This window comes from Cololabis saira, chromosome 17 (assembly GCF_033807715.1).
Source record: "Cololabis saira isolate AMF1-May2022 chromosome 17, fColSai1.1, whole genome shotgun sequence".
Classification (NCBI taxonomy): Eukaryota; Metazoa; Chordata; class Actinopteri; order Beloniformes; family Belonidae; genus Cololabis; species Cololabis saira.
Window position 1 is genome coordinate 26,060,926 of NC_084603.1, and position 144,179 is coordinate 26,205,104.

At 41.1% G+C, this 144,179-nt stretch overlaps 5 protein-coding genes across 6 annotated transcripts; 2 read left to right on the top strand and 3 right to left on the bottom strand.

Moving 5' to 3' along the window:
• Positions 1 to 3,490: 3,490 nt before the first annotated feature.
• On the bottom strand, positions 3,491 to 38,687 carry pcnx2 (pecanex 2). Its single transcript, XM_061745711.1, has 40 exons — positions 38,520 to 38,687; positions 37,147 to 37,349; positions 36,403 to 36,520; positions 36,278 to 36,314; positions 33,802 to 34,325; positions 33,502 to 33,696; positions 31,805 to 32,293; positions 31,011 to 31,188; positions 30,047 to 30,197; positions 29,047 to 29,189; positions 28,067 to 28,145; positions 27,770 to 27,905; positions 27,375 to 27,517; positions 26,966 to 27,119; positions 26,205 to 26,237; positions 25,824 to 25,995; positions 25,592 to 25,702; positions 23,971 to 24,062; positions 23,124 to 23,233; positions 22,751 to 22,859; positions 22,164 to 22,256; positions 21,108 to 21,258; positions 20,084 to 20,225; positions 19,788 to 19,965; positions 18,476 to 18,584; positions 17,881 to 18,010; positions 16,832 to 16,890; positions 16,002 to 16,217; positions 15,669 to 15,922; positions 12,945 to 13,178; positions 12,664 to 12,767; positions 11,401 to 11,545; positions 11,000 to 11,230; positions 8,965 to 9,122; positions 8,674 to 8,790; positions 6,728 to 6,909; positions 4,425 to 4,591; positions 4,258 to 4,332; positions 3,992 to 4,168; positions 3,491 to 3,870 (listed from the first exon to the last, which is right to left on the bottom strand). The coding sequence occupies exons 1-40, from the start codon at positions 38,670 to 38,672 to the stop codon at positions 3,697 to 3,699; spliced, it is 6,426 nt and encodes a 2,141-aa protein (XP_061601695.1). The 5' UTR covers positions 38,673 to 38,687; the 3' UTR covers positions 3,491 to 3,696.
• Positions 38,688 to 41,678: 2,991 nt separating this feature from the next.
• map3k21 (mitogen-activated protein kinase kinase kinase 21) lies at positions 41,679 to 75,903 on the top strand. 2 transcript variants are annotated; one of them, XM_061745369.1, is made up of 10 exons: positions 41,679 to 42,492; positions 62,478 to 62,658; positions 62,752 to 62,900; positions 63,973 to 64,148; positions 65,302 to 65,542; positions 67,401 to 67,523; positions 70,319 to 70,469; positions 71,746 to 71,840; positions 71,949 to 72,758; positions 73,388 to 75,903. In XM_061745369.1, exons 1-10 carry the CDS (start codon positions 41,679 to 41,681, stop codon positions 73,741 to 73,743), a joined length of 3,096 nt encoding a protein of 1,031 aa, XP_061601353.1. In that variant the 3' UTR covers positions 73,744 to 75,903. The 2 variants fall into 2 exon arrangements, with proteins under 2 accessions (XP_061601353.1, XP_061601354.1); XM_061745370.1 differs by having other exon boundaries at positions 71,952 to 72,758.
• Positions 75,904 to 76,905: 1,002 nt separating this feature from the next.
• Positions 76,906 to 82,511, bottom strand: il22ra2 (interleukin 22 receptor, alpha 2). The gene is made up of 6 exons (XM_061745568.1): positions 82,426 to 82,511; positions 81,234 to 81,345; positions 79,634 to 79,818; positions 78,658 to 78,800; positions 77,413 to 77,570; positions 76,906 to 77,094 (listed from the first exon to the last, which is right to left on the bottom strand). The coding sequence occupies exons 1-5, from the start codon at positions 82,487 to 82,489 to the stop codon at positions 77,421 to 77,423; spliced, it is 654 nt and encodes a 217-aa protein (XP_061601552.1). The 5' UTR covers positions 82,490 to 82,511; the 3' UTR covers positions 76,906 to 77,094; positions 77,413 to 77,420.
• An 11,022-nt stretch (positions 82,512 to 93,533) lies between these two features.
• Positions 93,534 to 111,443, bottom strand: ifngr1l (interferon gamma receptor 1-like). The gene is made up of 7 exons (XM_061745617.1): positions 111,251 to 111,443; positions 97,951 to 98,077; positions 97,611 to 97,795; positions 97,220 to 97,398; positions 96,754 to 96,931; positions 94,682 to 94,791; positions 93,534 to 94,594 (listed from the first exon to the last, which is right to left on the bottom strand). The coding sequence occupies exons 1-7, from the start codon at positions 111,318 to 111,320 to the stop codon at positions 94,253 to 94,255; spliced, it is 1,191 nt and encodes a 396-aa protein (XP_061601601.1). The 5' UTR covers positions 111,321 to 111,443; the 3' UTR covers positions 93,534 to 94,252.
• A 4,725-nt stretch (positions 111,444 to 116,168) lies between these two features.
• si:ch73-52p7.1 (uncharacterized protein LOC100321084 homolog) lies at positions 116,169 to 124,075 on the top strand. Its single transcript, XM_061745291.1, has 2 exons — positions 116,169 to 116,205; positions 122,660 to 124,075. The coding sequence occupies exon 2, from the start codon at positions 122,756 to 122,758 to the stop codon at positions 123,551 to 123,553; it is 798 nt and encodes a 265-aa protein (XP_061601275.1). The 5' UTR covers positions 116,169 to 116,205; positions 122,660 to 122,755; the 3' UTR covers positions 123,554 to 124,075.
• The last annotated feature ends 20,104 nt before the right edge of the window (positions 124,076 to 144,179 follow it).

A 144,179-nucleotide genomic window follows, 5' to 3' on the forward strand; every position in this document is an offset into this window, starting at 1 on the left:
TTTTTCCATATGTGATTGTTTCTTTCTGTGAGATTTGGAAAAAAAGAATTTCCACTTTCGCAAAAATATTATGACCTGGCTCGCTGGGCTGCAGCATGAAATGGAGATAAAAATCCGTTTTTAAAGGTTTTATTATTAAAAAACTACGTAACGTTAAGAGTCTCAGAAGATTAATTTTCTCAGAGCTGTGACTGAGCACTAGCAGCAGTAACACTGTCACTGTCCAGAAAAACCCTGCAGGGTCTGCCTCTTTCAGATCTCTTCTTATACTTTTATTGGAGAGTCTTACCTGTCATTTAGGAGCAGCAGCTGTATAACTTTACTACCTCGGTCCACATGGCACACCACAGCTGTCCAACCCCATAAAAAGTTCCTTGTTAGAAAAAAAGTCTTTACTGATTTATCTGCCTGACAGTATTAACGAGAAAACACTAATCTTAAAGGTCTCTTATATTATATTATAGAGTGCATTTGACGCAGATGTACAAGTCATTTCCAGGATTCTTATGTTCCACTTATTCATATGTTACATTATGAAACTTCTCTGAAGGACCATTGACTGCTTCAGAGAGTGCTCTCTCAACTGATGACAGCTGTAAAACACTTAAAACCATGAACAGAGTAGTTTTAGAAAACCGATGTATTGATGGATAATTGGAAAATGACATGCTTTCACATTCACAGATCCTGTGGTTCTGGACTATAGGCTATTTGCTTATTCGGAGTGATGTAAGAAACTCATCAAAAAGTGCAGTCATGGAAATGATAACTTTTACATTTGTTGTGTTAATTTAAATGTTGACAGACTTCTGAATTAAGAATAAAAAAGACCAATGTTTACCTAATTGGATGCTTTCTGAACCACTTTAACTGGTTCTTCTCAATTTGGAGGACATAGAGTGGAGAGGTAGTCTGATAGATCAGAGCCAACAACAGAAAGATGTAGGGTCTGAATACTATCCGTAGGACAAGGGCTTCTTATCAAACTACTTTACATACAGTTGGTTAGCGATTCCACTAATCAGAGCAATAAACAAGGTGACTTTATCAGAGTGACAAAAAATATCAGCGTAAGAGTGTGTTGTGAAGAACAGTAAATTAAACTTTAGCTGTAATCTGTCGTCAAAACGCCAACTACTGTACGTCTACTTTGCAGTGTGATCTTGGGGTCTGCACCTGCCCATATGAACTCAACCATAAAGGCTTGCACCCCTTTGCAGGCACAGCGCTCTGCTCAAGAACCCATAACTGGCCTCGCCCTCTCCTCGCACAAGGAGATCTCAGAAGAAACTCATGTTCTTCCACAATGGTGGAACAAGTTACCAGTGACCACAAGAGCAAAGTTGTCCCTCTCTGTGGTCAAGGTGTTAAATACTTTCATCTTTCAAGAAAATCTTCTGTTGTAAACTCCAATCCCCCTTGTAACTTCCTGAGCTGCACTTAATTGTAATTTTAGTAGCACTTAGACAGTACAACTGTGTGAAACCTTGGTGTTATTTTTGATCAGGATTTGTCGTGTAAATAGTGTTTTTCCATCTCCGTAATATCGCAAAGATTACGAGGATCCTCTCCCAGAGTGATGCGGAAAAACTAATTCACATTTGTATCTTCTAGACTAGATTACTGTAGTGTATTATTAGTAATTAGTAATTCTCTGAATAGGCTCCAGCTGATCCACAATGCAGCAGCGTGAGTGCTGACAGGAATCAACAAGCAATACCATGTCTGTCCAGTGTTAGCCTCCCTGTAAAACTCAGAATTCAATTAACATTTTATTACTTGCGTATAAAGTCAAAAACGGCCAAACTCCTAATAGTACCTTATGTTCCTAACAGAGCTCCACCAGTCTGGGATCAAACAATGGCCAGGGCATTTTTGGCCACGGCGGACCACCATGATCTTTAAACGATATGTGGAGGCCATGGCCTACTATACGTGAGCCATTTCCATGCTATGTCTGCCGGTCTAGTGAAAGTCTCTGGGCGACAGTGTTTGTGGCATCCTGTTGTGGAATGAGGGCGGCTAAAATAGTCACCACTGCCTGATCTCTGTGACTCTTCCACTCCTGTGTCAACAGTCCACACAGAGAAAGAGAGCAGCAGAAATGTAACTTCACTAGTGTTATTTCTCTGGTTACCTACCAATGATATATCTATTTCAGCAAAGAAATGTTTTACAAATATTACATGATCATAATTGTAAGCTGTAACACCTGCAAACAATAAGTTTATGACAAGCTAAAATACCACTTTAACACTTTTAGCTGTCTGCTTGAGAGTGACATGAACCTTTCATTGACATAACATTTAGGAGTCATTCTTTTTTTGTAATGTCTGCAAACCAGCGTCAACTTTACATTAGCCTACGAAAATGACACTTGGTGACAGTCATAAACATTAATGTTCATGATATGTGTCATTCTGATGACAGGCTCATGTCACTTTTATGTAGATAGACACCTCAAAATATGTTACATAATATAGTAAGTTGGACACAAAGTTTACTTTTAGCATTATTTGAAAACAAATATATATATTATATATAAAATATAAATTATATCTCTCTCTCTCTCTCTCTCTTACACACACACAAACACACACACTAGGTTGTGCACAAAACTCTATAGGCTCGGCTGCTATAATTATTAATGTTTTAGTCTGACTGAATAAAATGAATCCTGTAATAATTTCCTAAATTGATTGAGTTGTTCATTAGAAGTATCTCTTAACCATCATTGTTCTCCGTTGTTCTTGTAGTTTGTTGTGCTGGTCTGACCCCTCCTTTCCTCTTCTGTGCATGTTTGCAGGCCAGAGCTTCAGGAGCTGCAGCCCCCCCCTCTGACCACCTCAGTGTCTGCTGTCTACATCTGTTTATATAGTCATCCCTGTAGTGCACCAGCTAGCCATTGTCTCTATGTCTCTCCTTTTTCTGTTCTTCACTCTCTGTCTGTTTTCTCTTTTCCTGCTCTGCCCAGCTGGTCCCCCCTTATGATCCAGGTCCTGGTCCAGGTTTCTCGATACTGTTTGTCTTAAGGTTTTTCTCCCACTAGGGGAGTTTTTACTGTACCTGCCATTGTTTATGTAATAATTGCTCGGGGGTCATCTTCTGGGTGTCTGGAAAAAGCCAAGAGACAACTTCTGTTGTAATAGACGCTATATAAATACCTGCATTTATTTAAATACTGTTTAATCTACACCTACTCTGAGATCTAACGTTACTCTAACTTGATTGTGTTCCTCTGTTGTAAGTCGATTTGGATAAAAGTATCTGCTAAATGTAATGTCATATAAAATTATCAAATGAAATTGAGAAGTTGGGCATTTCTGCACGATGGCAGAAATCACAAATGTAAAACATCTTCCACAGTGCCTTGATGAACTGTCCAGAAATGACCTGACTATTGGTAATAATGGGGGCCGATGCCAGCATTGCTCTTCTCTGCTGACATGTGGATAACATGAAACCTATACAGAAAGAAGACACCTCATTCAAAAACGTATTCATTTTATCAATTTGATCAAGGATCATGTTTTCAGACTTTACATTCAGACAACATGGTGTGACCACATGCTGAGGGCGAGATACAGGCTGGTCTGTGTGCATGGGTGCTCTTCCACACAAGCCCGTGTATGTATGTGCGTCACTTTTCATACAGTCCTTTCTGTATACCAGCATAAATAACTATATTATTCTCTTTCAATCGCTCCTTTGATCAGTGGGTTCTGGAACTGTTGAGGCAGAAGCTGAGTCCTCCTGGGTCTTGTCTAATCCCTGGCTGCAGCACTGATCACTCGACTGCGTGCCGTCCTTCATTGTAACGGGAACGTTGACATGTGTTGGGTCTACAGTTTCATATGGCTCTGATGTCCACTGAAGAAGAAAGTGAGGAGAAAGGTAAGAACTTCCATACAGGTGATATGTCTGAAAGTAGAGTAAAGAGACTTTTCTATCTAAATTTAACCTCAAACAAAGCTCTTGACTGGTGTCGTACCTGTGTTGCTCTGCTGCTGGACCTGTGCGAAGGCCCGAGGGCGATATTGACGCTGGACGAGGACTGCGTGTCGGTGGTGTTGCCGCCTTCAGCGGCGGACAGTCCGGAGATAACCAGACCGCTGGAGAAACTGCGCTTCCCAAACAGGAGGCTGAGCGTGGAGGAAGATGATGAAACCTGGAGGAAAGACACCGCCGATGAACAGATGCTCAGGTGGTACGGGGACGAGAGAAATCTCAGTGTATAGAGGTGTTGAAAGTTCCCACCTGGCTGGAGCGCTGCTGATGCTGCGCTGCCTGGAGCTGTGAGCTGATCCCTGCAGCTCCAGAGAGATGTGGAACCTGACGACAGAGAAACACCCACTTCACCCTGCGGCAGAGACACTAAAATATCCACAATTTTGTAGATTTGCTTAAGACAAAGACGTGCATACCTGGGAGAAGATGGAAGCGATAGAGGTGTTGAAGGACAGCTGACTGTTGGACAGACGTTGGACCAGCCCGTGGGAGGAGGCCGAGTCCAGAATGGGACCTGACTGGCTGGTGACGGGGGGGCGCTGACTCTGAGGCTGCACCGATCGACTGCGGTACTCTCTCCTTCCTGAGGAAACACACAACAGTCACAAATAAACATATAAAAACAAGTATAAAGCATGACTTGATGAATTAAAACCCGGTCTGAACCGAATCAAAGTTGCCCAACAGCTTTGGTTTCTAGATCAGAACGTGTATCTGCCCCTCCGAGCCATGGCTCGCCCCAATGTCTGAATCTGGCAACCTGTGACAGTTGTTCTTAAAAAGAAAAGAGGCAGGTTTGAGCCCTTACTTACCGTATTTTCTGGACTATAAGCTGCTACTTTTTTCATAGGTTTTCAACCATGCAGCTTATACAAAGGTGCGGCTATTCTGTAGATTTTTCTTCCACCGCTCGGGCGCTCTAACCGGAATTAGAATCAAAACTAAGACAAAATAAAGGCAAAGAAGAATACACTACTTCTTCTTTAGCAGATAGAAGTAGGTAGAAGCAGATTTCAAACAGATAAATAGATAAATAAATACTGGTTATTTTCTCTTGGTTCTGTCCCATTTTAATCAGCAAAGTTGCTGCCGTGTTAAAAGACACTGTTAGGAAAAGATCTATTTAGGTACAAACATGTACATCATTTACAGTTCAAAATCGTTCTGTACATGTAGTAAATATCTAATCTAACAACATAAATATCTGCGGCTTGCATATCTTCTTTTTAAAATAGAGCGGGTGCGGCTTATATGAAGGTGCGGCTTATAGTCCAGAAAATACGGTATGTCTTATTTTTTTCCATGACATTATCTTAAAATGAATTCAACAAAACAGCAGTTTTCAGTAGCTGATTATATGGTTGCCTGGACGCACTCCTGGACGCTGTAGTTCTAGCTCACCTACCAACCCCTCAGTGTCTGGTTCTAGTATCGTAGGGGTCTGTGTTTGACTGGAAAAGGATTATCTGTTGTTGTTTATGCCTGAATGTCACTTCCGGGGAGTTTTAGTCCCTTGTCATTTTCGTTTGATGGTGACTCCCCACAAAAAAACTGTCCTGTGTCCTATGAGCTGTTTTACTCAGCAGGTCAGATACTGTAACAACTGGACGGGTACATTTCATCAAAGCACACACTTACAGGAAGGGATATCAGGTCAGCAGTAGGAATGGGTGATATTTTACCGTTCACGATAAACCGTCCAAAAAATTCCACACGGTAAGAATTTGTCATCTCACGGTAAAAACGATAAATTCCCATTGATGACGTTTTTATGTGAAGCCTGACTTAAAACGTACGTGTGCGTGAAAGAAGGAAGGGAGGAAGGAAGAAACGAAGGAAGGAAGGAGGGAAGGAAGGAAGGAAGGAAGGAAGGAAGGAAGGAAGGAAGGAAGGAAGGAAGGAAGGAAGGAAGGAAGGAAGGAAGGAAGGAAGGAAGGAAGGAAGGAAGGAAGGAAGGAAGGAAATGAGCCTGAAAGAAAGAAGAAAGTTATGAGCCAGAAAGAAAGAAAGAAGAAAGTTATGAGCCAGAAAGAAAGAAAGAAGAAAGATATGAGCCAGAAAGAAAGAAAGAAAGAAAGAAAGAAAGAAAGAAAAATATGAGCCAGAAAGAAAGAAAGAAAGATATGAGCCAGAAAGAAAGAAAGAAGAAAGAAAGATATGAGCCAGAAAGAAAGAAAGAAGAAAGAAAGATATGAGCCAGAAAGAAAGAAAGAAAGAAAGAAAGAAAGAAAGAAAGAAAGAAAGAAAGAAAGAAAGAAAGAAAGAAAGAAAGAAAAATATGAGCCAGAAAGAAAGAAAGATATGAGCCAGAAACAAAAGAAAGAAAGAAAGAAAGAAAGAAAGAAAGAAAGAAAGAAAGAAAGAAAGAAAGAAAGAAAGAAAGAAAGAAAGAAAGAAAGAAAGAAAGAAAGAAAGAAAGAAAGAAAAAGGGATAGAGTCATTACAGTTTTGCAGTACAGGTGTACTAATTTAATTGGTTTTTATCAATTAAATTTAATTGGTGTAGTTAAGTAGCATTTAGTATTCTTTTAGAGCAGTGATTTGGGGGCTCCAAAGACTGAATGTGGTGATAGATTTATAGTTACAAAGGTGGAGTTGAATTGGTATTTTTTTTATCGTCATTTTTATCGTTATCGGGATAAATGCCAGAAATTATCATGATACATTTTTTAGTCCATACCGCCCATCCCTAGTCAGCAGGTGTTTGTGCAACACGTACCTGACGTGTTGTGGTGCCGGTGGCTGCGTGTCGTCCGGGTTCTGTGCTGGTACATGCTCAGGCTGTTGGACGTGACGGACGACGGGCGGTTTTGACTCAGTGAGGACGAACCGCCGACACCGCAGTCCACGTCTTCCATGTTCACGCCGCTGTTACAGCTGGTCAGATTGTCCTTACGTACCCTGGAAAACACACACAGACACACACACACACGGCTCTGACTTATCCATCCACCTCTGAATCAGCGCCAGAGATGCAAAAAGGGCAGCGGGCCATTAAACGTGCCGCCAGCTTTGACTTCCCCAGCTGGTCAAACCACACACACTTGGACCCGCGGCGAGGGGGGGGGGGGTTACGTAACCGCGCTAGCATATGTGACAAACACTTGTGCACTCTTCCTCTTAAATAAATTAAACGTAATCTGGCTGATGAGGCACCATCCAGCGCCTTAGCTCATTTTACTGCTTAGTGGAAGGAAGACAACACTGCTCACAGCAGATAAAACAGGATTACGAGTCTAATCTAATCTGAAAGGAAAACTCGGCCCCTAAATGGCTTAACAGAGAGCTGCGCGGCCACAGAGGTGCTCACCATGAGCTGACCTGCAGAGGTTAGGCCGCCAGATTCACTTTCTTGAAGTTAATGTATTAAAGAGGGAGATGGAAATGTGACACTGGAGGAAGGACTAGGGGATGCTTTTTTTTTTTCCTCTTAGGCGTACACTTCCACGTTCCTGTATGTGTATTTAAAACCTTGACATTAAGTGCCCGGAGGAGCAGCAGGACGCTGGATTACACGGTTTCATCCAAACGGATTCATACTCTAACTGAACGAGAGCATCATCATTTTAATTTAATGTGGGTTACTGAAACTTTCCCCTTTTTTTGTTAAGGCCCAAGTCGGCCATCATGGCTAGAAAGTATAATCAACAGCCGCAGGACGCTTTTCTGATTCTATTAACTTTACTCCTGTAAATGGTTTGGATCTGATGACTCAAAGCATCATGTCATCGGCGGTCAGCACTGCTGCCTCACAGCACAACTAGTTTTAATAGAACTAGATAGAAATAAACTGTCTGCAGAATAAAGTTAGCAAATATGATAAGAGGAAGAGTACAAACAGAGAAGGCAAAAACTGAGTTCAATAAAGATCATGAGGCAAAAAAGGTGCTATGAACAGCACAAAGAGAAAAAACATCTATTTTTCACTTTTTACGCCAAACAGAAATGGATACAGCTCATCCTACGAGATGAGAAGCTGCTCGCAAAAGAACAGGGCGCAGTCACAAGCCGAGGTTATCCACAGGTTATTTGGTGGGCACGCTTAACTTATTTTCTGGCAGACAGATTTATGGTTCAGTGACAGTCCCAGCCATGTTTGAGTATTTGCAGGACTGAAAATGTCCCTCGTGAAATTATATTTCATCCAGATCACATGATGAAATGAGGTTCATGTGGTTTTTGAGGCTAGATGGTTGAATGGGACATGAAAGCTTCTGCTGTGCACGTAAGTGAGGGGGGGGGGTGAGCACTGTTGCCTCACAGCACAAGGCTGCTGGTTCAAATCCTGGCTGTGGCCTCTCCATGTGGAGTTTGCATGTTCTTGCAAAGCTTGTGCAGGTTTCCTGGAGATACTCCGACCCAGAAACACGTGTCAGGGTAGTTGGTGAGTCTGAATTAGCTGGAGGAGGGATTTTAAGCGTGTGAGGTTGTTCATGTAGGCCTGGAATTATGACTGAGTGGCGACCTGTTCAGGATGTACCCGGGCTCCAGCAGGCCGGAGGGACCCTGATCAGAAAGATGTGGGTATCAACAGCAGAGGAATGGATGGACATCAAACTGAGTCTGTTCACATGAAGAGTTGCCAACTGATGGGACCGGAGAGGTTTGGCTGAAGACTGAACAAAAATGAAGAGAATGACAGACGGATAGGGAAAATGTCCTGACCGTAGCCATTTAGAGCAGAGCCAGGACCGGATGATATCCAGGCTTAACGCTCCTCCTCCGATGCTGCGAAGCGTGCGGTGCGTCCCTGCATACGACGTCGTCAGTGGTGACACGTACCTACAAATTAAAGACATAAATATCTCACATTAACTCTAATAAATACATGCTTCAGGAGCCGACTGAGAGCAGATTAACGAGACTTAACTAGAACAGATCTGAGTATTTGACATTAACGCTGATCTTATGCTCCGGGTGACGGCCGGCAGCGGCGGCACAGGGAACGACACGTACATGGGGTATCCCAGCGGCTGGTCGCACGACGAGTTGACCATGTTCCTCAGCGCCTGCTTGGAGTTCTGGATGCTGCCGCGCTCCGGGTTTCGATTACGCAAAAACACCAGTTCCTGCTGCTGGCCGGCCCACAGACCTCGCACGCACTCCTTATTGATCTGCAGAAAGAGAGATGAGAAATGACCTAACGCAGCAGAAAACCAGAGGGGGGAGCAGAAGGACTGTCACATGCTTCACTGATCTGCTCCTTTGACTCTTGACAAGTTATCATTATTTCCCAAGTGTTGAACTCCATTTAAAGGGGACCTATTATGAAAAACAGGTTTTTTCTTGCTTTAACATATATAAAGTGGTCTCCCCTCAGTCTGCCAACTCAGAGAAGGAGGAAAGCAACCAAATTCTGCAGTGTTTGTACAGCCGCCCAGATGAGCCGTTCAGTGTGATGTGACTTCTACGAGCCGTTCAGATTCTGCTCCCGTCGTTACGGAACAATGGGAGCGATGCGTGAAACCACGGCCACAACTAACTCTGGCCGGAACAGCAACAACAACTCCGCCGGCTGGAGCTTCCGCCGTTTTCTAGGCATCATTCAGGCAGCCAATCAGCACAGAGCCTCATTATCATAACATCCCCGCCCACTCAGAATCCCACATAGATAATGAGTTAGAGAATGGGAAGATAAAGACATGGCTTAGAGGCTGAATTTCTAATTTATTTAGCAAAAAAAAATCAAAAGCTTGTTTTTAAGACATTCAAGGCATGTGAGGTTGTTCATGTCGGACTGGAACTACGACTGATTGGCGACCGGTCCAGGTCGTACCTATGTCCTACGAGCCGTTCAGATTCTACGCATTTTCGTTACGTAACCAAAATGTAAACCACACCCACAACTATAAAACCGTGTAACTGCATGTGAGCGTCCGACTATCACATCGGACTGCTCTCTGTCCATCTCCCTCCAGCAGCTGCCACTTTATTGAGGTTTTTGTAGTGAAATGAGGAGGTATCATAGAGATAACTTCTCATTTCAACTAACTGGATCAGCCGTTCCTCATCCATGACCGTTTCCTACAGCGCTTTCAACCGGCTTTCAACGCAAGCGGCAGGAAGAAAATAGAAGCAGGGCGTCCGACAAATGTTCAGCTCAAAATGGCGAGCTGCGCAGCGCTGCAGCCCGTTAGGACAGTCCAATAGAAAATAAAGAAATGGAATTGATTTTGTCGCTGACGCTCGTTCGCATCGCATGCAGTTAGGACACGGTGTAACTCCACCGGCCGGATCTTCCACCATTTTTTCGTAGCGGTGTATCGTGTCATTCAGGCAGCCAATCAGCACAGAGCCTCATTATCATAGCCCCGCCCACTCAGAATCCTGCATAGATAATGAGGTTAGAGAATGGGAAGATAAAGACATGTCTCCGAGGCTGAATTTCTAATTTATTTAGCAAAAACAATCAAAAGCTTGTTTCTAAGACATTCAAGGCCTGTTTAAAATAGACATTAGATATTATAATAGGTCCCCTTTAAAAAGGAAGATGATGAGCAGCAATAAGCGTTATAGGTCATTTACGTTGACCCTCTAGTGTTCATGTTCCAGTGCAACGTACATGACGTGACACGAACATTTAAAATGAACTGGGTGAAACTGGACGATCAAAGACGGACGATTTCCTGTTAATATACACGTGCATGCACACGTCTCCAGAACTTCAGCATTTTGAATCTCAACCGCTCATTAAGTGAAAAGGTTTCAAATAAAAATCTCTAATCATCACAGAAAACTTTGTACATGATTTCTATATATCGTAAGTGAGATTAATAGATGTTTGTTACATGAATACATGATGGCCAGATATCCGAGACATGGTCACCTTGTTGCAGATTTATCTTGGTGGTTATTTCAGAGACCAATCTATCCTCTCATGCATTTTTTTTTACATAATGTCCCCTTTAAAAGGTATTTTGTCCTTAAAAAAGTGTCATTAATTTGGAAGAGGGAGAGCGTGGCCAAAACCCAAACATCCCATCTCTGTTACCTTGATGACTTTGAAGCTGAGGTGTCTTTTATACAGCATGATGATCTTGTACTCGTCCGTGCCGTCGTCGATCATGTGCCGCAGCGTGAGCAGCGTGTCGCGGCTGGAGAGCACGGCCTTGCGCCAGGCGGGGTCACTCTCGTGGCAGATTACCAGGCTGCTGCGGTAGTTTGTGATGGCTTCGTACAAGATAGACGCCTCCTCCGTCTCCTCCAGACATGTGAAGTGATCCTGCAGGGTAAGAAAGTCATCAAGAATGTCACTGGACTTAAAAGAACATTTCTGTTGAACTCACAAAGTTCTTGGAAACAAAATCTTAGAAATGAAAAGTCATTACAATGCAGACAGAAGCATGCTTCTGAGAAAAGCGGCTCTGCAACACAGCTCAAAGACCTCCTCACCTGATGCAACTTCAGGCTCATCCTGACCGCCGGAGCCACCACCTTCTGAAGCAGGTCCAGATCAGAGAAAACCCACTCGTCTTTTGTAGCGATGCGGAAGTCGCCTTTGAACAGGGTGTTGAAACCGTACAAAAAGGATTCCAGGCTTTTTGGAGGAAGGAGGGAGTTTATGGGAAAAGGGAAAGAAAGGAGACGAGAATGGGTGAATGGTGAGATAATTAAGTCTTTTTTCCCCATTTTTAATACAAACTACCTCAAATGTACAGGTCATAATACAAGACTGTCTCAGAAAATTAGAATATTGTGATAAAGTCCTTTATTTTCTGTAATGCAATTAAAAAAACTAAAATGTCATACATTCTGGATTCATTACAAATCAACTGAAATATTGCACGCCTTTTATTATTTTAATATTGCTGATTATGGTTTACAATTTAAGATTAAGATTCCCAGAATATTCTAATTTTTTGAGATAGGATATTTGAGTTTTCTTAAACTGTAAACCATGATCAGCAATATTAAAATAATAAAAGGCTTGCAATATTTCAGTTGATTTGTAATGAATCCAGAATTTATGACATTTTTGCATTAAAGAAAATAAAGGACTTTATCACAATATTCTAATTTTCTGAGACAGTCCTGTACAAGTAATTTGATTGCAGAGACAGAATTGTGTTTGTATAATGGGTTTAGCTGCTACTGCCCTCTGCTGGTGCGTCCGTGCAACTGCAAGCAAAAGTCAACTTCATCCTGCTCTTAAACAACACTGTACATTTAGCTTGTTATATAGATAACATAAATAACAACATAAAACAGATATTTAAATGTTTTTAGATGTGAGCCTGAGGGAAACACATCTTAGCACAACATTTTTAAATAAATCAACTGTGATAATGGATATTTAACAGCGTATTACTGGTTTATTTACTTCAGTAAATATATCAGTAAATGTCAAGGCTGATTCTCAAGAATAATTACCTTGATTGACAACAATTTCTGAGACTTGAAATGCAAGCAAACCAACACTAATGTATAGGCCAAATATGAATAAAAATGTGGAATATTCCTCCTCTCAAATAAGAACCAACGTCTCTCGTTAAATATTTACATCCAAAGTCACATTAACCAGATGGAAGTTTTCGACACCTTTGTGATTTGTTTCCTGTCTGAAACTTTAGTTCAGTAGTTTAGTAATATCTGCTAAAACACACCCTGAGTGTGTGTGAATGTTCCCCGTGACTGAAATGTGTTGCTCTCGTTTACCTGTTGGACATGTTGTGAGACGCCGTGCCGAGAGATCTCCTCCCCAGGACGGAGAGAGCGTAACACAGAGTCACCAGAGGGGAGTCTTCATCGCACTCCACAGGCTGGACACAAATGCAGACACTGATGAAGATGATGGTTCGCGTCGACAAAGAAGAAACGATGCATTTCTGGCGACGCTGTGTTGCAGTATTGTGTCACTGTACACAGAACATTTTGCAAACTTCTCGTTTGTGCAGAATATCAGACATGTTGCGCCTACGAATCTTAAAGTGATGTACCGTCTCCATCTTCCCAGCACAGTACTGGACCCATTCCAGATAGACGTTGCAGAAGCTGGCGCGCGTCACCCCCTGCAGACAATGAACATAGTCTTCATCGATCTTCACGCTAAAGACCTGAGGGTCACGCTCGATGTGGTGCCACTTGGTGTAGGACTGCAGCGCCTCCTGGACGGCGGCGTCTTTGAGCCAGGTGGACAGTTTGGGGGAGTGGACCAGGTAGTAGATGATGCTCTGAGAGCGGGAGGGACAGAGAAGGAGGAGTAAGTCTGGAGACGAAGAAAACACTGCACACGAGGGAACAAAATCAGAAATGCACTTGTGCATATGGAGATGTGTTTTAGCTGCTGACCCCGTCTGAACCTGCTGCTGCTGAGCTGGAACTCATAGCTGGGATTTATGCAGATCCTTGCAGTTTTAACCGCCTACTAAATTACTTAACCTTTTGGCTTCCAGTCCGTCGAGACAAGTGGAATATTTCATTTTTTATCATAGTTAGTTAGGATTATACTGCTCTGCATGATTGGAGGAAGAACTTATCAAACTTTAAAGCAGATAACCTCACAAAGTCAGGCATTAACCTTTGAGGGAAATACAGCATCAGCTCCAACCAATAACTGCACTAATGAGGTGAGCGGAGACTCATTTACCTCATAACAGAACATGTTTCATGACCAGCCGTCCAGCAGCTGTTCAGATGTTTGTGTTGTGTCTATCACAAAGATAAGTAAGCCAACTTACAACTTGTAAGGAGGGACAAACTTCAGCAGCAAACCTAAGAGTTTGTGGTCACCGTACATTTGTGCTAATTTATGCAAAACTAATGTAAGAATCGGGAAATACAACCCCAGAATTACAAAACTATATCAGACAAAAATGGGATGATGTGGAAAAACAAACAATTCTCACATCCAGCATATACTGTCTGTAAATAAATAGATAAATAAATACATGCATTAAAAACATACATACATAGGAAAGTAAAGCCTTTTCCACTCCGTAATCTTGCCATTTTTTCTAAAAATACACCAGTCCCATATTCGCTGCCTTCCCTTCCTCAGTCATGCTTTTGGCTTGTGTACAGAATGTGGTTTTGCTTTGTCTTGTTGATAAACACATGGATGTGGAAACTATGTTTGTTTTCAAGGCAGCATATTTTGCTCTAAAACCTTGCTTTCCTGCATGAATGCGACCTTCACAGAAGTGTAAATGAGCTTTGCCAAGAGCACTGGTACGACTATGAACCATGCCAGACCCCCGGCCTTAACACTTGTTCCTGGATGATGCTTTCTGTCTTGGGTTCAGATCTAACTGCCCCCCAAAAACATGTGGAATAGCGGTTCATCTGATGGGAGAACATGTTTCCAGTATCTAACGATCCATCCCAGATGCCTTTGCACCCAGGGATGTTGAAGAGGGTTAACGTCAAGTTTTCAGAGGCATTTGTGAGCATAGCTGCGGCTTCTAATGTTTGACAGATTTTCCACTGTGAACTCTTTTATGTAGTTACATCAGCTGTTGATTGATGATGATGATTACAGCTCTTAATGCAGCATCATCTGAGGGATCAGAGGTCACATCTTCAGCTTTGACATTCCACATTCTTTGTTTATTACATTTCTCACTGCAAAAAGAGAAATATGCTAATTAATTCAAGTCTTTCTTTTTTAAATATTCCTGCATTTGTTGACAAAATCATCCAAAAAGACTCTCTGAGTTTCTCCTTTTCATGGATTCTGCTTTTCCATCAAATCATCACTACAGCGTCCAGTTGATGTCATCTGTTTGAAATTACATCATTATAGTTTTACTTCATCTACTCACAGTACTCGAGTTGAGGGGGGATGAGGGGGGATGGCATCCCCCCTGAAATAAAAACAGTCAAAATCATCCCCCCTGTAAAACTGCCATCCCTCCTTTCCATCCCTTATGTCATTTCATCAATGAATGTGGTTTTACTGCTATTTCAACATTTAGAGTCATCACCAGAAAAATAACACCAGAAAAATAACTTATTTGACAATTTTCACCTGTTTCAAGTAAATTTTCACTTGAAATAAGTAGAAAAATCTGCCAGTGGGACAAGATTTAACTTCTCATTACAAGCAAAAAAATCTTGTTCCACTGGCAGATTTTTCTACTTATTTCAAGTGAAAATCTATTTTAAACAGGTGAAAATTGTTGTTTTTTCCAGTGATGGAAATGAAGTGTAATGAGATTTTTTTACTAAAATGAGACATTTTAACTAGAAATAGGACAAATATTCTTATTTTGAGTTTTTGCAGTGATCCATGTTACTTATCCTGTGAAGGACAGAGTCATATTGATAAGTTCAGAAAAGTGTTTTTTATTGTTGTGTTTTGATGTATTTGATGTAAGCCCAGTGGATATTTAAAGCTTACAGAAGGCTGCATTTAACTGCTGCTATGTCATTCCTGCAGTATTTCTGCAGGTGTTTTGGTCAGTGCTATTATTTGTAACATATTATATTATTTGTAATCAGCACAAATTATCTGTCCCCATATGATAAAATCCACCATCCCCCCTGATTTCTTTTTACAACTCGAGTACTGTCTACTCACTGGGACTAAACTCCCTACATTCCAGCTATTATTGTTGGGATCTGTTTCAGACCTGAAAAGAAGATTTGAGTGTGAGTAAGCGGTAAAGGAACTTCCACAGCCGGCACACGTGCCGCCGTGTCGCGGGTGCTGCAGGCGTTACCTTCAGGTAGTAGGTGATGAGCAGCTTCCGGAGGTCGTACACCTGCAGCATGGTGGCGGCGTTGTTCTCGCTGATGCTGTAGCCCTCCAGCAGGTATTTGGTGGCCATCACCTCCCACGCCAGCCAGCGCAGGTTGAAGGCGGCGTTGCACGACAGCATGTGAGGCAAGTGGCCCGGCTCGCAGCAGCAGCAGCCGTCGTCCTCCTCCACGCCCTCGGTGATGGCCTCCACCTCTCGCTGCTGACAGTACGTACCTGGGACGTAAAGACACGCGTGGATGCCGTTAGAGCTGACAGTGAAACTGAACTGGAGGGCGGGATGCTGCAAGCGTACCCCTGAACTCCAGACCCCTCAGCTGGAAGGTGACGAGGCCGTTGCCGATCTCGATGAGGTGCACCAGGGCGTTGAGGTAGTCCGAGGCCAGAATGAAGCAGTCCCCGGCGTTGTAGTTGCCCCACCGGCCCAGCATGAGGTCGCCACACAGGGAGTGCTGCAGCGAGCGGGTCAGGTACTCATAAAAGATGGAGTTCAGGTTGTTGTCATCACACCCTGCAAGAGAGGAAGAAGCTGATTTTTCTATACTTAGAGATTAAAGAGGACCTATTATGGCATCTAATACCTATTTTAAACAGGCCTTGAATGTCTTAAAAACAAGATTTTGATTGTTTTTGCTAAATAAATTAGAAATTCAGCCTCTGAGCCATGTCTTTAGCATCCCAGTCTCTAACCTCATTATCTATGCAGGATTCTGAGTGGGCGGGGCTATGATAATGAGGCACTGTGCTGATTGGCTGCCTGAATGACGCAATACACCGCTACGAAAAAATGGCGGAAGCTCCGGCCGGCAGAGTTAGTTGTGGGCGTGGTTTCACGCATCGGAAGCCAACCGATGTAAATCGCTCCCGTTGTTATGTAACAACGGGAGCAGAATCTGAACGGCTCGTAGATCCACATCACACTGGATGGCTCATCCGGGCGGCTGTACAGACACTGCAGAATTTGTTTGCTTTCCTCCTTCTCTGAGTTGGCAGGCTGAGGGGAGAACACTTTATATATGTTAAAGCAAGAGAAAACCTGTTTTTCATAATAGGTCCCCTTTAACAACCAATATGTCTGGATAACAAATGCAGCATCGTAAAGATGTGACTATAGAAAGGACTCACCTGTCTCCTTGTCCACCTGGGACACCAGTCTGCTGTTTGAGTTGTCAATTCGCTTCGTGCTACAAGGAACACGAGAAAAGACGGTAAACGCTGTGACAGAGCACATGCACGTGCAAACACATCAGGCTGTAAACACACGCAGCGTCTGGTCTCCTGGAAATCCTCCAGATCTGCACACGCCACGTGACTCCACAGCCACACACACCGGGAGCAACTTATTCTGTTGCATCACTTCTATATATAATACATGAGCGAGTTGCTAAACAAAGCTGCAGGAGTATTTTTGGAAGTCTCTTAGTGAAACAGACTTCAATAAGTAACGGGACGCAGAGAGACTCTGTGTTATAAACGATGATGTGGCCTGTTTCTCCCTCAGAATAAAAAAAAGACATGAAAAATATAAATGTAAGTACTGCAAGTTGATAAATTTCCAAAACTGATTAAACAGCACTGTTTTAAATATTTGTATTCTATTATTCACCTACTTTCAAAGTGCGGAGAGAGGAGGAATATCTTAACAAGTCAAGACTGCAACACTCAGCTTGTGGCTATAATAATGGCTGGGCCTGAGCGCTTTATCACGACAACAAGCTGAAATGCATCAGTTAAATATTAAAGTTGTTCTGTTTATGACAAAATAAAGTTACACTCAGCCTGCTGGGGGACCCCCATCAGCTCTGAGAGCAGCACACGTTCCCATGCTTTTGTTTTTATTTCCATCCTGAGCTGCTTCAATCTTTTTCCAAAGATCTTGTGTTATTGGATAAAGTCTCTCTGTCTGCAGGACGCCGCAAAGAGTTCAACATCTACATTTGACAGCTTTGTTCATGTCCTGCAGAGTAATAATGTGAAACACAGTAACGTGTTACACATCCACAGGATGTGTCTTTGATGTGGTCGTTCAGAGCTGAGAAGGTTCACTGAATCATTTCAGGGTTAAATATCTTGTTATTTATTAATCAGCAGTTTAACTAAATGTCTTAGATGTGGACCCACAGGTTTCTGTGAGAGACTCGCTCAGTCATTGATGCGCTCAGTCGAGGCCTTACTTGTAGTTTCGTTCCCAGAACTTGATGGGTCGCGGATAAGAGGAGATGAAGACGGCGCTGCCCAAGAAGGGAGCCAGGGGGGTGTAGAAGACGGTGGTGAGCAGCGTCTGCAGCAGCAGCATGGCTGAGTCTGCACACACACACCGGTCAAGGAAACACAAACAGGGCACTGCAAAAACTCAAAATCTTACCAGGAATATTTGTCTTATTTTTAGTTAAAATGTCTAATTTTTAGTCAAAAAATCTCATTACACTTAAAACAAGAGTCATTACCAGAAAAATAACTTGTTATTTGACAATTTTCACCTGTTTCAAGTAAATTTTCACTTGAAGTAAGTAGAAAAATCTGCCAGTGGGACAAGATTTATCTTCTCATTACAAGCAAAAAAACTTCCACTGGCAGATTTTTCTACTTATTATTGTTGTTTTTTCCAGTGATGAGTCTTGTTTTAAGTGTAATGAGATTGACTAAAAATTAGACATTTTAACTAGAAATAAAACCAATATTCTTGTTAAGATTTAGATTTTTTGCAGTGGGGAAGCGAAGCCCTCAAACACACACACCCACACACACACAGCCGTGGAGGAAGGATACGAGGCACGGCGAACGGCTGAGCGAAGGCATGGAAAGCGCTGCCCCAAGCGATCTGCCAGGGAGCGATGTAAACCAGGATGAAGTGGAGCTTCAGCAACAGCTCGCGCATCTGGAAACAAACAGAAACACACGATGTGAGGGGTGGGGTCTGTGTTCTTCCACCTGCTCTGTGATCCTCACACACTAGATGTTTTCAGTGGGTCGGGCTGGTGTGAGGCCCATCCTGACATTTAAAATAGCCAACAATATCTAGCAGCAGTGGGTATCAGCACTGAAACGTACACAAACATGTAATCTTCTCAAGGAGAAGGACAGTTTTCCCTGAGGAGCATTTTTTGTTTGTTTTTTAACAGATTTGGTTCTTTGCTGATTTCCTGCGGCAGAAACTTTTCTCAAACTTGGCAAACGCCCCTCCAGGGAAACTGAGGGAAGAGCAAACTGCTTTTACAGGCTCCCTGTGAGGAATAAAGCCGCCCCCGGTGTACACTTAGTGGTGTTTTATTTCACTTTAAAAAGGTCAGCGATAAATCCTCACGTCAGGCACAAAACTGTCCCGACTAACTCAGGGACGGAGAGATTTCTCATGTCACACTTGTTTCCTGTTTCCCCCGTTCACCTTGATGCTGTTTTCCTTATCTTTGAAGATTAAAGAGGACATATTGTGCTTTTGAAGTTTTTGCCTTTCATTCAGGGTTCTTGCGTAGTTTTGGTGCACGTGTCATTTCTGCACAAGTCCAGAGGCTGCATGAGCGACACCGAGGACGCAGTTCCTGCACTGGCTGAAACCTTCCTATAACAATTATTAACAAATGTTATAATGACAAACTCGGGCTGGTTTTAATAAGTTAAACAGCGATGGAGGACTCGTTCTTGGAGGAGGGAATAAGAGCAAAGATGGAGCTTTCCACGGCCAGTTGGCCACGTCTGGTGGAGTTTATTCAATGCTGTTTCTATTCAAAGCACATTCAGTGAGCTCAGACATCAGGGATGTGTTTCGGTCTATGGATTGCAAGATGGAGGAAATGGAGCATCTTCAGACTCTGGAATGTCGGAAGTCTTTGTGAAAGCAATATCCTACCTTCACGGGATTATTGCAAATGTACAACTGAATACTGGAGATGGATGAGAGATGGGATCCTAGTGCGTCTTCATGAACTCTATCTACACAAAGACTATCAAATGTGCTGCAGCACTCTAAATTATTGGAATTGTGTCTGAGTGGTTTCTTGTCCCCATAATTCAAGTGATTAACAGATCAGGCTCCCTGTAACATGACGGATGCTCTCGGTGCCATTAGGGCCGGCTCTTCTACCTTGTGGAAGACGATAGACATGATGAAGAAGTCCAGCAGGAAGCTCTCCGAGGCGTGCGGGCAGTCGAAGTGGAAGAAGATCAGCGTGAAGAGGAGCGTGAGGAACTGGAAGCTGGGATCACAGAAGGATGAACGCAGGAGTTTCAGCCCAGCTACCGTGGTCAGGAGGACGTCACAGCTGGAAGCGGCACAAACACGAGCACAGACGAGTTAAAACAGGCGATTCACCTCCCTCCCCACGCCTGGAGGTACTACGTGCTTTTTTGTATTTTTTGGAGCCGCATGTGTCCACTCACTGGATTCCCAGCTTCTTGCGGTGACTGAGGGCGAAGCCGTCATTGGTGAGGGCGCTGAGGATGATGGCGGGGTACACCACGTACTTCTCGAAGCACAGGAGGCCGACGTACAGACGCTCAAACCACATGAGCACGGCATCCTCTGTAACACAAGAGCCAAGAGGGAGTTCCCACAGGGTTCCTCCAGACACAACTTAGTAAAAGCAACATGATGCTGTAGAATATTGATAAAAAAGATTCATCATTTAAGGACCAGATTATACAATAACTGTACGTGCATTTTATATAAAGGAAAACCAATTACCGTATTGGCCCGAATATAAGACGACCCTGATTATAAGACGACCCCCTCTTTTTCAAGACTCAAGTTTGAAAAAATACTTTTTGAACACCAAATTCAATTTTTATACAGAAAATAATTACAGTACATCTGAAACAAATGATTATAACAATATATCCGAGAGAAAAAGCATGCTATTTTGCCTCGTTCAAATCATCATCTTTGTTGAAGTTTGCATCATAACTTCTCCTCAGCTGCCGGTTCACCTGCCGATCTTCCACCCACTTTTCTCCAGATTGTCGCTACGTTTCTCAATTTTCTGTCTCTTCTCTTATTTTCTTCTCTTTTCTTTCTTACGGCTATTTTTTATTTTTCTTCTTCGTGCAAACACTATTTTTATTTTTCTTCTTCGTGACAGGGGTTGGCTTTGGCCTGGGGAGTTAAGTTTAGCATTCGCTTTAAAGATAGCGTTGTGAATGTGTATAATGTCTAGACCCCGAATGTAAGACGACCCCCACTTTTTCAGTCTTATTTCAATGCAATAAACACCGTCTTATATTCGGGCCAATACGGTAGTTGCTTAGATCTTTCATCATGAACATCCCTACAGCCACGCCAATAAAATAAATAAACAAAATAATGACCACCTCTGCTAAATCAGCACATTTTTCAATCAAGATGTAGACTGTAGAACATTTTTAAACAATTTTAAACATGCTGTCCATATATAGCAGGCCTGCAAACCTCTGGGTTCAAACTGGTCGTACTCCTTGGTTTTGAGAATGGGATGGGAGATCCACAGCCAAGGATGATGCTTCCTCATCTGTGGGATCAGGTAGTGGGTGACGAAGCCCACCGTCCCCGCCAGAGCGTACAGCACGATGGTGACGAAAGGCTGCAGACAGGAGCACAATCAACGGGAAGAGGAAGAGCCGTTACTGCATGAGTTTAAAGCAGGAGTGTCAAACTCATTTTGCTTGGTGGGCCGGATTTGATTTTTTTTCACACTGTTTTTTTTATTTGTTTTCTCGCAGGCCGCACGCTCAAAATAACAAAAACGGTGCGAAAATGTTTTTTTCTAATTCTTTTTTTTTTACTATTGTTATCTAATCCAATATCAGTTTAGTTAATTTTAAAGGAAATATGCACTTTGTTTACACTCTAATTATGTAAAATATATTTCTTCAGGATCTTTTCTTGAAATTTATAGGAAATTTGATTAAAAGCAAAATCTTTCTTATTACATCCAAGAGTGTTTCTTTGTGATTTAGAGATTTTTCCAGTACAATTAAGTGTATTTATTTTTAAAAATTGGCGCAGATATTTACGCCAGTGTGCCGAAAAAGTCAGCACTTCTCTTTTAACCGTTTTACTTTGTCACTATCCTCGTATTCAAAACTGAAATTTTCCGAATATCTTCTATCATCTTTTTTAGCAGTGATATTTTTCCTGTGAAAATATATAATAGTAGTCAGTTAATAAAAATAAACGACCGTCTACAAAGAAATAAAATCGGCAAATGCATTCTAGAAAACAAAAAAAATGTCGAAAACTGCTCTCTTTGTGGAATAACGATGGATTTGTAGAAGAAATATATTATCGGATATGCTCCGATTCATGGCAATTATTTATGCCTTGCTTTTTAGTATATTAACATTTCGTTTTTTTGCGTTGGAAACTTCTCGCGGTCCGCATGAAAATCTCTCTAGGGCCGCATGCGGCCCACGGGCCGCACATTTGACACCCCTGGTTTAAAGCAAAAGGCTGCAGAGGAGAGTGGGAAACAAGCTGAAAAGTCACCTTGAGAGAGAGGAACACGGTGCTGGCCGTGATGGCGAAGGTCAGGATGTAAGCCACGGAGCACATGATGACATCCGACAGCAGGATCTCCTTCTGCGGAGCACAGGAGGAGCACAGGCAGAGATGCAATCGCTCATTAATCCACGTGGAAACGCACACGTACGCATCAGGCTCATCTAAGTGTGATTATTTCTCTCAAATCATGATGAGCCTTCAGTTTTTAGTGATCAAAGACACAGCAGCTTGAGACGGTTTAAGAGCTTCATAATCTCCGTTAAGAAGTGATGGCGGGCTTGTGTTTGCGGATGCATAATTCCCTGTAATCACACGCACTAATCGGCAGCAAACGCCTCCTAATCTCACTGAGGACGCTGCGTTTAATGGAGTCTGCTCTCGCACTTGCATTCACAGGTGCACAGTGTTTATGAGAATCGATTGTGAGGTGATAATTACCAAGCTCTGGGCGGGATTGTTCAAGTAATGCTCTGAGGAGTCTGGTAGCGCGTTCACTCGTCCACCGGCTGATAACGACTGTTGACACAGATCTCATATCTCATCCATTCACTTATGTTTTAATCCATAATTACCATGGAGTTCTGCAGTTTTTCCGGCAGTGGATCTTTAATGTCTGCATCTTCCTCCTCCTCTTCTTCACTGTCCACAAGTGCCGGCATGACCTTGGACTTGATCAGAGATCTGCACGTAAAAATGTTGCACATGCAGGATGTAGTGAACATGAGTTTAGTGACAACAGATAGTGGTGACAAAAGGAGAAAATCACATATGAATTTTAAATATTTTCTTTTATTTAGCCTTTTACTGCTTAAATTCATATCGTAAACTCTTGAATTGTGTTTATTTTTGCTTTAACCTCATAATTAACAGCCGGCATCAGCATTTTCCATCAAAGCTTTATGAATAACATTCCCTCCACCTGGACTCATGCTCGGTGATACTCACAGCAGCACGGACGGGTCGCTGCTCTGCCTGCTCAGGTGATAGGAGAAGATGACCAGGAGCCCACAGAACCCAGAGAACAGGGCAGGCGTGTGCTGCTCGTCCCACGGCTCCTGTGCTCACGCAAACACACACATTTACACCACTACTAATCATAGAAATAAATCATGCCCTCTTTGCCCTTAACTTGCATTGTCACTGGGAAAAATGACTATAAACACTTTTAACATCTCTGATCTGCATGCCTTCCTCTTCTACTCCTACAGGTGGATGGCCACAAGCATGGAAATTCATTGATTGATTGATTGATTGAAAGCTCTATTGTCCCCTCTGGGGAAAATCAGTTGTCAAACAGCTCATGGAATTTAAAAAGAGGAAGACAAACAGAAAAACAGAGTTGGCAATGCAATAAATAAATATAAACACACTGCTGATCTAATAAATATGAAGTGCTGGTAGTTGCTAGTAGTTTGTTAAAGTGCAACATGTGCAGATAAAAGTCCCAAGTCAGTTAGCCTAACAACTCCACATCAGCTCCAGTCGGAGTCGGAGTGTAGCTGGAATAAATGACTGTCCAAATCTCTTTGTGCTCTGACGGGGGAGGACAAATCTGTGGCTGAATTATGCTTCTCATCCCGTCAGCTCGATTAGCAGTGGATGGGAGGGATTGGCCAACATGGCCGCCAGTTTTTTCCCCATCCTCTATTCAGCTGTCCAACCCGGTCCCCACCACATCTGGCCTTCTTCACCAGCTTGTTCAGCCTGGTAGCGTCCCTGCCACAGATGCTGCCTCCCCTAGAAAGGCTCTAGACTGCGTTTCACAGATGTTCTCTGCTCATCTGGTTCCTACCTTGAGCGCGCCGAAGCAGAAGCCGTACAGCAGAGACAGAGCGACCAGACTCCGGAGGAGGCCGTAGACCGCAGAGATGAGACTCGTAGCAGCTGAGGCACACAAATCAGAGCAAGGATGCAAGCATAAATTAGATCAACATGTTTACATTTCCCAGCCAACAAGGTGGGGCTTATGTTGGAAATTCAATGCCTAAAAGACGGTCCCATTATGAGACGGTTCCAGAGTAAACTGGTGGCCCGGTGATCAATAACAGTGGAGGTTGGATGCAAGATGATGGATGGAAGGTAACGCAGGTTTTCTTCCTGTTCATATGAACCTCCTGATAGATTAGATGCATTTTATACCAGTATGAAATGAACTCAAGTACAAACAATGTGGGGGATTTATCATAGGACCAATAAGAAACCTTTACACCGAGTGGGGACGATTTTTCAGCCCATTTTTTAACTCACAGGGGCTCCACATACTTAACCTTGGACACTGTGCAAATGTAGTAATATGAAAATCATCAATTAGCTGAAATATTGATGCCAAAACTATATATATAAAATAAAAAGGTTGTAACACACAAAGCTTTGAGAAGTGAAGGCGGGGAAAAGTTCACCTCTCTGCTGAACTCTTGCATGTTTTACACCTTGAAAATACTGCTTTTCATGAACGAATAATTCTAGGCAGACTTAATAATTTACCGCGCGTAATAGCAGTAAAAGATTCATTTTCACAAGTGAAAACCAACATTGAATCCTGTGATCTGCGGGCCCTCAGGCTGCACAGCGACAACAGAATAACTCAGCTGTGGAAACCGTTTTGTGGCTCAGAAACCATCAGACAACCAAACAATTTAACCTCAGCAATGTAAAGAAAAACCATATTAAAAAGAAACAGAAACACTTCCAACACCCTCTGGGCCCAAGCCCATTTAAGGTGGACCATTTAAGTTGGACTGAAGCGCTGGAAAACAATAGTGCTGTCTGACAAATCTAACATTCATACATGAAACTAGATTTCTGTCTAATGAAAAGTGCGACGATTCAGATGTTTTGCAGATGTTTAGTGCAGGGGGCATGGGTAACTTCCATATCTTGGAAAGACACTAATTATTATTTGCTGATTATTTCAGTAGAACCACATAGGGCATGTGCTGAGTCTCTTTCTCCACTGCAGCAATCGCTTTCCTTATTTCCTAAACTGCCAGAGTTGTTAAAGGAGGCATCTTCAAGTTAAAAAGAATATCTAAAGCCCCAGTTTGCTGCTTCTATGATTCATATGCTCTTATCGATAATGATAAAATAAAGAATTGAAAATGATTACTACTTTAAGGTTATTATGTTTCCTGTTTCCTCTTTATGTTGATAAAACTGTTAAAGAATCAGTTTGAGGTTGTAACTCATAAAAAACAATACACTCATATTATTTAAAAATAAAATGAACTTTTTAAAGGTCTTAAACACATAAAACAGTCATGTGACACAGCTTGTGCAAACAGGCATCAAAGCAGGGCCACAAACCTGCAGTAGAAGCTAGAAACATCGCTTTTCATTATAAATCCCAACAGCATCTGGATTACTCGACACAAATCTTTCTTATCATTAAAAGTTTTTTAAAAAAATGTATGAACCTGTTCCTCCAAAGAAGTGCATGTCAATCTGCTCCAGCAGGTAGATGGTGAAGGTATTGATCTGAGGGAAAAGGCCCACCAGGAAGGTGACCGGGAAGCAGTACGTGAAGCCTGTCAAAGGTATAAACCAAGACATTTCTAAGACATTTGTCGTGGATAAGAAGCTGTTTGAATGCTGCACTGAAGTGATTGTCTGACACAAGCATGCATACATGCATGTATTCCTTCTCACCAACGAGCAGGTCTCTGATGAAGTGCAGCACGTCGTAGCAGACGATGGTTACCCCGTACAGGGTGGAGACGGGCAGGTCCTTCCTCCTCAGCAGCTGCTCCAGCAGCCAGATCAGAGAGCAGAAAATGCAGAAGTAGGCCGCCCGGCTGTAGGCCACCAACTGGTTGTGACCCTAGATCCAAACAGAAACGCCAATCACACCTTATTCTGATGGAAATCACACTACAAACACTGTTCGTGTGAATATTCCCTGCTCTTTCATGTGTTTTCACAGGGTTATGACCCAGTTATCTGAGACCTAAAGGGTTATTTAAGTTATTTATGAACGTATGTGTGTTTCAGAAATAGTTGGTCGTTATTGTAGAAAAGAGACAAACTCACGTGTGTTGGTGAAGCTGCATCTGGTTGAACACTCTGGAAAGACACACAGAAGCCCAAATTCAGCCTGCATGAGTATGAACCTGAAAATAGACACTAAAAGCTGCAGAGAGGAAGTTAGCGGAAGCATGAAGGAGCTGGCAGCTCTCAGGTCACTCTTACTTCTGCTCCACATCAGGAATCTACACCTCCGTACACATCCACGTAATAGGCTTTTTTCTTTTAATGGCTTTACCAAGCAGATGAGATCACTTTAACAGGACTGAAAGCCAGCTAGAACAGTTCGGGATGTAATTCCCTTAAGAGAAGAGAGCAGCTGAATCTCTCAAACTCACATTCAAAACCAGTCCCAGTATATTAAAGTCAAGTCAAACACGTCTGCTATCTTTACGGCAGCTTTAGTCACTGTCCCTCAGATGATCTGAATTACCATCTTTTTAAAACATGTAGAGCTCATAGACCTTTGTTGTGGACCTGGGATTGATTGATTGATCATAGATAGATAGATAGATAGATAGATAGATAGATAGATAGATAGATAGATAGATAGATAGATAGATAGATAGATAGATAGATAGATAGATAGATAGATAGATAGATAGATAGATAGATAGATAGATAGATAGATAGATAGATAGATAGATAGATAGATAGATAGATAGATAGATAGATAGATAGATAGATAGATAGATATATTAATAGGTATATTAATATATTATATACAGTATGTGCCAACTATAAAAAACCAGTGTGTATTTTTTTACCTTGAGTAGGGAATACTGGCAGCTGGCAATAACCAAGCAGAACTGGAAGACCCAGAAGTCTTTGAAGCATCCGTGGTTGAGAAGAACAAAACCCAGAAAGGAGACGAGGAAGGCCATGAAGACTGCAACGAGATTCTCCAGAATATCCTGGTTTCTTGACAAAGACATTGCATGAAAATGCAGATTAGGGCCATCAACTATTCAAACGGCACTCATTGTCATCCGTCATACATTTAAACTGGTCAAAACACGGGACACTGATGTGACAACAACACAGACGTGCATGAAACACAGAATGGTGCACCTGTTTCCAAAGATATGGCACTAGTGCATTTAAATAAATAATTTAAATGCAAATTTTAAATATTTTTCATGGCAAAAGGGTCTGCAGGTGGAGCGTGTGTCTTACCTGTCCATAAGAGCGAGCAGGGTGAGCCTGTCATATAAAATGTTGATCCACCTTCCAGGAAACAGCTGGAGTTTGTAATATATTTTCCTGCTCGGCTTCTCCTGAGTGGACGTCTCCGAAGATTCATCCAAAGAGTCCTCCTCCTGACACGCGTGCAAGAACAGAGCATTTACACCGACATAAAATCAACCACAGCGATGCAAGAAATAACAGATAAACAGAAAGAAAACATAGTTAAGAAAAGACATTTCATATTTTGTCATTTGTGAAGTGTTTGAGTTTATATTAAACAGAATTTTATCCAAGATTAATTATTGTGTTACTTTTATTTTGTCTGCTACGGATATAAGTATAGGGAGTTATTTTGGAAACAAAAACAGAAAGCAGATGGACACCTGGAAGATCTCGGGGTGCGTCCTGCGCGGCCGCAGCCTGTGGGCGGGGATGATGCGCCGCTGGAAAGGGCAGTCGGCGGGACCGCCGGCCCCCCCGTCATGACCCTCCGAGTTGGAAGAAGTGGACAGCAGGTCACTGAAGATGTGCACACACACACACACCAGGGACATGTTAACACCGTATGGACAACAATCCTGCATGCACAGGTCGGAAATCAGTTCAGAAGATGGAAACGACGCCGTAAACATGCAGGAGTCGACAGTAACGAAGTGAAGTGAAAGGATTTGACAGCGAACCACATGTTGCCTGTGATGAGCTCCGCCCCCAGCGGCAGGTTGAGGGCCCTCTCTGCGTACAGCTTGCGAGGTCTGTCCCCTGAAGAGGCGAACAGAGACATGAGGCATGTCAGGCATTTTCTGTTTGGGTACGTTATGTGTCATAACCAATAATGCAGCTTGACAAACAGACGTCAGAGGCTGAACAGCTGTACGTCTTCGTTTCATGCCAAGAAAATGTGAATACATCTAGTACAGGGGTCGGCAACCCAAAATGTTGAAAGAGCCATATTGGACTAAAAACACAAAAAACATATGTCTGGAGCCGCAAAAAATGAAAAGTCTTGTATAAGCCTTAGAATGAAGGCAACACATGCTGCATGTTTCTATATTAGTTATAACTGGGGGAAAATGTTTTTTTCATTATGCACTTGTCGAGATTAATGTTGAAGGACAATCTCGAGAAAAAAGTGGAAATGTCGAGAAAAGTCAAAATGTCGAGAAAAAAGTCGAAATGACGAGAAAAAAGTCGAAATGACAAGAAAAAAGTCGAAATGTCGAGAAAAAAAGTCAAAATTTCAAGAAAAAAGTTGAAATGTTGAGAAAATATTCAAAATGTCGAGAAAAAAGTCGAAATGTCGAGATTAAAAAAGGAAAAAAGAAAAAGAGAAGAAGGAAAAGAAAAAAAGGAAAAGAAGAAAAAAGAAATAGAGAAAAAAAGAAGGAAAAGAAAAAAGAAAAAAAAAGAGAAAAGGAAAAAAAAAAAAAAGCTCCAGGAGCCACTAGGGCAGCGATAAAGAGCCGCATGCGGCTCTGGAGCCGCGGGTTGCCGACCCCTGATCTAGTAGGTATTTTTGAAACCATCAGCTGCTGCCTTGTTTTGCTAAGAATAAATGGACATGAATAATTAAGCAAAGCAGCATGTGGCTACATAAACATCAGCTTGATGCAACAAGGAATTGCCTTGCTGTGTGCTCGTTGCTGTGTAAATAACTGCTTACTGTGGACGGTGTGGAAGGTGTAGGCCTCTTCTTTGTTGGTAGCTTCAGGTCTGCAGATGACCTGCAGCATGGAGCTCTCAGACTGAGACGTCTGCGAGGGCAGGGAATCGTAGTCTGGATCCTTTTCTCTGTCCGTCTGCGGGCTGCAGAGAGGAGACACATTCAGCTGGATGTCGGCCCGAGCAAAGGGTTAAATCAGGCTGTTCCAGCCCCGACTCAGCAAAGATGCAACACCATATGTCCTTGTTGCTGGATTGCTGATTTCCATTTTAAACTACATTTAGGCCATTCGAAATAAAACTGTGACTTAGATGTAATATTTGAGACAACTTCCTCCATTAACTGTTAAATGAAGCTTGAATGATCAAATTGAAGATAAAGTGTAAACCCAGCTTACACAGTTTCAGAGTTAAAGTATATGAATCCATAAACTTATATGAATAAATGATCCTGCAGTCACAGAAAATGTGCTGTATGATTCGGAAGATTATTCATTTCAAATGTTTAGGTTATATACTTGTTATATTCACTTTCAACAGAGATTACATTTTATGGGATTCTGAAAAGGAAAAGTTAAGTGAAAAGGTGCAGTCTGTATATTTTGAATTTTTATGAGATGTAAACTAACAATTTGTCCAGACAAACAATTATAAAATGATTAGATGTAAAATATAAATAGATTCCCTTTTAATGTGACTATTTATAAAGTGTTGGTTTCCAGCTTCTTTATCTGTTTCAGCAGCGAGAGCGCGGCCGTTGGAGCTGAGATACGAGAGTGCAGCTTTTCTCGCTGTTTCTGGATGACTCATTGTTTTCCTCTCACCTTCTTTTATTTCCTGGCAGCAAATGATTTAAGTAAGATTTTATAGTTGCTGCGCTCACGTTGCAGTGTTGAAACCCTGCAGCGCCTACACATTACTAATCCCGAATAAATGGCCTCCATTAATTCTGTAAAAGTTTGTGAACCCAGCTGTGTTGTTCCAGCAACAGACACACTCACCTGTCAGGAGAGACTATTGGGATGTGGGTGGGCGTTACTGTCTGGAGCGCGCTGGTCGGCAGGCTACTGGGCGGTTTGGGTCGCTCTGATTTGTTGTCAGTGTTGGACTCTGCTATTGTTTCGTCTGGTTTGCATGTTTCACCCTGATTTTCTGACAAACGAGAAAACATAAATGCTATGCATTTGCTGTAGCTATTAATTGCAGTTTATGTCATTTAGGCTGCAGCAGTTAATATATTTACACAATCAATAATCCAAAGTAGTTATTAGTTACAAAGCAGATACAAATACACTTTTAGCAGAGCTATAGCACAATTTTATCACTTTTCAGCTCATAGTTTTGGTTTCATAAGCAAGATACACAACCACAAACTAGATATAAAAACTAAAGCTTAAGCTAAAACAAAACCATTAAACAATCTGAAGCCTCAACTTTGACCACATCTTGGTGGCAAACTTGTATGTTTGAATGAGCTTCATCCTGTTCGTTACCTTTGCTAAAGACTTAAGAGTCGGTTATAAAGAACCCAAGCCATACAAACACATCCTATTTCATAATCTAAAAAGCTTTAAATGGACGTATAATTTACTAAATATTGCACTGCATAAACATATAGAAAAAATATAAAAATATTGACTGACATAATTTCCATCACACACTCCCGTAAATCAGCGCCTTTTTCATTTTTTTTCGACAAATTGTAGAAGGCCATTTGGAAGGAATCCAGGTTTTTTTTTCAGGTTTAACTCCACAGGAGGACTCATCAATTTAACTTGATTAAGAGCTCATCTAATCTAATCTCCTTGGTCAAAGCGACGGTCTGCCAGCATTAGCAAAAGCGCCACAGACAACGTGCGTAGACTAAAATAATTGTCAAGAACAAGCAACGGTGATCATTTCACATTTTACGGCTCATCGGGCCGAGAAACACCAATCCTCAGGAATGAAGATTGGTGGGTTCACCTTGTTCTTCAGCGTCCGGTCTCTCCTTGTCCCCCGGACGGCGTTCCTCCTGAATGCCGGCACCCGCCCCCCTCGTACTGAGGAACCCCAACAAGGACACAAACTCCAGAAAGTTGGATTCATTGGGAATCTGGCCCTCCTTCGCCTCCAGATCTGATTTGGAACTGGTCATGGTGGCCTGGCAGAAGAGGAAACCTCAGTGAGTTAATCTTACACACAGATGGAGATGGCAAGAGCAGAGGGACAGAAAGAGAAGTGGAGCTCTTCGAGACGCACTGTGTTATAGGGCTGTTCAATTTTGCCCAAAAAATAAAATCTCGATTTTTTTCTCTCAAAATCCGATTTTCGATTACGATTACGATAATTTTGTGAATTGACAAAAGGCAAAGAAATGATTTCAAATATGCTGTTTTTTTATTGAACATTTGCCCCATTGGGCTTTAAGTGCAAACTTTGCTCTTATTAAACCAAAAATGAATGAATAAAGTGCAAAACTCTGTAAAATAAGTTGAAAAAAAGTTTTAAAAAATATAATAAAATATAAAGTTTTATCTCTGAAAACAAAATCAGCAAATCAGCACTTGTAAAACATACAGTAAGTTATATTTCCAATAAAATAAAACAAGACATTTTCTAATTAAACTAAACATCAATCATTAATATGTGTGCAGACAAGGTAAAAAAAAAAAAAAAAAAAAAAGTGAAAAATTGATTTTACGAGTTTCACGTTTTAACATCGTTCTAATTACATAATCGCAATTACGATTTAAAATCGATTAATCGAACAGCCCTACTGTGTTATGTGAGCGGCTTGAAAGCAGGACGGCATCTTTCCCGCTGTCCATGCTCAGCCCTCGGATGTGAGTCCTTCCCCCCGGCCCGTAGCGGCACACGTTGCGCGGCAGACGCAGGAAACCTTGCGAATCTACGTTGGGTTCCAGAGGGTCGGAGTCATCGTGGTGGGAGTGCACATCGATGCCTGAGGAGCTGTTGTCATTTGTCAGCTGCGGGCTCGGCGAGCTGTCCGTCATCTTCTGCTGCCTGCGACGCTCCTGGTCCTCCGGGTCCGAGCACTCCAGGATGATGGAGTCGGAGCTGGTTGTTTCTCTGCACAAGTGAAACTCCTCGCTCTGGCTCGTCATCTGCTGCTGCTGCTTCGGCGTGATGTCTTCCTCGGAGCCGCTCACTTCCTCTCCCTCCTCCGCCTCCAGCTTCTCCTCTTCGGGGGAATCAAAGGTGATGATGGGGATCTTGATGCGACATTCCCCTGCATCCTTCTGAGCCTTGCAAACAGAAGCAGATCCACATGCACTCAGCTTTAAATGACATCACTTTACATCTACCTTTATGCATTATTCAAGGACAATCTGTCACCATCTGCCACCACAAGGCTGAGACCAGACTCAAGAATCTGGACCTCTACACACATTTGGAGTCTTACCAAAATTCTCACGACTATTCTGCTATTCTCACAAAAACTCTGCAGGCTGTCGGTTGTAAACGTGACAAGAGAAGACATGATCAAATTCTCCCCTCGATGTGCAGACGTTCTCTTATCAGGAGAGGAGCAACGCCACAGACAAGCTGAGGTTTGACATTTAGATTCATCAGCGGATCAGATAGTAGTTTGCTGGGGTCGTTACAAAATCATCAGCAAAAAGTTTGCAAACGTCTTTGATTTGCAGTTCAACTGAAGGTTAGAGTTAGAGTTAGAGTCACGTGTCTTCAGTCGATGAGATGACAACCACATGAAGGTGTTTTACTGAAATCAAGTTTGTAATCAGTTTCATCTGCTTGATTTAACATGTTACTATTTTAGTCCAAAAACCATCGGGGCCTACATCCGTCACATGTCAAAAACCCCATCGTTCCATGTCATCCCAACAGAGCCTTTTTCTCTCTTACTAGAAGCGCAATTGTGGTTCATATTGTTTCCAAAAGCAGAACTCTTGTGCTCCCAGACACAGTTTTACCTTTAAAATCCAACCAGTAACGCTCCTTTTTCTTTAAGCTTACAGTTAGGGTTGGCCCGGGTGACTTTGACCCATCTCGTTATTTATTTCCTGTCCTCTCACCTCTCTCCAACTGGACAAGGCAGTGGGCTTCTGCAGGAAGTTGGATTTTCAACGCTGGCTCATGCTCGGTCAGGAATGATCGGGATTGACTCAGAATGAAGGTTTTTCTAGTTTTTTTTCAGTTAATTAATGAATTTACTTATAATAAATTGGCATTATATGAATTTGAAATAGTTTGATTTGGATCATTAATGGAACGTAACTTGGTTATTATGAGACTGAAGTGAATTGTATTAAATTAAACTGCATTAAACTTGTTTATTGCTTGGGATGTGTTTTGTTTTGATCTGGTGCTATATCAAAAACTGAAAGGAAATGAGGTGAAGTGAATTTACTGTGGTGCACCACGACCAACACGATGCTGTAAACGTCGGAGCAACAGTTGTTAATGATTGATTAATAATGATGTGTCTGACCTGTGCGTTCTCCAGCAGGCTCTGCTTGACGCTCTCCTCCAGCTGAGCTGCTGTCTGAGGATCACAGCTCATAGTGATGATGATCTTGACTGTGTCGCTGTCGTCCACGCGGGCTGACGTGGGACCGGGGCCGGAGTTATCTACCAGGACCACCTCAATCTCGTCAGAACAGTATGTTTCCTCCACTGGCTCAGCCTGAGGCACAAGAGAAGAGTTCTGCTCATGATCCACTAAATAATCCATACCACATCACAGTACGTAACTTTTTATGAAAACATTCTGCTCTTTCTGTGTTTGCACCTGCGCAGAAGGTTCTGGGAAGTCAGCGCTCTGGTCCTCACCATCCCTTTGGGTCTCTAGTGAGTTGTTGTTGGCGTCTGAAGCCTCTTTTAGCCCCTCGCTGTCTTCCTCACTCTCGTCTTCACTCCCTTTGGAAGGTGGTAAACCTTCATCGGCCGTGTCCCCGTCTGCAGCCTCTTCATCCTCACATTCCTTCTCTTCAATTCTGTCCGGGTCCGAGTCTTTCTCGGCCGTCCTTTCCTGCTCTGGTTGTTTTCCACCGTTCTCTGTCAGACGGCTCTGACGATCAACTCCTTCGTTCGCAGCTCCAGTTTCAGTTATTTTCACATCCATAGTCCGCATCCTGCTAGCAGATCCAGGACAAGTCTCTTCCCTCTCGACGCGGGAGGGGGGCCTCTGCTGGACCTGCAGCAGCGGGACGTCCTGGCCCGGGTTGGGGCTGGACAGATCCTCCGGAGAAGGCTCGGGACTTGGGTGCAGGTTTCCCTCTGCAGGCCGCTCCCCTGCAGCAGGCTCTCCCTGTCCTGGAGGGTAGTCATATTGATTAAGTACTAACATAATAGGGTTAGACCTCAAGTTCTTTCCTTAGAAATACAGTATTCTCTTTGCCTGCAGTGATAACATACAGTACGATTCATACTGCATTTACAAGAAATAGAAATCCTCCCACTGCCATCAAGCGTTCTACTGAAGACTGATGCATCCCTCTGCTATTAAAAACAAATACTGACATTTTGTGCGAATGTACAACCCGGTGATGCAGTGCACTGCAGTGTTTATGTCCCTGGGTCTGATCGGCTGACTAATCGCTGGTGCATTAGGTCATGAATTTACTGGAAGCAGTCAGCTGGCCCTGTTGGCCCGTTGTGAGTTCTGCACTTGTCTGAGCATATTTGCAACAATGACGTGTCTGCAGAGAAGGAAATTGTCCACTTGGATTGTCTAAGATGCCTTCATGTGCATGAGGAAACAGGGCCGTGATTGCTTTGACAATACACCAGACAGGATGTGTGTGGATCCAAACTCACACTTTCTTAGGAAGGAAAGTAAACTCTGCAGGATTTTCTGCGTCTCTGCACCCTGTCTTTGCTCTGAAAGTGCACTTTCAGACTCATTCTAACTTCCTGGACGAGTAAGCTTTCTAAAAAATAGAGAGATCTCTAAAAATACCATCCAACAAAGTTGAAGACAGAAAATGTAAAATGATCCTCTATTTTATGAAGCCTTGTTCAAATCTCTTGGCGACGGAATGTCACATTAACAACTCTTGCTTTGTATTTACTAAACAGAGGTGCAGCTGGACCAGTGTTATTTACATGCGAAGCAACCTGAGCAATGCTTAAATTTACTCTGGACAAACACTCAGCAAAACAAACACGGACTTTCTTTTGTTGTCTGATCTTGTAAAGTGTGAATCAATCCATCTTTACCTCTTCTATCCTTAAGTCACAAATCAAGCTGACTTTTAAAACACAGCTGGTTCCGAAAAAAACTTGTAGCGTATGAAAAAGAAAACAACATAACAGCTACAGTTTGACAATGGTCTCTTAAATACTCAAAAGGATATTTATTTTCTAAACCAACTGAAATCATGTGATCCCGCTGAACCCAGAGGACACTTGAGGACAAGACTGACTAATCTGGACTTATTGATACATGCCGGACATTTCAAAAAACAAACTAACAAAGTGGAAAATGGTTTGTTGACATAGTTGGAATAAACTGGTGAAAAGTTGTTTAGTTAACCTTGTCCTGAAGCTCCACGCGTCTGCTCCTGACTTCACTTCTGGCATTCGGTGTTGAAACTTCGCATTTGGATTTAGGATTAAACTAAAAGACAGAATTTTCATTTTGCTCCTTTGCATTTTAGTTTCTGAAACTGTACTTGAGATCACCACTTCTAAAAACATGGGACCTTTTATAGGACACATTTATAATGCTTTTGTTTTTTTATTTCTTATGGAAATGCCTGTTACTTTTTTTAGTCTAAATGCCAAAGAAATAAGTGTGCAAGCTCTCTTTTCCACCACGTCTGTACGAGCTCTGTTGAAAGTGGCCGGTTTTAGGGGGAAGGGGTCAGACTTTACTCCACCCCAGAACCTTCTCATATTAACATCAGAAACTTTCCTCAGTCAGACTAATTAATTAGCAAAAGCATCTCAGCATCTCAGCTCTACTGCAGATAACTCTTTTTTATAAATATAGTTCATACTTTCCTTTTACATTGCTTTGCTCCACTGTGTTTTCATCTTGAAGAAAAACATTAATTAACTCAGAATCAGTGGAATTATCTTACGCTCTGCTTAAGATAATTCAGCAGCACACAGCTTTGTGCAGATGTTTCAGAATCTTACAGAAGACGCCTGTGATTCAGCTTCATCATTCGTCTCTTAAACCTTGTTGAGGCCTCTGCATTAAATGTGCTTGTATTTATTGCTTAAAGAGGTACAGATTGGTAAACAACGATTTACATCACCTTCCACAGCCTTCTCTTCCTCTGACTTGGAACAATCCTGCAGAGAAGAGAAAAGGAAACATTTGGGCATAGTGCGGTAGAAAACAAAGTGTTTTCCTATTGTCCATCTTGGAGTCTTCACTCACCACCCCAATCAGTCCCGGGTCAGTTTCGGTCTGTTTCACTGTCACCTGGATCACTGAACTGGGGCGCTTCCGGGCCAGTGTCGCCATGGCAACGCTGTCAGGCACTGTGCTGCTCTTTCTATTAGACAACGATGACAGATGCGAGAAAAATGAAATAAAGATGACCTAAAGGTGGAGGGTCAGTGGGAATCCACACGTCAGTACATCACTTTAAGGTGAAATTGCGTCCAGCTGTGTATTTGCGTCACACATGACGAGGGAGCGTGAAAAATGCTTGTGATTGTGTCTGATGCTTTATCCAAAGAAATACAGTCAGATAAGAAAAAGTGATGGATTTTCTCTCAAATAGTCTCTATACAGATAAAAATCACTGAGATTAGTTCACACATTCATCAAAGCTGCACTGAGACTACTGATATCTAGTTGAAATGAAGCTGCGGGGCATTTCTGAGAAACTTGATATCAAAGCAAAAGAGGAGGGACAATAATAGGAAGCTAAAAAGGGGAATGAAGGCGGAAAGATGTGGACTTCAGTTGTACTTTATTGCATTATTCTAAAAGGAGGTCTCAGGCCTAAATGTACATTTCATGTGAATAATTAAGCAGTATCATTAGGGATTTAGCCCTCTGGCCTAGTTTTTGTTATGAATGACCTGCCAGTGTAGCAGCCTGAGACATGCAGAACTAAAATACCACTTTGTATGTAATTTTCAGCTACTTAACAGCAGATTCTCAGGATCTTACCTGACGTTGGCGGGCAGGCAGGAGTCCGAAGCATTACTTTTCTTCTCCTGAGCCTTGCTGAGGTCGGACAGGCTGCTGCGGACCACCGCCTCGCCCTCATCGAACATCAGGTGCAGCCGGTAGTTGGCCAGTTTGATGAGGACAAAGAAGACAGTGATGGAAGTGCAGTAGATGCTCAGGGCCATGGCAGTAGGAGGCAGGGCCTGTGGACGAGAGAGATTCACATCAGCACCTGCAGATCTCTTCTCATTTAACGGTCACATAGTCGCTGGTGTGGCATTACAGACTCTGGGAAGCGAAGCCCTGGATCTGAATTGACGTATTGGTGGATTATTGAAGTTTACTGATGTCAAGGGGAGGAATTTCTCAGTGAAACGGACAGGAGGATTACAGACAAAGCATTTGCATCATGTTGATACATGAGTCATGCCTCTTTGGAGAAGATTCTGGCTGTTTGGACGCCACACACCGAAGATTTCAAGCCCAGATTTATATCATCACAGCCTTTACTGCTATTTGGCTATTCCTCAGCCTTATTTTATCATTGATCTTGTGCTATGCATGATTTTTTTAACATAAACTACTTAACATTTTGAAAACTTGCTTTGTTCACATAGAGATCAGAGTATTTCACACTGATTCAAAACTGATTTAGTATAGTAGCAAAGGACTTAAATGTTTAAAGTGCCATTCACACATCAGAATCATTTATTCTGCCTCCATATTATTTATACAAGAATGGGTAAGTTTCTAGGTACACGAACACAATGTATCTACAGCACAAATCCTGAAATCTACGGCAGCAAGTCTTCACTTTACACATGTACCCGCCCGGAAGACAAAGGATGTCCCTCAAAATGAAAAGGAGTTTAATTTCCCTGTGTGTGATTCATTTGAAGTTCTGCAGAAAGAAAAAAAGTGTGAGGGCTTCATGAAAAGCAGCTTGAACTGACACGCTGTTATCACTGGGGTGATGCAGCCTTGTGTTGCACTGCTCCCAAGGGCCATGACATGAAAATATTAAAGTGTTTCACGCATTCTAGCTCCACCACTGTCACATCCAGGAGCAGCCATGCGTATCCGTCAATACAAGCAGGGAAAAACCACTGCGACAGTGCCCTTTCTTCCTAGAGCCTCGTGTTTCTGACAGCAGCATCCACATCCGAGCAGGCGCACGGATACAGCGTTAAGGCTGATTTATGGTTCCGCGTTACACCGACGCAGAGCCTACGGCGTAAGCCACGCGGCGACGCACACCGTTACGCCGTAGGCTCTGCGTCGATTTAACGCGGAACCATAATTGAGGCTTTACCTCCACCATGCACCACCTTCTCCGCGGCCTTGAACGGCACGTTCCTCCAGTCACAACTCACCAGATGGAGAGACAGGGGCAACATGAGGAGGAAAATCCACAGATAGAGGTGGCAGGAGTTGTTGAATTTGTTCTGGTCCGGGTCGTGGTACCAGCCCCCGGTCAGGGATGCCCAGACTCCCTGACGCAGGGTCTGCACAACCTGGGAAACCATCTCTCCTCCTCTCCTCCTCTCCGCTCAGCTGGACGGGTGGTGGTGGTGATGATGCTGATGATGCTGATGCTGCTGATGCTGCTAGGCTACAATAATGATCTCCTCTAAACGTCTGCTACCGTGGCTGCGCCTCCATGTTGGAGCGATGCGGCAGCTCGTCTCTCGAGCCCTCTTTTTCATGCCACGTCGGTCCTCCTCGGATAACTCCTTTCGTTTTGATTTTCCCATCCCAGTGTGGATCCGTGCGTTGCTGCTGCCGCGCTCCTCGTCTTGACCTGTTCCGTGTCTCTCCTCCCTCCCTCCCTCCATCCCTCCCTCTTCTACGCGTGTACAGATGCGCAGCTCTGCCCCCCCCTCCCCTCCTCCAGCCTCCAAGCCTGCCTATCCATCCTTTCCAACTGTATTATAGTCCCACCTTGCCCAGGATTTGTGTGTACAGACACGAGAAAAGGCACGCAATTAGATTATTAGATTGTCCTCAATGGGGGAATTCGCTTTGTGCAGCAGCACACTCACACACATGCAGCGAAAGGGTAAAACAAGTAAAAAAATATATAATTACAAAATATAAACAGTATATACATTGGAATAAAAATAAAAATAGTGCAGTAAGAGAAAGAAAGAAAAACAGTGCAAAAAAAGCAGGTAGGAGGTTATGAGGTAGACAGATATTGCACATCTTTATTGTTTATTTATTGTTTATAGTTGGCTTTGTCTGGAACACAACTAAACCCAATCAAATTAAAAGCAAAATATAAAAAAAAGCAAAACAATTTAACAGCCTCATTCAAAAATAAAACACACAGCAAAACAGTGTGTTCGAGAAGGAACAGGAGGAAGCAGAATGCTTATTTAGTCCTGTCCTCACAATATCATATCATATATAACCAATAAAAATAAAAAAATAAAAAAAATTAAAAGAAAAGAAAAGAAAAGGAAAAGACAAAATAACAAAAAAATTAATATAAATAAAAACACAAACAACCAATAAACAATATCAGTCATAATTGAACTGGTCTCCTACAATATCCTAAATTCAAAAGTCCAATCTCCCAGTCACCTCTACAATGTTCACCGAACAGCCTTGAATGCAGACAGTTATATTATATTATATTATATTATATTATATTATATTATATATATCTTGTTGTTATTGTCCGTCCAATCAGGCCATCTTGTGCTTGTCTTCATCCATGTGTTGTAGCATTTATAAGCACGCTTATGCATCCTAGACATTGTGTAGTATGCATGTTGATAATCAGAGTATTATCACTGTGTTGCGTGTGCAGCTCCTTATATGGCCCACTACTCCCATCACTTCCATGGACGCTCTCCTCCACACATTCCGACGGAGGCTCCGCCCCCTCCCCCCGCCCCCGCGGTCACGTGGGTCGGGCCGGCCAATGGGAGCGGAGCCCCGCAGCCCGGGGAGCCGCGTCCATCCCGGCGCTGCAGCGGAGCGGGACGCTGCTCCGGACAGAGTCCCGGACTTTACCACTCACATTCCTCACTAACGCTGCACTCCCGTCTCCGTTGGATTCCACTTTCAGGATGTTCTCCCCGCGTTGTGAGAGCCATGGCCGCGGCCGCCAGTCCCAGCCCCGGAGGAGCCGTGCAGTTTGAGGGATTAAGAGGAGAGAGGACAACTCACTCACTCACTCACTCCCCAGCGCGGAGCTATGCTAAGCTAACCTGGAATGCTGCTGGGATTCCCCATTAAAAGTTCCCGGACGACCTGGAAAAGTCTGCAACTCGGGACCCGCTCGCTGCCCGTGTGCAGGTGACTGTTTTTGGGCCTGTTTGAGGGCCGGTGGGGGGTGGTGTGGCCGGTGGTGGGGCTGAGGGGGCAGGTGCACCTCCACCTGCTGGGACCGGGGTAGCGGAGCTAGCTCTCCCACCTCGACCCGCTCACCTTTATATCAGTTAGAACCGTGTTGGAGGAGTTACGGCTGGTTTGGGCTGAGTTTGTCCCGGACCGGACTTTGGCCGGCCGGGCTGGTGCTCCAGGGAAATCCCCTGCTGGATCAGATGGTACCACGCCACGTTTTTGTTATTAAACTTTTTATTGAAGAAATAAAGTCAGCCATACAGGATTTACATCATCGCAGTATCAATATTTACATTTTTTTCAAAATTTGCAAATTTCCCCTCTGTGGGACTATTAAAGGTTTATCTTATCTTATCTTCAAAAAAAAAAGTTAATTAAATAAATAAATCAACCAATGAGTAAGTAAAACAAAATAAACCAAAGTCCAAATTAGTCAATCCAAGATTAATACCTAGTAATTAGAGAAATCAAGAAGAAATCAAAAAGAAGATGCATCTGTAAAGGGACAGCAAAAAAGGGACCTTCACATCCGTCTCTCTGACACGTTTTTATCCTTTTTTTTTTACTTTTTTTTTTGTTTTTAAATATTTTTATCCTGGTTTTTCCCCATTTTATCACCCAGTGCTCCTACCTAACAGTCCTGAGCTTTTTTTTTAACTTTTAAAAAAGTTTGTCCTGCAAAAAAGGACCTTCACATCCACGTTTTTATCCTTTTTTTTTTTTTTTAATATTTTTATCCTGGTTTTTCCCAATTTTATCACCCAGTGCTCCTACCTAACAGTCCTGAGCTTTTTCTTTTACTTTAAAAAAAGTTTGTCCTGCAAAAAAGGACCTTCACATCCGTCTCTCTGACACGTTTTTATCCTTCTTTTTTAACTTTTTTTTTTTTTAAATATTTTTATCCTGGTTTTTCCCCATTTTATCACCCAGTGCTCCTACCTAACAGTCCTGAGCTTTTTTTTTACTTTAAAAAAAGTTTGTCCTGCAAAAAAGGACCTTCACATCCACGTTTTTATCCTTTTTTTTTACTTTTTTTAAAAAAAATATTTTTATCCTGGTTTTTCCCCATTTTATCACCCAGTGCTCCTACCTAACAGTCCTGAGCTTTTTTTTTAACTTTAAAAAAAAGTTTGTCCTGCTAGTTTTTCACCCTATGGTGCCGCTACGACCCCCCAGAAATGGATGTCTCGCAGGCCGCTTTCCCAAACGGTGAAGGGCGGCCGGGCGGAGGAGGAGGGGGGACCACCATGGACGGGGACCATGCCTGGCCAGAGTCCTCCCCGGCCCGGGCCTGGGCTCACTCCGCCCCGCTGTGCCCCACCCGCTCCCTGTGGACGGCCGCCTATGACTACGAGGCCAGCGGCGAGGACGAGCTGAGCCTGCGGCGCGGCGACGTGGTGGAGGTGCTGTCCAAGGACGCCGCCATCTCCGGGGACGAGGGCTGGTGGACGGGCAAGGTCCGCCACCGGGTGGGCATCTTCCCCTCCAACTATGTGACCTACCAGCCGGCCATCTACCGCCTCCCCCCCGCGGGGCCCGGCGGGGCCAGCAACCCCCGGGAACCGGCCCCCCGCTCCCCCGTGCAGATCCCCTTCAGCGAGCTGGACATCCAGGAGATCATCGGCGTGGGCGGCTTCGGGAAGGTGTACCGGGGGACGTGGAGGGACCAGGAGGTGGCGGTGAAGGCGGCCCGGCAAGACCCGGACGAGGACATCACTGCCACCGCTGCTAGTGTGAAGCAGGAGGCGAAGCTGTTCTCCATGCTGCAGCACCTGAACATCATCACGCTGGAGGGCGTGTGTCTGGAGGAGCCCAACCTGTGCCTGGTCATGGAGTACGCCCGCGGAGGGACGCTCAACCGGGCCCTGACCGGGAGGAGAATCCCGCCGCACATCCTGGTCAACTGGGCCGTGCAGATCGCCCGAGGGATGCAGTACCTGCACGAGGAGGCCGTGGTTCCCATTATACACCGGGACCTGAAGTCGAGCAACAGTAAGAAAGTCATAAAGAGCGTGCATGAGTTTGGAAGTGGGCTTAAAGGATGATTTTTGGTTCTGCGTTAAATCGATGCAGAGCCTACGCCGTAGGCTCTGCGTTGGTATAACGCGGAACCATAAATCAACCAGTTTAACCCTTGTGCTGTCTTTGGGTCAAAATCACCCCACTTCCTTCCTTCCTTCCTTCCTTCCTTCCTTCCTTCCTTCCTTCCTTCCTTCCTTCCTTCCTTCCTTCCTTCCTTCCTTCCTCCCTCCCTCCCTTCCTTCCTTCCTTCCTTCCTTCCATCCTTCCTTCCTTCCTTCCTTCCTCCCTCCCTCCCTCCCTCCCTTCTTTTCTCCCATCCTCTCTTCCTTATTTTCTCCCTTCCTTCCTTCCTTCTTTTCTCCCTTCTTCTCTTCCTCCATCCTTGACCCGAAGACAGCACAAGGGTTAAGGAGATGTGTTGGTGGTTGTAGTGGCTATCTTTCTTCTTCTGGCTACTCCACTTTACCACTATTAAGCAGTCTTCTTGGCAATAAGCTGGACACGAGAAAAATAATCTTTCAAGGCAGTAACTCTGTTCACAAAAAATAATTTTACTTAAAAGCAAAAAACAAAGTTACAAGATTCACTCTGAGGTATTGTCCAAAAAACTGTCTTGCTCCTAATCTGGTCTGAGCCAAGCTACTGTGATGTCATCAGCAGCATAATTAAAGGAGCAATTCCACATTTTAAAGGAAAAATATAAACTACTGTAAGGAATACTAATATGGCTCTTACAGTGGTAATGGCTTAAAGCAGCTCTCAGTTCAAGCTTGGAAACTTCACATGCAGCGGCTTGTCACCAAGTACCATTGCTTAATGTTTAATTTGGGATATGGGGTGTTTGGGAACGTTTAAAAAGAAATGTCTCACGCCCAGTGTTTACAAAGACAACGCATCACTGTTATTATTACATTATCAACGCTGAAGTCCCATAACCCACATAGGTTTGACTACATAAATGGCAGTCTTGCCATTTACTGGGGGGGTGGATTCAAAATGGTGCAAAAAAAGTCTGTGGTTTATGAAGTGGGTGGGGGATGTTATCAAGAGGATCTGAAATAAAGTGAAGAGTTTGCTCAGCTGGGCTCCCCCAACACACACACACACACACTCCACCCACCAACCTTTAAAACACATGCACAACCTCCCAACCCCCTCTACACCGAAGGCTGAAATGTTGTTTAAATAAAGTCAGTGATTTAACAAACATAACTAGACGCAATCTGTCCACAGTCAGGCCATGTGCTCAAACAACCCCAGCCCATACCAGAGTTCAGAGGAGAAGAAGATCTTTGCATAGTAACAGACAACTTTTATTTAAAAACAAATAAAATAGGATTATGGTTTAGTGAGGAATGTCTCGATAACTTTACATTTGTAGGCATTTCTGTTTGGAAATCAGATTCCAGTTTTGAGAGTCTCTGAATCAAACAGGCTTTTCTAACTGAATTTGTTTCAGAGCAGTAGGCTGACCGTGTGGCTTCTGGTGATTGACAACAGGCCGCCAAACTCTAGTTTCCATAGGACTGAATAATGAATGGACAGGACTCGATGAGAAAAAGGCTTTGAGTCACATACCCACTGACACAGGCTACTCACTTCAACTCAGGTGTGTTTATGTGTGTAATAGGACTCCAAGCACTATTTCTCCCTTTTGTGATCGGGGACTTTTATCAGCCTGGAGCCATGCGGGGAGAAGCTCTGGTGCACCGGTGGCTGTTTATCTCCAGCTCTCGGAGTCACTGTGTGAATGTAGAGACAAAACTTGTGAAATGTACACATACCAGACTATTCAAGAGGCCTGGGTTAAGACCTTTTGACTTGATTTGAAAGAGATAGCATTGCATTGACGTGGAGTGTCCCATGCTCATTAACCAGGAAAATCTGTGCTCTTTAAATGTAACGGTGATTGTGATGATCATAACCTTTTTAAAACTGGAAACTGTGACCTGATTAAATGATAAAGGTCTCGGATACTGCAATCGAGACAAAACGTCACCTCATTCTAAACTAATTTACTTTCCAATTACTAATCTAGTAGTGCAATTATACCTTATGGATTAGCATTCATTTGATTCACTTTTGAAAGCATAATTATTAAATTATTATATCTCATATTACATTCAGTGAAATTTTGCAAACGATGTAGTAGATCCCATCATTACAAGTAGTCTTATTTAAGATGAACCTTTGTGCTTAATTATGGGGCAGATGCAGAATAAGGATTTAACTGCGGCTGAGGCCGTTTCAGTTAATCGGATGTTAGGTGAAGATACACAAACAGACTCCTCCAAACAGGCGCGGTGCTGCCAACACATGTTTAACCCAGAGAAAGCCTAAGCTTTAAGTAAAGAGGCAGAATGCAAAACTAAAATTAGAGGAGATAATCAGCAGTGTGTGCGTTGCAACTGAATACTTGTCTGTCTGTGACTAGAAAACAGAAAAGATCCTCTAATTCACTGAAGAACCAGTCAGTTAAGTCGATGCAAGAAGAAAGAAAATGAGCCCAAGAAAGAATCTGAGCTCTAACAGCAGCGATGTTAGTAGTTTTGCTTGTAGGTTATTGAACCAGGGTCAGAAGTCTGAACATGTGTGGTCAATATACAGTGTTATCTAAAGAAAGAGAGTGAAAGAGGCTGCATGTGTTTGCTTAGAACCGGGGCAGCAAGTTCACAAAAGACTCTCACACACACAAACACCCAAATGGCACCCCGTGGTGTGTTGGGTTGTTTTCCCAGTTTTCAGAAAACCTAAAATGATGCAGCTTTGGAAGCGTGTTGCATCTGCTGGTGTGGGCTTGCTGTCTGTTTATTTTGGCATTATTTGTGCTTGAGGCAATCTAAAAATATAAAAACGAGTGGGGATTATCAACACAGTGTGTCAAAAGAAAATGCATCCCCAAGTAATAAGTGGTTGTTGATCAGTTATATATTTGAGCAAAATGTCTAGTTGTTCAGCTGTATCTTTTCTTAACCTATTTCATCTCTGAACATGGGTGCATGTACACGGATGAAGAATAAAGCTTAACCAACTTTGCTCGACTACTCTGCTTGACATTTATCAACCCACAGTGTCCACATGGTCATCACAGACAAACATACAGCTATTTGATCAATGATTAGCCTGTAAAGTAATATGTTGAAAGTCAGCAAGATTTGTTCAATCTCCTTTGTGTTTTTCAACCTAATTTGTAAAATCCCGGCCTGCAGGGAGGAATGTTGCTAATGAGGGATAAAAGCTTAACATACGTTTACACAATGGACTGGTCAAGCAGCGGTTGCTAGGCTACTGTGGCCGAAAGAATGGCTAGGACTCGGAGGGTCTCAAAGCCCTCGTTTTGTTTTGTTCCGTTCATATTTAATCTCCCAGAGAGCAGCGGTTTTCTTTTATTGCCACAAAGTGAGGGGGTTTCCCGTCTTACTTTATTTTTCCCCCCATCCTCTCCTTGCTCCATCCCGCTTTTTCTTGGAGCTTATTATTATTTTCATGTCTACTTCGTGGTTAACATCAGTTAGAAACTAATACTTGTAACATCCGTTTCTTGATGAGATCAAAGCACATTAAAAAATTCTCACGCAGGCTTTTCTTGTCCGACTACACGCATCCAGGTTGCATGTTGTGAATACTTCATCGCACCATTCTTGTCGTGATATAGTAACAAACCTAAACAGGTTTACAAAAGATGCCCTGAACAACTCTGCAGCTGTAATAATTATCAGGCAACAGCCAGGTCATATCAAGCTCTGGATTTGTAAACAGTACACATATTTACTGCTTGCAAAGCTATTTAAAATATTTATTTCTAATTTTATGTCCGATTTTTTTTTCAGTGTTCTTTCATTTTCTTTGTCTGGGGATATTTGTTTATCCCGCCCTTTACTCTCACTCCACAGCTTTGATTTAAATGTGCTTCTTTGAGTTATTACTCTGCAAACTCCATAGAGCTGCAGATAAGAGCAAGAAAGCAAACTGAAACTTGATTGTCAGCCAGCATGCGTAACCCATATTAGCGTCAGAGTTTTAAATCTTCGAGTGAACCATAGTATGTCAGGAATGTTTGCTTGAATGCAACTGAAACTGAGCGTTCCAGTTGGAGCGCGTGCAACAGCATTCTCCCATCAATCTGGAGCTATTGTTAGGCTTCATCACGCTGTCCCTGGGCTCCCCTCCCATGCACCGTTTCTCTGATCACATCCATCTTTCAGCAGAAACGTGAAGACCTGGCGAACTATGAAGCTGCACCTGTTACTTCCATCTTTGCACAAGTAGAACTTTGAGTTAAACATAAGTTTAACTTCAAATATGGGTCAGACACTGCTGGTAAAATAGTTTTCCGTCCATGTTTTTCCAGTCATACTTGACTGGCTAAAATAGCTGACCAACTGCTGAGTATTAAACTAATCTGATTGTGGTAAACAACAGATTAGATTAAGTGACTTTAAGCGTAAACATCTGCTAAATGAATGGAATAGACCTCCATCATAATCAGATTTACTTGCATTTAAAAAAAATGAATCAATTAATTTATATTTGGAAGGAGTGCATAACTATCCGCCTGGATTTGAAAACTCTTAAATGTCTTTATCAAACTGTTAACTGCACTACTTGTGGAAGGACAATTTTTCAAAAGAATTTCATTGAAAGGTCATGATAAATCACACAACTGGAAAGAAAACAGAGCTTGAACAATGTGCTCTTCGTAGGCAATCCTCTTTTATTTTTCCCTTCCTGTAATTTTTCAGTTTTCTTACATTTTTCTGGAATAAGCAGAACCCAAGGAAACGTTAGCAGAGCTTGACTAGGTGTTGCAGGGCAACTTTTCCTGGCTTCCCACAATTACCCCTGGTGACACACAGACAGTTACTGCCTGTCTTTTCTCTGATGAGAGAATGGGCAGAGGGGAGAGAGGAGGAGTTGAGATGCTTTCACTGTGTTTTTTATGACCTCTCCCTGACTGCACCTATTGTTGCAGGGCTGGGTGAAAAGGAGAAAGGCCCACAGCTGAGAAGAGCTGCCTTCCAAATCAACCAATCCTCTGCATTCCTGTTCGTGGCTCACTCGCACAGTGATGGATGCTTACACAGCAGAAGGCTTGAGCTGAGCACCTTAAATGTTTGATATGCTTTAATTAGCCAGGATATGGGTTAATTCAAGCCGTTGAAAACCCAAGCCAGGACAGGAAGAGGGCAGACAAAGAGCAAATGGCCCAGAGAGATGGGACCATGATAGATGAAATTGGGCCGGATCCTTTTCCCATCACCCAGAATGACTGGGGGAACTATCACTTCCACTAGGAGATACAGACCAGTCCCTGAGAAGCCATAGCCAGGTGGCACTGTTATAAAAGTGCTGCTGTATGAAGTGAGAAGGCTCCATTATTTTACACTAATCATGGATCGCCTTAAAGACGTACTATGACTTTTTATTTCTGAAAATTCACAGATTTCTTTTGTGCACATACTCAATTTTGAGGGAATCTTGACCCGACTGAGCTCATCATCCACTGAGTATGCCTCATTTGAGGTTAATTGTACACTTTTGCATAATAATTTGGATGAAAATTACATACCAAAAGTATGTTATGCCACATGAGAGTCTCAGTTATCACCCTGAGAGCTCACACTAGCACAGACAGCAAGTGGACACCAAACTGATTCTTAAAACACTGGTCTGGCGATTTTATTTTCAAATTGTTCAATTTAACTCATCTGTAGTCGAAATTGGTGCTGATCGCTTTTTTTGTGGGAGAATCTTGCGTCATATGTTGAATAAGTTGAAATTGAGGTAACAGAGCAATCATTCGGCTGGTGGCAACTGATTCAGCTGTCATATGAAATGTGTAGATATCAAAAATACTTAATTTATCCCTGAAGGGAAATTAATTGATAACAGTCAAGTTTTTCAACAAAGAATAAAGGGCTTTATAATAGAGATGTATGTACATCTCATAATAATAATAAAGCTTTGGTTCATATCAGGTTCATTGATCATTGAGCCATGGATTGGGTCATTTGTTTTAAATTGTTACAATTTAAAAAAAAAAAAAAAAAAAAAAAAAAAAGTTGTTGCAACTCTTAATTTATCAGTAAAAGAAGACTTAAAGCACAGAACAACATTCAACTAATGTTTAAATAATCTTAGAATAGTATCAATGCTTAATGAAACTGTTTGAGAAAATTTACATGGTGACTGCAGCAACATTAGCTAAGCGTCCTAGTTAATGCTATTTTGCCCGTTTATACAATTGTAACTACTTCTATGTTTTTTTTTCAATAGATGATTCTTTTAAGTCGTGCTTATTGCATCAAGGTGATTTTTCATTGCTTTTGTGCTGCTATGGTAGGTCAGAATGCAACATCATGTTTGTCAAACTGCATTTGCGTTGTCATTGGTCAATTCAAAGGATCGTCTCAAGGCTGGTTTGCAGAAGTAAAAGCTGTCTTCAGCCAAAGTCAATGGAAGCAGTACTGCAGGTGATGCTCCCTGCTCGCAGCGAGTGAGAATGGTCTGCTTGTGAGCAGGTGGTCATCATGCTTTATAATGACTTCCCATCACACTTTAATGATGCTATGAAAATTATAACAGACAAATATTTTGCAGTTAAGCTGTTTGGGAAACAAAACAAAGTTTAAAAAAAGAAATGCTCACCAAACAAATATCCAGACAACTGCATGTTTGGGTCCAGGCATGTTTGCATTTTGCTTACATGTTTTAAAGCTTTTGAACATCAGGAAATACGTCATACATTTATTTTTTTTCAGCGTTAGTGGAACTGATTTCACTCTACTGATGAATTCAATTACAGATGGAAACTTGAAATGTTTAGGGATGTAAAACATTTGACAAATTCAATTCAATTTTATTTATATAGCGTCTTATACAACAGATGTCTGTAGACGCTTTCCAGAGATCCAGAACATAAACATAAACATAAACCCCGAGCAATTATTACATAAACAGTGGCAAGGAAAAACTCCCCTTTAGGAGGGAAGAAACCTTGAGCAGGACCAGGCTCATAAGGGGGGACCCTCCTGCCGAAGGCCAGACTGGGGGAGTCGGGGACGTCAGCAGCACACAGCAGGCAGGTGGAAGCAGCAGCGGGATGACCAGAGGGGAGGGGGGCGCAGGCAGGCGGAAGCAGCAACGGGATGATCAGAGGGGGGCATTTCAGCAGCACACAGCAGACATCCACGTAGGCGGGTGGAAGCAGCAATGGGATGACCGGGGATGGGGGGGGGGACCGGGACTGCAGAACGCAGCTCCTGAGGCTCCAGCCTGCAAACATGCACAAAAGAGGAAAAAAGGGGGGCCAGCACAAGAAACCACAGGAACGATGGACAAAAACGATAGCTCTGAGATATTTATAATAAATAAAAATGGTAATGGAGAAGAGAGGCAGGGAAAAGGAGAGGAGAAGAAGGGTGAGAGGCACCGCCCAGCGGATCATGTCGGTGCCCCCCTGCAGCATAAGCCTATAGCAGCATATCTATCGCGAAGTTTATATTTGAGACTACTAACTAACTATTATAGTCTTGTTCTATAGCTGCAACTATGACTACTGACTCTAACACACTAGAGTTTACACTACCTAGAGATTTACCAACACCAGCTAGAGGTTTACTAAACACTAACTATAGGCTTTACTAAACAGAAAGGATTTAAGTTTAGTTTTAAAAGGTGGAGGTGGTGTCAGCCTCCTTAATCCAGGTTGGAAGTTGGTTCCCAAGTAATAGTGCCTGATAGCAGAACGCCCGCCCTCCAAATCTACATTTAGATACTCTAGGAACTACGAGTAAACCTGCACTCTGGGAGCGGAGAGCTCTGCCAGGAACATATGGCACTATCAAATCTTGTAAATAATGCGGAGCTAAGCCGTTTTGGGCTTTATACGCAAGTAATACAATTTTTAAATTGGATTCTGAATTTTACAGGTAGCCAATGGAGCGACGCGAACACTGGAGACAAACTACTTGTATAACTTTCTTAATAGAGATGGACATCAAGAATAGGAGGTAAACCTTGACCAGTACCACATCAAATGCAGTATCAGGCCTTTTTATAGGTAAAAGAATAAATAAATAAATTGTAATCATCCACTAATGTAAGCTAAAACATTTGAGCCTATATTTAAATGGAGTGTGACAGCTGTTTTTTAAAAACACGGACAATTGATCATTTGTATTGTCCGTTTGGTTATGAATTACACGTTTTCTTCTCAGAGACCTGAAGCTGAGTATTTTGTGTTTAACAGTGGCAGCAGCTCTTGCAATTCATCTGTTAAACATATGAGCAACAAAGTGCAGAATACAATAAACAAAAACATCAATCCTCATCTGACATCACTGCAATAAGAGCAACTGAAAAAACCCTGAACTAATGGGAGCAGTAAATGAGTTCGAGTTTATGCATATACAGTGGGGCAAAGTAGTATTTAGTCAGTTACTGATAGTGCAAGGTTTCCTACTTAGAAAGATGAGAAGTCTGTCATCTTCATCATAGGTACACTTCAACTATGAGAGACAAAATGAGAAGAATAAAAAAAAAATCCACAAAATCACATTGTAGGATTTTTAAAGAATTTGTAAATCATGGCGGAAAATAAGAATTTGGTCACTAATAAAAGTTCAAGTGAGTACTTTGTTACATCACCTTTGTTGGCAACGACAGGTCAAACGTTTCCTGTAAGTCTTCACCAGGTTTGCACAGACTGGTATTTTGGCCCGTTCCTCCATGCAGATCTCTATAGCAGTGGTGTTTTGGGGCCGTCGCTGGGCAACATGTACTTTCAACTTCTTCCACAAATTTTCTATGGGGTTGAGATCTGGAGACTGGCTAGGTCACTCCAGGACCATGAAATGCTTTTTACGGAGCCACTCCTTTGTTGCCCCGGTGGTGTGTTTGGGATCATTGTCATGATCCCAAGCCACGTTCCATTTTTGGCTTAAAATTTCAGGATACACGGCCCCATTCATTCTTCCCTTAACACGGATCAGTCGTCCTGGTCCCTTTGCAGAAAAACGTCTCCAAAGCATGATGTTTCCACCCCCATGCTTCACAGTAGGTTTGGTGTTCTTGGGATGCAACTCAGTTTTCTTTCTCCTTCAAACAGTGTTGTGTTTCTACCAAAAAGTTCTATTTTGGTTTCATCTGACCATATAACATTCTCCTAATCCTCTTCTGCATCATCCAAATGCTCTTTAGCAAACTTCAGACGGGCCTGGACATGTACTGGTTTCAGCAGGGGGACACCTCTGGCACTGCAGGATTCGAGTCCCTGGCGGCGTAGTGTGTTACTGATGGTTCCTTTGTTACTCTGGTCCCAGCTCTGAAGGTCATTCACTAGGTCCCCCGTGTGGTTCTGGGATTTTTACTTACCGTTCTTGAGATCATTTTTACGGGGTAAAAATGATCTCACGGGGTGAGGTCTTGCGTGGAGCCCCAGATGGAGGGAGATTATCAGTGGTGTTGTATGTCTTCCGTGTTCTAATAATTGCTCCCATACAGTAGTTGATTTATTCACACCAGCCTGCTTGCTCTATGTAGATTCCCTCTTCCCAGCCTGGTGCAGGTCTACAATGTTCTTCCTGGTGCCCTGCAATAGCTCTTTGGTCTTGGGCATGGTTGAGTTAGGAGTGTGACTGTTTGAGGTTGTGGACAGGTGTCTTTTATACTGATAACGAGTTAAAACAGGTGCCATTAATACAGGTAACGAGTGGAGGACAGAGGAGCCTCTTAAAGAAGAAGTTACAGGTCTGTGAGAGCCAGAAATCTTGCTTGTTTAAAGGTGACCAAATAACTATTTTCCACCATAATTTAGATATAAATTCTTAAAAAACCCTACAATGTGATTTCCTGGTTTTTTTTTCCCTTAATTTTGTCTGTCATGGTTGAAGTGTACCTATGATGAAGATTACAGACCTCCCTCATCTTTTTTTGCTCCACTGTAATTTGAAAATATATATGCATCGTGGTGTCTCACTAATACTGCTGTGACCAGGTGTTTGCTCCAATGTGATGACAATTAACAGATCAACTGACAGAAATTACACTAGATATACATTTCAGTTTGGGTGTAATGTTTCACAATTGATGAAACATTAATGTATTTGTGTTTGGTTCAAATTATCAAGTGTAGTATCAACATTTTTGATAAAATCCTAATTGTAGCCATCCCTAATTATTATTCTGAAAATGAATAAGCTGTATAACTTTGCAAGAAATTGCACTTCCCACATCAAAGTGATAAAGATTTTAGATCTAAGCAACCCCAAACAAAGTCACAGGGTCATTTATTTTAAATATTTTTAGTTTGTAGTAACTTCACACACTAGTAAGTGCTCTCGAGCACTAAATAGATTTTTTTTTTTACACTCCATCTGTCTGTTATTTGTTTCTTTAATAGGTCAAAAAAGTTACTCATGAAGACTAAGGCAGCGTTAGCAGAGGGGACCTTAAAGCAGCACTATGTAACTATGTGAGTCATTGTGATGATACATCAACTTACAACAGGTTTAATGACACACCCCTCCTGGTCTGAGGGGTCTGTATCGCCTTCACTGGCACTATGTAACTTTGAGGAGCATGGTAGGAACCCTGCCACACTAAAAAAACTACAGATTTTTACGGCTTTGACTGCTTTACGGCATACGTCACTTCCCCCTCCTTCCCGATTCGCAGTCGAGACGAAAGCTGGGTGGGGCGTGGAGCGCAGAGCTCAGGAGAAGCTGGTATCATGGCAGAAGCAGCGAAAAAAACGAAGAAAATAAAAGTTTCATCGGAGGAGGAATTTTTTTATTTTGTCAGTAAGTATGTTGGACTACTAATTTATGACGAAGTCCCTCTAAAAAACGTGACAGGAAAAAGGTGCAGTAGTAATTTGGGGCACATTATCTCGCTGAAACAGGACAGGGGGGCGGGGGTGACTTCACTAATAAAACCAAGTTGAACTTAGTGATTTTCAACATCGTCATATTATATTGTTTAGCCAAAAATACATACATTACCTCTTCGCTATCCATCCTCCGAACGACGGCTGAATATAGAAAAGTAGTTTTGAAAGTCCGTCCCGTCTTATTTCATTCACTATCAAAACAAATGCACGCAACGGGGACGGGGGCTTTCCGGCAGTACGCGCTGATGCTCATGGGAAACGTAGTGTTGTTTCTGGTAAAGCACTACCAAACTGAAAGTTACATTGTGCTGCTTTAACAGAGCTCAACTCGACTAGGGTTGCAACGTTTCTTCGAGTAGCTCAATTGCAAAAAAATTATCAAGGAATTTCCTCTGCCTCGAAAGCTAATTTAATTAAAAAATAAATTTAAAGCTAGATATACATAATTTAGTATGAATATCTATGGGTACGGGTCCCCTATAAAGCGTAAGAAGTTGTCGGCAGGCTTTTCGTGTGAACAGTTTGGCTGTACAGACGCCGGGATCGAAAACAGTGACAGCAACAATGAGTAAACGCAGCAAAGCGAAAGTAACAGACAGAAGATGTTGAAGATGTGGGATCATTTTGAATTAAAAATTAAAGCACATTGTGTAAGACTTTTGTTCCGAGTCCCGGTCCACAGCCAGCATTTCTGTTTAAATGTATTGGGTCTGAATGTCAAATTACACAATTTAAAGGCAGTGTTTAAGAATATGTTTAATTTTATTTTTGATACTTAAAAAAAAATTCAAAAATAAGTAAACAATTCAATCTATTTTTATTGAATTTTATGTCTCAGAAAATGTTAAGTTTGATCTAATTGTATTTATTTATATTGTAAACTTTTACAAATGGTTTACTAGTTTGCATAATATTTAAATAAATGCAATTTCTTTCTTTATGAAGGAAACAAATTGGTTGTTTTTATTAAGTGATCTGTTTTCTATTGTATATAATCTGATTTAAGTAAGCTAAGTAAGTTTTATCTGAATAATCGATGGAATATTCAATATAATAATCGATTACCAAAATATTCGATAGCTGCAGTCCTAAACTACACGTTGCAGGGCAACTTTTCCTGCCTTCCCCCGATTACCCCTGGTGACACTGGGGAGTACCAGTGTTGTTATTTGTGCTGGAAGTTCAAACCATCATGTCCTTTCTCTCCAGTTGCATTTGCACGCAGCCAGTTTTCCTACAACAGATGGTTCTCACCATGTTTGGAACAGCTACTCTGAATTAGCAGTTAAAAACAACCTTGGTGGACCATAGTTGTCTGAACTGTGGTCATCCACAATTTATTACTGCAGTTCAGGAACAGAGGGACACACTCACTTCCTAATAGCCAAATGCTGAAGGTATTGAAGAGTGTTTTATTTTAGGACTGGTTCGTAAAAATTCAGATTGAAAGAGCAGAATTGTGGAGATTAATATTTAAGGACTAGTTTATTAAATAGAGGGCATATGTTTCCCCCAAAGTGTTTTTTTTTCTTCATACCTTGAGGGGGGAAAGCAAAGGGAAGAAGCGTGGGACCTGTTTTGAAGACAACACCTCTGCTTCTGATCTTCCCACTGTCCCACCGTGAAAGATGGGTCCGCTTCAAAAACCACTGTTGCAAAGGGGAATAAAGTGGGGGTTGGATCGAGGGTGGGGTCTGCCCTGGAGGTAAATCCATCTCCAGTTGCGCTGAGCTGGTGTCCTTCTCCAGCATTTTCTTTTCAGAAGACTGAAAAAGTATAGACTGAGAAAAAACTGCTGAAGTGTTCAGACCACCACACGTACGGTCAAAGTTGTGACAGTGTATGAGACTGTGACTCCAAAGATCATGTGGCATCAAGAGGGCTTGATCAATTTCTTTTAAAAAGATATCGGTGGGTAAAGTTATATCTAGATTATTGTGGGGGAAAATAAGTATTTGAATCAAGAAATTCACAATTGGTTTTAATAAAAAGCCCAGAAGAGAAGTTCAGTCAAAAGAAAGGACCCAATTATAAAAGAAGATTCAAGGATGTCTATTTTTATGCATTTACGCTAACCTTGAACTGCTTTTATTGGCATGTAAAAATCTGTGACTGTGTAGTTCTTAGATAGTAAAGAACGAACTCTTGAAATGCACAGTGACAGCTGGATTACCAGGACTCCACCTCTGTGATAGATTATCGAGATAAATGTACAGACAGGCCTTAGATATTCTGTAGGCAAGCCATGAGCTAGTGTCTGAGTTTATTTATTAGCTTTTTAAGTTGAGGTACAGGATTTGTTTTTACAGAGAGGGGTTTGGGCTGGAGCTTTAAGCTGCCACTGTATGACTTTTTTTTCAATGTAATTGTTAAGCTGCTATAATTTGAGGCCTCAAGACCTTTTGCGTGCGTGCGTGCGTGCGTGCGTGCGTGCGTGCGTGCGTGCGTGCGTGCGTTAGTTAGTTAGTTAGTTAGTTAGTTAGTTAGTTAGTTAGTTAATTAATATTTATTTCGGTCAATCACAAACAGAAATCAACAAACAAGATAACACAGGTTTTTCCCTGGTCAACATTGTGATAATTTGACCGAAAAGGTCTGGGCTTGAAGCATAAAGCTTATCTTGCCCACCTTTTAACTGAATATAGTATACAAAAAAAACAAATGAAGTATCATAAGTTTACACAATAATAATAATAATAATAACAATAATGACAATAATGATAGTAATGTTAATAATAATATGATAATAATAATAATGATAGCTCTGAAAACAGAAAGTGAAAAGTGTGTAGGTGTGCGTGAGAGATAAAAGACATAAGATATAATATACTTTAATTAACATCCAGGAAATCAGTTTTGGGTTGGATTTAAAACTTAAAACTGGGGGACAATTGGTTTGACTCCAAAAGTATCAGAAGTACCGTCTCGCCTATCACAGCTGTTATCAGTCGAGAAGCAGGGTACACCCTGGATAGTTTGCTAGTGAATCACATGACCAAATAAAAGCAAACAAGCATGCACTCACACTTACTAAGTCCCAATAATTTAACATGCATGCTTTTGGTCTTTAAGCCAGATTACCCAGAAAAATAATGTGAAAACAATCGCTTAATATAATAAAGAAACACAGTGTTGTTGTTTTTTTTAAGCTTCTACAGTATGAACATTTATTATGAACTGTGTGGAAAAATAAAAACTTCATGAGCCAAACAAAATGGCTGGCAGCCTTGTGGCATGACTGACATCTTCACGGAGTCGTGTAGAAAGGAGCTAGGTCTTTTATCAGAAATTTCTAGAGGGCTGACACTGAAGTAACGTCGAGCTCCAAAGGAAGTATTGTTAGTAGTGTTGGCATGATATTCTAGAGGCCAATCGCCACGGACGGGTCCATCCCAAATCCACTGTTCCTCAAGATTGTGTAACTAACCTCAAAGTCATAATGAGCCCACAGAAGCTGCTGGGAGGAATCTAAGGAATCACTGAGAGAAGACATGACGGCAGGAAGTAGAAATGTATCATTGGTCCATTGAAACCTGTCTGTAATGGAATTCCTATTGTTGCAAGCGGGGTAGAGGATCCCCTTTATGCCCACGGCTAGTAATGGCACCAATACCTCTGTTGTTAATGAAGACTCGTTTTAGTCTCGGTACGCTTAAAATGCTTCTTGGAATGATCTCAGGCCTATTAATATACTCATGGGTGCCAAGAAAATTCACCAAAATGTGTCCTGCAGCTGTGTCTTGAGGAGTGAGTTGTTTCTGTTACAAACCAGTTCATAGGCTTATTTACATGTTATTTATGTGGATGGTAGTTTAAGTTAAAGTCGTTTAGTCCCTAAATATCCTAGTTATCCATTTATGGTAACTTGACGAGTCCAAAGTTCCAACAGCGGATAGCATATCTGTGTGTGAAAGTAGTTAGCTATGTAAGAGAGAGGCTGCAAGCACATAGTGTTCTTCTCAAAGCATATTCAGGTTAGGTCTGATGGGCCTTCATTCCTCTCTGCCATCCTGTTTGTTTATTTGTTTTGTAGGCCATATTAAAGTTGATCTAGCTCTGAGCTGCCGGTGGAGATAGGCACAGAGCCAAATAGATGTATGTGAGTAATAGACAGCTGGAATGAGGGCCATCAGTTAGCATGCCACTCAGCTGCTTTCAAGACACAGCCTTAATATTTTGAACCCACAAATTGATCAGACGCGATGTTGTCTCAAAGCACTTGGTATGAATAAGAAAAGCTCACCAGCGGCAACAAGGGCATCCTTCTTGTGTTGACATGACCCGATCAGTGTGAGAGAAGAGCTACTTTCCAATATGCAGGTGGTTGTGACATGGTTCAAAGCAACCAGGGCAAAGTAGTAAAATGAAGAACTGGCTCCTTATTTGAACATTTTAGTGTTAACTGTCATGTACCAGATCAATAGAAATTAACCTGCTACCTACCAGTCTTATAATTAGGTAAAATGGTGAATAATAGAACCTGACATATTACACTCTGGTATTATTTATTGAACAAAAACTAAGCCAAAATGCAAAATTGTGTGTGGAGAAACTAATAAAAACCATTACTGCTTCCATGAGAATAAAGAGTAACTGTTGTTGCTGGTACCTATGGGTCTATTATAGAGAAAAAAAAGGAAATAAAAAGTAACGGAGCAGCCAGGTGCTGCCAATAAAATGCAGGTGATTCAATTAGTGTAGTGTAACAATCCTGCCCAAAGGTTAACATGTGTTCAGAGAATTTTTTTAAGTCTTTTTTCTAAAAAAACCTTTGCAGCGCAGCATAGTTTTGCAAATTGGCAACCATGATATTTATGTAGTAATATTCTATGAATGGATGAAACCAAAGTGGGGATATTTGAGGTACTGTGCCACATTAGGTAAAAAACAAGCAGCTCTTATCAAAACAGACACTGTATACCAGCTTTCAAGTAAGGTGGTGGACGAATCATGATTTGGAGTTGTTTTGCAGAAAAGTGAGAAACTGGTCAGCACATTGTTTTCTGTATGCAGTAGTGCTGTGTGTTATTTCTATTCAAGTATATTGATCTAAGCCAGTAAGTATTTTTTTCTGCATATTGCACAACTTGATGGACAAAATCCCTTTGTATCTAGTAGCAAATTTGCATAGAAGAATAATCTTTACAGATTTCTAACTATGTTGATATTAGGTGTTGATTAGTTTCCTAAGTGTATGATAAGGAGAATGTTAAAACTTAAAATGCTAGTAAATTTTCATTCCTCTTGTATGTTTTCATTGGAGTGGACTGAAGAAGGAATTTTGCATGTGCTTGCTTGATTTTTCTTGGTTTTTTTTTGTTTTTTTTTCATTCGGACCAAGGTCATGAAATGAATTTCTGAGAACGCTATCAGTTCGTAAGGTCTTCAGGTCAGCTGATATCCTCCTTTGCAGGCCTCTTAACATCTTTCAACAGATCTGGTTCAAGCTGATACATTTGTTGCGTAACTGGAAATAGTGCGAGGCTGTGCATCACTAAACTGTTGGTCAACATATTTAGATGGTTATAAAAAAGACTAAGTGCAGTATCAGTGAGTGTTTGTGTGTTTGTTTTTGTAGATTTAACACCCTGCATTTGCATCAATCCTTGCCACAAAAATGGCAACGCCTTTATCGAAGGCCATTTACAAATAGGCTTTTAAAAAGTGTGTTGATTCATTGAGGTACCGTAGATCAACAAAATCCAGATAGCTCATTTTCTGTGGTGCATTTATAATCGTAACAGTACACGGGTGGTGTCTGTTTTTTGGAATATTTTTTGGGGTGTTTTAAAATTTGTAAAGTTCTAGACATGTCGATTTGAAAGACTCATAAGTCTGTTTCAGCTTTTGAATAAAGTTTTAGTCTCTTTGTTGTCCATCGATCCATTTTCTATATCCATGTTATCCCTGGCAGGGTCACGGGGTCTGCTGGAGCCCCTCCCAGCTCATTACAGGTGAAAAGCAGGGGTTCATTCTGGACAGGTCACCAGTCCATCACAGGGCCACATATACCGACAGACAACCATGCACCCTAACACACACACCTATGGGCAATTTAGCTTCGTCAATCAACCTAACATACACAGTACCCAGAGAAAACCCACACAAGCATGAAGAGAACGTGGAAACTCCACAAAGAAAGACTCCTGCCGGGCCCCAGAGTTGAACCAGGAACCTTCTTGCTGTGAGACAACATTGCTCTTTGTTGTATTTTCTTTAATCAAACAGTTTGACCTGCAGTGGTAAATAATGAAATGGGGCAAAGATTTTAGCAGTAGCAAAACAAATGTGGCAAATGAACAAATGAAAAATGTGTTTTGACTGTTGTTGCTGGTTTCATGGAACAGGCTATCTCGTTATCAGAGGGAAACCAGGCATTCCTGGGAGCTGGTGAAACAGCACGTTGAGTTGGTTTATTTCTGGAGGAAGGCAGTGTTTAAATAGAGAAATGACATGCTTTCTAATAGACACTATGGTTAAACAAGTTAGCCTGGCCAGCCATTACCAAGGTACCTATTAGCAAACCATTTGCACCACTCCAGAACTCACCAAACCAATTGTAACGTGGCAGGGGAAGGCTTTATGGGATGACTCTTGCAGGCCAAGAGCCATTATCTAAAGCTGCAGAATTGGTAACAGCAACTTGGATCAAGAAGTTTTTACTTCAAAACCACCAACGATCAATCACTGGCGTTCCTACTTCACTGCACGTCTTTTGAGATGCTTTTTGTTGATACTAGTCTGGTTGTCGCTCTGTGTCATCATGTATGCAATGTATGCCTGGTCAATGATGACCGGAGGCAGTTTCTGCGCCCATCGGTACTCTACCTGGAAATCAAAGTAAAATCCATAGGAACCAGACTACTTCTTTGTATTGAAGATGAAAATAATTGCTACATCCGTAGTGTAGTAACCTCAGTTACTGTTGTTAACATTAACAATTGCAGTTGTTTAAAGTTTATAATTTTACGTTAGTGACTGCATATAAGAAAACCTTGTCCCAAGTTCTTTTGGAAAAGTTTTAGACGCAGAAGGGCCACCTCTTGAGGTGGGATTTAAATATGCCAGAGAGGGTTATTGTTACGGCCCCTAACAGGCTCAATAAAGAGGTCGAACATAATTACCAGAAGTCAAGTAGTTGCGTTAAAAAAATGAGTTTATTCATAAACAAACAAAAATGGACTCCAAACCACAAAACAACAATTCCTAACAAACAATGATGAGCCAGCAAAAGAAACAAAGGAAGGGAAAGAGACACAGACCAACCCACAAAGGGCCGTCAGATCTGGGCTCTTCCCTCTACCCTAACCAAGTAAACAACCAACTAAACCTATCAGAACCAAAAGACCGGAAAAACATGACAACTGGACCCATCAGAATTAAAGTAGAAATTATAACAAACAACACAAGCTGCTGCTGCTGACGGATGGTGGAAGAGAGAGTGAACCCGGCTCCAACCTCCTCATTTTAAAGCCTCCCCCAATCAGCCTGACTGAGTTCACCTGTGGGGAAAAGAAACACACAGATTGTTAACATCACTTATGACCAGCAGGGGGGGGAGGATGTAACAGTTATGTATAAAAGAAATCTCGTAAACATATGGCAATTTGTCATTTCACTCTTGTCTTGTTTGTATTTGGGAATTGGAATAAAATAAACTCCAGTGCCCATCCGCTCGTAATACCTGGATCGGTATCACAAGTACTGTATTTTGGTGACCCATTATAAGGCCCAATATCTGGGCTGGGCTGAGTGTAGACAAAAACAGTTTAAAGGTGAGGGTGGAGGGCCTGAGGCAAGGAACTCCTCCTCCTCGGTGGCAGACTTTAGGCACTTTAGGCATCGGCCTGATGGCAGAAGGGACAAGAAGAAGTTTTTTCGTACTGTTCTCTGATATGTTCATCATTGCCAGCGATAGCGGACACCTGAAGTTAGTGTGAGGTTGTATTCCAACATTTCATTATAACTGGATTATAATACAGGTTTGAAAATTAGGTTTACGCTAAAAACATAACTTTAGCTTGCACTCTAATTATAGTAACATTGACCAGATGTTGGCTGATGGTTGCGTGCCAGCGCTACATAATTAGTAATCTAATGTTATCTGACGCTGCAACCCGTATCGAATCAAGGACTGACTTTAATACAACGTCCCTGTGTCAGCTGGGATGGTCCAACAATCAGTAAAGCAGAGCGGCTCCGTCACTACCAAAGTCGCACTTAAACATTTTGACAGACGTTCGAGTGCAGTGTACCACATAAAACTAGTGTTTTAGGGCGGGTCTTACCGATGGGTCATTATTTGATGCTGGCCAGTCTGGTTGTCAGTTACACTGCTTCAAAAAGCATAAACACATTCAATCTATGCTCCATCTAGTTTGTATTAATAATTTATCAAAGAGTTATATGGCATCGGTGCGGTATGCTCAGATTTAATTCAGTTGTTTGCATTTTACTAAGCCGGTTTAACATTTTTTACATGTATTCAAGCAAATTTATAATGGCTTGATACTAGACTGAGGTGCATGATTTTGGCAAACTTTCCCTCCCTTTCGTGCATAAGCCTTTGTCTTTTTTTTTTCTCCTTTCAACGTTGGCACTGATGTTTTTGACTTCCTACGTCAGTGGGTTGTGGCTTCACTGCAGCAGTGCTCTCAGGCAGGTGTAGTGTTACCAGCAGGTTTGGAGGGTTTCCTTCATCTTTAATGTGTTTAATAGTTTTAGGACCGGAGGACATGTGCTTTGTGCTGCTGTCAACCTTCTGTTTCTGCAGTAATAAATGGCCTGCATACCACTGTTGGCACTCTTGAATATCGACTATCATCTCCTCGGCTGCATAGCAGTCCTTTTTCCTGTCCCCCACTGCTTGCTTCTCCCTTTCTTCCATTCACTTTTCTCCTCCACCCCCTCGCATCTGTGGCCTTCATCCAAAATCTGTTTTTTTTTCACTTCTCCCTCTACCCCAGTCACTCATCGCTTGTTATGCCCTTTCCCCGTGTAATCTTAATCCCTACTTTGTCTTTGTTCCTACTCTAATGTATTACCCCCATCCTTGTTGTTTCAGTTTTATTACTTGAAAAAATTGAGAACGATGACATCGGAAGGAAGACCTTGAAGATCACAGATTTTGGCCTGGCCAGGGAGTGGCACAAAACCACTAAGATGTCGGCAGCAGGCACTTACTCCTGGATGGCTCCTGAAGTTATCAAGTCCTCGCTCTTCTCCAAAGGAAGTGACGTCTGGAGGTATGATGAACGTCATAGTATAGACACGATGGTTCAGATTCACCTGGCAAACATAACTCCTTATGTTTCTGTTGTCTGTGTGCCACTCACCAGTTATGGTGTTTTGCTGTGGGAGCTGCTAACGGGAGAGGTGCCTTATCGAGGGATTGATGGCCTAGCTGTTGCTTACGGTGTGGCGGTCAACAAGTTAACTCTGCCGATTCCCTCCACCTGCCCTGAACCCTTCGCTAAGCTCATGGAAGGTAACTCACACCAAATCTGTGATTTTTAAAAAGATAAAGAGCTATTTTGAAGTAGACACCTGTTATATTGTGCATGCACATGCTCAATCTTACACACACACGTGCAAAAAGTCACATAATCTTAGTTGCATAGAAGGGCTGAGGATCGATTCAAATATCAAGATTCGATTCCGATTCTTAAGATTCAGAATCGATTATCACGCTTTGATTCGATCCGATTCGATCCGATATTGATTTGGGTTACTGTTAATAAAACAGTTTTTTCAGCTGTTGCAGGAATTATATGACTGTCTAGTTATGCAACATATTAATACTAGTATTATATTGAGATTCAACATCAAGTATTGTCAGCTAATGATACTGTAAGGACCAATCAGCTCCCAGAATGCTGATATAACTGCTTTCAGACACATCGTGTGGGTCAGAATTATCAAACAGATCCAGGGAGGAAACAGAAATTGCTTTTATTTTTTCCCCATTTATGAGAATTTGGTTTTTAACATTTATGCAAATGTAACCCCAAGACAGTATATAAAGCAAAGAAATATAGACAATGTATGCAATTATAACTGAAAACTTTAATGTTTTCATACCTTTAAACATATTTAAAGGCAAAAACATGGCACCAGTTATTCTCGTGTCCAACAAAATATTCCTTTTTTGGGCATAAACAAAAAAGTACCAAAAGTTGTAATGATGAAAAAAAAGCTGTCTATTACTCACATACATCATCTATTTTTTTTAGACATGAATCGATTTTTAGGAATTAATATGAGGATCGATTTAAAATCGGCGAATCGATCTTTTCAACACAGGCCTATTGCATAGTGAAACAGGATAGCTAAGATGTTTCATGTGACAGTTACTTCATGTTCAGTTGTACTTGTGGCAGGCGAAGGAAGATGAAGCAAAGCAACCAACAATGAAACTTAAAAAGGCTCCATCTAGTGTCTCCTTAATATCTGAGCTTATTGCAAGAGTTGAACGCTATCTAGTTATTAATTGAGAGTAAACTATGCATTGTTCTACCAGCGGTGGTTGTTAATACATCAATCTGTGCGTTGCGCTGTAGAGTGTTGGGACCAGAACCCACATGTTCGTCCCTCCTTCTCCTGCATCCTGGAGCAGCTCTCAGCCATCGAGGAGGCGGTGATGGCCACCATGCCGCAGGACTCCTTCCACAGCATGCAGGACGATTGGCGAGTGGAGATCCAGGAGATGTTTGATGAGCTCAGGACCAAAGAGAAGGTACAACAGAGTGAAAAAACATCCATTATGGACCTTATCAATTGATATAACGCGTATAGCACTTTGTCTCACACAGTGTGGTAAATTAAAGAATAGATTTTGGTAAATGTGAAATGTCACTCACTATTTCTGTAATGTAGTTTCAGTATATCTTTCAGTCTATAAGATACATGCATGTTTGACAAAATGAGTCATTAATGCTGAGGTGCTTAAGCGTGCTTCCCCCTTGTTAAGTCCTTAATCTGCTTCCTGTGTAAGTCTACTGTTGCTGGCGTAAAGTAGGGGGTTAATTAGTGTTTAGAGACACAGCAGGATCAACACAGACTTGGTTAACGAACCGTGAACGGAACGACAAAGGTGGTGTTTTTACAGGTTTAATTTGTGCTTTTTGTGTGTAATGGACATATGTATTCTTGTGTGTTCCGTCTTACTACAGTGTTTTTGTTTTGCTTCCCGGATTCAGAGAGATTAATGGCTCAAATGCTCAGCTGCTGTTGAGTCATAGCCTATAAAATGCCTCTTTTGAGCGTTTAACATTTTCCCATCACAAATTTCTCAAGATTATTTGCAGAATTAGTCCCCGCATCAACAGATTTCCTGTAAACATCTCACATTAATCTGCATCCAGGTGGGTGGCTGAAAGGGGTTTGACTGTAAAGCTGCTTTATTGATGTCATCCAGTAAGGATTATTATTTCTCAGATGAGAGCAATTAAAGTGAAAATACATGGAATGAAGAAAGAGAGAGCCATGGGAGGAGACGCAGCTACACAACAGCCGGCAGCAGCCTCTCATAGCCAGCTTGTTATTGATAGTTTTATAATTCCCCCACCTCTGCCTTCAAGGACTTTCATTATTTTGTTTGCAATATGTTTCCCTTTGTTTTAATTGAAATATGTAATTAGGTGATAATACTGGATATTCATCCATAGAGGGTTAGATGATACGTTTTTAATTTCTAAGGATTTTCAGTGTATAATTATATAATTACCTAGAAATAAAAAGCTCTGACCTGAAATTAAGATTTTCTAATGCAAGTCATTGCCATAATTGGATAGTCCTCATATAAACATATCTTTCTCCTGTTAGAATCCAAGAGTTTGACTGCAGAAATCCTCCGGTTTAGTCGTAACGCATCTGCTTGCTTTTTCCAGGAGCTGCGTTCCAGAGAAGACGAGCTGACGCGGGCCGCCCTCCAGCAGAAGTCTCAGGAGGAGCTGCTGAAGCGTCGGGAGCAGCAGCTGGCAGAGCGAGAAATCAATGTGCTCGAGAGAGAACTGAACATCCTCATTTTCCAGCTCAACAGAGACAAGCCCAACGTGAAGAAGAGGAAAGGCAAATTCAAACGCTCCCGCTTGAAACTGAAAGATGGAAACCGCATCAGTTTGCCTTCAGGTGAGGTGACAGGCCCAGATGAATGTCCTCCACCTTTAGGTGGCGGTTGGAATCAGATGTTTACCTTTAGATGTGGGTGTGAAGCTTAATTCATTTGTATGTGGATGCTTCAATCGATTTGATTTTGAAAAGTTGAGACTTTGTAATATCTGAATGCAATGATGTGCAAGTCTCATAAACCCATAATTTATTAAAAATACAACAGAAAAACTTGTCATGTTTTGAAACGGAGACGGTTTTTAATTTTGTGTAAAATATTGGCTCATTTTGAATGTGACGGCAGCAACACATCCAACTGGTCCCCAACATGATTAGATACAAATGGCACTTTTCCACTAGTATCAGTTCAGCCCGGCACGGCTCGGCGCGGCTTTACACGGTTCCACACATGTGTTTTCGCACTGCCAGGGGAGAAGCGGGCAGGTTTGGGTGAAGCTGCTGTGACGTACTCGATTGCGCAACCGCTTTATTCATGTCGGCGCTGATCAGAAATCAGCTGGAGCCGGGAGCGGCTGAGAGTAAAACAGCCCGTCTACATCGCTTTTTTATTTTTTTCTCGACAGCCACCAGGTTCATGAACATCTGCACCTCAGAGTTGGATCACCAAACAGACGTTTTGCGCTTTATAATAAAATCGCCGCGAGTCCCCTCGCGCTGACTCCATGGATCGGCTGACTCCCGCTTCCTGATTCAAACGTCTGCCGGCCCCGCCCCCCGACCAATCAGAGGCGTGGAGGGTGGTGACGTCCCCGCCCCCCGACCAATCGGTGGCGAGGAGGTGGTGACGTCAGAAATAGTCCCTGCTCAGACCGCTTTCAGAACCTCACTGAAATGGTTACAGAAAAAGGTACCGGCTTGGAGCGGCTCTACTCGTCTCAGCCCTAGTGCGAAAGCGCAAAACGGGTAGAACCGAGCTAAACTGATACTAATGCAAAAGCGCCAAAAGAGATCATCTCACAGGGGCAGTGTCTCTAGCCTTCAGCCAGGAAACTGCAGTTAAAACAGGCATGATTCTGTTCTGGGGAACCTGCATGAGCTCAGCACCGATGGACATCACTGTCTAAGCAGCCACAATGCAGCTTAATCGTCATCATGCACAGAAGAAACCATATGGGAACATGATTCAGAAGCACTACTATCTTCTCTTGGCCAAAGCTCATTTGAAATGGACACAGGCAAAGTGGAAAACTGTCATGTGGTCAAATGAACTGAGATCTGGAACCATTTTTTTGGAACCCATGGGTGCCACGTTCTTCTGAGTAAAAAGGAGTACCATCAGGCTTATTATTAGTGCCCATTTTTAAAAGCCTGCATCTCAGACAGTATAAAGAAATGGGCAGCTTGCACCATGAACTGCCAACATACTGTATGTACCCGAACATACTTAAATTCCTCCACTCCCAACCTGAAAAGGGCACTCAAAAAATTCCAGACCAGGATGTTGAGGATATTCCTCTCAAAAATCCAGCAACTGGTCTTTTCAGTTTGTTTCTTTTTTAAACTTTACTAATCCGAAAAATTATCTGATCTGTACTTTAAAAAAGCGTGATATGAGCTCAGCCATGCGCTGTGGTCAGTTATAGGCCTGTTTTGCACGTTCCCTTGTGAATAATATCTGGTTTTGGGAGATTTGGGAGATCACTTGATTCTGTGTTGATTTACATTTGCCGGTGCCTCAACCCTTTTGGAACTGGGGTTGTATGTTAGTAACCCATTCAGATCCCCAAAATACTATAGAAAAACAATGATGGAAGTCACTCAGACAGGACCACAGACTAATGTATGTCTAAAGAGGCTCAACACTCAAAGTTGTGATTGTAATAACAGTAATCTGATATGTTCATGTTGAATTTTGCAGACTTCCAGCATAAGATCACCGTGCAGGCATCGCCTTCGATGGACAAGAGGCGGAGCCTTCACAGCACCAGCTCGTCTCCTCCCAGCAGCCCCACACTCATCCCCCGACTGCGAGCCATTCAGCGTAAGTTCAGCCTGTTTCCTCGACCTCCTCTTCCAAGTGTGAGGTTTAAGACGGTCTCGTGCAGATGTCTTGCCCTGCATCAAGTCAAATCCCTTATTCTAAAATGGAGCTATTGAAGAAATCACATGGATTCATTAGAGTTTGAGAGGATCTTAATAGGGGAACCGTGTGGCAAGAGGAAAGAGGACAAAAGCCAGAGCCAGCCGCCAGCCAGTTGTTTGAACAGTTTGATAAAGATGTTAGAGACGCACCACTGCACTTGCAATAACTGAAGCAAATTCCTTTTGCGCATTTATGGTAGATGAACATTCAGGCAGCGTGCAGGATGTTGTGCAGATTCATTGTTTGAGTGTTAACAGAGGGGAAAAATAACGTTTTCAGAATCACTATAGAGCAGCTAAAAACTTAACAACATATATTTCCTGTAGATGTCATAAGTTCTGCTGGGTAATTGGAGCCTAACTCAGGCTTCATAGCAGACTAAATAGATAGGGAAAATGTTTTTTGTTTTTTTTTCTTCTCCTGAATACTCCACACTGCTTTTGCATTTTTGGCCTAGTTTTTGTGAAATAAATAAAGATAAAGGGTAATCTGTTGTGTGTCAGATGTTCTTATCTATTTTTAAAACGTGGTAAAGGTCTAATGATTTTTTTTTCTCTATTGTGTTCCTGGTATGAAAAATCTTAGAGCTGAAAGAGGGTGTACTTTCTTTTTCACATGTGAGTAACTGCATTTACTTACAAAAGCCCACATGCACACAGTGCAACTTGATTTCTGGCTGCTGTGGCTGATGCACAAACTCTTATTTAGAAACATAGTGTTTCAAGCAGAACCAAAAAAGTCAGCGCCGTCCCCGTGTGAGTTAGCTGACGTTTCCTTCCTCATGCCGACACAGTGACTGCGTTTACATGCACTCAATAACCCTTTTAAAACTGGAATATTAGCAATATCCCGAATTTGCACGGCCATGTAAACACCAATAACCCCTTTGAATAACCCGAATTTGCTCATATTCCGGTTTTTAAAAACCCGAATATGACCCCTGGGTTACTCCTTTTAAAACCCATATTCGGTCATATAAACGCCAAACGGAATATGAATTTGTTTTCTGCGCATGCTCTGTTCACAAGGAATCCTGGTCTTTTGAGTCCAGGAAGTTCTTATAAACATGGAGAAAAGCCAGACCTTTGGAGTGAAGAGGAGACTAATCATTTTATAATTTAATGAAGGATATGAACGTTTTGGCATTTGTAGACGGTAGAAAGTACCGGGATAGGGAGATTTACAAGAAGGTGAGCGAAAAGTTACGCGAAGCAGCATTTGTTTTGAATTTGGATACAGGAAGAAGAAGCGGAAATGGCGGTAATTGCGTCATGATGTTTTCCGCGCGTTGCTGGTTTGATCGAGATATCCCGAATGATTAATTACCATGCGTCCGAAACTGCATACTTCTACCCTAATGAGTAGCAAAAACAGTATGTGAGATTTTTTAGTGCGTCCGAAACATTAGAATGTACTCAATAGTATGCTCTATGCATACTCATTCTGGAGAAATTTATTAGTGTGGATTGACGGACACTAGCCGAGCAGAAACTTCCCACAATGCAATGCAGCGGTGTTTAGTTGCTAAGTGATAAGTATATGTCACAAGTATAATATTAAGTATAATAATATTATTATATAATAATAATATTATAATATTCGTATATAATAATATTATATAATGTCCTCTTGTTTGGGCCAGGATAAACGGGAAATAGCGGAGCGGTGCTGCTACTGCTGCTGTTACCATGGTAACAGCTGCTACCGCTGCTGTGACACGTCACTTCCTCCCAACGGCAGGAAGTGACGTGTGGCTCTGAATAGTACGTCCAAATTAATGCACACTACTGATATTTACTCAAAAGTGTGCCGGACTTAAGTATACTTTTTAGTATATACTGTTTAGTATGGCATTTCGGACGCACCGCATGTATTCAGGGATAACCCTGTTTGCTCACGCATGTAAACTGAATATTCCGAATGTTTCAGTAACCGGAATATTAGCAATAACCCGAGTTTGACTGCATGTAAACGTAGTCACTGTGTGTTCACCAACAGGACGTAGATCTGACCAGCGAGCTCCCTGCCAACTCTGGGTTGGGGAGCAAAGGCAAGCACATGCAGCAAGGGTGGGGTTAATGCTGCCGGTGGTGTTTGGTTTAGTTTGCCCAATATCTCCCCATCAGCAGGACCACACGTTCACACTGAAAAGGTTTTCCTGATGTGCAGATGATAACACGACTACAGTGTTTTACTTTGGTTTAACAGTTTTGCTTCTGATATGACCGTGTCCGATCTTCATATAATTGTCTTTAATTGTTGTCAATTGCGTGGCTGTGATTAATTGATTTGCACTTGTAAGACATGCTGGGAATCCTGGTCCACATCTGTTGACGTTTCTCATTCTGCCCGCACGCGCAGCTTTTCACAACAGCTTATAATTAACTTGTGTCAAAGGTTTTGGGGTTTAAACAACTGCTTTTTTCTCAAATTGTAATAGTGAAGTTTCAGGGTAGGAAATTACAGTCATTCAGTATTTTCTTAAATCAAAGATTGCCATTAAAGATTTTCAAGCGTTCAGTGTAGAACAAATAAATAAAGCGAATTATGAGGGTTTTCAGTAACAGATGGTGAAATACCTCCGATAATCCTGCTCATGTCTGCAGCAGAGTTGAGGTGAAGGCCGTGGCATCTGTGACAGCTGCTGCTGCTGTTTGAGTCTCTGTTCACGCCTGTGATCGATGTGTTGACAGTTACTCAAGACGAGAGCAACCGTACGTGGGGCCGCAGCTCCCTCTTCAGGCCAGAGGAGTTCGATGATGTGAAAAAGGGAATCAAGAAGAAAGGGAGAACCTGGGGCCCCAGTTCAGTTCAGAGCAAAGAAAGGCCCGCTGCTGCAGAGAGGTAGGTGTCACACACACACACACACACACACACACACACACACACACACACACACACACACACACCTGGTTTAACATTTTGCAGAAAAGCAGGTTTTTGGTTTTTGACATTTCTAACAGGCCTTATCTTGCTTGGCCTTATCAATAAAAAGAAGAAAGAGAAAAAGATAAATAAAAATAAAATAAATAAATGCAAATGAAGAAAAAAGATAAATAGAAATAAAATAAATAAATAAAAATGAAGAAAAAAGATAAATTAAAATAAAATAAATAAAAATGAAATCCAGGGTTGACTTAACAGTTTACAATAAGTTTGCAACTTGTACTCGATAAAATCACAGCATTTTTAGAGTTGACCTGCTTCTACAAACTTACCTTTCTGTGTTAGATGTTGCACGTCCTGCACAACAAATCACATCAGACTAATCAGCTCATCAACCTTTATTAACTGGTGTAAAGGCAGAGCTCAGAAACACTAGTAACAGCTATGTGTACTGAACTCTGAATACTGAATCATCAAAGCCAATCCCTTTTCATACGTCAGTTGTAAACATGACCAGACAAAAGACCTCACTCTGCTGCGGCAGCTTGCTTTTACCCATTCAAGCAAACCGATAGTGTCTATTTTCAAAAAGCAAGTCAGCATCACAAATCATGGGTGTGTTCTCCACCACACCGGCTGCATCTTACGCACACGATGAGAGAAGATTATGGCTCCAGTAAAAAGACAAAACTGGGTCCTTGAAGTGTCCCAAAGGTGCTGAAAGTTTCTGCATCATATCACTGTATCTCCTTTTAAGTAAACATAGAAATTGATTATGTACATCAGACTCTGTGCATCCAGATTTTATTTTGTATTAAAGCTGGAGAGCGTCAACATCTGTTCATTTTTGTTTGTTTGCTAACAAATGCACAGTTACAATCGGCAAATAAGGTGGAGCAGAATACAAAACAAGTCAAAAACCTGCTAAAAGTATCCAGAAATATTGTCAGTTTACAAACTAAAAAAAATAACATTTTACATTTTTATGAGGTATTTCATTACTGAGTCAACATGATATAATTGTCGTGACTCAGCGGTGGTTTTGCCCCCTTAATGAACACCAGTAATGTTTATGAACAAGACATCAGTGTGTATGGATCTGTTCTGCTGTCGTATCTGTAAACACAAGAGCGAGCCAAAACAAGACGACCTGGAAGGGGCAGCGTGGAGGGTAAAAAGCTCCACGTGTCCACAGTCTGCTCAGTGTTTTCAGCTGCACCTGTGTTGTTTTCAGAGTGAGACCTCTGTCAGACGGCAGTAACCCCTGGTCCACCAGCCTGATGAAGTCCCAGAAGTCTGTCCCACTCGCTGCCCTGTTTGTTGAACAAGGTGACCTGAAAATCCACTCTGATGTGAAACAGATTAAGATTTGTATCGCTAGAACGACCTTAAAAGGGGCGAGGGTCAGTGGTTTGTTAATAACCTCTTTGCTCTCAGCAGGGGCGGGTAAAGACGAGGCGTTCTCCCAGGAATGTCCCGACAGCAGCTCCAAACCAAAGCAGCTCAAGTTCCCCAACCAGGTGTACATCGATCTACCTCTGTGGAGGGACGAGCAGCAGCCCCAGAGCCCCGCTGGGGGGGGACTGGGAGACCCCGGGGTGAGTCCAGGCGGCCCCCCGGAGACTCCAGACGACCCCTGCACCACCACCTCCACGTCATCCGCCTCCACCACCCCGCAGCTCACCCCCACCAACAGCCTGAAAAGAACAACGGCCCGCCGCAAGACCGACTCTGCGCTGTACGGCTGCGGCTCGCTGCTGGCGTCGGTCGTGCTCGGCTACGATATCAGAGAGGCTCTAAAGAACTCTGCTCCCGGGGAAGAAAGCGAGCCACTGAAGGAGGAGAAGGAGAAGAAGAAGAAAGAGGGCCTCTTTCAACGGGCCACCCGTTTCCGCCGCAGCACGTCGCCGCCGAGCGGCCGCCCCCGCAAGGACGAGGCGTCGTCGAACAGCAGCTCCACCCCGCCCGTTAATCTCATCTCCATGTCGGCCATCATGGAGTGCAACTCCACCAAGTGCCTCTTACAGTCGGAGACGGAGGCGTCGCAGCGCAGCCCCGGGAAGCCCGAGCCCGAGCAGCACGCGGAGCCGGCCGCCGCCGGCACAGCAGCTTCCCCGGAGAGCCAGAGCAACAAAACTGCAGCTAAAACACACACGCCCGTGCAAACCCAAAGCCCGCCAGCAGAGCAGAGCAACCATAACACAGGAACCCGTCTGCGCAGGAAGAAGTACCCCACCAACCACAACAGTGAGTAACGCAACATGAGTAGTGGGTAGGGCTGGGCGATATGGACCAAAAGTCATATCTCGATATTTTCTAGCTGAATGGCGATACTCGATATATATCTCGATATTTTTTCTGTGACATAATTGGGGTTTCCCCCAAAGCATTATAGCATAGCATCTCTGTTAGCTTTATTTTTTTCTGAGGCAAACCCTTAAAAAAACAGTCAGTTTTAATACAAAGCCTCCTGCCAAATGTCACACAGGTACCTTTATTAACAGAGGTCTGCACAATATCAAAATGTATAAAAAGAAATGAAATAAAAATAAACTGCCTGCATATATAGAATAAAAATGCTTCTTGAATAAAATAAAACAAATATCCCTTTCCTGCATAACAATTAAATTAAGATACACTGTGCAATTAATACAATGTAGACAGTAACAGGCAGACTTTTCCACTGAGGTTGACAGTTGTGCAAATAACAAAACATTTGTGCAAATCTCAAATAAAACATTCAAGTCAATTTGTCACAAAATAAGCTATATCAAAATCATAAAAAAAAAAAAAAAAAAAGCTATATCGATATAAACGATATTGTCTCGTACCATATCGCGTTTGAAAATATATCGATCTGTTCTGTTCGTTCACAGCTAACGGGCCGCCCGTTCTGCCCCCTCCCGCCCCACAGAAGAAGCAGGACAAAGAGAGGGATGAAAAGCCTCCGAGCGGAGACGCGTTGTCACGGCCACGGCCGGTCTCGTTCCGGGCAAAGCCTCACACCTGGGCGCTGCTGAGAGGACGCAACAAGAGCTACTCCCTGGGTCACTACTCCGGGGAGAAGGCGGCGCACAGCCTGAACATGGTGCTGTCCTCCGAGGTGGGCTGCTCCCTGCTGGACGTGGACTCCGAGGGCCAGAAACGAGACTGCACTGTGCCGCTCTGTCGCATCCAGAGCTCCCCGGCCCGGTCCTCCGTCTTTGAGCTGGAGAAAGAGTATCTCTCCTAAGAGCTCCGGGAGGCGAGCTGCTGCTCGCAGCTCCTCCAGCACGACGGAGAGACCCTGCAGGGTTTAGACCCTGGAGGGTTTAGACCCAGGCGGCTCCTGTTTGCATTTCAAGAAGTTCTTGATAAAACCGTAGCACCCAGCCGTGTAGTTGAGTACAGGTGCTGTAGAGCGCGGACGCCTCGCACCGGCGCTCTGGAACCGGAGCAGGATCCTTGCAGAGCCGGATCAGCAGCTCCAGCTCCTCCCGCGGTGCTGGAGCGCTACTCTCCTTCTCTCATCTCTGTCTGGCTCCGTCACGCCGCTCCTTTCTCGTTCAGTCTCTGCAGCTCAACGTTGACCGCCGCTGCAGCCCTCGCAACACAGTACCCTCACCTTTTTATTTATATATCTATTTTTATAGGTAATTTAATATGAAGAGACTTGACCTTACCTTAGCAACCAGGACGGCATACATTCCATGTCAGTTTCAGACCTGTGTGATCAAGGCCTTAGATTATGTTTTGTTTTTTTTTTGTCTTAAAAAAATCATGCATGCATGTACCCTTAAAATGTTGAACAAAAAGAAAAAAAAATGATTATGCCTCGCTTGTAAATATTCCTTTTTATCCACTATCAGCCTAATGCTGGCAGGTGTTTTGTATTGTGTAAATGTTTTTTTTTGTTTTTTTTTACTGTCTTAAGGTACAGTTTGTGTTCTAGGGTTACATAATGGATCGTAGCAGGGACGCATGTATGTGTCCACCCAGGACGCCCTGAAGATTTTAGAGAAGCGGGTAGAAAAACACTGGACGTCTTCACCACCCGGACATGAAACCTGTTCTCGTAGATGCTGCGGTCCCGCACCGCTTTTTCCTGAAGAGTATTTATAGCAAAATGTTGTGGGAGCGATATTTCCAGTGATTTCCTCACTGCGACAGAGCGGGGGAGCACTTTTCACATCAGGATGAAACTCCCCCCCAAATGAATGAATTTAAAAGTCTGCACAGGGTCACAACATGACGCTATTTGTACTCTGATCCGGTACCTGCAGTCCATCGAAACTGTTACGTTAACTGGTTTGGCCTTTCGCGTGAGTCGGATTCCTGGTTAGAGTTCGTTTGGGACCTTTATGCAAAGTTAAGCAAAAGATTTCAGGAAGGTCTGGAGATGTTGGATTTGCCTGAAGAGAGCGCGAACGCACCTTTTCCCCTCATGTTCACGCCGTAGACGTGCGGCCACGTGCGTGGCGTCCTCAGGACTCGCCAAGGGCTCGGTATCCTGCAGCGTTCAGCTGGTCTTCCTGCAGACCTCCGTGACCTCCACGGTCCGGAGGTCTGACTATGCAGTAATACGTTCTGGATACAGATAACACTCGACATCCGTACCCGTGTTTACACGTGACCCCCCCGAACGTTTCTCTTTTCCCCAAGTTCTCACTGGAAAGGGCTCAAAGGTTCATTTACAGAAGCTTCTGAATCTCCAGAGTGTAAATATATTCCTCCTCTTTGTACTACTGCTGCGGTTTCAGATTATGTAGAATGTGAAGTATCCCTTGTTCTGTATTTTATGACTTTAAAACCAGGTCCAAACACTGTAAAGGCCTTAAAAATCCCGAAGCTTTCGAAGGTGCCGCCTACCAACCAGTTTTATTTCGTTTTATTTTGAAAAAGTTAGGGCATCTGTACACTGGTCCTGTACGTTCCCGTCAGCAGTCTGCGGTCTAGCCAGCATGGTCACAACAAAAACCAAAACGTTTTTGTCCGTTCAGATGCACAACGACTCGACATTCCCAGAAAAAAAACATTCCACTGCACTGGAGGGATTTTAGCAATACTGTTTCTGAAGGTTCACCAGTGTAGCACAGCCGGAGCTTCACGCGAACCCGCACCGAGGACCAAAACCACTAAGTAAACCTGCTGCTATCCAGGAGAGAGACGACGGCGTCACAAAGAAGCTCAGAGGCTCCAGCGGCGCCGCCGCTGAGACACCTGAACAAATGACACAACTTCCCGAGACTCACTGGACACTTTTCTCACTGACGGTGTCAGATTTAACTCTGAGCACATCGGTTCCAGTAAACTGTTTTCTTGTTCTTGTTTTTTATCCTTACAGTATTGGTTATTTCACATCTGATTGATCAAGAGTATCAAATTTATCAGCATTCAGAATAAAGTCTAAATCAATGACTATTGTTGCTCTTTTGTTTTCTTTATGAAGCAGAATTACTACAAATACGTTATTTGTATAATCTGTTGATCCTCTGATGCAGCCGTTTGTACACATTGATTACAAAGTAAGTAGATGTCAGCGTTTATCAAAATGTACATGTACAGATGTGCCAGGTTACAGTATGTATCAAAGCTGCTTCATTTCAACCCCACGTCCACGTGCTTCTGTGTTTGGTCAATTAGTGTTTTTCATGATTTTAAAAGCTGAAGGAGATTTAAAATATGTATGCAAATCAGTTAGTTAATCCTTCTGCTGATAGTTCTCTAAAAATGCCAAACTGTAACGTTTTTGTTTTGTTTTTTTAAGAAGTAAGGAAAGAAGGAAGGAAGGAAAAACATCAACCCTCACTGGAAACTGCAAAAGTCTCCAATAAAGCTTCAATTTGTCAAAATAAAAGCATCTGAGTGAAACTGCTGACTGACAACAGACCAACATCTAGTTCAGCAATGAGCTCTGGACAGAAACCTGAAAGAGTCCCAAAGCTTTAGAGCTGCACAAATGAGCTTTAAATGAGCCTTTTTCTTCCTAGAAGTAGTGTATTTTCTGCACTATAAGAAAATACGGTAAACAATTGTTCCTTGAAATGAAACTGATACTTTAACATGAATAAATCCTCCCTTGGTGTGCTCCACTGTCTCTGTATCTCGGAAACGTCCTGATACTGATTCAAATATGAACTTTGCGTAATTTGAGGTCCACAAGTGCAAGTTTTTCCAAAGTCCAGCCACACCAGTCTCGATGAGGTGAAAACCTTTTATGCAACACAGACTTCTCAGTTTTCTGTCTCACCGTGAAAAACTTTTCACAAAAAAATTAAGTATTCAATTATGCTAAACAGTGAATAAGATTAAAACCAGAGCGATTTAGCTCCATGTTAACTCCCCCTCCTTCCCTTCCACCTGATGGAGATCTTCAAATAGCTGCAGGTGGCCTTCAGGTTGTGATATCGTTAAACTTTATTTTTCAGTGAACGTTCAAAATGAGAAAAGGGAGAAAGAGGGTGAAACATGTCAGACGGTAAAAGTTTCTAATCTGAAGTGCAGGAGCTTTGCAGGCCCGGATGTCGGCGGCTGCAGCCCTGGAGGTAGCGACGATTGCAGCTGGAGTGTCAGGATGCGCGAGCAGCCCACGCGGCCCGGGCGTCTGCAGCAGGGACAAGAGGACCAGACATTAGTGCACAAAGGGGTGACTTTATGGCTATCACATCTAAAAATAGTGACAAGGGTGTGGTGAGCTGAGGTAATTATAGTCATTGTGGAGGAGCTTTCCTGCTAAGATTTCTCCTCCAGGAGTTTCATTTCCCCCTCCCTCGTGCTGGCTCTCAGCTAGACGATTGTTAGGTGACAGCTGATACTTGACTTTGGAGATCTTTTGTTAACAGCAGAGGGGGATGCCTTTCACTCGCCAGAGATAGTGAGCTGGCCTGTGGGCAAGTGTGGAGGTGGAGATGTGCGTGCATACCTGTGTCATCAGGGTGCAGCGCTGCACTTGAGCGCGCTGCGGGCGCTGCTCTTGGCCTGCAGAGGTATGATGGTCTGGGCCTGCAGGCAGTACCTGGCTCTGGGCTTCAGGCTGCTCAGAGTCAGCCTGCCGGAGCAGCAGACCATGTCCAGCTCCTCCTGGGGAGACAGTTCAGCAGTCAGACCTGCAGGAAGCCGCTCGCTTCAGTCCGCCACAAAACATGACCTTTGAGCTTTTTTTGTTTCCTTCTGCTGTTATTGTTCTTGCTTGTTTTTTTTCTTCTCATCTTCCCCCTCCTCTCCTGCTTCCTCTTCTATTTCATAGACTAATAATGCTTTGCTCAGGACTTTGTTTTTTTTTTTTTTTTTAGAGCTGAAACAGGTCAAAGCAGAAGATTTTGATAATGAATTAATAAATAATTAATTTGTCAATAACCATGACTACCTCATACTGCTGCACCTTTCACTTTTAAATTGCATATATGTTAATAAGAGCCATTTGTATATTACTGTTTGTAACCATTTAGATCTGGGTTCAGTAACCAAAAAAAAACGAAAACAATTTCCCTGTCCGGCATGTTCATACTTGGTCAATAAAGCTTATTCTATTCTATTCTATTAAATGTTAAAGGAGCATGAGGCTCCTTTTAAGAAATGAGACTCAATAGCGCCACCCTTCGCCACGACGGCCGTCAGGGGTACTGCAGCCAACAGTGAAGCCGGCACGGGAGAACGGGGAGAACGTGCATGCAGCGTCATGTGACGTCACATCCGCAGCCCAGCGCGGGAAATTCGGGACCGAATTGCAGCACATTTTGCAGCACACAGCCTGTTCAAGGCAACGGAGAGATACACTAGAGGAAACATTCTTTTGGGTTTGGAACGCTTCATCTGACATTACTAGAAAACTTAAAACGTATACAAATTTTTTTCATGAATCCTGCCTCAATCCGGCCTCAAGCTCCTTTAAATCACTGAAGTCATTTAGGCCTATGTAGAACATTTTAGCGCATTGCATCTAATTAAAAATTATCCTTTTTGTTAGTTGTTTGTTTTATTTTCCTCCACTTTACTGTGGGTAAAACAGGAAAATGCACAGAAGATGCTTTCCACTTTTTGGCACTTTTCTGACACATATCAGGTACTTGTGTTGTTGTTTTTTTCCACCTCGTGTTCAAATCTTCAGACTGCTGTGAAAGGGAGACATGAATGGTCCTGAGGAGAATCACAGTCTGAAGGAGCGTACCTCCTCTCCGCTGGCGTGGATGAGGAAGATCTTGAAGTGCAAACCGCTGTGCATCTTGCGGAGCAGCACCCGAGGGGGCTTCACCTGCACCACCATGCTTCTCTTGGTGGAGGTCAGTCTCAGGGATGGGGGGCTGATTTTAGCTGCAGACACACATTTCATTGAGTTGTTGAGAGTTTTCTTTTTTTCCATTGAATATGGAAAAAAATAAGGAAAGAAGGATATGAATCCTTTATTTTTACTACAGAAAAGAGCACTTAGAGTTATTTACAATACGCAGAACACACCAACAGATTATTTATTGAATCAAGATTACTGAAACTCGATGATTTGGTTAAGTTACAGACACTCACAATCATGTACACAGCTAAATGTAAAGCATTACCAGAAAATTTACAATACATATTTACTTTCAGTTCAAATAATGAAGATAGTTGAAGAAAATGTATCTTAAACATCTACTTGCCCGAACAACTTTAAAGCAGATGAGTGTTACTGTTGAATTAAGTTATGGAATTCATTACATGATGATTTAAAGGGCTGTATAAACATATTTCAGTTTGAAAAAAAATGAGAAAAAAAAATAGCAATGTATCGATGAAATAGTTAAGATTTATAATATATGGAGACAGACAATCTATCTTTGATTTTTTTGTTTTCCTTTCTTTGTGATGTTAACCGAGTAATTGTAATTGTCCAGACCATCTGTTATTATTGTTCAATTTTGTTTTGAGGGAGGGGCAGGTATAATAATAATAAGATTTTCTTCTTCCTGCTCTTTTCTGGTTATAGAATATGCTTTAGTTGATGATGGTGTTGTTGTTATTTTACTTGTTTGTTTTTTGTTTTTTCTGTTTGCATATTTCCATGATCGGAATAAATAAAAAATTAAATTAAATTAAATGAAAAGGTAATTTTATAGGCAAATCCCTGTGTTTGAGGGTGACGTGATGAATAAATGTCTGTGTGGACTCACTGTCCCAGCGCGGGCTGAACCTGGGGGAGAGGGCCCAGCCCGAGCTGCTGCTGGAGGTCACGCTGGACGCTCTCACTCGGGCGTAGTACCACTCCCTGGAGTCGGACGTGACGCTGCTGAGGTCACACTGACGCTTCAGGGTCTCCTGGCAGCTGGAAGCGTTCAACCACTCCTGCTCACCATAACTGGTACGAGGGAACGGGCACAAATAGGAGAAAGGTGTAAAGTCAAGAAATCAGAAAGTCCTTGAAACATTTTCAAAAGGAGAAGAAGAAAATCTGGAGTAAAGACACTGTGAGTTAGAAGCCTTCAAGGCCGGTACTTTATGTTTCAACAAAAGAGCAAAAGCACTGAACAAGAATTATTTCAGCCTGTTTTGGTGTAAACACTGCAACACATATATTTTACTTGTAGTATAGGTAGAAGGAGAGGTTGCATAATAGAAGAGATCTGCACAACAGCACTCTTTTACAAATAGTTAACTCTCAAGTTCGCCACCCAGATTCATCCCAGAGGTTAAATTATTCTTTATTCTTTAGTTTTGAATAGCCTAGACGTGGTGTGCTGGGTAGCCAGTCTATGTTGCAATAACACTTCTGACCACATGTGGGCGCTGAGCTTGATGACAAAACTGCCAATGAGTGGGGACAACTAATACCACTTTATCACTCTGAACTTTGCTGTGATATCCTCCTGTGGTTGGAAGTGCAATTGTTACACAGAGATACTAAAGAGGAGGAAAGTAAAATACTGTAGAGCTCCTCACTGGTCTTCTTGGGGTGAAATAATAGCAGGAACAACTAAATACTTCCAAGAAACGTCAATAAAGGAAAGGGTAGAGGAGAATTACTCCAGAATTGTTGGAAAAAAAAAATCATGATAAATTAGGATATTATGAAAGATGCTGGAAAAATAATGCAGTGGTTCTGTAGCACCCTTTTAACCGTATCCAGGCTCTACAAAGTCTTTTCTTATTGGTCCATACAAACACTGACACTGCAGCACTTCCAGTTTACAATCACTCTGTTTAAAACAACACTTTGACTTTTACAGTCATTCGATGTTTTGGGTTTAATACCACTGAGGACTCAACATGTGACGGGACCAAGGATTGATCCCATGGGCCCAAAATATGACATGCTTCATCACCTTCCTTTCATTGACTTACATCGATATTTGGATTTCCGACCTATTAAGAACAATAAAAATATTTCTCAAAAGAATGAACAGAAGATTTCCAGTTTGCCAACAAATGCGTGAAAGAATCATTGAAATGTTTAAATATAACGTTCCTCAAAGAAATATTGGAAGAAATATGCGTATTTATGACTTTACAGTCTCAGCCATCATCAGCATGAATTTGGAAAGGTTAATAGGAAGGCTGTGTATTACTGAAGTATCCTTATGTATCTAGATTCTCTCAATTTTACACCAAGATTTTACTTTTTTCCCGAATATAATAGTTTTAATAAATAAGTGTTGAAACTTTAAAGCTGATTCACATCAAATGATATAATCTGCGTGTGTGTGTGTGTGTGTGTGTGTGTGTGTGTGTGTGTGTGTGTGTGTGTGTGTGTGTGTGTGTGTGTGTGTGTCTCACATCTTCCACTGGACCGTGTAGAGCAGCGAGGTGTTGGTGGACGGTTTCCACTGAAGGACGTTCCTATAGTCTCTAGAGTCAAACCTCACCTGGGCAGGTGGAGCGAGCATCTCTGCTACACAGAAAGGGGTTAATGAGAAGATAACTTAACAAATAATGATCCTAATGATTATGATTGTTGTTCAGAATTAAATTTTAGAAAATGAAAACGAGGGGTGAAATAAAAATAATAAACTAGAGGCAGTATGATGGGAAGTATTAAACATGCCAACACATGCCACTCGTTCCTAAGAGGAAATCCTTATATTAAATCAGTAACAGCTGCAACTGAGATGCCCAACTGAACAACACTGACGCTATGGATGTGACACACCTGTAAAATACCGGTAATGACTTTATTGTTGTCATCAAAACCTTGATCACCTTTAACCTTTGCACCTGTAGATGCCTGAGCTTGGGGGCCTCTTCACTGAGCGGGTTGTCCTTGAAAACTAAGGTCACTTGTGTTTTTACAACAAACACAGCCAGACCCAGTGCAGGAGTTGCTCCCTGATGATGGCATACTTTAGAGGGTTTTATTATAGTTTTTTTTAATGGATGACACAGTTACTACTGTCACTTAGCAGACATCATTTAGTATTTGTAAGAAACTACTACAACAGTTTGTTGTAGTAATTTCTTACAACGTCACAGCTCAACGTAGATGCTTTGAACCAGTGTTTCCCAGTCCAGCTGCTTAATAGCAACTGTCCTGCAGGGTTTTCATCTTTTTCTGCTTCCGCACCTGAAGCTCAGATGAATGGATTAATAGATTAACGGAATTTAATGAAAGCTCATGAGATGAGCTGTTTGTCTTCCTGTTTGTGTCCTTTTAGAGAGTATTTATTTTTATAGTTGTTATTTTAATATATCTATTTTTTTTTAAAACCATGCACCTTAAAGATAGCATCCAATTTCGTTGTACCTGTACAAATGACAATAAAGACATTCTAATTCTAATAATTCTCCTCTGGATCAGGTGTGTTGGAGCAGGGAGATGTCTAAACCATGCAGGGCAGTGGTATCTTAGGACTGAGAAACACTGTTTTAAACTAAACCTTAGGATTTTCAGTGACTTCTGAGACAAAACCAAAGCCAAAGTCACTTTCTGAATAAAGTTAGGCATTAATGGCCCGTGTGGATTGGAGGTTACCTTGTCCTGAGACGGAGAAGCCCAGGAATCCCAGCAGCACGGCTCCGAGCAGCAGACGAGTCATGGCGTTGGTGATGTTTGACAACGACGTTCACAACAATCAATACAGGAGCCGGCAAACGCCCCTACCTTTAACATGTGCTCAACTTCCCCTTTTTAAATGCCATTTAATGACATTTCTGGCACAATTAGAATGCTAAGTCCACATTACACAGCTTAATTCTGTTTTTTTTTTTACCTTTTTTTATTTCCATTTTTATTTTTGTAACATGATAGCCTTCCTTACAAAAGAACAAGGGAAAATGTATGTGTGCAAACATGTTTCGTATGTTGTCAGCTGACCGAAACTTAACATCTATATAATGTGTTAATTTCCCAGCGTTCCAACATCCATCTGGACTGATGGATGGATTTTTTCTTGTCAGCAAATACAAATGAAGAAAAGGTGAACAAGCTCACATGTTATATTACAGCGTGTCATGATTCATATAAGAAAACCTCATTGTTAACATAATGCCATGGAGGTAAGAGATCAGCAATGATCTTAGAGGAGCAATTGCTGTAGCTCCTCAGTATATGGGGGGGTTTCCCTACCACCCATCTGTCAATGTCTTGTGTGTTTACATATGTTCATCTAAGTCCTTATAAGAACCATAAAACCTAAGAATGGAGGAAATATTTTCAACATGACTGCAGCAGTACCCATAGATTGTATAATAAGAACTGGACAAACAACCAGCCCATTTCCACCTCTTAATTATCCCCCAGCCGGCCTGGAAGCTGCTGGAACATGCCCGCCTTAGTTCAGGTTACACAAGCTACCTGCTTTAGCGTGGGTCCGTTGGTTAGTGCTAACTCATGATGATCATTCATTTTACTTGACATTCATTCTGATTTAACTGTCCAAACATCCTCCTTTTAAATGCCACCACCAAAGCAGCACCTGAAACAAAGCTGAGAGCAGAGCTGAAATGAGGCGTGTAGCGTGTAGCGTGTAGCAACCGAGGAACTAGAGAAGGTCCAGCAAGTGTCTGCTGGACAGCAGCTGCAGAGGTTAACCACACTACAGACCATATCATCTTTAAAATATAAATCACTTTGCTGTGTTAACTCAGAAGTAACTCTGGAACATATATTTGTTGCATTCTTTCATTTTACCTGATATTTTACAACATTCAGGATGGCTGAGTGGTCTAAGGCGCTCTGTTTAGGTTGCTGTCTCCCCTGGAGGCGTGGGTTCCAATCCCACTTCTATCTAAAACAATAACAAAACTACAATTTCCCAGGAAAAATAAATAAAGTATGTATATCTATCTAAATAAAATCATGCTCTGTACCCTTGATGTTAAATGCAGTTATGGAGAACAAAACCATTTTTTGATCCAGCCTTTAAATATATTTATTTTTACTGCAAAGTGTGACATTTTAACATGGCGGTCAGTGGAGAGCGACTGGTTTTAGTAGCCAACGCCTAGTGGTCAGAAAAATGAACTGCAGCTTTTATTACTTACACCGAATCCAGAAGGCCGGATGTTGCCCCTTGGAAGAACATTAGTTTTCTTTTCTTTTATCAGCGCTTACTAGATGGGCAAACATGTTTAAGTTTAACATTTTAGTAACACGGGCAGCACGGAGGCTTAGTGGTTAGCACTGTTGCCTCCTAGTAAGAAGGTTCCCGGTACAACTCCCTGGCCCGGTGGGAGTGTTCTGTGTGGAGTTTGCATGTTCGCCCCCTGCCTCTCGCCTGAAATGATCTGGGATAGGCTCCAGCAGACCCCCTGACCCTGCAAAGGATAAAACATGTATGGAAAATGGATGGATGGATTTTAGTAACACATGATAATCAGGCATAAATGCTGCATTAAACACTCGGGTACTGCAGCTGAAGTAACACATCACATTAGTCTTTCTTTACAGCACTTCATGTTTCCCGTTCATGAGGATTACTGGAGTTGTATTGCTTTTTTAATTCCCCTAAAAATTATACATAGGGCTTGACTGCATTTTACCTTGAACCTTTAAACTGGTTTTTGCATTTTTGTGGAACTTCAACCACTGCAAATGAATGTGAAAACTTTAACCCAAGTGCTTTGGAGATAGGGAAAAACATACCATGTGATCAAAGATTAAGTGGATTTAGTTCTTGCATTAGTTCTTGTGGAGGAAGATAGTGCAGTGTGTCCTACGTTTGACCAAAGGCCTTGTGGGAAGTGTGAGCGGCGCAGACAGACCGGTGATGATGTCTGGTTCCGCTACGTTAGCAGGGAAGGTCTGATAACACTTCTAGCACAATGTCAAGGGACCTCATATTGGACAGAGTGGGGTAGAGTGTGATTCAACTCAAGATAAACAAGAAGTATTTGCTCAAATCAGACAGGATTGTTCAGTTACAGGCAAAAACCAGCAAGCACGATACTAGCGCTTACATTTTTTTCTATATAGTCGTATCAGTAAAAAGGAAAAAAAAAGACTTCAGAATTGTTTCCAGGATAATGTGCCTTGCAGGAAAATGTTCAAAAAATGGTCCACCAGAGCAATCTTGGATTGTGATTCCAATAAGATCATATATATATATATATATATATATATATATATATATATATATATATATATATATATATATATATATATATATATATATATATATATACATATATACACAATTTTTACAGAACTTTAGACAGTAATATTCTGTGACCTTTTTACCAAGCACTTATATAATTTCCTGTAATCTGTGATATTCCTCAGAGACTCCCTATCAAGCATGTTTGGGTTGAACTCATATCAAATTAAACTACTCTGGCTTTTTTTTGTTGTACGTTTACACTTTTGAAATGAGCATCTTTCTATCTTGGCAAGTCAAGTTCATTTGTATCGCATATTTGATACACAAAAACAAGCTCAAGTCTTTTACAAACGCATGAAGTTGAAATGAAAAATGGTAGCAACGTAAAAACCAGAAGAAATGCACTGAAGCACAAAAGAGGGATCGTTTGGTTTATGATATGTCCCCTTTACTATCATAACAATCCAAAAAGAAAAACAACACTCTTCAATCATGTCTGAAAAATGCTTGAATCCAATAAAATCTTTGATATCTATAAAAAATGTTTAAGTATGCTTAGATCTGGAAGCATAGAAGTTGTAGATTTATTATTAAACTTAAAATGTGGCCTGAGAAGTTTGAACTGCAGCCATTTTAAGCAAAGAAGAAGAAGACGTGTGGTCGTGGTAAGTAAGCAGAGAAGCTCCATCAACGCTTACAGCTCCTTTGAGGAATTTGAGTCGGCACAATGTCAAGGGCACTCGTGTTGGGCAGTATGGGAAAGGGTGTGAGTAGTTCATTGAAATAAACAGGAAAATATTTCTCAAACCAGACAAGATTGTTCAGTTACATGCCAGCAAACACAATATGTACTCTTATATAATCATTTATTGTTCTTTTGGCAAAAAAAGAACTTACTGTTCGTATGATGTGAACATACCAAACTTTCCCAGATAATGTGATGAATGGGAAGTCATGAATTAATAAATAAATGGATATCAGAAGCAATCTTGGATTGTGATTCCAATAAAATCATTAAAACCGGTGTATTTTTACGTTTCTTTCATACAGTAACAGGACATGCATGCATTTCCATTTGTTCCCGAGGTCGACGTCCTCTTCCTACGAACTAACGGACTGTTGTCCTTCATCCAGACAGTGAAGTCAGACTTGGATGTGGAGCTGAAGGAGGAAGCGGCTTCGAGAGCAGATGTACATTTGTGATGAATCATGTCAACAGTAAAGTCAGATGATGAGTTCACTTACAATATCTAAGCACAAAAAACAGCATTTTACTTCAGTTATAAGGTTCGGGGTAGAGGTGAAGGGATTTGAATATTTAATTAAAATGATTTAAAAATAAATAAATCCTGTAGTGGAAAATCAGAAGCCTTAATCATTTAATCATACAACCCCAATTTAAAAAAAACACTGACACACTTTGTAAGACGTAAAAAATAAACAGAATGCTATGATTTGCAAATGTCAAAAACCCATATTTTCTTTTCTAATAAAACATAAACGACATATCAGATGTTAAATCCGAGGCGTTTGGACATTTCATGGAAAATATTAACTCATTTTGGCAGAAACACATCTAAAAACAAAACAGGGTGGGGTTTACCATGGTGGACTAATGTAAAGAGAAATAACACAAGGTGGTGGGTTGTGGGAGGGATTTGTTGACGTAACCTGCGTACAGCCCACCAGGGGAGTTAAAAAAAAAACTTTTTTGAAATTATTTTATTTTATTTAAAAATAAGGAAACAACTGATGAGAGTAGCAGCAGCAGCAGGATGTCACATGTAGGGCCTATATATGCAAGATGAGGAACTGGGGAGACGAAGAGATCAGACATCTATTGGTTCTCTGAGCCGAGGACGCCATAAACCGGCGTATGTCCAGAACCACAAAGGATGGTCCATTGATTGAACAACTGGCCACAAAAATTAGAAACTGGGGCTTTGCAGGAAGCAAAACCTCGGCCAAAAAAACATTCATCCCGATTATAATCTATCGTCATTTTGAAAATTACACCTGTTTGGCGGTGTATTCATCCTGATGATCCTCATCCTACACGCCCACACATCTTATGTTAGGTTACCTGGACACCGCTTCCCCACTCACCTTCCCTCCTCTCAACTCACCTTCAAGCAAATGAAGCACATTGCGTTTATATCACCCAACACGCGTTAAACACACGATCATCATCTAGCAATAATACGGGATCCAATCTATTTACACCTATTGATGAAGCCTTTCCAAATGTGTGAGCTGTCCCAGCCATACGTTGCATTTCCATGACACTTTTTCTTGCAAAAGAAAAGAAAAACTCTGACTTTACGATAAAGGTACCCCTGCAGGTTGCAGGTTGGTGTAACTCCTCCTGCAAGACTTCTCTTCAAAACAATGAAAAAGAAGATCTCTGCTTTGAAGAAGATGAACCAAAAACATCTTCAGTTCTGGACGGACCATCAAGGATGCAGGCTTTTGAACTCTGTGCCGATAGAACGATAGAATAGAACTAAATAAAATAGAATAGGCATTATTGTAATTGTACAGGTGCAAGTGCAATGAAATTATGGGTGCTCCACCCAGATACTGTGAAAAATAATAATAATGATAACAACCTGGATGGTCCGTCTCCTCTGTCGTCCACAGGTCACACCATGCATGGTTTCCAAAAAGAATTTCAAATTTTGGTTAATCTGACCACAGAACAGTTTCCAATTTTACCAAAGAGCTGTTTAAATGAGCTTTGGGCCAGAAGATGGTGGCATTTCTGGATCGTGTTCACATATCGCTTCTTCGTTGCATGACAGAGCTATGAGGACAGCACAGTGAACTGTGTTCACAGACACTTCTCTGGAAGTGTTCCTGAGCCTGTGAGGTCATTTCCTGGAGAGAAACATGTCTGTTTTGAACACAGTGGTGTCTGAGGGCCTGAAGATCAGAGTATCTAGTTTTGACCTTTGACCTTGTCCCTGATGCATGGAGATTCCTCCTGATTGCCTGAATCTTTTAATGATATTATACGCTGCAGATAGTGGGGTCTTTAAAGCTTTTGCAATTCCTGTTGGGGAACATATCCTGAAATTGTTCTGCAATTTTCTGATGCAGTTTGTTGCAGATTAGTGAACCTCTGCCCATCTTTACATCTGAGAAGCTCTGCCTCTCTGTGTCATCCTCCACATGATTTTGATTCGGGCCAATTACTTTATCCAGCCTTTTCTTGCCCCTGTTACAACTCTTTTGAGATGTGGTGCTTCCATCAAATTCAAAATGAGGTGATATTTTTCATGAAATGTTAAGATTCTCAGTTTCAAAATCTGATATGTTGTTTATCTTCTATTGTTTATTAGATCTGTAAATAACTGTATCTACATTTTACAGGTAAGAAAGTAAAGTAACTAAAGCCTTTATTGTTATTGTACATCCTGTATACAACGAGATTGGGAGTGCTCTCCATTTGGAGCATTGGCATAAGATTAAAAAAAAAGAAACAGTTGAACAAAAACAGAATTGCAAAGAAACATGTTGCATAATAACTGTTTCTCCTCAGTCCAGTTACAGGAGTGACATCACAGCCGCCTCTTCCTCTTGCACTTCTCGTTTCCAGTTTGAGATAATGACTAGAGTTATATTTCTATTGTAATTCTTCAAACCTTTGATCTAATGTCCAATTATTCAAAATGCTTGACTGCATTTTATCAATACTTTCTAAACAGGTTTCTGTTTTTCAGGATCTGCAAATGAATGTGGAAACTTGAATCTGGAGACAGTGGAAAACAGTGTGAGCAAAGATGTATTATATTATCTTGTTTAAATTCGAACACAAAATGTAACTATTTTTGTACATAATTGGTATATACTTAACATTTTAGTAACACTATATACTTTTCCTTTTCAGCAATGACTAAATGTTTTTGTGGGTATTTTACAAAGTATTAGGAACTAGTGGTTTTTCATTTGTCTAAAACCATCTAAGGTTGTGGATGACTCACTTTGAGTCCAGTTACAAACTTAACTGAATTTCAAATCTCACAGAGCTGATGTGCAGTAATGGGCAATGCTTGACCACATCAGAGAAGATAAGGTTGTTCTTGGAGGGGTCAGTCTCTGTAGTTTCATGAAATCAGTAAATGTACAAATGCAAAGATGAACCAAAAGTTAGTTTTAAGACAAATTAGCAAGAAAGAATTATGTAAAAGCAAAAGCTATTTTAGTATTGATGGGTCTAAGCTTTGATTTAAAGCACACAATAGCAATGTAGGATTTCGTTGTTTTCTCAGTTGTTACGGCTGTTGCCGTGTTCTGGGGATTTGGCCTCCTCTTGAGTGTGTGTGTGTGTGTGAGCTGGAGAAGTCTGATTGATACTCAATACTCGTGTGCGTGCGGGCATGACTAACTCTGTACTGTGCAATTCTGTCTTTTTTTTGTTAACAATTACTTTTGTAAATAAATAACTTTTAACTACCCTATAACATTGGATATTTCCCGATACTTCTCCTTTCCTCGAGCCGGTGGTAACATAAGGGGGGGCTCGTCCGGGAAATATTCCGTTAAAGGAGACCTGGGAATTGGAAGTTATTATATGAGGTTAAGTTGTGTTAGTGTGTGTGTAGAGTGAACTGGCTTCATTTGACCTAGAACATTTCTTGACAAACCCTCCGCTCGATAAAATCTACAAATGTAGGAAGGACAATCTGGTTGAAATAGCTGTCCACTTCTCTTTTGCTAAGTCATTCTTGAAAAAAGAATTGAAAACATTAGTTATAGGTAAACTGAATTAGGAATAATTTTGCTGGTTTAATGGATTAAAAGATTTACCTAACTCTTGTCATTTTGTACACTTCATATACTTTCACTTCTTCCCTAAACCTTATAACTGAAGTCTGTAAAATGCTGTTTTTTGTGCTTAGATATTGTAAGTGAACTCATCATCTGACTTTACGGTTGACATGATTCATCACAAATGTACATCTGCTCTCGAAGTCGCTTCTTCCTTCAGCTCCACATCCAAGTCTGACTTCACTGTCTGGATGAAGGACAACAGTCCGTTAGTTCGTAGGAAGAGGACGTCGACCTCGGGAACAAATGGAAATTGAAGCATGCATGTCCTGTTACTGTATGAAAGAAACGTAAAAATACACCGGTTTTAATGATTTTATTAGAATCACAATCCAAGATTGATTCTTATATCCATTTATTTATTAATTCATGACTTCCCATTCATTACATTATCTGGGAAACAGTTTGGTATGTTCACATCATACGAACAATATTATTTTTTGTCAAAAGAACAATAAATGATTATATAAGAGTACATATTGTGTTTGCTGGCATGTAACTGAACAATCTTGTCTGGTTTGAGAAATATTTTCCTGTTTATTTCAATGAACTACTCACACCCTTTCCCATACTGCCCAACATGAGTGCCCTTGACATTGTGTGCACTCAAATTCCTCAAAGGAGCTGTAAGCGTTGATGGAGCTTCTCTGCTTACTTACCACGACCAGACGTCCTCTTCTTCTCTGCTTAAAATGGCTGCAGTTCAAACTTCTCAGGCCACATTTTAAGTTTAATAATAAATCTACAACTTCTATGCTTCCAGATCTAAGCATACTTAAACATTTTTTATAAATATCAAAGATTTTATTGGATTCAAGCATTTTTCAGACATGATTGAAGAGTGTTGTTTTTCTTTTTGGATTGTTATGATAGTAAAGGGGACTTATAAACCAAACGATCCCTCATTTGTGCTTCAGTGCATTTCTTCTGGTTTTTACGTTGCTACCACTTTTCATTTCAACTTCATGCGTTTGTAAAAGACGTGAGCTTGTTTTTGTGTATCAAATGTGAGATACAAATGAACTTTACTTGAAAGATGCTCATTTCAAAAATATTAATCTTAATTTGGTTTATGAGTTCAACCCAAACACGGTTGAAAGGGAGTTCTTGTCTCTGAGGAATATCACAGATGTCAGGAAATTATAGCAGTGCTCGGAAAAAAGGTCACGTGTCCCTTAAAAAAGGATATACAGTCTAAAGTTCTGTAAACATTGTGTATAGCTGAAAAGGTTGGCTTAAAGTATTCAATACATTTCAATGACAAACTAGCTGATATTATTAATTTTCTGTTGAAGCGATAACGTCACTTACTGAGAAAGGTTAGGGCTTAAAATTATTCATATATAAAAGCAGCGGCCTGTTCACTGTCACTTAGGTAGAGCACTGGGTGATAAAAATGGGGGATTAAAAAAATAAAATAAAATAATTATTCATATAACATCTTGTGTCGGGTGAAAGTGATGGATAAATGAAGACATGAATAATGGAGAAAAAAGTTGAATAAATAAGCAACAAAAGCAAACCGTATATACCATATTTATTTAACAACAAGATTCCAAATGAGCATAAATGAGCCATTTCACAGCGAGTGGAGGTAGGTCAGAAAAAAACAAAAAGGATGACAACCCCCCGAGTACATAACCTGAAGTACTGAGCATGTCAGCATGACACCAAGACTGTGAGGACCAACAGAGCAAAGAGAAAGGAAGCAGACAGACGGGTGAACAGCTTTCCCTCGTCACACGTGACTGGTTTTAGAGGGAGGAACAGCACAGATTGCTCAAATGTCATGAACGTTACAGCACGGCTGCTTCTTCCCTTAAAGCTAACTTCATGTGATGGAGGCAGATGTACTGTAATCATTCTAACCGTATCGCTGACCGTGGAGCAATTACAGCTCAGTTTCACAGAATTGCAAACTTCCCTTAATGACTTAGCACAATTTGAGATTAGACTTTATTTCAGCATAGTTCTGGACACGCGTGTGAATTCTAGATGAGATTTGGTTAATGATTTTATGAGGATTATGCTCACATATAAAGACAGAAAACATACATCATTGGTTATTTCAATGTGAACGAAACATCTGTTTTGCAAGGATTTGGATGAACTTCACAAGTTACACATGTAAGCCACATGTTAAGTATCATTAAAGGCCTTACTCGTGTTTTAAACATAACTGTTCCACAATCTGTAGCCTCAGCGACACTTTTAACAGTTCAGTAACTGCACTGCCACTCCTGCCCTGCCTCCATATTGGATGATATATGATCTAGGAAGACTCCCAGATGCGAGTGAGGCGAGGAACTACAGAATAAAGTGCTGAAAATCAATGGATAAGCCTCTGCGATGCAGCTAGAAGGGCACTTGAAAACTGCAGTCTTTGGACACGGCGGCAGCTCCACCTCAGATTATTGGCAGCAACATTTAATGACTTCCTCTTTCCTGAAACCGAACTTGGCAGTTCAACTGTCTTTTAAAAAGAGACTACACAGTCAACCATTTCATATCAAAGTAAATGCAACAGTCACAAATGGGAAGTCTTGAAATCCTGGAAAACAGTACAAATCTTTTATACTTTATAAGAAAACTGCTCTGTATGTCGTTATACTTTTTATTAAGCAATCTAAACACATAAATATAAGCAGACAAAAAAGTTTAGCTCACAAGCAGATAAAAAAAAAAGTCAACAGTGTATTAAAATAATTAAAAGGATGATTGAAATGATTAATGGAGAAATAGGGAGTCGCATCCTAGTTCAGCATAAGAATCTGGGAATTCAATGGTTTAATTTGACTAAAAAAGCTAATTTGCAGTTTATTTTATTTCATATAATCTACTCTCTTCATCCTGGTCTGGATTCCCATCAAATCAGGAGGACTTGATTAAAAACCTCTCTCAGCTGTAACAGGTCACATACTGACTTTTTTTTTTCTTTCAATGTTTCATTTAAAAAAATATAATTAGATAAGGCGCATAAAAAAATAAAAATTATATCAAACATATGAAGATGCTGAAAAAGTGCAAGTAATCACAGTATATATACAGTATCGGCAAACAGTGGTTTGGCGGCGAGGGCTGCAGTCTGCAAGCTAGAGGGATCCTGGTACAAATCCCGGCTGTATTGTTTTTTTTCCCCAGTATCCTCCGATGACAGCTAGGATAAGTTCCAGCAGAGCCCCGTGGGCTGGATGAAGTGTGTATATAATGGCTGGATAGTATTATTGTAGTAATGATTGTGGATGTGCAACAGATTGACTGTGTGATAACAAGATCAGGTAACATTAGCAGTTAATGAGGTATACAGACCAGGATCGTAGGTGCGGATGCAGCAAACGCTTCATGCAGAACTCGGCCTTTTCCACAAACAACTGAACAATCAGGATACAACTACTTTTCCAGTAAAGGCTAGACCTGAGACATGAAAGCAGCCGGATAGGTTTGAAAAGCACATCCAGCAAAAGTGCAGCTTGCATTTTCAGTACAGCAGGAATAGGAGAGGGTTAGTGCAGCAACTTTACCCATCAATGCAAGTAAGCAAGGAAGTTACAGTAAACAATATCAATGTGAATTTACAACTTTTACATTTGTAACTTAGAAGCGTCATGGAGCAGTTTGGTTTTTAAATCAGGGGTGTAACGATGGCTCCACTGGTAACTGGGACCTCCCTGACCCCCCCCCCCACACACACACAAACACACACATTGGGTGCTCAAACTGCAGCCATGTGTCATGTTTTCAGGGTTGCATAATGTGAAAAAGCTAGAAATTTGTAACATCTGTAATGTGTTCAAAAATCAATAACAATTCCATAACACTTGATCAATCCTCAAAGGGATGTTACATGTTTCAGTGACTGAAGCCATTGACGTCACTGGGCACTGTGGTACTTTATCCAAATAGGTGCATTTCTTTCTTTCACGCAGTTCACCGAACCTTAATGTTTAAAATGATGCGCGTAAGAGGGAAGATGCTGTAACTACTCTCTGTTGGGTTTTAATTGGTCAACGCGGAGGACTGTTTCTTTACAGGATATCCTGTGAAACTTAATGCAAAAATGTAGAGGTTGTTAATATGTATACTTAGTGTTTGATTACCAATACACTACTTAATGCTTAATTTAACAGAAACTTAAACCTTTAGGTATGCAACCAATTAGAGAAAATATGGGAATAGGTGGTCAGGATTTTACAGAAATCAGAATCTGCTGAGTAAATTGAAACCTGTGCGTCCCTCCTTTTAAAAGAGAGCTCCAAAACGTTAAAACATACGCAACCTGTAACGTGCAGGACCCATCTGTCACCTGACAGCTCCGAGACCAGTAAAACTGAACCTTTTCACTGAAGCTGACCAAATAATATAAACAGACGAGATCCTGATTCTGTTCTCTGATGAGGGGACAAAAAAAGAAAAAAGTGAAACATTACGTCTTCAGGAACCCAAAAATGCTCGGCTCTCGTAACCAGAGCCTTGATCCTGACTGAACGCGGCCTCGTCGTCATCGTCCAGGTTACTGCCGCCCATGTACGGAGACCTTTCCTGGTTGGGGTTTACCACCTCCCCGTTCTCAGTCACAGCTTCCTCCCCGGACGCCAAGGTCCCTCGTTGATCATATCCCGACTCGGGCACCGCAGGCGTGAACTCTAACCTGTCCTCCACTTCCTCCGTGTTGGTCAGCAGAGGGGTGGGCGAGGACGGCTCCACCTGGACCACTCTGTCCAGCGCACTGGGGGCTGCCTCCATCGTCTGCTTCTTTTGTGATTTGTGGACAATCTTTCAGAGAGAAAGAAGTACCAGTAGGTTAGTAACAACACTGAAGACCAAAGGGCAGAGAAGTAAAATCTGGTCACATAAACATACCATAGAAGAGGGAAAAGAGCTTGAAGGTCTGGTTTTTTTTAAGTAAGCCATGACCAGAATAAAGCCGAGTACCCCCAAGACTGAAACGATGACGACCACGTAGATGGGAGCTACACAAAACACAGAGAAAAGTCATGTTAAAAATCACAAAGTCTGACGCACTGCTAAAGCACTGTGGCTTCTTCACGTGAAATAAAGATCATGGTGACGTTTGAGAGGCTGAGAATTCGGTAATAATAATAATAATAATAATAATAATAATAATAAAAATAATAATAATAATAATAAATTTAATTTATAATGCACTTTCCATTCGGAGAATCTCAAAGTGCTACAAAAAAAATAAAAAAATCATTGATCATAGCTAGCGTATGATTTGCTAAAAAGGTGGGTTTTAAGCCCTCTCTTAAAACAGTCAATTGTCTGTGGTTCTCTCAGGTGGGCGGGGAGGGCATTCCATAGTTTAGGGGCAACGGAGCAGTTTAGTTTAGTCTTGGTGGGTTTGAGGATGTTGTTCTTGTTTGTGAACGGGTGCGGGTGGGGGGCTGAGGATGGATCAGCTCCTTGAGGTAAGGGGGAGCGTTGCCGTGGACGCATTGGTAGGTGAGTAGGGAGATTTTGTATTCAGTCCGGGAGGAGATGGGGAGCCAGTGCAGTGAGTGGAGGATGGGAGTGATGTGGTCATATTTATGCACTCTCATCAGGATCCTAGCAGCACTGTTCTGGATGTATTGGAGCTTTTTAAGGCTCTTGCTTGGGATCCCGATGAGAAGTGCATTGCAGTAATCGAGCCTAGTAAAGCGTTCCTGGCTTCACACTTTCAGCTTGGTAAATGATCTGCAGTTTGTGCTTAAAGGGGACCTATTATGACATCTAATACCTATTTTAAACAGGCTTTGAATGTCTTAAAAACAAGCTTTTGATTGTTTTTGCTAAATACATTAGAAATTCAGCCTCTGAGCCATGTCTTTATCTTCCCATTCTCTGATCTAATTATCTATGAGGGATTCTGAGTGGGCGGGGCTATGATAATGAGGCTCTGTGCTGATTGGCTGCCTGAATGACGCGATAGACCGCTACGAAAAAATGGCGGAAGCTCCGGCCGGTGGAGTTACACTGTGTCCTAACTGCATGCGATGCGAGCGAGCGTCAGCGACAAAATCAATTCCATTTCTTTATTTTCTATTAGACTGTCCTAACTGGATGCGAGTGACGCAGCGCAGCGCAGGGCGACGCAGCGTTTTGAGCTGAACATTTGTCGGACGCCCTGCTTCTATTTTCTTCCTGTCGCTCGCGTTGAAAGCCGGTTGAAAGCGCTGTAGGAAACGGTCATGGATGAGGAACGGCTGGTCCACTTAGTTGAAATGAGAAGTTATCTCTATGATTCCTCCTCATTTCACTACAAAAACCTCAATAAAGTGGCAGCTGCTGGAGGGAGATGGACAGAGAGCGTCCGATGTCACGCAGTGCAACGTGATAATCGGACGCTCGCAGGCAGTTACACGGTTTTATAGTTGTGGGCGTGGTTTGCATTTTGGTCACGTAACGACAGGAGCAGAATCTGAACGGCTCGTAGAAATCATATGACACTGGAAGATTCATCCGGGCGGCTGTACAGACACTGCAGAATTTGGTTGCTTTCCTCCTTCTCTGAGTTGGCAGGCTGAGGGGAGACCACTTTATATACGTTAAAGCAAGAAAAAAACCTGTTTTTCATAATAGGTCCCCTTTAAGTATTTTTGTCCTGCTGATTTTTAAACAGTAATTTGTTAAATAACAAAGCTGCCATTGACTGAATTAAACCAGATATATATTTATTTTGATCATTTCAGTGACTAGTTTGCAGTATGAACAATTGCCACGTTAAACATTTTAACACGTTTTTACTTCGTATTTGACCCAGATGTTAAGTGCTGTGTCTAAAATAAATCCACTTTGGAAAGACTGATGTTGGTTGCAGACAATCTAATATCCTGGTTTCTCAGAGAGGGTAGTTGAAATAAACCCTTCATAATATGATTCATTATATCATAATTAGATATAATTAGTTAAATGAACATAATTATACTCACTGTGGGAATGTGTCTCTCTCTCTGGACGGACGCACTGCTTTTGTGCCAGTTTGACCTTCATTTTCTCCATCTCTCCATTGAGGTTCAGACAGGGCGGCTCCTGTGCAGCGTGCACAGGCAGGCTCTTCCTGCACACTCTCTCCTCACAATCAGAGGAGATCTCAGAAGTCTTTTGCCCCTGCGCACAAAAATGTACCGATTAATGTGTGACTCACAAACAGGGACACAAGCTGTTTGGACACGTTTATCTGATGTTGAAACATTATTAATAAACATTATAAACTAAGTTATTATCTAATGTCAGCATGACTAAAGCAAAAAAAACCCTTTTATACTTTTTTTACATCCCTTTAAGCAATGAATTTAGGAACATGAGGTTTCTTTTCTTGAGTGGAAGTTATTCTTCACTCTACCTAAAAGTCGCAACATGAAAAACCCAACTAGGTGATACTGTGTGCACTCTGACCTGTTCAGCAGTGATGTGGTACCTAAACAGCCGGAGATTCTTCTGAGGCTTTATTCTTTTTTTCATGTCTTTACACGTCCGCAGTTTTGGGCCGAAGTGCAGCCAGGGATGCGTGAACTCCACTGTGACCGTGTCGTTGGGGTGGGACGTGACGTTAATGGACGGGAGGTACAAATCACCTGGAACCCAAAAATAATAGTCACAATTAGAGGCTGCTGCACACAAATGAAATAAAATACACATTTTATGTGAGTATTATAACAATAATCACAATTTTCTAAGTAGTGAAGCAATATGGTGGTTTACGTAACCTGCTGATGATGTAACTCTGTTTCTCTTTAGGTTCTTCTTGACTATCATCAAATCAGTGAATGCTGGAACCATTACTCACATATCTGTCCTTCCGGGGAGTCCTGGTAGTAGGAATACTCCAATTCAGCTGCCTCGGACTCAAACACGGACCCATTCTGAGCAACGACTGCTACCACCGAGAGAAAAAACACCACACTTGGGTCCGAAAAGATCGAAATGTCTTTCTCCCGCTCATTTGATTCGGCCCAAAGTATCTGCTTGCAACTGCAGGGGGAAAACAAACAAAGAAACAAACAAACATAAGACAAAAAAACTAAACAACTCAGTTTAGTTCCTGTAAGCACACTAATGTTTTAAAAAAGAAGAAATGTGTTTTTTTTGTAATGAGCCAATGTATACAAAGACAAACAAATCCATACCCCTCTCCTCCGACATCGGTGTTAACGTTTATGCGAAACCTGACGTTGGAAATGTTCTGGTCATAGTTCCACTGCAGAACGTTCTCCAGGCTGTGGCATCGAAGGGTTAGGTTTGTCAGTGGGGGAACTGTGGGGACAAACACGGGCAGTAGAATAAAGATTTTTTGATGACTTTAACAATGAAAAGCATCAAACAATATATATATATATATATATATATATATATATATATATATATATTAGGAATGGGCGACATTTTACCGTTCACGATATACCGTCAAGACAATTCCCCACGATAGGAATTTGTCATCTCGCGGTAAAAATGATAAAAATAAAAGGAAGGAAGGAAGGAAGATATGAGCCAGAAAGAAAGAAAGAAAGATATGAGCCAGAAAGAAAGAAAGAAAGATATGAGCCAGAAAGAAAGAAAGAAAGATATGAGCCAGAAAGAAAGAAAGAAAGATATGAGCCAGAAAGAAAGAAAGAAAGATATGAGCCAGAAAGAAAGAAAGAAAGATATGAGCCAGAAAGAAAGAAAGAAAGATATGAGCCAGAAAGAAAGAAAGAAAGATATGAGCCTGAAAGATAGATATGAGCCTGAAAGATAGATATGAGCCTGAAAGATAGATATGAGCCTGAAAGATAGATATGAGCAAGAAAGAAAGAAAGAAAGAAAGAAAGAAAGAAAGAAAGAAAGAAAGAAAGAAAGAAAGAAAGAAAGAAAGAAAGAAAGAAAGAAAGAAAGAAAGAAAGAAAGAAAGAAAGAAAGAAAGAAAGAAAGAAAGAAAGAAAGAAAGAAAGAAAGAAAGAAAGAAAGAAAGAAAGGTTTCTGAAATGTGGTGATAGATTTATAGTTACAAAGGTGGAGTTGAATTGGTATTTTTTTTATCGTCATTTTTATCGTTATCGGGATAAATGCCAGAAATTATCGTGATACATTTTTTAGTCCATACCGCCCATCCCTAATATATATATATATATATATATATATATATATATATATATATATATATATACACACACACACACACATACACATACACACACTTATACATACATAGCATGTATATCAAGTTATCAAATTGTTCTACTGAGAGTCAATTTTGGGTCTTGGGATTCGTTTGTAGTAACACATAAGTTCCACTAGAGGGCAGTGAGAAAACCTCGATGAGTCAGTGTTTTCCCTCAGCGAGCACAGCTTTCTGACACATGACCAACACCAACTACAGGACTAAAGTCAGGATTTCTTCACCTTTTCTGGACCAGAGAGCAGACACATATTCTCTTTAGCAGATCTTCAGCTCCTTGTTCTGACTGTCACTTTAATCTCAGCATCACCTCTGCTTGCTACCGAATTCAAGGCAGACATGCTTCCTCTTCACACGATGCTACACCCCCACAAAAGCTCACATAAATGAGGAAACAGGAGAGAGGAAAAAAAAGTGAGAGCATGCATTTGTCACGTAAAAAAGGTAGTTCACTGGACTTTGGACAGTTTTAGTAAATCTTTTCAGAAGAGTTACCAAATACACCTTCACATTATGACACATTTATGAGTCACCAGTGTTATCAGGCACAAAAAAAAGAAAGAAAAAAAGCATAGGGGTTGTCAAACATGTTTCAATTTCATTTCCTCTGTGAACGTGCATGCATGCATGCACGCACAACATCCCCGCCTGACGTATACGTCAGGGTGAGTTAAAGTGAGAACCTCAGACCGACACACAAGCTCACGCTGTCTAAAAAGGTGATAACCACAACAGTAGAGGTGGTTGGTGACAGCTGTCAACCACAAGCTCTCACACAAACACAGAGCTGATCGTAGGACACTGTGTTGCCTTTTATTCATTTTGTAGACCCTAACCTAAGCTGGATCTGAAGTCGCACCTTTGCCTGTGAAATTCCAAAACCAGTTCCACCTCAGAACCAGCTCCAGATTTCATGTCTTAAAAACCAACAAGACATAAATAAGGCATTTATTTTGCCCCAAACTGAGGCAGTGACAGACTCACAGCTGTGTGTAGCTGCTCTCCAGCTGCAGTTGCAGCTGTGGTCAGCTGGACCTGCAGAGCTGTTGCTTTACTGACCTGCTGGCGGCATTTTTGTTTATCTGTGGTTTCTTTGTTTAGTTTTTTTCTACATTTCAGACAGTCAAGTTTATTCATTCATTCATTCATTCATTCATTCATTCATTCATTCATTCATTCATTCATTCATTCATTCATTCATTCATTCATTCATTCATATATATATATATATATATATATATATATATATATATATATATATATATATATATCAGACCATATCGGGTCTGGAGGACCAGGTTCAAGCCCGGGAATGGCAACCAAGATGAACCACCTTGGGCCCCTGAGCAAGGCCTTAAGGGGTAGGCAATCCTGGTCCTCAAGGGCTGGTGTCCTGCATGTTTTAGATGTTTCCCTGCTTTAACACACCTGATTCTAATTAATCATCGTCATCAGCTTGTCATCCAGGGCTGCACAATTCTGTTAATGACACAGTCACTTGTATCATGGTGCAATGAAGCAGGGAAACATCTAAAACCTGCAGGGACACCGGCCCTGGAGGACCAGGATTGCCCACCCCAACCCTAGTTGCTCCATGGTGTGTTTGTTCTCTCAGATGGAAGTCGCTCTGGATAAAAGCGTCTGCTAAATGACAGTAGTAGTAGTAGATATCAGTACTGATAAAATCTTATTCCCTGGATGATATTCTGCTTCATCAGTACTGGGCTTCGGTTCTCACAGAGACAACTGATCTCTGCAATTAAAATAAAATAAAAATAATTTAATAATAAATGAATAAAAAAAAAAATTGGACTAAAGCTTAAAGGATCTTTAATGCTGAAAACAGCATAATCAACCGATCACTGCAAACACATGCTCCCTTCAGCTAATTATTGGATTATTGGTGAAAAAAAAAAAACAATAATCCCCCCCAAAAAGTGTCCACACTGTAGGTCTGAATGTTCAAATCCGTGGCAGTTCACATCATCATTTTAATGCTACCTTCATCACACTGAAGTGTGAAGGAAACGCATATTTAAAATCGGATGCTTCACATGTTTGTCTGTTTGTCCAGCAATATGGAAGTACTTGCCCAGTCGGGACCAACAACACTAAACCCAACTGAGGAAGGAAAGAAGGAGACTGATAAAACGGAGAGCACAAATGTTAACGCTGGCCTTTTGTGAAGCAGTGACTGTGACCTCTGTGCAGAACGTCAAAGTCGCATAAAATGCAACATGACGGTTGCACAGATAGGATATGTATCCCACTTAGGACCACGTATGAAAGATGCCTGGGTTGGATTTGATAAGAAAAACAGATTTGCGCCGTTCAGGCACATTAGATTCAACACAGAAGTAAGATAGTTGGCGCTTGTTGGAGCAGGAGATTTTTACCACCTCTTTTAGTGCAGACTGCATATTTATTTATTTCATGTAATAATCATTCATTTAACTATATATCTAATATATATCTAATTGTGAATGAAACAGCTCTCTATACAACTAAAATTAATTGATTTGTATTAAGAATTTGGAGCTGACTAGGCTGAGGAACAATAAACACTGATCCTCAGCTCTAGAGCTGACGGTTATACGCCCACAGATTTAAGATGACATACAATAAAAGCAGGAAGAGAAACTAGATGCTATCATCCTAAAAAGTAGGTTGTGGTGTGCAAAACGAGGTTTCTCAGCAACTCGCTGTCTTGCAGCAACATGAGTAAGGCTCTTTTAGTCAGGACTTTGACATCAATATAACAGCACAACATCAATTCTCAGCTATGCCTTTTTTTTTAAACAGAGAACGTTCTGTGAAGAAAATATGACAAGACAAGAGATGGGCAAATTGAAAAGCTGAGCTTGGGTGTGAAGAAATACCAAATGTTTACTTGTCTAGAAACTTACATTTCCTTCCTGTCTGCTGTGTAACCTGTATCACAATCCTCTCTAAAAGCAGAAACGTGTAGCACGCGACTAAAAGGACTGAGAAACGCTGCAGTTTCAGAGGGATTTATGAAGACGGGTCTTAAACCCAAGTCATCAGCACGTACACAGTTCACAGGGATTAATATATAATGAGCCACAGTTAACGTTAGCACCTTTGTTGATTTAAAGAGGAGCTATGGGAAGTCAAACTGTCTGCTGTGAGACAGGTTTGCCGCTTGTAAACCAAATCGTTCAACTTTCAAACCTTTTATTGGGTCCTGATCACACTTATTAAATAAACGTGCAATAGAGCCACAAAACAGCCAATAACTACCGAACTGCTGCTCAGACAAGTTAACAAGCCTGTTGTGACGGTTCAGTGTTAATGAGGAGAGATTATACGTTCGTCACGTGCTGAGCCTCATCTGCTGTCTGCAGTGAGGCAAGTACGGGCACAGTAGTACGCTTACAAAACACACACATCAAAGAAAAGTTAGTCAAGTTTGAAGGTTTTCAGTACCAGAAACACAGATTTCTTTTTTCCCCCTAATTAAACCAGCAACTTTACTTAAAAAGTCCTAAGGCAAAGATTGGAATGATGCAACTGGTAGGGCTGGGCGAATATGACATCATGTCAACATCACGACTAATTGAATATTTTACCTCGGCCACGATTAATCAATGATTATTTTGCGCGAGCATCTCCTCAAACAAAAAAAATAACAAAATCCCCACATATAAACACATAGTTTAGTTGTTTTTTTTTTTAGTTTATAGAGGGAATGCGCATGACGTCACAGATGCGACTTCACGGCGGGTTTTGCCCACTGAGTGGCAGAAAGACTTTCAGTTTGAGCAACTCAGAAACATTTAAAATGGGAAAGAGCTGTTGTGCGATCGACTGTACTCATAGATTTAGCAAGAAATCAGAGTTATCGTTTTACAGACTGCCAAAAAATAAGCTTAAGAGAGACAAATGGATCGCTGCAATTCGCAGATATTTACCGTAAGTTTATTTATTGAATGCCAACTATTGCAATAAAAGCATTTGCAGCATGAAAATTAAAGTACTGACGAGATGGGTCAAATTTCAATTTAATATAAAAAAAAAAAGATATAAAAAAAACAAACTTCCATTACTTACTAATAAAGTAAATTGTTTTAAATCTTGTAACGCTGAATGGCAGCAACTATTTGAAATATTTTTTTTCCCTCTCTCTAAACAAATATCTGAAAAAAGAAAGCCAATGAAAACTAAAAAATAACTTTTCAAAAAAAGGTCACAGTTTAAAGAATCATCACTGTGGAAAATCTCTAGTAAACGAATGCTCCTGCAAACTAAATTTAATTTCAATAGTGACATGACCGAAATAATCAATGAGCGATTATAGGTTCTAAATGTCGGTTTCGCTTCATTTTCGGTTAACTGCTTGGCCCTACACCTGGGTACGTCTTTGTTCATTACGTAATAAAAGGTTTGAATGTGTCCAGTCGTTCTAAACTTGCTTTCAGTTGGTTTTTTTTTTTTTTTTTTTTACAAACTGGTTTCTGTCCAAGCTCATTCCTAAACTCACCACTTCGTTCAAATTAGAAATGCACCAATTGCATGAATTTTCTAGGCCGATTCAGATTTTCTTAAAAAAGGTCTGACCTGTTGATGCCAGTTTTGTCTTGATTCTCATATCCTGTCAGAGCTACAATCAACTTCATACATTTGACTTTATTAACAGTAAAGTATAGAAGAGGCTGCAGACTGCGGGTTGCTCGATTAACGGGGAAAAAATACATTAATTAGTAAACTTTGGTCAAAATGGTTATCCAGTGGCTTTTGAGGCATGTTTCATTTATTACATTTAACATACAAATTGTGAAATATCCACAGTTACCTAATTCTGGACTCAGATTTTCAGGAGGGAGGAGGCGACCCGGGGAGGAGCTGATGCTCTCCTGCTGCCTCAGGCTTCAGAACAAAACACTAGTTTTTTATACTAAACATACCAGTTTCAATTTCACTTGATATGAAATATTTGCTTATTTGCAAGAAGTCACGCGTTACCGTCATGGTCTTCTCTCACCGCTATCGGCAAAACCCAACCACAGTAAGTTTTGACGCCCGTCTCACTTCTCTTATCCAAGTCCGGATACTCCTGCTCATCACGCCCAGCTCTGCGTCAAACATACACAACATGAATCTAAGCTCACACACTCCTCCTGAAAGACTTCAATCCCCAACCCATTAACTCATCTCTGGTGATAAAATATCAAATTTAAAGCAGCACAATGTAACTTTCAGCTTTTGTTGAGTTTGGCGGCTCCTTTGGACAAAAGTGGTAGTGCTTTACCAGTGGTGTGGAAGGGTTCCTACCATCCACCTCAAAGTTACATAGTGCCAGTGAAGGCGATACAGACCCCTCAGACCATGACAGAGGTGTCATTAAACCTGTTGGAAGTTGATGTACCATCACAATGACTCTGGAAATATTATATTAAGGTGGAAAAGTTACATTGTGCTGCTTTAAGTGTCTTTTTTTTTCAGAAAAGGACATGTATACGACTGGAAAGGCTTCTGCGATAATTTACAAAATGATCATATCTATCAGGTTCCAGACTTTTTGATTTCTAATCAAATTCTTTCAAAGGTGATAACACTAACTTGATGCTACTTGCTACAGTAGTTACAGTGTTTTCTGAGAGATTCCTTACGTTAAACCTGAAGTTAATTTCCTGTAAACAGTCAGCTGATGTCAGTTCAATAGACGCCTCTGGGTGTTTTTTTTTCCTCTGTATTTCCTGTCATGCTGACATATTGATAGCATGAAAGGGAGTGTCATCTCCAAGCAGCACATGAAGGCAAAAGGAGTTCAAGGAAAGTCCCAAACACTCCACAAAGTTGTTGTGTGGAATGAATCATCACAACAGCAGGTCCTGGGAGTCTAGACGTACAACAGACACTCTCCTGGCAGAGCGCACCAGTGTATTCATCTGTCACCGTTCTGGGGAAAGGTCAGCAGCAACGTGTGCTGCCAATATAACTCTTGACTGTAGAAACACATGTTCAGCGTTATACCCACACAGCACGTCCATGATAGGATGTCAATGTGCTTGAATCTATAGTTTCTGATTACCAATAATGGGGTCTGAAAGCATTCTGGATGCTCTGCAGCAACCCCTCTCACTTCTGTATCAATATGTAAAGTGCATGCCCATAAACACATTTATTTGAGCGAGTACCGACTACAGCTGTGCAGAATAATTCACCCACACAACAATGATCTGCTCAGATCAAGAAGTGAAAGCAACTGAACATGAGAAACTGAGTGAATGATCGGCCATCCTTCACCGTCAGTAACAAGGAGAACTGAGTCAGTGCTATATAGTTTTATTAGCATGTAGACAGAGATCAGAACTAGGGAGGGTTTTCTTTCAGTCTTTCGGGGGAAATCCAAACAGCAGGTGGATATATTCAACCCCGTAGATATTGTAAACCGTCTGATTATTATGACTTTGCAGAATTTCATTCTTCAAGACATGTGAATTTGATTATACATTTCTTTTGTTAGGCACCTTTCATGGCGTTCAAGGTCCCTGTACAACGATCAAAATATAAAAACACAGTTAAAATAACAGAAAACAGCAGTGTTTGCAGCAGAACATAAAAGACAGACATAATTCAAATGCCCGTCTGTGAACATTCCTGATGTCGGGGGGAAGCAAGGTTATGGATATAAAACTACTAATGGCCACCTACCCTCAAACAAACATTTTACCATCTTGACATAAAAGATATAGTTAAAGAAAATATTCATTTAATGCTAGATTCAATAAATCACATCATCTTAGAAGTGACCAACTTTGAAGAAAAGATCAGTCAGTTCCTCAGTTTTGTTAGCAATGCTGAGACCAAGTATTCTCATCCCCATGACTGACAAAACTGGGATTTCTGAATACTTGTACTGTAAAACTGAATTTGATTTATAGCTCCTTACTACTTTAATAAATGTTGGATTAATTCATAATGCCGTACCGCACCATTAACCCATTAAAATCGGGGATAGGATTTCAGCCCGCTGGGACCCTGAATTGGCTTAAAGCAAGTATAGACATGCCTAATGGATTTTAAACTAAACTGTAGATCTTGATTTTTCTTCTTAGCAAATATAATCTCCTGCAACATCACCATCTTCATAGAGTCCATGCACCTCATATCTCCATCGGCAAAACACATTTTTGCAACCTCAGAGCTAGGTTAATTTGGCCATGGTCTGGACAGTTGCCCGTGTGCTGCAAAGCTTCACTCACTTCACAACTCCAGGTTGTTGTGCCTTATGTATCGAAATTTGAAAAAGTACGCTGATTTATGAACTGCTACGTTTAACAGACGTCTAGCAATGCAAATAAAGAAAATATCTACACTGAGTCTTAATAAGCTTATGCCTGAAAACTCGTGTCCCTTTTTGGCGACATACTGTTTGAAGTCAAATGTTATTCACAGGAATCGTGTAGAGGAGAGCATTTTTACAACAACATCTTCGGTGGAACGCAACATATGCAAGTGAAAAGTTGCTAATCTTGGGATATATCCGATTAGTCCTTTTACCACTGCAAAGGCTAAAATGTAGCTTTAGATTTTGTGTTGCGTTTACTAACTTTGAAGTAGGTAAATGCAAAGTTTCTGGATAAAATAACAGAGATCCTGAAAGCCAATGGATGCAATGCAGTAATCCCTCGCTCTATCGTGGTTCACCTTTCACGGTCTCGCCGCTTCACAGATTTGCATTGTGCATCGTGTTCTACATTCTGATTGGCTAAACAGTCTCCGCACTTCTTCACTTCCTGTGTCAATAACGTTGGTCGCTGAGAACGGCCAATGTTCTTCAGCAGCAGCTCAAGAACAGGACCCTTTAATGAATCATTCATTACAGTTCTCAGCTATAATCCATGGTGGCATGTCGGTTTCTAAGAATCTTTTTGCCCAGAAGAAAAAAGAGTGACAGCAACGACCCATAACTATGTTCTTCTCTCGAAAAAACACACCTGCACCGCAGGCTTTAGAAGAAAAAGACGCTACAGATCGGAGTCAGGATGCAGCGGCATCAGAAGAGCAGGGAAATACGCACCAGTCACAATCTGTCCTACTGTACTTTTTTTTTTTTGTACTTTTGTATTTTTTTTTCATAATCATTTTTCATTTTCTGCTGTTCAAATCCAATAACTTCGGACGGGGCTGATCTCCGCAATTTGAAGCCTTGTATAATAATTGTAAAAAAATAAAAGGTTACTACTTCACAGATTTCCGCTATCACCTATTTTTGAGGCTTTGGGTGTCAAACACTGCATTAGATCAGCCCACCACCCCTAGGGCAATGGACCGGATGAGCACACCCATCAGAATATAAAGACTGCGCTTGCCAAATACTGTGGGGAGGATCAAAATAATTTGCATTTAAGGGGAATAGTGGCAGAAATCAACACATCCAAACAGGTAATATTGTGTAAGAATGTGTGAAAGAACCATGTTCTCGAAGACAGAAAAACTGTAAAATGCTATTGATTGTATTTGAAAAAAAAAAAGAAAACAGATCAAATAAATACACACCTCTTTTTGCTCTGTGGAAGACACACAGCAGGTGTGATAAACATCACACAAGAGGGGGATGAAAAAGAAGAAGAACACCTGGAGTCTGAGACTGCAGACTATTGTCTTACCAGAACACAAACAAAACGTGCAGGACAGACAAAGGAAGGTAAACAAGACAGAATGTGATTTCTTTCACTTCAAAGTTACTGATGAGGTCCTAAAAGCACATAAAATTAAAAAGGTAGGCTGAAAAGGGGGGGACTGGAATCCAACTGGTCTGGGCCATATCCATATACGTCATAGCCTCCATTTCAGAAAAGGGTGTGGTGACCCATTCAAGCACAACAAGGACTCGGCTGAAACAAAACACTGTTTTCTCAGCTGAAGCCTTCCATCAGCCCTAAATAGATAGGCAGTATGATCATTAATACGCACCTGAATATAACCTACACCCACTAAATTTAAAAAGACAACAGCTTTTGTAAATATACAAGTGGCATGTATAAGCTGCAGGTGTCCGTGACAATAAATGTGTTGGTGGCATGGAGCTCGTTAGCCCATAAAAATCCATAAATTAGTTCCATCTCTGTTAAAGCCGCAGGGTTCAAAGCGTGTTAAAAAAGTAGCACCTTATAGTCCAGAAAGTATGGTATGTTTATTGCAGCTCCCCTCCCTACATCCCCAGCATTTCATCCTGCCTGTCGAGAGGAGCAGACACCGGGATCCTCCCAGGCCTTTTCATGTTTTACCAGCTCTGTTGCTCCAGTATTTGTGTGTTCTGATGACAACAACATTTGAACTGAGAAAAAGATGTGCACTTTTTCTTTCATCAGTGATTAATAGATGTATTTAATGCTTTCAACATTTTAAAAAGGGACACATGACATTTGCAACCATAGCCGGTCTACTTAAAGGGGACCTATTATGGCATCTAATACCTATTTTAAACAGGCCTTGAATGTTTTAAAAACAAGCTTTTGATTGTTTTTGCTAAATAAATTAGAAATTCAGCCTCTGAGCCCTGTCTTTATCTTCCCATTCTCTAACCTCATTATCTATGCTGGATTCTGAGTGGGCGGGGAGGCTATGATAATGAGGCACTGTGCTGATTGGCTGCCTGAATGACGTGATACACCGCTACGAAAAAATGGCGGAAGCTCCGGCCGGCGGAGTTACACCGTGTCCTAACTGCATGCGATGCGAGCGAGCGTCAGCGACAAAATCAATTCCATCCATCCATTTGCTTTATTTTCTATTGGACTGTCCTAATTGGCCACGAGCGACGCAGCGCTGACGCCCTGCTTCTATTTTCTTCCTGTCGCTCGCGTTGAAAGCCGGTTAAAAGCGCTGTAGGAAACAGTCATGGATGAGGAACGGCTGGTCCAGTTAGTTGAAATGAGAAGTTATCTCTATGATTCCTCCTCATTTCACTACAAAAACCTCAGTAAAGTAGCAGCTGCTGGAGGGAGATGGACAGAGAGCGTCTGATGTCACGCAGTGCGATGTGATAGTCGGACGCTCGCATGCAGTTACACGGTTTTATAGTTGTGGGCGTGGTTTGCATTTTGGTTACGTAACGAAAGGGAGCAGAATCTGAACGGCTCGTAGAAGCCATATCACACTGGACGGCTCATCCGGGCGGCTGTACAGACACTGCAGGCTGAGGGGAGACCACTTTATAAATGTTAAAGCAAGAGAAAACATGTTTTTCATAATGGGTCCCCTTTAACTTGTAATGAGGTTCTTTAACTATACAATGTTGGTTCTTCTTGAGAAGCATAAGTACTTGTAAGTATGAGTCAGGAGAACGTACTTTGGTGAACTCAACCCTCTCTTTCCGTAATTGGACCAGCAGCATAGTGTTCTTGATGACATCAGATCTGAGCTTAGAGGCTACACGTATTGCACTGTACACATAACATCTACTGCTTAAATGATCATAAAAACAAACACTCTTAGCACTAAAACAACTGAGAATGGGCCATATTTGTTTCTTGCTCAAGTCTTTATAACCATTACTTTACACGATTTTAATGGTTTTTATTGGATTTTACACCCTTGTATGCGAGCTGCGTTATAAGCTGGGAAGAAGGGAAAAGAAACAAAAATAAAAAAAACATCAGTGTATTTAGAAATGTTTTCTATCTTTATAACTTTACCACAAATATGAAGTTATAGTATCTATATTCTTACATGAAAAAAATCTTAGAACTGCATTCTGTCAAACAGAAATAAAGTTATAACTTTATATTTACCCCTGTTACATCCTCTATTACTTTCCCTTGTTGGTGCAAAATGTATTCTGGATACTTGGCCTCCTCAAGTCTGCACAAGCCTGCGTGAGATGCATCCTCGATAAACAGGCGGAGCGAGACCACGCCAGGGGTATTTTTTCTGTACGTGCGCTCTTGAGATTGGAACAATACCTCGGCTTCAAGTATTGACGTTCCACATGAACGCACAAGGCCGCATACTGAGAAACGGCCCTGGCACCTACAACGGAGAGTGACTCTACATGCTTGGCCAGGTCACCCTTGGGAAAGAGATCCTTGATCTCAATGGGCTATTACCTGGTTAAATAAAGGTTAAATAAATAAAAGAAAATGCAGGCACCATGATGCCAGTACCTGGCTGGCATGCAAGCACCTTGTGTGAAGGAGAGGAACTTTCACTCTCTCAAGGTCTTAAGCGATTCAAGCAGATACAGGTTTGTGCTCCGGCTACACACAGACACTGGTCCTGGTAAAAGCAGCTCGTTGGTCAGCTGACCCCAGGGAAAGATTGTATATGATGCCCAAGAATGAAGGAGCTGTGTCTCATCTTGGGCAAGGTGTTTTCCTTTTCTCTGAAGTATTCTAATTAGGCATTTAAATATTTTGAGTAAAATGGTTTTTATTTCTAATTACATATTTTCGTGAAACCTCTTAAAATAAAGCTTCAAGTCTTCACTTGGCTCCCATCTGTCAATGTCCAAAGACTTTAAAACGTTACTACTATATGTGATAGGTCATTTTCTGTTTCTCTTTTATTTCCAGGTTTTTAATTCTCATTTCATACACAATGCGTTTTGATATGGAAAAAATGTACAGAAGTACATAACCACATGGTTGGGCAATACTGAGATCTACAAAGAGGAATTAAAAAAAAACCCAACAAAACAAAACACTGAAGTAGGCTATACTCTGTTCAGGCACAAGTCTTGGTGTTTAATTATGATTAATTGCAGTTCATTATGATTAACTGCCAAAATTAAGAAGATAAAAGCCTCACAAGGTGTAAGTAGGGGTTTGCTCCAGGTCAAAATTGAAGCTTAAAAAAAAAAACCCTATCACAGCAGTTTACGAGCAAATTAGACCCTGACTGGCCTTGTGGGGATTGGTTTCCCCAAACAAGCGTCATGGTTCTTGTGAAAATGACCAAATGCGGCGTTAAAGGCTGATTTATGGTTCCGCGTTACACCAACGCAGACCCTACGGCGTAAGGTACGCGGCGACGCACACCGTACGGTGCGCGTTGCCGCGTACCCTACGGCGAAGATTTAACGCGGAACCATAACTGTTGTCGTGTCGCAGCGGGATGAAGCGTCTCCTGCGACGGGACGCCCGCGGCTTCTCTCTCTTTCTCAATCACAAACACACACAAACACACGCAGCCCACCGTTCACACCTTTACACCACAAATGAGCCTTATATTATCCGGTTTTCCAGGGAAATCCTCAATCCCGGCTGGTGTTTGACAACAGCCCCGGGTTTCTTCATGTTACTCACCCTGAGACAGAGCCAGCTCGATCCCGAGGGACAAAAGAATGAACACGGGATGGAGTTTTGGTGATGCCATTATCCGTCTGAGACTCCTTTATTTGGACATTAAGAGATGTTGTGACGGCGAGGCTGATGGCAGATACACCAGCACTGAGCCGGACCGCGGAGCTCAGGGCGGCGGCGCTCAGTTCCGCTGGAAGTGTGAAGCCACGTTTTTCCCGGAGACCGTAAACCTACCACACTGACCGCTTCAGGGTCCTAACGACGGTGGGGTTTCAGGCTGCCGGAGAGAAAACACGGGGTCTTCTTTCATTTGGGGTTTTATTTTCAATCACATCATTAGTAAATTAACCCCATTGTCTATTTTTTCCTGATTTGTTCTCATTCATAGTTAGTTAGTTAATATTTATTTCGGTCAATCACAAGCATAAAAATCAACAAACAAGATAACAGACATCCACAGGTTTTTCCCTGGTCAACATTGTGATTATTTTGACCGAAAAGGTCTGGGCTTGAAGCATAAAGCTTATCTTGCCCACCTTTTAACATAATAGAATATACAAAAAGAACAAATGAAGTATCATGAGGTTACACAAAATAATAATAATAATAATAATAATAATAATAATAATAATAATAATAATAATAATAATAATAATAATAGTAATAATAATAATAATAATAATAATAATAATAATAGTAATAGTAATAATAATAATTATTATTATTATAATGATGATGATGATGATGATGATGATGATGATGATGATGATGATAATAATAATAATAATAATAATAATAATAATAGTAATAGTAATAATAATAATAATAATTATAATGATGATGATGATGATGATGATGATGATGATGATGATGATGATGATGATGATGATGATGATGATGATAATAATAATAATAATAATAATAGCTTAAAGGAGCATGAGGCAAGAATAAGAAATGAGACTCATTAGCGCCACGACGACAGTCGGGGTTACTGCAGCCAACAGCGAAGCCGGCACAGGAGCGCGTGTGTAAACTCATGTGATTTTCAAATCAAGCTCTAAATATGACTTACAATGTTATCTTACCTGGTCAGTAGGAAATGAGCCATGTCAGCATCTGTTTTCAGTCCCAATTCAAGTTGAAGCTGCCTCCATGACTCAAACGCGTATCCAATGTTTACTCGTAGACCACCGAGAACGCGCACGCAGCGTCATGTGACGTCACATCCGCAGGACAGCGCGGGAAATTCCGGTCTGGAATTGCAGCACATTTTGCAGCACACAGCCTGTTTAAGGCAAAGGAGAGATATGCTAGAGGGCTCATTCTTTTTGGTTTGGAACGCTTCATCTGACATTATTACTAGAAAACTTAAAACGTATACACATTTTTTTCATAAATCCGGCCTCATGCTCCTTTAAATAACTGTAATAATAGTAATAGTAATGATAATGATAATAATAATAATGATAGCTCTGAAAACAGAAAGTGAAAAGATGCTAAACAAACCGACAAAACAAATTTAGGTTGTCATTTCATCTCATGCATGTGTGCATTCTTCTTTGTTTGCTTATTGTGCTTCTATATATGTGTCCATTACCTTTGCTTTGAATAATATTAAATAATAATGAATAATGAATAATAATATTGAGTATTTATAGAAACGTGCCAGATATCTGCCCATACAAAAAATGTGACAACGTGAACAGTTGCAGTTAAAAAACAACCCCCCCCCCCAAAAAAAGTGATTAAGAAAAAAAAGAGCAACTTTTTACATTTTCCCAAGTAAAAAGTGCACAAAAGTCATAATACTTGGACCGTATTTGCTACAGTTGACAGGCTAACAAACCCTCCTGTGTCAGTGGCCTGCAATTATTCTTCACAGACAAAATCCCAAATATTAGACGAGCAGTTGGTATATCAACGGCAGGTTCATGATATGTTCTGTGTCCATTGAAGACCGGTTTAACACCATGACACAGTTTCATCCTATTAACAGCAAAGACCTGGAGGCCATCTTTGATCAACTGAACTGCTCCTCTGATGTTTAGACATCCTGTTTATACATCCTTTCAACAGGTTTTTTTTTTCAAAAAGGTCTCAAAGATTATGGAGGCACACCTGTTACAGATTGTGAACTTGTCTTTATTGTCAGGTGTGTTCCTGGAGCCACTGAAAACAGCTGTATTTAGACCTCTTCTGAAAAAAGACAATCTTGACAAGACACAAATGAACAATTACAGGCTGATCTCAATTCTTCAATTTTTAAGCAAGACAATGGAAAAGCAGAGGTGGATAATTAAGGTGCCATGAAGTAAAATCCTGTCCAGCAGTTGTTCCAACCAATCACTGAACCAGTTCTGCAGGTAGATGGTAGGTCGTTGGTGAAAACACCTGTTCTAAATGTACAGGCTGATCCCGAAACATGGCAGGGTTTTTACTCTACTTTCAACAGCTAAACAACTGTTATGATGTCTTCCAGGCAGGTCTTAGACAGCACCACAGGATCAAAACATATCTTACATATCTTTGAATACAGGTGGTGGAAAAATGTCTCTTTTAGTTTTACTGGATCTCGGTGCTGCATTTGATACAGTTGACCACTATATATAACTGTAACGACTGGAAACTGGGCGGGTCTTTCCAGAACTGTACTAAACTGGTTCAAAACGTATTTGGAGAACAGGAAGTGCTTTGTGTCAAAAGGTAACCTTTCATCTGAACAGACAAGAATCACATCACACAAGGTTCTATCCTGGGACCTCTTTTGTTTAATATCTACATCCTCCCACATTCTCCCACAGATTATAAAGAATAATAAATGAAATATCATAGCTATGCAAATGCACACGGATATATATTACAATGTCACCAGAAGATCAAGGCCCTATGCAGGCTCTTGGTAAATGCATTGAGAAGGTTAATGATTGGATGTGCCACAACTTTCTCCAGTTAAACAAAAACAAAACTGAGGTAATTGTCTTTGGAGCCAAAGAGAAATGATTACAGGTCACCAGAAAGCTTCAATCTATACACCTAAAAACGACCAACCAGGCCAGAATTCTGGGTGTAGTGATGGACCGGGCAATAACAAAGTCAGCATAATATCAATTTAAGAATATATCAATATTAAAAGATCTGATATCTCAGCAGGACCTGGAAAAACTTGTCCATGCATTCATCTTTAGTAGGCTTGATTATTGTAACAGCATCTTTACAGGTCTACCTAAATAAATCAGTAAGACAATTCCAGCTCATTCAGAACTCTGCTGCTTGAGTCCTCATTAGGACCAAAAAAGTCACATCAGTCCAGCTCTAAGGTGTTTACACTAGCTATCTGTCAGAGGATAGACTTTAACATTCTGATGCTGCTCTATAAATCTCTGAATGGTTTAGGACCAAAATACAGTTCCTAGAAAGCCTCAGAGCAGCTTAAACACACTTTATTTAAATACATGTTGAAGACTCACCTGTTCTCAGCTGCATTTGAACAAAGTTCCAGATCTACACCTTCCTTTAGGGAGACGTTACCGGTGAAGGCTCATATAGGGAGGATGAGTAGGAACTTCTTTCCTCAGGCCATCCGCATCCTCAACGGACACTGAATTGAACTGATCAACACAGGGGCATTTCAGTTCACTGCACAAAACTCTGCAAAATGTGAGCATATTTACAATTAAATTCATTTGCACATCTGGTCCTATTTTATTTTTATTTTTTTTTATCTTAATTTGACCTTGTCCTGCTTTTGTTTTGCCTTGTTTTGTACTGTTGTTATATTGTATGATGTTGTTGTTACTGTGTACAAAGCATCCGGAGCAGGTTCAGAAAGCATTTTACTGCACATTGTACCATGTAGAACGTGTACATGACAAATAAAGGCAATTTACATTTGATTTGAAGTACAATAGCAATACATTTCTGGTTTATTCCGAAAACCAATGGACCTGAAACGACGTTATTTTGTACATTATTCCTGACACCTTTGCACCTCGATCATCTAACTAAAAACTGAATAAAACACCTGTTCTAAATGTACAGGCTGCCAAGCCATAGACATAAATAACAGCATATTCTGCTTGTGTGTAAAGTAACTTATAACTAGATTTTTTTTGAAGGAAATAACAAAATCCAATTGAAATAGTTTGGAAAGAAATAATATGCACTTAAATTTCAAAGATGATAAAAGCAATTTTTAGGTGTAATATTACTATGTGTGTTATTCAAGACTGTGTTTTGGATAAAAGTAGAGTAATGCTTGAAAAAAGGAAGGGCATAGTCACGGGGTATACTCTTGCAAAATTTAAATTTATCTGTTTGGTTCTGAATGTAAAACAAAAATTAATTAGTAAAATGATCTACCATCCCTACACTATTTCTTCATTGTTAACTTAAGGTTTAGTGTGGAATGATATTTATCCCTCTGTCCTTGAATGCAGCAATATTTGGGCCATGTTATGCTTGTACGCAAAGGGAAATCACCATCATTTCCAGCAGATTAGACTTGCCCACCAAGGACAGACACCCTGGTGTGTTGATGTAATTTACAAGAAAAAGGCTTAAAGCCAGGAATGCAGTAATACAGGAGGTGATATGTGACTTTTACATAATTTTACTCAGAGGAATAGGCCCACACAAATCTTTGGGTGTGTCTCTTTCCTGCATACCTTTAAAACAAAATCTCCAAATACAATGAAAGCCACAAAGGAAGGATGCATGACAATCAGTTTTAAGAGAGTCCACTCCAGAAACAGGCCAGACTAACTAGCATCAGATATGGGATCGTCTTTGTTTTTAATCTTTTCATTTAATAAGGTACTTAAAACTGAAGTCTACATGAGTTCCAGCTTCCTTTCTGGGACTCTTCCCACATCCTGACGTCAGCTGGATGTGAGTTTTCCTCCCTGTCCCAGTGTCCAACTGACGCATTCAGACATCCAGCTCCTCTGAAGGAATTTGAGGTAAGTCACAAACCAAGACACAGAGAAACCACTGGGTACTAACTCAAATGATGATTTATTGTGCGACTGATGTATGTTTGTGTCCAGCCGTAACTCTGTGAAAGGATTTGACAGCCTTTGCTGAAGTATATTCTCATATTACATCGCATAGCTGTGCATTCCTGCATCTGTTATGTAATACAGACGTTCTCTAAATCTGTTCACCGGAGAACGGCTTAAGATGCTGGGCTGACATTGTTTTTATTTCTCTGCCTCATTTGTAAATGTGACTTCTGAGCGCTTTTAGGAAATTGAAGCAGCACAATTCCCATCTCCGACCCACAACTAATAGCCTAAACTTTCAGTCACCTCAAGTTGAAGTTACTTGGTTCCAAGATATTTGGTATGCAAGTCGGTGTGAAGTCTCAAAGTTGAAGAACACACACACAAAATGAGACTAGAATCTCAAAACTGCTTATTTTTATCCTGCTGGGGTGTGCAAAGTGACAGTCAGGATAATAAGTATTGGTTTCTTCTGCTGTTACAGGGCTGATGCTCAAACGTCTGTCTGAGTGGGAATGCTTTAAAAGCAGGTAGTCAACATAGTTGTGTCAGGAACGTAATAGTTTTGGACTGTTTACTTCTGGTAACCACTGGCTGAGATGAAGCATTAAGTTTTGGCTTTCTTAAGGTGGTTGTCTGTAAATGTGACTGGATGGGGACAACTTTCTGAAGTCTTTGCTGGTGCATATCGACTACTTTTACTGTCAGTGTTTTGTTGTGCATAGAGCTGTTACTGTTGAGGTGTTGAATTCATTTTCAGTTTGTCTTCACTTTTTTACTCAACAACCAAAAAATAAAACCCACTTTGGTCAGTTGCAATATATATTTTGCTGCTCCTAGAGCTTCACATTTGGGGATAGAGATCTGTGATGTTGTTCCTGGGACCTGCCGGAGCTTCTCCCCCAGTTGAGAGGTTGCAGCCTGGAGTGCTCCTTTCAGCAGATTACCACTGTTACTGCTGTTGCCTTCATCTTTCACATCTTTCAGATATCTTTTCAACTCCTCGTGCTCCTTCCTGATGTTGTTGTTGCTGTTTATTCTATTGCAGAGCCCAATGTCTGTTTTGAACAGACAAAGATTAAGATTAAGGTAAGATTAAGGTTTTCACCGGCATTGTAAAACTGTAAACAACACAGCTCGATTGTCTGAGTTAGAAGTTACTAAGGGGGTCGGGGCTAGGTCGACGTCTTTTATTTCTTTCTTTATTTTAACCTTGAATTGTTTTTGTTTAGTTTTTTTTTTTGCTTTTGTGGCAGGGCTTCCTGTAACCTTAGGTTCCCCTCGAAACTGAAACCACAACGTCTTTTTTTCTTTTTCTCTCCTGCTGACTGATGATGATTTTGGCAGTTATCTTTTCCTTTGTTCCCATGGCAAACAAAATACTTTTATAACAGCATCTCCACTAAGGCTTTGGCTCAGATGGTAGACGACGTAATGCCCCACACATCTTAAAGTTTTCAGAAGGTAAAAAGTATTGAACTCCAATCTGCAACACTTTGCAGGATCTGTCAGGTTAAATCGCGTTACGTGGGTGAGAAACATATGCCAGAGCATTCAAGGAAAGCCTGTTTTATGTTTACAGTCTGCACTGTTTGTTCAAAAGTCAATTTTGATTCCAATTTGTTTTGCTCCGAGGTAAAATGCCAAAAGGGGTGAAGTCCAGGCCTCTCTTCTTGGCTGCCGCACTCACAAACCAAAATCTAATAAGCAAAAGTTAATGGATGTTTGGATTGACCTTATATTTCAAAAATGTTTTTCAGAGCGAACATGAGACCAGACTCTCCCTACTGAGTTTGCTGTTCTATGAATTATAAGCTGTGTTTTTTATATGGCTCCTAAAAGGTAAATGATCAAAGTTTACAACAAGCAGTTAATCACAGTGTTTCCTTTCCTTTAAACTGAGATATTTTACAAGCAAACACAGAGGAGTTTAAAACCCAGAAAAGCCTTTAACTTCACTAAACCTTTCTGAGTTGAGAGAAGTGTCATATCAGAGTGAATTTTATGTTTTGAACTTTGTCTGATTGACCGGCTCCACCACAAACACCGGGGTGTTTGGATTTCAAATGTTTTCGTCTGAGCAGATACGACTGCTGAAATTAGATGATTTTGCAGTTTTTCATGGGAGGGGAAACAGCAAGTTAAAAATGCTGCGGACAATAATTCTCCTTTGTTTAATGTAACTCGAGGGCAGCGGAGGAATGCGGTGGTCAGCTCTGTCCGGGCTTCAAAAATAAGACGGAGAGTCATGTTCCTGCTCTGATATCATTGCCAAACCAGAAAACCTTCCCAAACCTTTGGGAAAGCCAAGATTTCAAAACAATGTTTTCTCTGGAATCTCAATGCAAAATCTCCACAGTTATAATTTTCTGTGTGTGTTTGTGTACGTGAAATTCAATGAGGGCTCCCAACGCAAAGCAACATATCCCCGTTGCTGAAGTTCAAGAAGAACACACCCATACAGGCCGTGTGTGTAAGAGTGTGTGTGTGTGTGTGTGTTTATGTCAGTTTGAGACCAAAACCTGATCCAAACCAGCCGTCAGAATGTCCAAATATCTTTCCCCTGTAAGAAAACACTTAATCAATGAGAAGTACTAAGGGGAATTACCTCAGATTATTTCACTTTGTTTATCCTGTAACAAAAGTCTGACGTGCAATTGCTGACCTGAACCGTAGGAGGTTAATTTACGAATCATGAGCACTTTGTGTTTATATAAATATTTCACTTATAAATATTGGATTGGTTGGTTTAGTCTTGGCCTCTGAAGTGTGGAGAATACAATGCTGACTTTACACAAGTGTGTAACTGCACACATGGAGGTCACACCTGCTTCACAAAGGGTTTCAAACATTTTAATTTGTTTAATGGAAACTAACACATACAAAAAGAAAACATCAGCTGAGCGGTAGTGGTGCCAAAAAGAAGAATCACATTATGACAGGAATGCTGTGGCCTGTGGTTTCAGCGTTCACATACTGTATTTAAAGGGAACCTCGACACAGTTTTCACTTTTATTTTCACACCTCGTGTTTCATGTACTGTACAGTCATCAGTTCTGAGGCCCAGATGCAGCGCAGGTCCTAGGTGCTAGTTTTTTATAAGTAAAAGGAACAAAAAGGGCACATCCCTGGTTCTACAGCTCAGGGTTTCATCCCATTTTTATAAGTGAGTAACATTAAATAAGGTGAGAACTATGTTCCCTTTAAAGTTAACTAGAGAACTATGTTTTTGATAACATTACAAGTCATTCAGGAGCACTAAAGTCTGGGCTACGTGCCACCTCAGAAGCCAGAATCTGCGTTTGTTTGGAGCAGATCATTTATTGTAAAAGGAACGTCCTCACAAGTCCGAAGCATGTGTACAGAAGAGCCGGTCCGGTCCAAGTCCATCCGGGTATCAAGTGCAGAAAGGGATGGAAAAAAGATATGAAAAGAAACTTCTTGGTGGGAGACAGACTGTTAAGGTGGGTCTACTGGGAAAGTCTAAATGTTATTCCACACTAATGATGTTTTCTTCAAGATACATTTAACATTATTTATCCCAAAAGTTTTCAAGAGAGGTTTATACTGAGATACAGGAAACAACAGATCTGAACGTTGATGCGGGGTGTCCAAATATGATATGGTATTTCATTTATTTGGCACAACCTTAATCCAGCTGCTGCTTATATATATGTATATATATATTATCCTCCAACAGGTGACCCGAATATGCTAAAACTGCTTGAAGAAAGGGACATAAACAGAAACTATGAGCTTTAATTTGTGCTCCCAGAAGGAATCCAACAAACGCAACTGACTCCAGCTCTGCCAAAAAAAAGAGCACATTTCAAGAGTCCTGCTCACAGCTTGTCGAAGCAGCCACCAACAAGCAATATAAAGTGTTTTATTAAACCACTAAACTTTTACAAACAGTTCTTACCTGGTACAATCTCACGAGACACAGACTTGCACAATATCAATTAATACAATTCTAAATTGAGAATCAATGAACCATCTTGACCTGAGAGTTTTCACCCCATCACTGCTAAAAAGCTTGTTCGTCACCAGACCTTTGAATACAGTCCACCTCTGACCTAACACCTGGCTCCTACTGGTCTTCCACATTTATATTTTTGTCCCAAAGCTTTCATCCACTCCTTTACCTAAAGGGATGGTATTTTTTTATCAGGTTAGGTTCATCACTAATCTCCAAGCTTTTATTCACCACTGTAATTCATATGCTCTGGTCTCATATACTTATTTACAAAGCTGCTCTTGATATTCTTCCATCCTGGCTGCAGGCTCTTAGTCTTCCCCCCCAGGGCTCATTTCTTTCAGTTGTTCCCAAAGTCTGAACTGAGATGAGCAAAAGGATATTTAAATATGCTGCTCCCTACACTTTGAATCAGCTCCAAGATCACTTGAACCTCAAGAAACATAATATAAATGTTCTACATCCATCTTCTTCTTTCTGCAGAAGTTATGAATGATAACTGTCGATCACAGTGACCTTTGAAACCCAAGAGGTCTGAAATGAATTTTAAGCCTTTTTGATGAGGTTGATGTTTTTTGTTGCTTATGTACATATTTAATGTTTATACAGTTATAATATCAACTATATAAATATATAACTATATAATATGCTTGTAGACTGTTGTGGTGAGGGCAGGTCAGTTATGATGGAGAGGCTTCTGACCACAAAACACTGAAAACACCCGACACTAGTGTTTTTAAGGACAGAGCAGCCCACTGTCCTCCTGCCATCCCTCAATAGCAGAACAAAACCAACACAGAAGGATAAACATAGTCATTACTGTCATTCCTTTGGTCAGCTCCAGCACGATTTTCAGCAAAAGCTCTCAGAGCTGCAGACAAAGACCCCCAGACGTCTTCCAGAGTCCTCAGAATCCTGGAAGGTCTGGTGTCTGTAATTTCACCCAGGGTTTCCTCTCAAGTCCTCACAAGATGAGCCAGTTAGACAATGCCAGCTTCCAGAAACGTACAGTAGTCCTTGTGGAGGCTGATGAAAACACGAGACTTTTAATCAAGAACAATGTCATTATTCTTCATGACACAACACATGCTCAGCACTTTTTTAATTCCTTCTGCATCTTTGAACTTTAGATATTTTCTTCTGAATTGTCTTCCATGTTGGCATGTCTTATATTTTTTTGTAATAAAAAAATGCATATCAGCATGACATTCGTGTTCATGACAAGAGCATGAAAACTTTTGAACACGATTATTGAGGACAGCAGCTTCACATGGCACTGGGCAAACTTTACTAATGCTTGTTTGTGCCACGGCAGGCTTCTTATCAGGGGTTGAAAGTTTTGGCTGGTTTAAAACAATGAGTTTGAGGATTTGCACTGGCAAATGTCAGCCAAAGAGGCTGCTGCCAAGAACAAGCCACAGAAAAGAGATGTTGCTTCAGTCTGTCAGCACTCAAACAAGACTGAGGAAGGGAGGCAACTGTGAAAACCAAGATAAGAGACATCCCCCAACACGTCCACTTGCACATCCTCCTACGTCAGGAGAACTCCATCATGCTCTTCTGTAATTACAGCTGTTGGTGGCTCTAGTAAACTTTTCCCTCATCATTTTGCACCTTAGGCCTCCATTTTCCCCTTGTCTTTTTTAGTCTTAGTGCAAATCTTCAAATGTTCAAGGCTCTAGATGAAAGGACATCTTCAGGCTTCGGTAATGCTACTTTGAGAGGTTGTCTCGAGCACAGAAAAGACACATTATTTTGACCATATCCACTGAAGTCATTACAGCCATTACAACCTCAGAGGGGTGAGCATATACAGGAAATTAGATTTGAAATAATTAGAAATTATGTAGAACCTTAAACTTATTTAAAAAAACATTGAAAAGAAGGATGATTTCTTTATATCAAATTAATGAATGGTGATGCTTGCTATGTTGAGGTGGGTATTTATTTAATTAGTGATTTGATTTGATTTTTTTAAGGATGAAGGTAACATGTAGACTGCACCTTTATTTTTATTTTTTTTTTATTTCTTGAGGAATTTTTGTTATCCCCATGGAGGCAATTTGTTTTACTGTCAGTCTTTTCTCTTACTTCTTGCTTTCATCTCATTACTTTAATTAATCTTTTTGAGGGTAGGCAAATAATAAGCTTTGTTTCAGCCTACACATTTTTCGGTCTAGATGGTATTTGTATATTGGAAATGTTTTGTAATGTTTTCTTTGAACAGTGTATTCGTTTTCTTGTTGTAATTTTTATTCTTTTTTTTTGTGATGTCATGACCGAAATAAACTAAACTAAACTAAGTTTGTTTCTTCAGCAAACCAAAATCTCTCAAATCCGGAACAAAGAATCAAAACACTAAACAGGACATAAATCAGGTTAAATAATCACAGGTATTTTTGACAGCTTCTGTATTAACAGTTGTTTTTTCTGCAGGTTCAGGTCCAGCTGAAGATCCCCCGGCCTCACACACGGCTGCATCTCTGCCCGCCTGCCGCCCAGCATGCTGCCGGAGAGCCGGCCCCAGCTGTGATGCCCGGCTTCAGCCCTCCTGCGCTCTTCCTTTTCGTCCTGCTGTGCGTATCTGCGGCTCAGCAGCGATCCGACCTGGCTTACGTCACCCACAGCAGCTTCTCCTACTTCTCCTGCAGCCAGGACCCGCATCCCTGCAGCATTTCCTCGCTGACAACATGCAGATGCAAAGACATGCAGCTTTCCACTCTGCACCACCCCCACTCGCAGCTCACTCCTGTTTTCTGGACCAAACAATTAACCGTCTGGTTCACGTCACCGTCCAACGTGGCGCGTCTACTCAACAACTCGGAGGTGAAGCACCTTACACTAGTCCACTGCGGGGGGGCCAGGGGGCCGCCCTCCTTTTCCCTGGAAGGGCATTTTGTCATGAAGCACCTGGAGAGGCTGACGGTGTTAAACCTGCAGGAGAAGCCGTTTCATCTCTATCCTGAGGCAATCAGAGTCAAGAGCACGAGCTCAAACACTAACCTGGACAGAGATAATGGTTTTCACTTACACACTAGGAGATACAACCGGGAGAGAGACACAAACATGGATCTGGATGCAGACGCAATGAGACTGCCCTGGTCCTCAACCCAGATCCAAGACATATTCCTGGGGAGGGAACTGGGAGCGGCTTACCATGAACAGGCCAGACTGGGAATCATCCACTGCTCCGTGCTGGACTGGGGGGCCGTGATCAAAGCCTACACAGTCCAGACACACATAGACAGCGACGGCAAGCTGCCCTTCCCCGACCTCCACCTGCCCAAACTACCAGAGGCATCCGTCATTTATGTAAGCTTTGTGTACTGATGGAAAGTCTTCATGTTCACATTCATTTGTGAACAAACGTTTCCTGGCAGAATTCACATCTGATTTATTTTATTCCTTAGAAATAATCCCTTTCTCTCATTAAAGTAGGAGATGGGCAGATCATGCTGCCTCTGGTTCAGCCAGCTCACAAATTCAATCAAACATTTTGGCAGAAAAATAAGTAAACGAAGCTGTTTATGCACATCGTGATACTCCTAAAACCTTGTAAGAGTAAACACAAAGAAAACAGTACATGATCCAAGGACAGTTTCATGCTTGTTTTAACTGGTGTATTTGTGTTTATTTAAGAATATTTTTTTCCTGGGAAAACTCTTAGATTCTTTGGTCCTGTAGTTTTGAGTTTATTCTTCCAAACTGACCTGAACAAATGCACACAACTTTGCACTTTTAATTACCTCCACATCTGAGCAAATTATTCTTAATAATGAAACACAACAGATAAGCAGAAAAGGTGTCTTAGATGCAACACTCCTTCAGTACACTTGATTCTTATTAATGGTCCTCATTGTCTGGACAGCTCTTTTGCTGACAAAGCTACTTGTATCATGTTGTGCTGAAGCAGCGTAGCATCTAAAACATGCAGGACAGGGGACCAGGATTGGGAAACATTGCTCTGGAAAACCTGTTTCCTTGTTAAACTCTGAGCCACAGATGCAGAAACTGTGATCTCCTGACATGAACTGAGTCCATCAAAAGCTGTTACAGTTGATCAACTTCAGTTTACCAGCCGCACTCACACACGTTAAACTTAAGATTTACTTCATTATGTGACAAGTGGCTCCAAACTGCATTAAGTAACGGTTAAGATACTTTTTTCTTTACTAGATGTAAACTCTGTGAAGCCAAGTACTCAAAAAAGTAGTTTAACATTTACTTCATGCAGTTGTGTGGAACTGTATAAAGTTTTGTTGTGTGTGTGTGTGTGTGTGTGTGTGTGTGTGTGTGTGTGTGTGTGTGTGTGTGTGTGTGTGTTTTACCTCAGCTTATCCCCGCCACTGTGAGCATATTCAGCATTATGTGTATCTTTGATAATGAAATGTTAAGGCTGGTTCTGTACTTGATCCAGATCTGTGCTTTGTTTTAACCGTGAGAATAAAATGTTCTTAACGTTGGGGCTTTTGTGTCGTGTAGACTTTTGCTTTTGTTTTAAAGCCGCACAAAGTAACTTCTGCATTCTTTTTTTTATGCATTTTTTTGTATCTGGTCCCTCTCTGCATTTTGAAACACAATTCAAAGTGGTGGTTAGAAACATCTACAGCCCACATTTGGCCATGACTGATGGTGTTAAATCAGGGTGGATGTCTAAACACGGCCACATTGACCAACCTTCATTTTCTTTGGGCCTTTGGACCATGCCTGCTCCTCACAACACTAACCCATTTTAAAGTTAGCTTATGAAATATGGGACATATGACAAAACACAAGTTTAGCAGTTCATGACCCACTACAACAAATCTGAGCCCATATAGTGCTGTAACTGAGCCAAAAATTAAAAACACCTTGAGAATCAGCAACAAAAGGGATTACAGTAAATAATACTTTAAGTGAAATCAAAACGGTTATTCTTAAATTAAACAAAACAAAACATTTGTGTGCTTTAATGTCATCTGTCTTTGCTTTACTAAGAAACAGAGAAGTCATTCTTAGAAAGAGGACACTGGATTTATTTGGGCTATACAGTGCAGATTATCCTCCACTTCAGCTTTATAAAAATAGCTTCTAATTGCTTGTCTCATCAAACAGTCTCCAGGGATGAGAGCGACCTGTTTATTTCAGTGGCGACATTAATAGCGTGTAATATTGGCAGTAAACCACAAGAGGGCAGCAGAGTCAAAGAGGAAAAAGTGAAACGGAAAACCAGTGAGGACTCCTCAGTTATTTCCATCTACATTTGCCTTTCGATAATGAACAAATAATAAAACATCAAAATAAAATACTATTAAAACTGTGTCGTTTTTTTATTATGGTGATTGTATTTGTAGCTATTAAAGCAGGTTTGAAATATTAAATGATCAATGTTACCATGCAATTGTTTGGTTTTTGAATTGCATTAGATTTATTTTATAACCATACACACAGGCTAACATCTGAATTAGAGATAAACTCAATTTTTCCGTGTCACACATCCACGCTGAAGGGTTAACGTGTCCATTTATTGTTAATATTTGTCAGGTTTTGATATCCATCACCGGTCGTAATGAGAGCCAGCTGCTTTCATCTCTCGCACTCTGCGGCTGCATTTGTGGTTTGATAAAGGCTGATTTATGGTTCCGCGTTACACCAGCGCAGAGCCTACGGCGTAGGGTACGCCGTAGGCTACGGCGTAGTTCCTGCGTCGATTTAACGCAGAACCATAATTCAGGCCTAATCAGCAGCCTGCGTGGACGCACCTGGTGGAGGAGAGCCGCCTATTTGCATGATGATGAAAGTGCAAAGCTGCTGCAGCCTGTTGATCCCGCAGAGGTCAGGAGCAGAGGAGGAAGGCCGGCAATTCACGCACCAAGACAAAACTACACCAGGACAAACATAAATACACCTTTTAGTCCCTATTTTCATGTTTTATACACTCAGGATGAACCCCTCTGAATGCGCTGTAAATACTGCTGGCTCTGCCAAGGCGCCCGGGATGAAACGTGCGGGCCTTTTTTCCTCCTCCTTTCCTCCTCCACGCGCGGCTCCTTCACCAGCAGTAAAACACTTTTATAATCAGGCGTTATTGTTCGCCGCCTCCTTGTGGGAGATGCGCCCATGTTCATTTTTTTAAAAGGGCAAATCAGCCATAATTCAGTTTATAAACTGCTGCGCGCGGGAGAGAAATGCCTGGATGAATATTCATTAGAGCCCGCCCGAGCTGCCACGCACGGTGATTCATTAGGCATATGTAAATATCACTCACTTTAATTGACCCTAAACCGACTCAACATAATGTTGTCATTAGCAAATTATTGCTTATTTGTGATAGTAATGGTGCGGTGCGGCGCGCACAACCGGAGCTCCACATACATGATTACAATTACAGTTCTTTTTATTCACAGGACGTCTGGCCCTGATGGATCTAAGGTACCCACATTTGATTTCTTTGAAACACTTTGAGCCACACCAAGCAAACCCACACCCACGCACGCACTCACAAAACACATCAACTCACTACATTTGTACTGAAGCAAAAAAAAAAAAAAAAAGAAGAAGTTTCTTCTCTGAAACATTTCATTCTGCCTTTGGTTGTAAATAAATTAAATAAATTAAAACAGCAACAGGTAAATAACATTTGGTTTTACTCAAATCCACAAGTAAAAATAAATAAGAGCATTTATATGAATATTCAGACACTCGAGAAAAACATGAAAAGTGCTTTTAAAGATGTGATACATGCTGAAATCTAATCTGCATGTTTTTCTTTTTGATTTCTGAATAATTCACAGACCAAAATTTAAGGGACATCTTAAAAAGCTTAAAATGAAATTAAATCCAAACAGACCCAATTACAAAAAAAGTCATTGGGAAAAACGAGTCATCAGCATTTAAACAGTTAAAAAACAAGATAATTTGATGGCCATTTTTAGGTAGACGTTGAAGTTGCTGGTCTATTCATCTGTCCATAAGGGTCAACTTCATCATAAATCTCTTGTTGTCCTGCAGAGTGAAAGCAGTTATGCATTATACTGTATGTTCATGCTGCTGTCATTAATTGGTCAAAAGTTATGTTCACAGATTCTTTACACATGCACCATAAAAGAAGTATCTTGCAGTATTTTTTTTATTGTTTTCACACAAAATGAATTCAGTGACCACTGCCGTGCATCAGTTATTAATGACAATGTTGGCAGTTTAGCGACTTTTTCATGTATCAGCATTCCTCAAGTGTTTTCAGATCAGCTACAGCCGCTGAACCTGACTGGTTCAGATGTGTGCTTGCATCAGGTCTGACACAGTCCCGTTTGGGAGGTGAGACACGCTGCTCGGCCGGGATCCATGCAGGGATTACTGATTTTCTGAGGAGTCACTGTGACACACGCTTATTTAAAACAAAGTCGGTTTAGCTTCAAAAATCCAAACTCAACACCCCGTATCTGGCATTTACTGACGCAGAGGTCACTGTTGTCTCATTTAAAAAAGAGAAAAAAAGAAAAAGCTGCTGCTGTATGTGTTTAAAATAAAGGACCTCCCTGCTTGTCACAGTCTGTCCAGCACGACTGGCTCTGGAGTTGTTTTATAGCATCAGCAGCAGTTTGAAACAACAACCATGACAAAACAGGCCCACAAAACAGAGGGAGAGGCAGAGACAAATAACGATGTGTGTGTATGAGCGTGTGTGCGTGCATCTGTGAGAGAGTGTGAGGGAGCTAATAAAGTAATGTGATGGATGGTCTCCTTTCTCCCAGAGGGACCAGCACCATGTAAATTGGCCCACACAATGCATTATGGATAAGGCAGTTGAGATTATAGCTTGTTAATGTGTCCCTCCCTTCCTCCCCCCCCGCCCCTCCCTACCCTGCTCTGCATTTTTTTTTCTCGCTATGTGTCTCTTCATCCCTCTGTTTCGGCTCAGGCAGTGACATGGTCACCTCATTGTCGGGGGCCCCGGGTCTTTCAGGTGCAGATGGAGAGGGACACGGCTGCACTGCTGCACACTGCTGGACCCAGTTTATGTGCTGTGTGTCTCTGTGTGAATGTGCATGTACTTATGCATGATTCTTCACAGTTATCACGAGGATTAACTTTGTGTGTGTATGTGTGTGTGTGTGTGTGGTGTGTGTGTGCAACACGAGAGAGAAAGAGAGAGCAAGCCAACCGAGCAGTAAGCAGAGATAGTCCATCAGCAGGGGTCAGGACTGGGGACATATGTCTCCTTCCTCCCCACACCCCCTTCAGTCCTCCCGAGGGGGCTCATACCCCCCACAATCCTCCCCCATCCTCCCCCCATCCTCCCCCATCCTCCCCCATCCTCACCCCAACTCACAGACTCATCCAAGGATCTCTTGGACCATCTGCTGAAGCGGGGCCAGAGGAGCTGGTCTGGAGGAAGTGCTGTGCCAGTGTGGCTCCTGTCTTTGACGCTAACTAGCAGGGGTACCGTTATGTGTGTGTGTGTGTGTGTGTGTGTGTGTGTGTGTGTGTGTGTGTGTGTGTGTGTGTGTGTGTGTGTGTGTGTGTGTGTGTGTGTGTGTGTGTGTGTGTGTGTGTGTGTGTGTGTGTGTGTGTGTGTGTGAGGGTGTAATTGCCTGCATGTGTCAGCGTGTCCAAGTGTAGATGGTCCCAAGAATATTTGTCCTGTAAAAACAAACTGTGGCGTATTCTGGGGAGAGTTTCATCCTCCAAGCTTGAGAGTCTTTATGAGTTATTAATGAGGAAAACAACACATTGTCCGTTTTATATGCAAGTGGTTAAATTAATTGCAGTTGGGATTTTTTTCAGTATACACCACATTACATTAATCTGATGAAAGTTTTAGTATGTCATGTCTGAAATAATACTAGTTGTAAATAATACATATATAAATAAATAAATACAAAATAATAGTTGTATCTATGAGACTCTTAGTTTATAAAAAAAAAGCTTAAGGAGATTTTAAATTCTTTTTTGCTTTGAAAATAAATAAATTACAAAAAAATATATATTTTCGTATACAATGTTATCAATATGTTTGCAAATAAACATGTCAATAGTTAAAAAATCAATCATATATCTTGATTTGAGATTTAAGTTGAAAGCTTGAATTTAAATTTTTAATTTTTAATACTATAAATTTGATCAAACATTTTCACAGGAAAACAAATCTGAATGACAGTTATAGGACACTTTGGCACCAGCACTGGTTTTTTTAACACAAACAAGAGGTTGTGTGGTTTTTGTCTTGCTGAAATAAGCAAAATTCTCCCTGAGAAAGCGGATAACCGTATGGCATCCCCAAGACTGAGCTTTTGAATCTTTTCATGATGTCTTGAAACATAAATAATGAAACTGCACAATCTAGTACAGCCCAGAGGAAATAAAGTTTATAGAGCAGCAAATATGACCTTTTCATGAGTAAAAACATTTGATCAAGTGTTCTTCTGGTCATCGTTAAATACACATGTTTTTACAGTTACTATTTAAGCAGGAACTGTGTTACTTCTTTATTTCATCCTGCAGCAGTACTAATGCACTGACTAATGCACAAACTCAAAAGCTGTTTTACGTCACTTTTCTGAATCATTTTATTTATTCTGATGTTTTATTCTGCACTAGCTTGTTGTGCAGTAAAAGCATTTGACACAAGTTAGGAAAACATAAAATAATATATGTTTAATTCTGAAATGGTTAGCTTGTGGATGCAGGCAGGACTTACTGATATAACAGCGGTTTCTTAACACGTTGTTTAGACTTGTGTACTAAGCAAGCATGGTTGATAGGATTTGGTCTTTCTGCAGAACAGCCGTGTACATGTACACTTGATGGCATCAAAACTCAGCAAGCCGGCTGCCTGGAGAGGAGCTGAGCAGCAGTCGCTGTGTCCCAGCAGTGATGAAGCAATGGCATGTTGTAAGACTGAGATCATTTAGATGAAGCGTAAACAAAATCAACCCTCTAGTTACAATTGTCTTGGATGTCAAATGTAGCCATGGAGACCAAAACAGCTAACGGCTAACATGGTATGGCAGTCACCTCCTGGTTTGCATTTGCGAGGCAGTTGTAGCCTCTGGGTTCTAACTCACGCTGTGACGCTTCGCTAACACATTTACTGTTCTGCTTCACTCTCATTTCTCTCCTTAAGTCATTTTCAGTCCTAATCGGTTAACAGTGTTAAATTTAGAATAAGCTCTATAATGTGTTTGGGGTCAAAACAAGTGTCACTTACGCTGGTGATGCTCTGAAACAAAGACTTTTACTTCAAAATCAAGGTGCAAAAGTAATCGGTGGTGCTGTTTTCCTGAGAGAGGAAAGCTGTCCCCTTTATTAGGCTGCATTTTTGTCAGACTTGCCATTTGCATCTCAGTAGCTGCTTTTGAGCAAAAAAAAAAGTATTTATGATGTTTATATTCAATGTTCATGATTATGTTTTAATGTGTATATGGGGGGTATTAATGTGAGGATGTGTGTGAAAATGACCAGATGTGTGTTTTTATATGTTAAATGTTTATTTTATCATGTAAAGCACTTTGCGTTACTACTGTATGGGAAGTGCTATATAAATAGTTTGATTTGATTTGAAAAGTTACACATGAACTGCATCTGTTTAAAAGCATCTGCTTTAAATGGAAATCAGAGACATTTCTGCAAAATGAACAGAAGGTGTAAATAGATAACATGACAAAAGCTCTCTGAGATGTTGCTCATAGAGATGAATGACTGATGGACTGAAACTACAACCGGGACATGTTTGATACAGCGCGGGACGGATCACTGAATTAACTGGTCTCCATCACGATCGGACCATCCCCCGTGAGTCATCACAGTCACCAGAGCTCATTCTCCAACAGACTCGGTCTGCTCCATCGTCATGAAGATGCTTCAGAAAATCATTCTTGTCCATCATCACATTCTGCCAGCTATGACGGCAAACTGCTCCTTCAAACATCTGACCTTCTTTCATAAAGACTCCAAGCTTTTAATGCAAATGTTTATTTAAAAACTTCAAATATTAAAAGTTGTTTGGTGAGACATCAAATGTGACATTTAACACTGTGAATTTTTAGTCACCAATAAAGATAGTGAACCCCTAAGGCGCCTGAATTTTTAACCTGGTGCTGTGGTGACACTTTCACAGCATATCACCGCCAGTGTGGACGTTTCCGTACCAGGAGAATAGGAAGAACCATTTATTTAATTATTTCACTGCCAGAAGGGGGAGACACCACAGTCCCTGTTAGTAAAATTAACTTTTTTTTACTGTAATAATCTATTAAGTTATTCACTCATTAATTCATTTTGTATTTTGCAGTTTGGGTTTAAAAAAATGTCAGCAAGGATGGAGAGCAGTGCAATCTGCGCCCAGCTGGCCATCAACATCCAGAACCAGCTGGTTGAATCTTTAAGGCTCTTAATAAAGAAGCGCACAGAAACAAGCAGGGAACCCGCTCACTGCTCCCAGTGAGGCTCGGCACCTGCAAACACTTGTTCTCCTGCACAGCTGGTCTGATGCTTGTGTTTGACTGCAGCAAAAAGGACACGCTTACAATGGTACACTGACATGATATTCAGATATCATTTCACTCATGACATTACAAGCTTTATGCTTCGCTGTGATCGATCCACTGATATTTATTTAAAAATTGAGACATGGCATACATGGGACATGGTATGATGGCATCATAAAACCAAAATACAAATAATAGTAACAAAAAAACACTCAAAGGGAAATGACGACGAAAGAACACATTCACCTTGCACATGGTACAAAGCTGCTTTATCCAGATAGAGTTGAAAGATTGTGAATTTTATTAGCCAGGTGGTCAAAAGCAGGACTCCAAATAAATAATGACCAACTATAACTACCTGCTGAGTAAATAAGCAATTTACTGATGAGTTGAACATATAAGTGGGCTCAAAATATGATGATTATTGTGTGATCACAACTTGCTTTAGGTAGTCAAAAAAAAAAAGACGGCAGACAATATGCTTATATAAGTAAAGCATAAATAACAGTGCTGCAATCACAACAGAATTGATACACGGAGCATTTAGTTTTAAATGTATTTTACATGTTCCCAGACCTAAGATGACTGTTGGACCGATTACTCAACGTTCAAGTTTGATTCAAAAGGAGATGAAATAGTGATGATGGAAAAAGACACGCGTTTTACCATTTTTGCTCCTTAATTTTGCATTACAATAATTATGGCTTAAAAATGTCCCCAATAAGTCTTGAAGTAAATGTTTGTTGCTGCTTTTTGACAGAGCTTTACAAGGCTTTTAAAAAAAGTTGTCAAGCGTTCTCATCATGTTCTCAACTCAACCAAGTTTTATTTGGGCCATCAAAATTGGGCCAGCTTAGTGGGCCCTGGTGTGTGTGTGTGTGTGTGTGTGTGTGTGTGTGTGTGTGTGTGTGTGTGTGTGTGTGTGTGTGTGTGTGTGTGTGTGTGTGTGTTTTGGCTAGACCCTCCACGGCCGTGTGTGTGTGGGTGGTTGCCTCCACCCATTAGAACGGGTCACCTCTCTCTCATGGAGAGTTTTCACGGCTGTGGAGCGGATTAGTAGCGAGCAGGGACACAGACGGAGGCGGAGGAGGAGAGATTACTGGGCAGGCTGGAAGGAGGAAGGAGACAATCACAAAAAGAGAGCTTGAGAATCACTTCAGCATTTCTTTGTGGTCCGGAGCTGACACTCATCCGGCGTGCCCGGCTGTACAGGAGTACAAATAGAGGTACAAGTGAACGCTGGCACTTCACCACGACTGACCCTCAGCGGAGAGGAAAGGAGGCTGCCGGGTTCACAGATGATCCTATCAGTTATTATTTCAACTCTTTGGGGCAACAACACTCACCTCATCTTAACTGTGTGAAGGCTTTCAAAACACTTTTCAATAAATAATGTTGCCGTAAACCTTATAATCTAGTAGTTTTGTGGCTACTCACCTGTGTTACATTACCGTATGTCATTTATGAAGGCTGGAGGCTGAAGTGGACACAACAGGGCACTCTTCATACAAACAGCTCTAGTTCATTATCTGTTTGAAGCCTCAAAATTGAACCTCCTGAAAAACATTGTCAGATTCCTTGAGTCCTGCAAGAACAACCGTGAACCCAAACTGAATTGTACTTGGCTTTAACAGGCCTCACTATCCTGTATACGCAGGTCAGTGCTGCAACAGAGTTGGTTTTGTCTCAAAAGGCTCTTCATGAAATGTCAGATAAATGCTTTCTGAAATTCAGACTCAGAATTGCATATCGAACAAAGAAACAAAAAAAATATCTATGCAAATTCGACTACTTTTAAAAAAATATATTATTATTATTTCTCATTAAGTTTCCACTGTTTTTCTATGTTTCTACATTTACATAATTCTTAAGCTATCAGCAGACAAGACAGATGTTGAAGAGAAGATTAAGGAAGAGAAAGAGATGATAGTCATCTGTGGATGTGTGCTGTGAGCTCCCATCACGTTTACGTCACATATACAGATAAATCTACACAGCGCAGCCAAACTAATACCCAAGTAAAAGACTCGGTTGTTCTCAAGTGGACAAACTTTGCTGAAGTTTCGATAAAATCTCTCTGACGTGCTCTGGTCAATATGCAACAGAGACACTGTAAAACCTCGAAGTTACACCTGTTTTTGTAGTGACTTTGATCGAGTGAAACGCCTCCTTAGGGAGTGACTTAACTGAGAACTGTCCTACAGCATAAAACTTCCATGCAAAAGTAAATCTGGACTCCAACTGCATTCAACAACCCTTGACACATCTTCTTACAATATCAGAGAGAATATAGTGCTGAGCCAAACACGCTGACACCAACCTGAAACTGAGTTTTATTCTGCTCAAGTGAATTTCTCTCCTCTGGAGTTCAGTCAAAGAGAGCTTTTACTGATATTTCTTTAAACGAATCGTGTGTTGCACCGGCCCAGGTTGATCAAACGCTGCACCGCAAATAGAAAAGCTGAGGAAACGTAACAGCAGCGATGGTTCACACAGCTGCCGTAAACCATGTCATAATTCCTCCATCAGATACCAGCTTGATAAATCCTGGTTTGCACTGATGTTCTGTATAAGGGGTTAAGAGCAGTTTCTTATATTGAATTTATGGAGCATTTAATATGATTTATTACTAAAAAAGTAGCTCATATTGTGATTTATAAATCGGAGGATGCAAGACTGAGGGAGATATATCTTCATTGATTCATGAATAAATGAATCTCCTTCAAATCAAATTCTTCAGGTGTCCAGAGGTTTGCAGGCCCCGTCAATGATAATGTAGTCATACTTAAAAGGTCATGGTTTTGTATTGGAGTGGAGCTGAAGGAGAAATAAGATACAATAGAAAAAATACTTTTATTATAGCCAACAAACTCCCACTAAAGGGACTGTGGATGCTGAGCAAAAACCTTAAACTCCTAAGAAAATGAGGACAATGATAGAAAAAAGAGTGAAGCAATGATGACACCACAAAAACATCAAAGAAATTACAACGGAAACTCAATCTTCACAAAACCAGCAGCTCAACCAAACCTCCATCCGACAAACCATGAGTTGTAGGTCTGTTGATGATACACAAGCAAAGCTGCAAGCTTCATATCGGGCCATTCAGAAGTGTGAAATCCTTGTTTTATGTTGCTGTAAAAGACTTCTGACTTCTTGATTACATTTGTGTCAGCAAGAAAAATACCACTAACACGTTCCTTAAAATCACCTTCTGAGTGAGTAAGAAGGATGAAACACCATCTGTCAGCGTTCCTTACAGCGGAGGAAAAGTTAGAAATCCGACCACGTTAACGCGTCTTTGTGTCCTGTCTCATATTGGTTATGAATTACAGCCTTGACAGTCAAAGATGCTTTAAGGGGAATAGATGACTGTTTTTATGGACTGTTTATTCACATCTCAGTGACTGTCAGGATGGAGTCTGAAGGTGATTAAAACTTAAAGTGAGCCAAACATTAAACCAGACAAAGTTTCTCATTTACAATTAAGAGTTTGAGTGATGCCTTAACGACTTACACCCCCTCCAACTCTCTCTGACACTCACAAACACACTCACAAGCTCACGCACACACACAGACGCGCCGCACCAGCCGCCAGTTGGTCTTAAAGAGGCAAATTCCCCCGCAGCATTTTCTCCACATCGTAAAGCGTCTGCCATTAAAGCGATGTTTTTTCAATCCGTCTGCTCTCACTGACATTTCCAGATAAAGTTGGCGTTTAGGTTGATTTGGGGGAATTTGCACACCATATGCTGCAGTGTCAAACACCTACATTTAAGCGGGCTCCGGCTCTGGCTTCCCTAATAGCTGCATCATTGGAGCTTGTTTTTCTAATGCGCCTGTTAATGTTATTTATTGAGAGTCTGCCCACCACCCAGCTCCTCCATGCATGCTAAGGAGGCAGGCATAAGATATGCAAATGCTAACGTCGCGCGAACTTCACAGCAGTAAAACAGAGCATTTGCATTTGATATAGCACATAATAAACTGGTTATTAGCATTTTAAATGCGTCAAACAAACTTGAAAAATGTGGCCTGTGCTGGTGTGGTTTTTATTGTTGGCGTGTGCAGTCAAAACACACATCCACGCGTGCTGCCGACACTTAATTTTATTGACTGTTTATGTCTTCAGCCTCAGGAAAGAAGTTCTGGTTATCAGGTTCAAGGAACAACTAGGAGCTGTGTGACGGACGATAGCTGCTGATTCTGTTGCAAAAGGTTGAATGAACTGAAAAGGGATTTGAGTTAAATCCCACATGTGATGCATTGAAACGCTTACTATGACATCTTCTATAAGCATATTTTCTTCTGTTATTTGGACAGAATTTCAAAGATGATGTCCAATGTGTGTGGGTTACTGGTAAGTACGTCATCCCACTAATAAACCAGCTGGTGAGCCCGAATGTTTTAATGTCTTATGGTTTTTCTTTGGACGTTAGTTTGATTCAGTTCATTTTTTACAGCTACTACACAAGCAGCTGGTGTATTTTGCTTTTCACCAGGAGATTGCCATCGGATTCTCACTCCAGCTGCATCAAATGCTGCTGTTTTGTCGGAAACAGACACCGCAGATGATTCTCTTGAGCATCAGATTTATATGTGCCACGCAAACACCAGCTGTGTCGCATTCTTCAAAAGCTGGATTTGAAATATTGCGCCAAAGCAGTGCAACTTAGGCTGGCCTGTTTTGAAGACCTCTATCTATGCAGTCTACGAATGCTTCCTTTTTGTCAGGCTGCATCAGGTGGATCCTTCGTGGCCCAACGAATCCCAAGACTCATTGTTCATCTGGCGGTTGGTGGAAGCATGGGCGCAATTTCCACTGGGGACAGGGGGGACATGTCCCCCCCACTTTTCAAAATCATGTTTTTGTCCCCCCCACTTTTTATAGTTTAAGAACTAACGGTAGGCTCAGCCTGTAATTGCGAATCATCAAGACACTCTCTGTGCGACGGCATCCCGCTCCCGCTCCCTCCTCCCCTCCTCCCCTCAGAGCTGCTCAAGGCTGATTTATGGTTCCGCGTTACACCAACGCAGAGCCTACGGCGTAGGGTACGCGGCGACGCGCACCGCACAGTGCGCGTCGCCACGTAACTAACGCCGTAACTCTACGGCATAGGTTCTGCGTCGACTTAACGCAGAACCATAAATTAGTCTTCACAGACAGACAGCCAGGACGCGGCGCGTTTATCAAAAATAAAGGATGCCCACAGAAAAAGAGGTCACAAGATTAAAGACTCTTTTTTATTATTGTATAGCACTAAACGAAAATAATAATAAATACATATATCAGGAAAAAAAAGTTAAAAAGTGTCTAAAAAAGTAAATCCATATTAAAATTGTTTGTTTGCATTCACACACACATAGTCTTACAAAGCCACACTGCACATCCACGCTACAGCTACACGCACAAATGTACCGTTACTTGTGTCCCCCCCACCTCTGAAACTAAAGTTTCGCCCTTGGGTGGAAGAAATGGAGATTCACTGTGTTCCTCCTTCAGCCTCAGATAAACCGAACGCTGGTGGTCTCTGTTTCGTCTAATGAAAAATATAAACAAAACACAAGTGAAATGACTGAGTTCCTGTCTCCATCTTACATGCTAGAAAATAAACTCCAGCTCTCTGTGTTGCAGGACTAGGCTAGGCTAGGCTAGGACTAGCAGGCTAGTTAGATAAAAAGGAATTTCTGAGTTGGGGCTGTGTGCTTTTGAATGAGCATGGCTTCATCGATCACGTCCTCGTGGACCATAACTCTGATGAGATTTCTGTGTAAGATTGAATTAAATATTTAAAGCACTCTATTTTAACCCTGACCACAACTGTATGAAGTCGCTATTCAGGTTTTCCAACCAGTGCTAGTTTGGTGCTTGTGCCAGACTTAGCACCGGTTCTGTGCTTTTCGCCCGCTGGTTGCAAGGAAAACACAGACTGACAAAAAGAAAACTGGTGGCTCTTTCACCTGGCCCCAAAACCTTGTGGGGCCAGAAAGAACCACTACACTCAACTGGAGGATCCAGATCCTGAGTCAACTTCAGCGTCAATCATTTCAGGGCCTTTACTGGTTGACTAACTGGACCACTAACCACCAACCTCTGAAACCAGGGCTTCCAGATCTCAGATGAGAACTAGACAGTCTGCTGGGACCGGTGGGGGTCATGAGCACCAGGCTAGTGTTTGCAGATCCCAGCAGACCTCTGCTAGTCTATGTTTCCTGATGAAGTACTGAAGTCCAAGGAGTATTTTTACAGAGTAGATTATCCAAGAGCTGTTATAAAATCTGAATGTACAGTAAATGCGCTCATATACCAAATAATAAAAAGGCAAGACAAGTTTATTTGTATAGCCCAACAACAACAAGGTGATTCAACGTGCTTTACAGAGCCATTAAAACATCACATAGTAGAAATAAACAAGTGCAAACAAAACTACAAACAACAATAATGAATGTCTTTTTGTATAATTATATACTTGTAGATTGCTTTAGCTCACTAAATGTAAATGTTATATTAAATACCTTCATATTAAAAGTTTTATTCTCAAATTATCATTACCAGGACATTTTAATTGCATAGCGTGCCATCTCTGTCATCTTTAGTCATCTTGGAGGTATTTGGATGTTTTTTTTTCTCTTTTTCTTTACTATACTCTCTATCTTTACCTCTTTTCAGCTGACTGTCTTCTCAGCCTATGCATCCATGCGTCAAGTACGATAGTAAACATGGATGGTGTCTATTTTCCAGCCTGAATCTTTCAATGAGGGAGACAAAGTGAGCTCAGAGAGCATTGTGGAGCTGCTCTGACTGGTGTTTCATTTGGAGTTAATGATATATTAATCTGTCTAATCAGCCTGCAGCCCCACATACTGTACTCATGGTTGAATGACTGCGCTTGTTAATATGTATTAACAATTGTGTGTGTGTGGTAATCTTTTTACATAAAGCTCTAGACAGATGCACAAGCCAAACCTGATTCAAACTTCCCTCTCTACATGTAGCGCCACCCGCTCACCCTTCACACCGGCTTAAATCCTACATGTTAATCTCTCCTCCTCGCCCGTCTTCATCTCAAACACACACAAACATACTTGGCCTCCATTCCTCGCTCGCAGAGACCCCTGCTTCATTTTCTGGTCATGTGCACCCATTGCGAGGGGGCGAAGCGGACACAAAGTGACACAGGGAGCAGAATGGGGAGGAGAGGAGACGAGGTTGGCCTGAAAGGAGGCGATGGGAGGTGTGTGATTGTCCTGCGCTGAAAGGGACGGTTAAAAGGAGAACCTTGCTGCCAAAGCTGGTGGGCCGGGCTGGAGGCTGGTTAAGTGCTAGTGGTGTGTGTGTGTGTGTGTGTGTGTGTGTGTGTGTGTGTGTGTGTGTGTGTGTGTGTGTGTGTGTGTGTGTGTGTGTGTGTGTGTGTGTGTGTGTGTGTATATAGTTGTGTTTATGAGGGCCTTATGAGCAGGAGGACGAAGACTGATGACCGAAAGGGAGGATGATACAGGAGAAGAGAATATTAAAGCCAAATGACTAGTTTGAAATGGTCATAAATAGGAAACATAACATAGTTACATCAGTCTGTGATGTGATAGTTTGACTGATAATAATTTTTTATCCTTTGCACTTTTTTTGTCCTAACTTAACAAATATTAAGCTTTGCTTGGGAGAGTAAATGCACAGATTTTTTTCATATTTTCACATGCAGCTGAATGTTTTAGCATTTATTGAACAAGTGACAGGAGAATTTTATTTCAAATGTTCAAAATTGGAATGGTTTTTTAAAGAGGAGGTTTTTTCTATAGCTACTTTTATAAAGAGAGCCTGGAAACAGAGAAAGGACAAATTATATGAAAATTGAGAAAGGGTCTGATCTGTAATTTATAAGTGGATATTATAATTTTGTGTTTTTGTTTGTACGCAGTTGATGTTTGTTTGCTGGCGTAGGGTATCTGTGTCTTGTAAGCCCTTATAGGCTGGGCACCTTAAAGGTGTATGACACATAAATAAAGTATTCATTCATTCATTCATTCATTCATTCATTCATTCATTCATTCATTCATTCATTCATTCATTCATTCATTCATTCATCCATTCATTCATTGTTCAAAATAAATCTTTCCAAAATCAAAGTACTGAAACTAAACTGTTTCTTTCCACATGGTGATAAGCATTTAATCAAGAATTAAACACATTGATCGCTTGTGCATCGAGATGAAAAACAGCATGCAAGAAACATCGTTGCTTCAGAGGGCTTCAAGATGCCAAATTTGTCTCAGAAAGAAATAAGAACATGAAGGTATGTTTTTCCTCATTATGAAATGTTAATTTGTCTTGTTTTTTTTTTTTTCCTAATTAACGCCAGTGTCTTCGAAGAACAAAACAGCCCCACTAATAATAATTAGGACTGCAATATTCATGTTGGCGGAGATGGTTTTGAGGTGTGTAATTAATGAGATTTTAATCGTTTGATCATCGACTTAATTAAAGGCTGGTAATAATTTAAAGGTTTGTTTACATCTCACAAAATGAGAAAAACTCATTGAGATTATGTTTGACAGAGAATCCACCCAAAAGCAACCATGAAGGGGAAACAAAGGCTTTTAAAAGTTGCCCCAACATTTCCGGGAGCTGCAGCTGTACTTTTCAAATGTTGAGCTGTCATTTGAAAACATAAAAGTCAGAACTTGCGCTGACAGGGTTCGGCTTGGCTTCACAGAGAGACTGGAGAGCTGCTGTCTCACACCTGTCCTTCAAATGCTTCAGCCTTTGTGAAATCTCCTTTTGTGGAACATCAAACTGGGGTTTGATGAGCAAAATGAAAAGACTATACATCACCACACATTTACTTTAGTTTAATGTCAAGGCATCAGTGACACGGGTCTGTGTGGCTTTGCAGGAAAGGACAGAACTAACACCCCAACCTTGCTGGACAAGTCCTGCAAAACCAATTTAAATGGTCTCAAAGTATTAATGAACATTTTATCATTATTACATCATCTTTTTTTGTCTAAAATAACCCCTGTTTGCATCTGTAAATCATTCCAAAATCTACTTTTTTATTTAATTTTATTGAATATCACAGGGTTTATCTGTCTTCTGAGTAACAAAATTAAAGCATCTTATATTCTCGGAAGAGCACTAATGTCCTGTCAACTGAATAAATGCTTCGGATGAGGAGGAGTTCTGCAAAACTATCAACAAGTTAAAAAATAAACAAATTGGAAATAGTCATTTAGTGAAAGATAAATCAATCTTCTGAACTTTATAAAAGAAAAAAAAAACCTCTTATGCCAGAAGATGGAAAAAAAATGAAACAACAGAATGGTGTAATTACCTGACCACCTTTATTCATGCGCCTGTTACAGTAAGAGGACCAGGGGAGTTGTTGTTTCATGGAACATTTTTCCATGAAAATAAGTTCATGAAAAAGAGAAAAGAATCATATAAACAAAGTTTAGACAACACGATTTATTATTCTATTTGTGTTTTGTTACCTTATTTGGTGCTGTAACTTTACAAAACCACCTACATGTATTGAATATAGTTTAAAAAGTGTTTAACCTCAATGTTCCAGCCTTTGAGAATTTATAATAAATATATCTTTGGTTGAACTCTTCTTTTCTTTCTTAAGAAAACCACAATTTACATACAAATGTGTGCATTTTGGTATGCAACATACCTTTAATCTACTCTTTAAATATGTGTATAATGAGGTATTTTCTTTAGTTTGACCAGCCTAAACGGCAACAAAACTAAAAGTATTTGACAGAGTTAGAAATATAAAACAGATTATCAGTGGAGTCAGGGACAATGTGAAGATTTTGAAACATTTGGGCCTTAATCCAGACAAGAAGTCTTTTTTATCTTTGTCACTACAGCTGCATCACTTTTAGTTTAGTTTAGTTACAAACTCCGTCAACTTCGTTATCGTTATTTTTTTTTTTATTCATATCAGAAACTTTTCATAGTTACAAAGTCATGGCTCACAACTAGAAATCACCATCTTCTTATCACCAGGTCTGCACAAGGCCATACCTGTCCACTGGTTTGAGTCAGGTGGAAAGGAAACATCTCTGATGAACAGCTTCTGCTTTTTAAAAAACATGTGTTTTAAAATCTGAGAGCATGTTTGTGCTCATTTTTCAAAGTGAACTTTTTATTCTTGTAGAGAAATCTTTTTTCTGCATTTCACCAGCTGTACTACAAGGATTTCCATGAAATATTTGTTTTTCTACAAGTTGTGCCTTGTAAAAAAAAGTGTCACTCAAAAAAAGCTCCTCTCTTCTCCAGCTGAACTTCCTGATGAAGTCTCTCCTCTTTGCAGGAGACAGGTCCTTCACCAAGTCCTTCAGAACCTTACTCAGATGAAACATTTCAATATCTGCACACACTACTTTATGAGGTATACCTTGGGGTTAAATGTATTATTGAAAGAGTTTTTTTTTTTAGATCTGTGACCAGGCCAAATGGCACCAAAGAATTCACTATATTTGACACTAAAAGGAAAAACAGAGCAGTAGCAGGACTAAATGCCTAATTTTTTAAACAGCATCAAGTTGCATTTTTAACGTTATAAAACTATATTTTGAACCTTAATAAAGGAGCAAACAACCATTTTTTGTGTGAATATAGAGCCACATAATCATATTGGCCATGTCCTTCTGCATGCCTTGTCAGTTGTCTCTGTGAAAGAAATAAAGTCCAAAACAGCGACGGATATCTGGGTTTCTAATGAGCTTTATACTTTCCAAGGTTTTCCAAGGTGGAGAGATCTCCTTTAAGGGATAAATCAAGTTGTCTTGAATCTTGAATCTTGAATCAGTTTGCTTTGGACTTTGGCTTTGCTATTATACAAATCCCAGCAGTTTTCTAAAGTTCCACATTGGACTTTATTTGATGTGCAGGTATGATTAAAGTAAACTAAAATAGATCCAATATTCGCATTCCCAAAATAAAAAGGATGGTTAGATGAAGGAACTTGTAAAACTGCTGTTGGTACATTTAGGACCATCTGGTGGTGAAGCTGCAGACTGCAACCAACTGAATACAGCTCACCACCAAGTACGTAGAAGATGGATAACATTTAGTCTTTCCATCGAGCAGCACGGCAGTGAAATATAAAAGTTTGAGAGGATGAGGACTTGTACACACTTTTAATTTTCACAAAGACAAACAAAACAAACAAGACAGACAACTTAAAATCAACAATCACTCTGGTATGCATATTTTTTTGTATTGTGAGGAGAACACATAGAGAGAGAATGAGAAAACCCAAACAAATGAGTGGAAAAATTGCCAATCTGGATTCAGACATTAGACTCAATCACTTTGAGGAGATGTAACAACCACACTGCTGCGCTGCTGCGCTGCTGCTTTCATCAAATAATCTAATTAAATAATCCAAACATGGGTAAATGTGGGACTGTTTTGTAGTGTTTTAAGTAGGTTAAAACCTCCCTCCAAGAGTGTAATGTCTGTATTGTCTCCAAGCTCTGTGAAATTCATCTGGCCCTGTTAGCTAGCAGGGTCCTGTGGCCTCCTACGTGACAGAAACAAAAGGGATTCTGTTTTTTTCTGGAGAACACATTTTCTTCCATGTATTCAAATATCACCAACTACAGATTTGATGGTCATTTCAGAAGTTTTAACAATTATCAACAATATTCTTTCCCCTAATATTTGTAAATACCTACAGTTGCTGCTACAGGACTCGACACAGGATTTGATCTCTGGTTTTTACAGATGATGTGGTTGTTTTGGTTTCATCAAACCATAATCTTTGGCTTTCCTTGGAGCGTTTCACAGCTGAGTGTGATACAGCGGGGACGAGAATCAGTACCTCCAAATCTGAGAGCAAGGTTTTCAGTTCCTCCGGGTAACGGATGAGATGCTGCCTGAGGTGGAGGAGTTTAAGCATCTTGGTGTTGTTCACGAATGAGGGAAGATTGACAGATGGACTGGTGAGGAGACTCTGCTCACCTAAGGTCACCAACTGTGACCAAAAGAATAAGATACAAGCGGCTGGAGTGAGTTTCCTTCGTAGGGTGGCTGGACTCTCTGTCAGAGATCGGGTGAGAAGTCGGATGAGAGAGAGACTCAGAGAAGAGTCACTGCTCCTCCACAGTGAGAGGAGCCAGTTGAGCAAATTCTGGATGTGATTGTTGTGAGTCAATAATTTGGAGTCGAAAAGTTCCCACTGAAGACCGGCAAGGTGTGAAAAAAAGGGAAAAAAAACATCAGCGTTGCACAAAACCTCTCATTTTCCAGGTGTTGCATTCAGGTGTTCTTTCAGATTCAGTTTCAACACTGAGTCTGTGTGTGTGCAGGCTTGAATAAAACAAATGAGAAAACAACAGCTTTCTCAGCAATCTGAGAAGTAACAGTTAAAATGGAATACATGTACTTTTATTTTTGGCTTAAAAATGAACATGTATGATGAAATGGAAAAAATATTACTTGTCACCTGTGGAAAGCACAAGTCGACTGTCAGAAG

Coding starts and splice junctions, on each gene's coding strand:
- pcnx2 (XM_061745711.1), bottom strand. CDS start 38,672: ATGGTTTCCCAGGTTGTGCAGACCCTGCGTCAGGGAGTCTGGGCATCC. Junction 31,189..31,804: donor CAAGCCGCTCACATAACACA/GTAGGGCTGTTC, acceptor CTCTTCTGCCAG/GCCACCATGACCAGTTCCAA. Junction 6,910..8,673: donor CTCTGCTCTAAATGGCTACG/GTCAGGACATTT, acceptor TGTGTTTTCCAG/GGTACGTAAGGACAATCTGA.
- map3k21 (XM_061745369.1), top strand. CDS start 41,679: ATGGATGTCTCGCAGGCCGCTTTCCCAAACGGTGAAGGGCGGCCGGGC. Junction 65,543..67,400: donor CCGCATCAGTTTGCCTTCAG/GTGAGGTGACAG, acceptor TGAATTTTGCAG/ACTTCCAGCATAAGATCACC. Junction 67,524..70,318: donor CCGACTGCGAGCCATTCAGC/GTAAGTTCAGCC, acceptor ATGTGTTGACAG/TTACTCAAGACGAGAGCAAC.
- il22ra2 (XM_061745568.1), bottom strand. CDS start 82,489: ATGACTCGTCTGCTGCTCGGAGCCGTGCTGCTGGGATTCCTGGGCTTC. Junction 79,819..81,233: donor TACACGGTCCAGTGGAAGAT/GTGAGACACACA, acceptor CCCTCGTACCAG/TTATGGTGAGCAGGAGTGGT. Junction 77,571..78,657: donor TCCACGCCAGCGGAGAGGAG/GTACGCTCCTTC, acceptor CTGTCTCCCCAG/GAGGAGCTGGACATGGTCTG.
- ifngr1l (XM_061745617.1), bottom strand. CDS start 111,320: ATGGCATCACCAAAACTCCATCCCGTGTTCATTCTTTTGTCCCTCGGG. Junction 96,932..97,219: donor ACCACATCACTGCTGAACAG/GTCAGAGTGCAC, acceptor TTTTGTGCGCAG/GGGCAAAAGACTTCTGAGAT. Junction 94,595..94,681: donor GCTCTTTTCCCTCTTCTATG/GTATGTTTATGT, acceptor TCTCTCTGAAAG/ATTGTCCACAAATCACAAAA.
- si:ch73-52p7.1 (XM_061745291.1), top strand. CDS start 122,756: ATGCCCGGCTTCAGCCCTCCTGCGCTCTTCCTTTTCGTCCTGCTGTGC.